We start from the raw sequence: 144,179 nt of genomic DNA on the forward strand, positions 1-144,179 counted from the left end.
CAACCTCCTTTGAATTGCAATACCTCTGGTCTCAGTGTTGTCACCCATTCTCAGCCTGGATCCTGAGCTCGCTCTAGTTATACTGCCTTGGTATATGTTGTACTGGAATTTGACTTGTGTAAGAATTAGTGAGTTAAGCTAAAATGCGGGTAAACTAGAGGAAGGAAGAGGAAGCCAAACTGATTTATTTCCAAGTGAACCACATACCATATAAATGATATTTAGTTACTACCTCATTCAAAACCTTTGATTACTCCACTGGCCTCTAGTATAAGGTTCTAATTCTTCATTCTAGCAATCAGGGCCTTGCACAATAGCCTCTACTTACTTTTCTAACCTCAACTCCCATTACTCTATACAAAGCTTCTGTGAGAACCTAGAGGGCAGAAGCTTTCACTTTTTTACTAGTAGCCTGGCACTTTAAATTGTATCTGTTAGTACATATAACAGCTAAAAATTATTGAGTTCTTTACTCTGTGCTAGGCATGTAAAACATGAAGTACTTTACAGATATCACCTCACTTTACAGGCATCATCTCATGTAATCCCCCCAACTTTAGGAAATAGGTACTACACTAATTTGCCCAAGGTCACCCAGCTAGGGAAATGTTAGAATCAAGAGTTGAACCCAGATCTGTTTAGCCCCAGAGCTTGTGCCATTAATAACTACATCATATTACTTCGATGGTGTCTGTAGAAAAAATACTTGAGACAAACTATACTCTTAATTGTTTGCCTAACACAGTGAACTTACTGTAGCTTATGTGCCTCTACAAACACCCTTTCCCTCACCTGAAAGACTTTCCCACAGCTTCTAGGTCTTTAGCCACTCCTTTGGACTTAGGTTATTTCAATGCTGAGTACTGCTGTTTGGATACATGATAAATACTTCCTTGCATTTGTAGTTCTACATTTATGATATCCATAGCTAGACCCTAAGCCCTTGGAGGGGAGGATTCACGTCTTACACTGTTACATATTGTCAGTCTTAAGAATCAAGTATAGGAACTTAGATCAATTAAGTAATATTTTCTGTTGGTGATGGCTTAAATGGGGATGAAAAAAATAAATTGGAGTAAGGCTCATGATTAATTACAGTTGGCAAGAGACTACATTACTTAAGGATGTATCAAAACATGAAAGTCCTTTCATGTGCAAATATTAGTTACTGGGATGAGAAAGTGAAGAAAAAGGGAAGAAATAGTTAAATAGTCATCATCATAACCATCATCCTTACAGGTAAATCTGCTTCGGAGGTTGAATTATCCTAACACCTATCTTAGACCAATCTATGGGAACTTCCAGAAATCAGAAATTAGTTGCTTAGGCTAGACATAATTACTTTGCATTTATGGAGTAATTTACATTTATAAAACTGCTTTATAATAATTACAGTGTTCACAGGAGATCAAACAAGACTGAACAGGAAACGTGGGAGGAACTTCAAAGGCTTCCTGATGACCAGGGACTGCCTATGGTAGGAAATCTTTGGTTAAACTCTATGTAGATCTCTTTTTCTCAAGAGAGGATCAGATTTCATTGATCTCCATGTTCCAAAGCTGTTCATGAACCCTGCTGTTCTGGATGTGTGACAGCTATTTATTTCTCAGGGAAAAGGGAACTAAATTAAGCATCTTTATTTTACTCTCCTTGGCTAGAAAAATGTAATGCTATATTGGAACAGGTTAATGGTCCACTAAGTAATATTCAGAGCCCGAGTTATAAAGGAAGAGAGGCCCATGTGTGAATCTTCTTTAGCATATAAGAAAATATGTGAGATTCAGAGTTGTAAATTTTCTTCTGACTCTTGTAGGTGATTACATCTGCTGGGGTTTTAATCTGGTGATTTCACAGACTATGAGGTCAAGTATGGTACTCCATTAAAAAAATACATATATATATATATGTATATAATGACATAACTTTCTATTCTCTTTACATTAGGAAGAAGAGTCTGTGGAAGACGTCTTCATATACATTGACACTGAAGAGAGAAACTCTATCTAAATTTTTTTCCCCCCAGATAGCCCTGATCTCTGCTATGGAGCATGCAATTTGATTAGCTTGCTAGTGCTCACTTATACTGCATGACTAACAAAATTATTAATAGCTATAAAATTATTCAGTTCCTTAAAGATGCAGTCACTATGCTTCTCTCAGTGGTCTCTCACAGCAGCAAACTCTAAGCTGATAAGAAGTTGCACACTGATTTTAATTTTAAATGTATTTTCCATTAATTTAATTGAGCCCACTCTTGCTCTTCTGCAATGGCACCAAGAATCAGAAGGGTTTTCCTGTCTCTCCCACCACACCTCCATGGATGGAAGAAATCAGACGCGGATTTTCTCACTTCTCATCTTCAGGCTGAGCCTGTCTTTTTCACTTTACGGTTTCTTTCTGAATGACCCCGTTCTTGACCCTGGGCATGCAATCTGAGAGCTGCATGGGGGTGGAGTGTGGGGAGGATGTTCTGGAGCTCAGCAGATGGATCCCAAGAGCACAATGGCTTACCAGCCCTTCCGTGATTGTTGCCAAAACGCCTTCCTGTTTTCAAAAGTGTCTTGCCCCCTGCTCCTTTGTTTTGCTCTGTTAGGAGACTGCAGTTCCGATTTTGCTAGGGACCAAAATCTGCTGTTTCAAGGAAATGCAGCTGCTTGCTTTGGTGGGTGACTTGAGAGAGGGAATTTTTCTACCCTCCCTCCCCAACCTCCTTCCTACCCCACCCCCACATGAACTCCACTGGCTGGCTCATCATTTCATAAAACATTGATTTTAGAAGCTGACTATTTGCTTTTGATTGTTTGGCTGGGGCTGCAACGAAGTCATAGATGGATCTCATTTTGAGCTATCTCCTGTCCACTCTTTTCGGTCAGCCTTCCAGAACTGATTGCCTCTTCCCCCAAATGAAACTGCACAGCCAGATGGAAAGGCTTTTTCAAGTTCTACTGTTTCCCAGGGCAGAGAACATGCAGAGCTGCCTGGGCCTCAAGCTGGGCCAGCTCTCCTCTAAGACTGTTGCTTCTCTTACCAGCCTATCATTAGGCACAAGACTTAATTTGATCCCTACTGCCTGGCCTGGTATCCCTGAGTAGATATTGCCTGGTACTGATGTCATTGCATTTTGTGACCTTTGATGAAAGGGACCAGACACGCTCAGCCCAGCTGGTTTCTCCTGTGATTGAGGACACCCTCTTTCTCTACTCCTCCCAAGTCCCAGCTTTTGGAAGAAAGGTCTTTGGTTCTCTCTGGCCATTCTGGCCTCAGCTGCAGGCACCAGACACAAATTAATAGGCTTTCCCTCCCCATGTCCAGTACACCAATATGCAAACTCTTGGACCCCAAATCGGGATGTTTTCCCAGCTGGCAAGCCATTGTTTTCTTCTCATTCAAAAAAGGTGCATAATTTCTCTGCTGCTAAGATGATGTTTCTGTCACTTCTGCTCTATCTGTCCCCTTTATGGTACTCTCTCCGTCTACTTCTGGGATCTCCCTCTTTCAGTTTATTCTCCACTGCCCCAGGGCTTGTCAACCTGAACAGATATGGTGCATTGTGCTGTTAATGGCATACGTGACATGCCTTTGGTAGTTACATTGCTAGCCCAGGTACTGTAACTGTAGCTGTCAAACTGGTAGTTCTTCATGTTTATTAGTTTTCTTTCTTTCCTTCTTAAGTTGACATTAAACCAAGTAGTAAGTTTCCTAGTTCAGTGACAAATCAGTCAGTGGAGCAGCTGGAACTCCCAGGTAGCTACACAAGGCCTCTCCTGGGTTTTGGGAGAAGCTTTGGAGAAACCAAGAGCAAACCTAGGCCCAGCCTGGTCACCTAGGACGAAAGAGTATACAACAGGTCGGGGGTCCTCACTGAAATCATCTTTTGCCCAAGATATCTAGAGAAGCCCAGGAAGCTGGCTCATCAGATTGACTTTTGTGTTCCTCTTTTCACCAGCTCTTTGGCTATTATTGTCTATTTGAACTTAAGGCAAAGGGCTGCTCTAGGTGGAGTTCACACACTTACCCCAGCTCCATCACTGTATATCTCAAAGCCTTGAAAGATCTGATTTGTTTTTTCCAGTCCCGTGGGCATCTCCAAAAAGAATCCAGCCTCCTATAAAACCAGGCAACCAGATAGATATTTTTTTTAGTTTAGAAAGCTAATCTTCAAGGTCCATCCTGTAAGGCTGATATTTTGGTAAGGGATCTTTCAGCACCATCAACCATTCATTTCAATGATATTTCTGCATCTTTTCCTGCTCCACTTGAGCTACTCCAGAAATAGCAGAAGAGAGTCTGAGAGAAGTCTAGGCTGGGAGTCAAAAGCCAACTGTGTCCGGAGCTCTAATCTAGGCAGTTACATATGGTATAGGGGCCCCTAGAATCTACTTACTAGGTTGCAGTACTAAAATGTGGGGATAGCAGTGCAAAAAAATGGCTTGGCCTAAAAGAGAGCATCCCTAGTCTGTACATTTTCAATTGGCTCTTCTTTTTAGCATTCAGTTTATATTTCAGTTGGTTTTTGAGGTCTTATTTGGTGATGATTTTTTTCCAAGTTGTCAAGAAAGTGTTTCTTCTGGTGGTAGTGGGGGTGTGGAATATCACTCTTACCCTCCTCCTTGGGATGAGAGAAGCAGCAGTGGGAAGGATGGGCATGATCTGATCAGAGTGCCTTTGAAGGGAGAGCTTTCTGTTTTCAGAAGTGCTGGTGGTGGGGAACAATAACAGTTGGTATGAGTTTGCACCTAGGAAAATAGCGTTTGGGATCCACTTGGAGAGAATTCACATGAAAAGGTTCAGGCAATAATGCCGTGAGCTCAAATGGTGCTGTCAAAACATCACAGGTAGTCACTGCAGGGTAGTACTAAAGGTGTTAGAGAGCAGTGTCATTTATTGAAATGTATCTGCTGATTTAGCTTTTGCTAATTAAATAGTCCCCATGATGTGTGTTTATGTAGGGAACAGTTATGAGTTTTGTAGCAGCAAGGGTTTGGCCCTTTGGGAAGTGCCATTCCTAATGAGAGGGGTTAAGCATGGAAAGGACTTGGGCATAATCTGTTCAGGAATGCTGGTCTCGTCAAAATGGGAAGACTTGGACTGATTAATAGCTTTCCGTCTCTTTTTCACCACTGTTCCCTACCTCTCTGTGCTTCTTGGAAAAGGCAAGCATCAGGGTCATGATGAACAATTTTAGCATGTAAGGAACACTTTCTCTACTCTTTGTTTTTCCTGCTACAGCTCTCTGGCTGTCATTATTATCCTTTGTCACAGGGTGGGATTGGGGGTGGGGCTTGGGAGGAAGAGAGGAAAAAGTAAAAGGGACTCAAAGACTTTCCTTGTCCGCCTTCCCTTGTCTTCCTGGTGTTTCAAAAGCATCCAGGATGGTGAAAAAACACCCCACCCCTGCCCAGCAGGCCTACATCCCTGGCTGCTTCTCTTAAGGCCTTTCCTTGTGATGCCTGGGAGTGTGTGTGTCTGTGTGTGTGTTTGTGTGTTTGTGTGTGCGTGTGTGTGCTGGGGGTTGTTAACTAGAAATTGGGCAATCACTTTGGGCAGAAGGGACAGAATTTCAGGAAGCTGTCAACATGATATACCTCATTCTAGTTCTTCCATTGCCATTCAGCATTATTTCAGTGGCATGGCTGAAATTTTAAAGATAAAAATACCTTACCAATTTGATTCTGGCCTCAGAACCAAGAGCTGTCTTGATCCAGAGAGCTGGCCCGGGCTGCACAGCACTGTAGTTGATACCTATGGGGGGCCTAGTGTTTCTCAGCAAAGTTGAATCAAAAATACTGAGGATGGTCACTAGATGTCCCTCTTGTGTCTCTAAAGAGGCTGAGGCGGGGGGGGGGGGGCGCTCCCTTCAGGATTGAAGTAAAGGGAAGCTAAGACTGAGGGAACTTTCTTTTTGTTTTTATTATCTACACCCAGAACGGTTTTATTCAATTAATTAGTAAATTCCTGATCATGAAGGTGTTTTCGGCTACTCACTTAGTCAATAACATTGTTGCAGTACAGTGATCAAGTGTGTCTATGAGCAAACATTGGTGGAGTATAATGATAAAGTGCGTCTATTCGCAAAAAATACATTCTGAGAGCAAAGGGCGGCGGCCTTAGGGTTATCTGTAGAAGTTGATTGCGGGGGATGGGAGAACTATTTTTTTGGAAGGGAGGTGTCACTATCACTTTGAGCTTGGGGGTGATGGGAAGGTAGGAAAGCAGAGGCACCCGCCCCTGCCTCTCTCCATACCTGGCTTCCATAATAGCGGCTTAGTATAGCTGGGAGTACTTGGGGTGCTCTACTTGGAAAGGAGGGGCGCATTGAGTGTGAACGGGGAACAGGACCCAGGGAACCACGAGTGATCTCCTTAGCTAGGAGTGCATTTGTCTTTGCAAACGCAGAACAGGTCTTTACAATGTGATTGCACTTACAAAGGTAATGACATTGTACATGAATTGAATTCCCCTATTTATCTTTAAAAGACAGCAGAATATAGACATTCTATTAGCACTCCCCAAGGTAAGAGGTCCTCAGCCCTCTTATCTTGTTGTGTGCATCTTTTCAGATGCCACGGCAATGTTAATCATTTTACCTGAGTAATTCTTCCATTTCTCGTTACCTGGGGGATTGTTAATGGCCGAGACTACTTCTCAGACTCTTTGCTCCCGCTCAATCAAGCCGTGGAGGCGCCAGTTTACTTTTATTGATCAGCGGGTTCCTGACAGCCTTTGCCACAAGGAAGCAGCATCATCCTTTTTTTAACTTAAAGGGGAACAGATCGCCTTAAAGTTTACAGCTAAAAGCTTCTAAGCAGAGCATGCAAACATTTTAGTATGCTGCTAATTGTTCTGTTTAAATAGTCCAAGCAATATTTTAGAAAGCTGCCAAACGCCGAACTCATATCCCGTGATCAGATAGCAAACCCATTTCAAATGCCTTTTTAGGCCTTTTTAATTAGACCAAGATGCACTTCATTCCCACTCGCTGACATCAAAGGTAAATAACTGTGATAAATCAAATGGAGCCCTTCTCTTTACGGAGCGCGTGAGGTGCGCCCGCGTTGCCTGCCATGTTGTCACTCTCCTCCAGAAGGGTCTGCAGAAAACCAGGCGGGCCGCGGGGCTCCCTCGAGCCACACTCTGCTGTTCACTCGCACCTCTAAACGACCAAATTAAATGATACTCATTGCAGATGCTTCGATTTTCTCCTACATTTTCTGGGCTGAATTGCATCCTAATGTGAGAGTGAAACGACCCCCACGCGGAAAGCGGATCAAGCTCTCCGCGCCCTCCGCTTGGTCTCAGATGCACGTTTAGGGGGTCTCAACCTCACTCCCGAAATAATTCCTTTCTGTAGGAGGAAGCTGTCTTCTTCTTCCCCTGCCAAGGTAGAGGCTGCTAAACTAGCTCCTTTTGGAAAGAGAAATATTTTTTTTAAAAAGCAGCTGGGTAGCTCTCTGCAAGAAGATGGCAGTTTTGAGAAAACCTATTATGTGTTCAAATGCCTTTTCCCCTTTTCTTGTTTAATGTTTTTTAAAGGGCAAAAGTGAGTCTCATTTTAAGCACACAGACTCGGGCCAACGTCGCTGGGCTAATTATGACTTTGCTCACCCAAGATTCCCAAATATCCGAGACGACTCACTCAGAAGGGAGGTTTACTCTTCCAAGAATTGTGAATTCAGAAGCCGGTCCCCTCCACCCCCAATCTGTGATGAAAAAAACACCCCAACTTGTTCGGCGAAGTGCTTTTTATTCTTCCCGCCAGTGACCTTAATTAAGAGACTCAGAACGGGGCGGGGAGGAGTCCCCTCTGTCCCCAGGGCGCCTTCAGTCCAGAAGGCAAGCCGAGTTTGATAGCCCCAGCCACGCTGGCCTCCCGCTTCTCAGCACTGGCACACGCCAGCCACTGTCGCCACCACCGCCCGAGCGAAGCTGGCAGCCCCCTAGGACCGAGGTCCCGCAGGAAGGCTGGGGCGCCCAGCACACCGGCGCCGGCTCCAGCTGCCAGCGACCTATGTGGACTGCGCGCCAGCTCCGCAGCTCCCGCTGGACTCGGGGCTCTCCCGGCTTGGCGCGGCGCGGCGCGGCGGCGTCCGCTCTACCAGCTCTTCTCAAACGTACGGTTTATTTATAGGGAGCTAAATTCTCCAACGGGGTGGGGTGAGGGGCAACGAAATGTATCCAGCCCTCTCGGCGGCTCACTCCCTGCGCCACAGATCTCATTTGATTAACAACCAACAGACAAGAGCGAACCGAACCGGGTCAGGGGCCCTGCTTGGGCCGGGGGTGGAGGGGGAGCGTGGTGCTGCGTATGCCGGGGAAGGAGGGATAGGGGTGACGGTCCAGGAGGATGGCTGCCGTGGTCTTTAGCTGAAGTGAAGAGTCACCGGCCAAGAGCCGGATGAATGACCACCTCTGGGGCGCTTTCTCCTTTCCGTTCTTCCTTCCACTACCCGAGAAGGAGAAGAGAGAAAGACAGAGAAACTGACTGACAAACCCAGGGCGAAGAGACAAAGAGGGAGGGGGGAGGAGGAGAAAAAGAATATGAATATGAATATTATATTCAAGATATGAAGATATGTGAGGGAGATAAACACGCCGAGAGAATCAAATCCTGCAATCTCTACAAACATGAGAGGCGCGCAGTTCCTGGGGAGGCTCAGTTGCAGCGCCAGCACGCCCCCCTCCTTGCTCCACCCTGCCTTCTTGCCCCCGCTGGGCCTGCCCGCCTGGCCTGCCCTGACTCCTGCTGCGGCTCCGCGGGCTGGGGTACCACTTGGTCCCGCCAGTGTGTAAGTTTCCGGCTGGCCCCGCCCCGCCCCCTCCCGCGCATTGGCCCCGCCCCAAGCCCGGAGCCCGCTGGGCTGAGCGCTGATTGGCTATCGCCTGGCGTAGCCGGGCTCGGCAGCTCGGGCTTTCTCCGGCTCTCTCCAGACTCCACGGCCAGTAGTTTGCGGCATCGGCAGGAGCAGGAGCAGGAGTAGCGGCGGCGGCGGGCGCAGTGGGTAGACGGACGAGCGGGCACAGACGGTAGCACGACTCCCACGCGCCATGCCCCGGTTGCCCGGGGGACACTGGCACCCGCGTCCCTAGCCTGGCGCGGGCCCTTGGCGCTTTACGCTCCGCGGCATTCCGGCTGAGCGGATTTATCGGCGATCCGAAACCTCCCACCCCTGCTCGCTCACACTCCCCACTCACACTCCCCACGCCACACACTCACTCTTCCTTTCTCTCACACATTCACCCACAGCCCGAGACAGAAAGAGACAGCGAGATAGACCTCCCGAGTGCTCGAGCGCCCGGGAGGGAGTGAGCCCAACGCAGCGCGGCCAGCGCCTCTCCAGGAGGATGGAATCAAGACGCTCCCGCAAGTAAACTTTGGCGGCGACATAACCGTCGACAGTGGCAGCTGCTGAGGCGGACCCCAGCGACATGCAACTGAGCTAGGAGGGCTTCCTACCGCGGCGGCGGCGGCGGCGGCGGCCCTCGGAGCGACACCCCAGCCCAGACTGAGGGAGGAGGAGAAGCCCCTGGTACCTGCGGCGTCGGCCCCGCCTCTCCTGGCCGGTACTGTTGTCGCTTTGCCTCCCCTCCTCCCCATTCCCCGCCCTCCGGGCCATTGGAAAGACCCGGACTTCTATTTTCTTGGACAAATTGCCATCGGCCCGCTTTCACAAACTTGACGTGGAGGCTCGGGCTGCGTTGGTAACTGTGATTTTCGAGTCGAAAACGCCCGCAGTCCAACTGCTCTGTGGGGGTGGCTCCGAGCCCACCTCCGATCCTGGACACGCGCGCCCCTCAAGCCTTCTGAAGCCAACCACAGTGCAAGGGAGCGCGCTCTCGTCTCGGCAGTCTCTCTCCCCTCCCCCTTCTTCTGCCGGCCCGGGAAGAGCCATCCCGCTCAGACGGATACTCTGGCGGCTGCGGCGCTTGACAGCAACTCAGACTCCCTCCTGCGACCGCCCTTTCTCCCCAGCAAGCCTCGAAAAGGCCAGCGTGACACCCCCGGACCCCGGAGGGCGCGTTCCAGGCGGGTCCTGTCTCCGCAGTGATCCAGGAGCACTGGGGGGAGGTCCTTGCGCATGCCAGGTGCACAGACTACGCGATAGCCAGCCCCAGTGCAGGTGCGCCGCGGTGGGCCGGGCAGTGCCTGAGAGGCTGTACCCTCACTGCACTCCCTGCCTTCACCTCAAGCGCGGTCAGGACTCAGCAGCGCGTCGACCCGGCCGCTCAGACGCCGTCCGTCCCGCAGCCCTGCGCCGCTGCGGCCAGTCGAGCCCGGCTAACTTTGAAGGGGGAAAACTGAGTAGCCGGGCTGGAGGGAGGGGGCTCGGGGCCGCGCGGCGCTCCCTCGGCCCCCCGGAGCCCCCGGGCCCCCCGCGAGCCCCCGCCCGGTCCGCCGCAACCTCAGCATTGGAGCCGGCGCGGGTGTCGCCCCCGCGCCGCCGGACCGCCGTGGGCGGGACTCCTCCCGCGGCCTCCGGGGCCCTGGGGCGCGCGCAACAGGCGGCCCGAGTCGGCGGGAAGCTGGAGCGCCGGCGGCGTCGGCCTCGGAGGGGTGTGGAGAGGCGAGGCCAGGCAGAGCCCCGCGCAGCCATGGAGTCGCTCCTGCTGCCGGTGCTGCTGCTGTTGGCTGTACTGTGGACACAGGCGGCCGCCCTCATTAACCTCAAGTACTCGGTAGAAGAGGAGCAGCGCGCCGGGACGGTGATCGCCAACGTGGCCAAGGACGCGCGCGAGGCGGGCTTCGCACTGGACCCACGGCAGGCCTCTGCCTTTCGTGTGGTGTCCAACTCCGCTCCGCACCTGGTGGACATCAACCCCAGCTCGGGCCTGTTGGTCACCAAGCAGAAGATCGACCGTGACCTGTTGTGCCGCCAGAGCCCCAAGTGCATCATCTCGCTCGAGGTCATGTCCAGCTCAATGGAGATCTGCGTGATTAAGGTGGAGATCAAGGACCTGAATGACAACGCGCCCAGCTTCCCGGCGGCACAGATTGAGCTGGAGATCTCAGAGGCGGCCAGCCCCGGGACGCGCATCCCGCTGGACAGCGCCTATGACCCGGACTCGGGCAGCTTCGGCGTGCAGACGTACGAGCTCACGCCTAACGAGCTATTTGGCCTGGAGATCAAGACGCGCGGCGACGGCTCACGCTTTGCAGAACTCGTGGTGGAGAAGAGTCTGGACCGGGAGACGCAGTCGCACTACAGCTTTCGCATCACTGCGCTCGACGGCGGCGACCCGCCGCACCTGGGCACTGTTGGCCTCAGCATCAAGGTGACCGACTCCAATGACAACAACCCTGTGTTTGGCGAGTCCACCTATTCAGTGACCGTGCCAGAGAACTCACCTCCCAACACGCCTGTCATCCGTCTCAACGCCAGTGACCCAGACGAAGGCACCAATGGCCAGGTGGTCTACTCCTTCTATGGCTACGTCAACGACCGCACTCGAGAACTCTTCCAGATCGACCCGCACAGCGGCCTGGTCACGGTCACTGGTGCCCTAGACTATGAAGAGGGCCATGTGTACGAACTGGATGTGCAGGCCAAGGACCTGGGGCCCAACTCCATCCCGGCACACTGCAAGGTCACCGTCAGCGTTCTGGACACCAATGACAATCCGCCGGTCATCAACCTGCTGTCGGTTAACAGCGAGCTGGTGGAGGTAAGCGAGAGCGCCCCACCGGGCTACGTGATTGCACTGGTACGGGTGTCTGATCGAGACTCCGGCCTCAATGGGCGCGTGCAGTGCCGTTTGCTGGGCAACGTGCCCTTTCGGCTGCAGGAGTATGAAAGCTTCTCCACTATCCTGGTGGACGGACGGCTGGACCGCGAGCAGCACGACCAGTACAATCTCACGATCCAGGCGCGTGATGGCGGCGTGCCCATGCTGCAGAGTTCCAAGTCCTTTACCGTACGCATCACCGACGAGAACGACAACCACCCGCACTTCTCCAAGCCCTACTACCAGGTCATTGTGCAGGAGAACAATACTCCCGGTGCCTATCTGCTCTCTGTGTCAGCCCGAGACCCCGATCTGGGTCTCAATGGCAGTGTTTCCTACCAGATCGTGCCATCGCAGGTGCGGGACATGCCTGTCTTCACCTATGTCTCCATCAACCCCAACTCGGGTGACATCTATGCGCTGCGATCCTTCAACCACGAGCAGACCAAGGCATTTGAATTCAAGGTGCTGGCCAAGGATGGCGGCCTGCCCTCACTGCAGAGCAACGCCACTGTTCGGGTCATCATTCTTGACGTCAATGACAATACCCCAGTCATCACCGCCCCACCCCTGATCAACGGCACCGCTGAAGTCTACATACCCCGCAACTCGGGCATAGGCTACCTGGTGACCGTTGTCAAAGCAGACGACTACGATGAGGGCGAGAATGGCCGGGTAACCTATGACATGACAGAGGGCGACCGTGGCTTCTTTGAAATAGACCAGGCTAATGGCGAGGTCAGAACCACTCGCACCTTCAGCGAGAGCTCCAAAGCTTCCTACGAGCTTATTGTGGTGGCCCACGACCATGGCAAGACGTCTCTGTCCGCCTCTGCGCTCGTCCTAATCTACCTATCCCCTGCTCTCGACGCCCAAGAGTCGATGGGCTCAGTGAACTTGTCCTTGATTTTCATTATCGCCCTGGGCTCCATTGCTGGCATCCTCTTTGTCACTATGATCTTTGTGGCGATCAAGTGCAAGAGAGACAACAAAGAAATCCGGACCTACAACTGCAGGTAGAGCCAACTTTTCTTTCTTTCCTTCTTTGTTTTGGGTGAATAATGTGTATCTGTGTCTCTGTGTGAAAATCCCAGTGCTTTTGTTTCCTATTTAAATGCATGCACCCTACTTACAGCGCTTCTTTTTGGAGGGAGGGGGGAAGTTTATGTCAGCCCAAGTTGATCAATTCTTTTGAACTGACAGTTTTCTGGAAGACAATCATTTACTGTTCGAATGGATTCTGTCACATACTGATGATGAACAGAAAAGCAATTATCATTTTAAAATTTGCACAGCTGTCTCCATGAAGTTATGGCAGAAAAAAATTAATATGAGAGAGAGGGAAAGATTGATTAATTTTTAGCAGAAGCTTGAAGTACCACAACTTGATTTGGGGGCTGTAGTGTTTTGGGGACAGGTACTGAAAGGAAAGGGAGTACTGGCAGCTGCCCTGTCCTGTTGTAGAGAGAAACTCTGAAGAAAGCCTGTGAGTGGGAGTCTAAGGTAGGAAACAGTTTGGGGAAGAGAGAACAGGAGTGTGTGGGGAAGCAGGTGATTAGAGATTTTTAGTGTGTTCTTGGCTTATTTTGTATCCAGTCCCCAAACATCTGGCTATGTGAAGTGAAATTCTACCAGTCATCTATCTATATGTTTTCAAATATCTGGTTATTTGGTAGAGACCAAACATCCCAATGAGGAACAGGGCTTTTGCATCCAGATGTTTCACTAAAAGTAGCAATCTTCTGGAGTTGATGGTTCTTTCCTCTAATGTGGAACTCTGCTGTGGCCCTAAGAGCTGGTCCTTACCAGTGGATGTCACTATGGGCTATGGTGTTAGTTTCCCTTGAAATGTGTGCAGAATATGTGTGTGGTATGCCTGAGAGAGAGGGAGGTGGGGGAAGGAGGGAGGGAGGGAGGGAGATAAAGAGAGAGAGAGAGAGGGAGGGAGGGGAATAGAAATGTGGAAACTGGAATGACACGTAGTAATTTTTTTTAAAAAAGATTTCCTGATAAGCACTTTGGAGGGTCTTGCTAAAGCCCTTCCTTACAATATCCAATTTAGGATAATACATGTAATTTTTTTCAGCAGTGTCTCATTGAAACGGTTGAAAAAAAGTTGTTTCTTTAGTTTGCTGAAAATGAATGATGCTGCTATTTCCAACCAAGGTGTGTGTGTGCTTTCAACACACCTACACATCCAGTGTGTCTTTTGTGCCATCTGTGCTTGCATGTTAATCAGTCAAAATATGTTCCTGTAGGTCCGATTTGTATTTGACATCAACTGAAATGCACACTTCTGTGAATCAGAGCCCCCTGAATATGTAACAGCCATGCAATTATTGTTTCCCTTTTACTATTCTCTGCGTTACACAAGTTAGTAGACAAATGCTAACCACACATGAATATCAATCAGGTGCCATAAAAGAGCAGCTGCAATGCCTCATAAATGCTTTAATCCTGTTGCTAGTGAAATGGCCATGACTTTTCTTTCCTTCAGCTCCGAGTCATTTCAGATGGGAGAAATGGAAATTAATATTACTCTTACCTTGGAAACCTGTGACTGCCAGTGGCAATTTTTATAGGAGATAAATGAGGAGTCTATAAAATTTTATTTATATGGAGATAATGATAGAGGGGACTCTTTTAAGCCATTTCCTCAGCATAAAGTAAATGCATAAGACCCTTTACTTGATGAAAAGAAATCAGGTTGAAATAAAGATATTGAAGGTTTTGCCACCTCTTGGTGATGTATGACTAAAAGTGAGAGCTCTTTCTGAGAGCTTGCCAGGGAGATCATTAAAAAGGGAGGGGAGCATTTGAAATGAAAAGAAAAAAAAAACAAAAAAAGTGAATCTCAGTGCTCTCCAACTTCACTCATATGTGTATTTTGTAAAGAGCTCTGTTTCCTGCGCTGGTTTGGGATTAATGAAGTACAGTTTAATTAAATAATTGCTCGATACAGAAAGGGCTATGCAATGAATGCCTCAGCTGAATAATTGGACGGGGCATTGCCAAACTTACCCATCGTGGGTAAACAAAATGATTAGAACTTCCCATTGATTCTCAATGATTAGAAAAGAAAATCAACCCCAGTCCTGGGGTCTTTGGGATTTTATCTGCTCCCAAGCCCCAATAGCATCAGCTTGCCCTCACTGCAAGTCTGCTTGAGCACAGAGCGAAAGGGTGAGGGGAACGCAACTGCTCAACTCTAGGAAAATCCCTGGGACAGAGCAAGAATGTGCCTCTGGAGATATGCAATCTCCTGGTCTACTCACTTTTTAGAAACCTAAAGTTTAAGAGCTTGTCTTTCCGTGTATTAAGCAGAGGTTTCTTGTTCTCAGCCTCTGCAGAGCCTCTTCCTGAAATGCATTCATTTATGATACTTGCGAGATGATCTGCACTTGCCCTTTGAATTGGGCTCCCTTTTTGTATTCAGACAATTAGCTTTGCCGAGGGAGAATACAGGCACAGTATTTCCCTTGTAAAGATCAACCTGTATTATTTATTAACCCTATTGTTTTGCTGATTATTGCTCAGAAATGGAATTTCCAGACAATAAGCTGAATCATTATGTGCAAAGTAATAAATGACTTTGAGAATCTGGCTACATTTAAATGTATTTCTTTTGACAAGTCTCTTAATGCTCTTAATGTCTTTGGTGCACGTTGCTGGGTCTGTGTCAGTGTTAATTAAATTGAGCTCTTTATGTTCCAGCACAGCTGCTTGTAGGTACACCTGAATGGAGAGGGATGCTGAATGCACTAACATTTAAATTCCTTTGCAGTAATTGTTTAACCATCACTCGTCTCCTCGGCTGTTTTAAAAAAGGACAAAACAGCAAGTGTCTGCATTGCATCTTGGTTTCTCCCATTAGCGAGGAGCAAGACAAAAGGGCTGAGGAGAAAGTGAGCCTAAGGGGAAAGAGGTAAAAAGTCTTTTCCCCTCGTTCAAATGGGTTTGGCTATCAGATTTCTTGAGGAGAGGTGGGGGTGGGGTGGGGAGTAGAAGGGAGGGCTAGGGCAGGGGGAAGGAGGGTGTAGAGGAGAGGAGCTGAGGATTTGTCAAAGGACAGGGTCTGATTTGCTCCCATTCAAAACCGATCAGTTCAATCACCAAGGAACCTGATTGAGGGTGTTCGTCACATGGCAATTGCTTGGAGGAACTGGAAAGGGGATTATTTTTTATTTCTTTCTATCTCCTCTTCTGTTAAATTAGGACTAGCTTCTTATTTCACCCAGGAGTTCCTTTGGCTTCCAAAAAAGCTCCCGATTTGAGCATTTTCATGCTTTCTCTCCCATAGGCTCAACTTTCCCCATCCCCATACCATTGTTAAATGGCCACTCACAATAAGAAATTCCAAATCTAAAGTATAGAAACTTTCGGGGGGGTAGTAGTAGGTTACTATGTTTAATATAAAAACTTTACAGCCCTCAGCTTGTTTTCACATATAGAAAGCACAGGGAGAAACCTGATGATGTAATGCACCAGAATAAGAAGCTGGAGCGGAGATGGGGTGCAACCCTCTGGGGTGCTTAATGTTTATTAATCGATGCATGGTTTGGGAGGGCGTTAGCGATACATGCTGCCTTTTCTGTCACATAGAATCGCTGAGTACTCCTATGGGCATCAAAAGAAATCAAGCAAGAAGAAAAAAATCAATAAGAATGACATTCGCCTGGTACCCCGGGATGTGGAGGAGACAGACAAGATGAACGTTGTCAGTTGCTCCTCCCTGACCTCGTCTCTCAACTATTTCGACTACCACCAGCAGACCCTTCCTTTGGGCTGCCGCCGCTCTGAAAGCACTTTCTTGAATGTGGAGAACCAGAATACCCGCAATACCAGCGCCAACCACATCTACCATCACTCTTTCAACAGCCAGGGCCCCCAGCAACCAGACCTGATCATCAACGGTGTGCCTCTGCCCGAGGTGAGTGCAGCTAAGCGGCTCTGTGAGGTCCTCCCAGGCCTCTTTCCCATGCTGCTCGCTGGACCCCATCAGCCTCTATGGTGGCACATTCCCTGGCAGGGGTGGGAGAACTTCTCTGCCTAAGCCCATTTACGAAGTCAGGGTTTGCTACCAGTGCTTCTTGGGGCAGAGGGTAACCCAACATATTGAGCCTTTGTAGGGGTGGATGTTGGGAGTGGGAGCTCAAGGTCTGAGCCTTTGAAATACCTGTATGGTATTTTGGCGTAATATGAATTGTACCACCTGTTGCAAATACAGTACACTTGCCAGCCTGTTGTACCAGTACGACAGTTAAAGTGGCTAAGAATCAACAAGTAGTCTTAAAGATAGATGAGCCCTAGAATGCTCGGGGGCCAGTTTCCTAGTGTGAGAGTGATTCAGCCTCCTGAAGCCCCCTTTTGCTTTTTCTTTGGTCATATACGTGTTTTGCTGAGAATATGGATGGGCCGGTTAAAGGAAGGCAAACAAAAATATTAAAAAAGCCACATTATTGTTTCTTAATAGTTTTTATGGTGACATTTGACAAATGAGGAGGTTGAAATGGTCACTAATAATGAAAATTTCAGGAATTAACTATGTATTTGAGTTAGCTCTGTTTCTCTTTACCAGGAATGAATGTTTTCAAATGGAAGCATTTTTTTTTAGACACATCGTGGTCCAGTGTTTGCTGTCTATTGAAATTTTTCAGGGTAGTAGGGTAGTAATGTGGATGATGGTAGGTTGGTGGCTGGGTGGAAGGCTATAAATAACAGCTCTTAAGTTAATTTCATTTTAGTTAATTTCATTTTTCCTTGAATTGCTTAAGTCCCTCTTCGGTTGGAAATTTAATGCACTGGGAGACATATGCCCTCTTCCAGGCCACTAATGAAAGGAATACTACATACTTGGAGAGCACTTCACAACCATTGTCTTCTTTGATCCTTACAGTCAGGTATCTTAATAGGTTGCCCTTCAGTAGATGATGAATGGAGGTCCAGAGATGCTAAGGGACTTGTTCAGACTCACAGGGCAGGGATATCAAGAGAGAGAGAGAGGAAGGACTAGATTGCGGGGCTCTATAACTCTGGCGAGTGCTGTTTCAGTGACACTTCCCTGCCTCAGAAATAATTCAGCCTGGCATACCTGGGCTAGGATGCATATAAAATGGCCTGATAGTATTTATATCAATTTCATAGGGCAAAGGGTTTTAGGACCACTTTTATCGACTGCTCCTCCTAGTTCCTGAAAAATATTTCTCATCAGAATTAATGGGGCCAAAAAGCAGTGCTTTTCATGAGAAACTGATGATTTTCTTCTAGCAACAGAGACACCAATATTGTCAATCTGTAAATCTATAAATAAGGATTTATTGAAAATCCAGTATTATGCTAGGTAGGCTCAGTTATAATTATGAGTGTCAGTGGATACTACTAGGGACTAGACCATAAACTTTCCGGAGAACTACTCATGGACCACCAAGAGTTCAACAATGGAGGGGGAGAGGTAGTGCTATGTACTGGAATCAGATAGACCATGATTTTGAATCTGGGGGACATGTCTTGCTATGGTATCCCTCTGAATCTCTGTTTCCTCATCTACAAAATGGGTACATCTGGCATGCAAGGTTGGTCCAAGGAATAATATGACATTATGTAATGTAAGGGGTCTGACACATAGGTATCCCCTGAATTGTAGGTCTCTTCACCAGACAATAATTGGAGAGTGACTATTGTAATGGCCTGCATACCTGAGTGTAACTCCCTAGGCACTTATAACCAAAGAGGAATTTAGGCTGGTTCTGTATAGAGAAGATCTACAAAGTGGTGCGGTTACCGTATTCATACTGGACATTTAAACAATGGAGGTAAAAAATGCCAAGGTTTTGGGTTAGGTGCTGACTGCTGCTGCCTGTGGAGATGGACAAAAGAATTGAATCCTGAGGGCTTGGTGACTATGCAATCAATTCAAAGTAGTAGAGAAACATAAGCCCTGGTGTCTATGGGATGTTTTGAGGGGGCAAGAGATATATGATTACGTCTGCATGGTTTACTTGAGATCTTGGTGTTCTTTCTGAGATTCTCCTGTGGACAAAATGAAACAAAGTATTGCTTCAGTTATTTAGAAAAGCCATTGAAAGTCTGAATTCTGATCCTATCTCTGACTCACAAAGCAAGATACTCTCTTATTTAACAAAGTCATGCAGACCTAGCGTCTAGGGCTTCTCAGGGCCAAGACAGCATATATTAGGCATGGTGAGGTTGTGTATTTCTAACATGCGGTCCTGGAGAGTTCAACTGACAAACCCATTCAGAAAGGAGAGAGACCCACTCACAGCAGAGCATGAATCAGGCCATTTAAACCTGCATCTGTCACAAAGTCCTGCATGGGGAAAGTGACACTTTTCTTCCCATACCAGAGGCCCTTGAACATGGACTAGGTAGAATACTTAGGTACAGTGAAATCTGTAGAGGAGTAGGGATGATTGATGCATACATTCAACTAATATCTGTTGTTTGTGACACAACTAATATTTGTGTCTATTCTTTGTAAGGTTCTGTTGTAGGCTCTGGTGTTAGAGAAATGAAAAAGATGTCCTCTGATCTCAAAGAATGAACATTTTCTAATGGGGGAGATAAGCAAATAGGTGATTTGCAGTATGGAGTGATAAATGCTACTATCAGGTACAATGGGATAGTCTCCATTACTAGGATAATAATATCATAATGTATTTCCTACCATTTCTTTATATTTTTCCTAATTAATTAATTAATCCATCTAAGAAACCAACAATTATTAAGCAATTATAGCACAGAGTGTTAAGTGCTACCATGTGATACATATAAGATTCTGTGGAAATTTCTGTATTAAATCTTAGTATGTCATGTACATTTTTCTCTATATTATTTCATTAAACCATTTTTTCCTTTGTTCATTAACTCAACCCAGGAGCATTTACTGCATGCTTAGAACATGCCAGACACTGTATAACTTGCCGAGGATACAAAAATAAAACACTTGATCCTTGACCCCAGGGAGCTTACAGGGAGACAGACAAGTAAACAGGTCATTTCAGTTCAGGAGAACATCTCTATACTGAGCACATGTTACATTCTTACTCACCAGACTGTGACCAAAGGTCACTACGCATTAGGTTCCTTTGCTGGGCTACCTTGTGGACAAACTCACTCCCTTCATTAGCTGCAGCGTCGGTTACAGGGCTTACTGGCAATGGCATTACAGAGGAGTGAGAACTACTTCCCTCACAGCGCTGCATCACACTTTGAAGTTTATCACCATGGCATTAAATCAAATCACTAAGCATTGTTTGAGTGTCCACTGTGTGCTCAGCTGTGTGGCAGGTACCATGGGGATCCCAAATAAATATAAGATGTAGCATCTGCCTTCAGAGTTCATAGTCTGGTTGGGGAGCTAAGATCACCCACATGATTCCCCTGTAAGCAACACAAAAGGGTTTCTAACCTCGAGTCACTTTGCAGCCTGCTTAGTACTCTCCAGCTCCTCCTTCCCTGGCAGCGCAGCCATCATTTATATGTAGATTTACTGTTGAGCTCTCAAGTTTGGTGCTGATGTGAGGGTAACTTTTGCATCAGTATGCAGACCTAGCCACATTTGAACATTGTTGGCTCTAGAAACTGAAGGGAACGTGACTTTAAAGGCAGTTAGGTAGGAAAAGGCAAAGGGAATGGAGCACCAAAACATTCAATATTAAAAAACTCAAATTAAAAAATGCCTCACCAAAGAGACTGGATGTTTGACCATTTCACCCCTCCTGAAGGCAGGAAGAGGTCCCACCCAAGTCTATATTACCAGCAGAAGAAATGAGTTGCATTCGAACTCAGACTTTAGAATTATGGAGACCATCTTGCCTGGAATTCTTTGTCTTCATTTACCTGTCCTCTGATGTTGGTCAGGAGGTCAGCTGTGTGGATTTTGTGGTTTTGTACACAAATTTGAGGAGAGAACATGGAGGATGCTTTTGCTGTTTACAGAAGACTTTTGTAGGATTAGTGATGTCAAGTATCTCTTAAATATTTTAAATTGAAGGTGAGATTTGCATTCTTTGGCATCCTGGTTTATTTAGTCCATAGACTTAGTGTATATGTAAGTGAATGTGTGTGTGTGTGTGTGTGTGCACATGCATATGGGTGTATGGGGTGGGGGGATAGTGAAGAGAGGGGAAAGGAGGTTGAAAAAATAGATAGTGGAGAAGAAAGTAAGTAGTTTTGTCAGTTTGCTAAGACTTTTCTAAACTTAGTCCAGTTTTTTTAGAGACTCCTCAGTACGGCAAATCATTTTTCTTCCAATCTTATGGAATGGTGGCATGCCTCCTGGGTGTCTCTGTATGCTACAAAGTATTACTCCTTTGTACATCAGCATTCCTGCATTACCCTTTTTGTCACCCAGGCCATGGTCATTGTTGAAGGAAGAAAATGAAACTCATTTCTTCTGCTGGTAATGGAGACTTGGGTGGGACCTCTTCCTGCCTTCAGGAGGGGTGAAATGGCCAAACATCCTGTCTCTTTGGTGAGATATTTTTTAATTTGAGTTTTTAAATATTGAATGTGTCAGAGCTGACAATTCTAAGAGAGTGATAGTGGGCAAGGGCTTCCAGAATTCTAGTCATAGGGTGCTTAGGGATTTAATTTTGGTTTCAAACTCCATCTTGAGCTCTCTTTTTTTATTTTTCCTTCTTTCACTAGCAAACTGTAACATCTTTGATATAAGACATCCTCAGGGCGTGTGCGTGGTCTGCTATGGTCACTCACGGAGCAGTTTCATAAGTAGCAGCGCGGTAGCAGTGGATGAGTTTGCAGGACAAGGATGTATGTGGCAGACCAAATTGAATGCTTCCAATTATCCTACCGAAAGTCTCAGTGCGTGTTATCTTAGTGCAAATAATGAAACTAAGACATCAGTTAGGCTTTGAAGAAAAATAGGAAAGAAATAGCATGCTTTGGTCCCTAAAAAGAGTTTTAAAAGTTAGGGATTTGCAGTGATCTGAGTGAAACTCTGAGCTAAGGAGCTAGAAAAGCAGCCACAAACCTATCAGGTGTCAGATTCAGAAGTCACTAGAAAATTAATAGGTACAATGAGGCTGGTTAGGATAGCAAGGTAATGACACAAATCACCCCCTCCAATTAAAACAAACCAACAAACGCTTCACCAAGCAATTTTATTGTACTTTCCTTGTTTTGACAGGGTCTTGGAACCATCTGAGTCTTATCCCTAAGGGTCAAAAGTACCCCTCAAAAAAAAAAGTACCCCTCAGGCTGCAGAAGGAAGCAATGGAAAACAGAGCAGCCCACATCTTTTCAAGGCTCATTCCAGTTTTCTTAAAAATCAAAGGCTCCACTTTTACTAAGAGACAGTCTAGAGCCACCCATTGCCTATGTTGCATCTTATTGGCCCGTTTCACATCTAGTCTAAGCAGTGCGTTACCCATGGGGATCCGTTTGCAAGATGTGTTCCAGAATAAACAGTTCCTCTGTCATCTCCATGCAACTGCTGCAGAACTGAGTTAGTTTACATTAGTATTTGCTAATTTATTATTATCATTCCTTATTGGCAATTAACTGGTTACCTTAGAGAGCACCTCTCTCCCCATACACCTTCACTAAAGTTGAGCTCAGCCAGAGAGCTTGCTAATGATCCTGAGATTTCTCTCCCTAGGGAACTAGAGGCAGGACATTTTCCGTAGAGGATTCTGAGGCTTTGGAATTCCTCTTATCAGAGGACCACTTGCTTTGGGTCCCAGTAACCCTACCTGGTTTTTCTCTGTCCGTCAGATTTATAAGGTGGGAGGAGCTGCAGACCTCTCCTCCCCTAACCTTGCCCTAGTCTTTGCTGTGGCTTTGATATACCATGCCCTGAGGCGGAAGCAGTGGGGTTGGGGGATTGCTTGTTCGGAATTGGAAGACTGAAAGAGGATGAAGTCACCTCCTGGCAAAGCTGGAGTCTTTCAATTATGGTGCTGCAGTGGATCTGAGGCGTCTGCTTGGAGTTTGCGATGTTGACCCCTCTGAATGTGTATCTCAGCTTCTAGGGCTTAGGGGAGGCCAAGCTTGGCTGGATCAAGTGTCTCAGATGTGGGTAAATGAAGCCATTTGTCCAAGAGGCCTGTGTATAAGAGGCGGGAGGCTGGCTCTGGAGCAGCCATTTTCCCCCACTGAGAGGAGGCTTGATTTCTTGATGTGTGACTGGCTGGCCTTTAATGTGAGCCTCATTTACTTCGAACAATTGATAGGCTTGAAGTGAAAGTCCCAGAGGATCAGTTGTTCATAGAGGGAAATGCTCTTCAAGTTACATTTCCTCTTTGGCTGTTGTGTAGTTAGGAGTGGTTTCTGTGTGGGCTGCCCACTCTGCTTCCAGTGGGTGTACCCAGGCTGCTAGTGCCTTCCTATGTCCCCCCCAGGGAACCAGGAGAAAAGTACTGCAGCCTGAAACTGGAGAACAGCTCTGCCAGCTCTAGGAACTTGGCCTCCCATGAGGAAATCTCATTTGCCATCATTCAGCAGCATTCAGGATTTTGCTTCAGGATACTGGTTAGGACCACACAATGCCACAGCACTCCTGGAAGAGGTGTCAGAAGGGACCAGTATTTCTACTCTATAGTCATGAAAATGGAGTTGCAGAGAAGGCAGATGAGTTGCCCAGGCACACATCATTTGGGGCCAAACTGGGTCCCTTTGGATCGATAGCAGTTCCTCTGCTGCAGTTTCCAAGTGCTTTCTGTCATGTAACAGAAAACTTGACTGGATTCCACAAGACCTGTGGCTATACCTTTGGTCGGTAGTTGTGTTCCTGAAAAGTTGTGCAGCAGGAAGTGTTTGTTTTGTAAATTAGACCCCGTGTTAACCACAGTGGTGGCATTCCGTATAGAAACACTGTGGTGGATTCTTTCATAAAGGAAAGAACCCTTGTGTAATGTGACTAATCAACTCCTTACCGATTTCTTTTGTAAGTCTGGATTTTTCACATATCTTGTTTGCTTAAAGTGCAATTCCTCGCATTGGCAAGATTTACAAAGCCTTTGAAAGGTGGGCCAATTCATTATTCCCTTGACTTCTCACTGTTTAGCCTTCCTGGTTGAACCTCACTTAATTAAAAAATGTAATTATGTAATATCTAAAATACATGGTGTCCAGAGAAGGCAGATAATATCTCCCAGATTTAACAAATGTTAACATTTCATATTTGCTCCAGATTTAAAAAAATTAAAGATTACAGCTATCCTCTTCCCATCCTCTTCCTCTCCCTCTATCCAATCTTTGTAAGTCTGTAGCGGGAAGAACAGAAACCCATCAGGAATGTTTTTGGTGCGTTTTGTCTTAGCCTCGTGAGCTCGCTTCTGAAAGAGATGGCTCTCATTTTGCAGCCCCAGGTCCTAAAAGCTCCCCAAGTCAATATGGGTTTCCTGGATTGAGTAGATCCTGGGAATTACTTTGGAAAATGAAAAGGCTCTCTTAAACTTGCTTTAAATTCAGCCTTTGGTAGTATATAAAGATGTTTAAAAAATTCAGCCTTTGGGGAGGGAGAAAATTACTTTTTGGAAAGAAAATAAGTGAGAGTGAGAGTTAGACAGATTGACAGACAGACAGGTGTCAGGGGCAGCTATCTTGAGTTTTGAGCAGACCATTTGGGATTGAAGCAGGCAAGACGCTTGGTGTGAAGCCTGCATTCTCCTTGAACTCAGTGTTCATGGACTAGCACTGGGGCTTCTTCATGTCAGATGCTTAAGCACTGCCTTGATGTGCATAGTCTTCGGATGCTCCATTAAGTCTCTGAATGCCAGGGTGGCCAGTTTTCAGCTTCTCCCACCGGGCCCCATCTGGCCACTGTTCTGTGGCAAGCTGCTCTCCCTCACTGCCACCAGCACTGGTCTTGGCAGTCTCTGCTTTCTGGATTATTTTTGCTTGTAAATTTGATTTCCAGAGCATGAAGGGCACTTCATCTCAGATTGTGTAGTTTGCTCTTCTGAACAAAATGAATTCCCTGTGTAAGCTGGTGGGAAGATAAGTTCAATCCAAAGGCCAGACTCTCCCTTTAGGGGAGTGTGTGTGTGTGTGTGTGCGTGTGTGTGTGTGTGTGTGTGAGAGAGAGAGAGAGAGAGAGAGAGAGAGAGAGAGAGAGAGAGAGAGAGAGAGAGAGAGAGGACATATCTACTTGTCTTACCCACTTATTCTGCCTCTGAGGTGATGGAGCCTTTATGAGCTGGCCTGATTGTATACATATCTATGAGCTTAGCTTCTCAGAGCTCCCCTCCCCACTGTGACACTCTGCTGGTTATCTCCCTGAGGAAATGCTTATAAGCCTCATCACAGCAGGGTGTGATCCCCCAAATGTGAGGCCAGGGCACCCCAATTTGATATAGCCCAGGGACAGATATCCTGGGGACTATTTTTAATTGATAGCTCTGAGTAGGAAGCAGCCAAATAAACATTGCTGTGCATACAACCTAGCTTAAGAAAACCTTACAGGGAATCTCAGTTCCTTGGAAATGATTTTCTGAGTCTCAGTTTCTCTTTTTGTCTTTTTTGGGCATAATTCTGTTTCAAGTCTTCCTCTTTAATTCACTTGGCTCAAGGAAATCTGGTTTGGGCTGCCTATGTGTACAGGTACTTTGCTATAAAACCATATCTTTTCTGAGTGAGATGTATGAGTAGGGAGACTAGACCAGACTGCATTCATAGGGGTTGACTTAACCTTTAAGTGACTTTTTTTTTATATAACTAAAGATGCCTGTAATCTAGCATTCATATTTGAAGCTTGACATGCTTGAGGGATACAGGGCTCTGGAAATGCAGGGACTTGAGGCATCTGGCTGTAGGTAATGTTGAATGACTTGTTGGAAGACTGATTCCCTTCTCTGTGCTGCCAGGCACAGAGGCCATGGTGAGGACACAGGCACGCTGCCCTCAGAAGACTGTCACTGACTCTGACCTTGCCATCCTGGTCATTTCTTTAATTAGTGCATTTCCATTTTCTCAAGTATAGACTTTCGAGTGATGGAGTATGCTAATGACAACATTTGTTCCTAAGACCTTAGGGGAGAGAACATGATGGCATTAGTATTAAATAATGTCTTTTTCATAGTGAGATTTTGCCTGATTTTTTAATTGCAAATCAATTTATGATAGTTATGGCTCTTTAGAAACAAATCTCAAATGCTGTATATGAAACACCAATTTTCTGTGTGGCTCGTGAGCCTGCTAATGGGATGTGTGTCCTTACATCTTTAGGTCACTCTTTCTAATTTTGCCTCTACTGGTAATTCTTTAGAAACGGAAAAAGGTGTGTGCTTTGTTGCAGCAAGAAATACAATAAGGAAATGCCTGAAATGGAAAGAAAATTAAACTGCTTTTGCACGAACTCTATGTAGGGGCCTGATAGAGCAAAATCTTATAAAACTGGTAAAGCTTGGTGTTTGCACATCTGATCATCTAGCGCCCTCAAGAAGTGATCATGGAAGGTGGAGAAAAACTGAACTGCAAGGGTTCATCTGGAACTGGAAAGGTTTGTGGCAGTGCATGGTGTCATATTTGGAGTCAAATATGTGTGTGACACTTGCAATACCTTGCTTTCCTCACCCTTCGAGCCTAGCAAGCTCCATTGGGACAGTTATCCCTAATGTGTGTGTCACCCCTAGTCACTGTATTCCCAAAGATAATCTAGAAATCTGTAATTCTGGGATAGGGGAGGAGGAGGTCACTAGCAAAACAGGTGAAACAGAATTAAAAACCTCATAAAAGAGGAGCTTTAGTTTATTGAAATCTATTATTACTTAGGAAACCAGACTCCAAGACATTGAGAATTCTGAGAAATCCAAACAGATGCCAAATGGCACCAATGCTGGAACAAACATATAAGGAGACTGGGTCAGGGGATCTCCAAGTTCTTTTGCAGTTCTGAGTGTAATTTGAATTTTGCAGTATTGGTTTGAAGGGTTTCATATAACTTCATTAAGATTTGAGTCTATGATGACAATGGGTGCCACGATGGCTACCACAATGGTGGTATTGAGACTAAGGGACTTAGCTATGACAGGTGAAACAATAGATACGGCCCTTTAGCTTTTACATGAGGGCAAGATATTCTGTGTCTAATGTGAGTTGTATGTACATCAAAAGTCAGTAGCCTCCCTATTCAAATGGGTCTCCTTGTCCAATGTGAGTTCTGTTATAAAGGCAGCAATGAAATGAGTACATTAACCTGGCTTCAGTTGGTCTGTACTTGCTCTAGGGATGAGTAGGAGATACACTTCTCTTGCCTGGCCAGCTAGACCTTTCAGAAGAACACAAATTCACTTAAGTATAAATTATGTTGATTATCACGCTACCGAAAAATTCACAGAGCTGTAAGTCACCAAGACCTCCTTTTTAAGTTAGGTGTTCTTGAGAACTGTTTTGTATATCATGATAAATTATCTAACCTTTCATACTTTTGAAGGCCAACATTATGGAAATAAGCAGCTTTTTATTCCATTCTAAGGTCAGTCTAACTAAATTATGCAACTTCTAATGCAATTGCTTGAAGCTTCAACTTTGAAAGTTTTCTCATTTTAATACCTTGCAACAGATGTAAATATTTTTTAGCTACTATTCATGCTTAACAATATATTTCCGTGATTGTCATTTTTTTAGTGGCATTTGTTGGCATGAGAGGCAGTTCACCATGGCTTTGCTTATTTTGCTGTTTGCTAGAGATAATCATCAAAGAGCCAGAATTCGATAAAAACATGTATTTTTGTTGTTGTTGTTATTTTTAAATTTCAGGGCATAAGAGGCTAACTGAGCCCTACAGAATCAATATATAGGGGGCACTTGGGGTTTTTCTTGAGAATCAAAAATGAGGTAGATTTTCTTTTAAAGTAGATTTGATTCCAGAATTATTAAACTCAATGCATGTTGGAGGCTGGCGGATTGCATTTAGCAGGATTTGGGGCACTATCTGTAACAAAGCAATCTACTTCTTTCAGAGAGTAAACTGCTATTTCAGGGGAAGGAGAGGTCAGTAGGGGAGCTTTCGGTAAGCTCTGTTTTACTTTTAAGCCCCCTAAAGAATATTTTTCAGGGGCTCCTTGAAGGCAGGGCCAATTCTGTGCAATTCCTTCTGTACAGTGTCAGGTGTTATTGTGTTTTGTTACTCGTGAGTTATATAGTTTCTGTGGTGGTTATTGTGCCCTGATCTTAAAGGGTATTCATTTATTCTAGGTAAAGCCTGGCCCTCTATGTGGATTACTTCCAGACTTTAGTGAATGGACTTACTGTTTAGTTAGACTTTTTTTCAAAAAGATATTTTGTCTTGAAAATATTCACCCATTCGTCCATCCACCAAATATTTGTAGATCATCCTTTATTGACCAGCCAGTACTCAGCTCTGAGGGATATATAGAAAGTATAAGCAGTGCCTACCCTCATAGCTTATATTGTCATTGAGGAGACAAAATGAGAAGTTAAACACATTTTAAAAAGTCAATGGGGAAACTAAGGATTATTCACTAAGTGGTGACATGTAACTGATTAACAATTTAAAAAGTTTTAATTTCCCACTATATGTCAAAATAAATTCCACATGGCTTAAAGAGTTAAAACTTTAAGATGAAAATTCAAATAATACAATTATTAAAAGAAAACAAATAAATATCCATCTAACCTTGAAACTGAATAGGACTTCAGAAGCGTAAAAGCAGTGTAAATGAATGCAAAGAAAAATACCAGCAGCTCTGGCTAAGTAAAATTTAGAAATGTGTGTATGTCCCAAAATATCAAAAGCTAAATAAAAAAATAAACTATAAGCCAGGAAATGTTTTCAATTTATATAGCAAAGAACCTATATTTATTATTTCTACTAATATTTATAGAGTGCTTGCTGTGTGCTTGTCACTATTCAAAGTGCTGGGGATACAACAGTGAACAAAACAAAGTCCCTGTCCCCATTGGGTTTATATTTTTATGGATACAAATAATAAACAAATAAATATATAATATGTTAGGTTGTGATATGTAGAAAAATAAGGAATGGTAAAGGGCACATGCTCTGCCAGGAATGAAGGTTCTCTAGGGAGGTCAGGGAAGACATCTTGGATAAGGGGACATTTAAGCAATGCTCTTCAAATATAAAGAGCTCTTACAAATCAATAAGACAAATACTACAATATAAAAATTATGGGACTTCCCTGGTGGTGCAGTGGTTAAGAATTTGCCTGCCAATGCAGGGGACACGGGTTCGAGCCCTGGTCTGGGAAGATCCCACATGCCATGGAGCAGTGAAGCCTGTGCACCACAACTACTGAGCCTGCACTCTAGAGCCAGTGAGGCACAACTACTGAACCCACGTGCCACAACTACTGAAGCCCACGTGCTTAGAGCCTGTGCTCTGCAACAGGAGAAGCCACCTCAATGAGAAGCCAGTGCACTGCAACGAAGAGTAGCCCCCACTTGCTGCAACTAGAGAAAGCCCGTGCGCAGCAACAAAGACACAACACAGCCAATAAATAAATAAATAAATAAATAATGCAAAGGACACAAATAGGTAATGCATAAAGAAGCTGTACAAATGACCAGTATATGAAAATATTTCAATCTTAATAACCAAATAATAGCAATGGAATGCCATTATTAACTTTTAATTATGGACACTATATATACTTATTAAAAAGTCAAGCAGTACAGGAGTGTACAAAATAGAACTGAAGTCTTCACAACTCTCTTCTCACCCATCCATCACCTCAGGGGAACCACAGACAATAATTTGATGTACAAGATGTCATTTTTTACTTATCAAATTAGGAAAGATTTAAAAAAATTATACTGAGCATTGGCAAGAATGTGGTTATCATATGTGGAGTATAATTGATAGAATTGAAATTAATATAATCTTTCTTGGGGTGCAATTTGTCGATATTTAAATGTCCTTGAATATGTAGTGTTTCTTCTTCTGGAAGTTATCCTAAGGAAATAACTTTAGATTTGCTTAGAAATTTATGTTCAAGGCTGTCAATCTCAGCATAGTTTATAGAAATAAAATATAGGAAGTATCCAAAATATCATCAATATGTGAATGACTAAATATATCATGGTACATATATTGCTAGAATACTATAAAGCCATTAAAATAATATTTTGAGGAATATTTAGTAACACAGGAAAATGCTCATGTTTTACATTAATTGAAAAAAATAAGTAAACAAAACAGCATGTATAGATTGATTCCAGTTGTTTAAAAATACATATGCAGAGAAAATACACTGGAAGGTAAATTACCAAAGTGTTAATAGTTATCTCAAGTTCAGGAAATCAGGTGATTTTTACTTTTTTTACCTTTTAAATATACTTTTCTAATTTCCCTATTTTTCTACATTGAACATGTATTATCTTTGACATTGGAAAACAATTACTTAAAAAAGTTAACTACTATATTACACAGTAACTATTAAGGAACAAATAGGTGGCATAAACAGGATTGTAAGTTATTATGAGGAGGGACAGATCAATTATGCTTTTCAGTTTCATTTATCAGTCAGATTATACCTTCTGTATTTTTCTTCTTATTTTTCCTTTTTTGGAGGTCTCCCTCAGATGATAACAGGTATGAAGGTTTATATTTAAAAATAACCCTTTTCTTTACAGTTTACTTTTTTTTTTTTTTTTTTGCGGTACGCGGGCCTCTCACTGTTGTGGCCTCTCCCATTGCGGAGCGGAGCACAGGCTCCGGATGCACAGGCTCAACGGCCATGGCTCACGGGCCCAGCCGCTTCGTGACATGTGGGATCTTCCTGGACCCGGGCACGAACCCACGTCCCCGGCATCAGCAGGCGGACTCTCAACCACTGCGCCACCAGGGAAGCCCTACAGTTTACATTTTAAGTGTGAGAAATAATGTTATGAAAAATATTTTTTCCTCCTTCATTCTTCTTGCCCATTTGTATACTCTTGCAAAAGTAGATTTATTTCACCAGTGTTAGACATCTGGTTCACAAAATTTATTTTTAGAATGAGGGATTTTGAAATAGTAACATTTAACTTTTTAATCTTTACAGATTTTTAATACTATAAAAATGATGTAGACTTTTTCTAAGGGCCAGTTTTCACAAAACATATTTTTCAGTGCCCTTTTCAGGACCAAATAGCCAATTCGAAGGAGAACTTTTTTATACTCCTCAGTATTTGATTTCATGTTTGGGCTTGTTGGCTCTGAGACATAGGATAGCCCTGACAATTTGAAACAATAAAAAGGAGGGAGTTGATGAGTTGGTGGTCACTGAGATACTCAAAATTTCAAATTTCAGCCTTGACTAAATGCACTGTTTTTTTCCCCCCAAAATGGAATGAGTTCAATCCTTTTAAAGAAATGCTCATTTATTTGATTGCCTCCCCATCTAGTAGCCTAACTTTAAATAGCATAAATACTACAAAACCCAATATCCATTGAGACACCTTTTAAATGATGGCTGTGTAAACTTCTCACATACTAAGTACTTCACTTAGTATGTTAAATGACTATTCAGTGGCCCTGTGTAGATATCAGAACTATTTAGATATTGTAAAGAAAATTCTCATTACAAACAAACAAACAGATGCTAACCCCACCACCCACCACCATAGCTAATAGATGAGAATGTCATCTGTACAATGTCACCCTGATTGTAGATGAAGTGTTTGCCAGCTACGGGAAAACATCTGTGGCCTAATTCTGTAGTCTGTCCCTTGGATAAATGGAGACTATGGACTTCAGTAGAACTGTATTTCTTATATGTGCAGTCATTTAACTAGATGAGTTCCTATTCAAATTGTGTTTTTCATGTTATAACATGGAGTATTTGATAGAAATAAGTAGCTGTTTCTTTTTTGTGAGTGTGGTCACAGGAAGAAGGGACTAAAAATTAAGGGCAATTAAAGGAAACACCATTACCTTCCTCCCAGCCCTCCTCTTTTCTATCTTAGATCTTTAATAAAAAAGTCCTCATTTAAAGAAATATTGAGAATGCTTGAAACGATTATGAGGCAACTTAAAAAAGATTCACATTTTTCCTTCATATGGCTTGAAGATGAGGTTGTTTGGATTAGAAAAGAATTCCCAGGAAATTAAAATATTTAATTGATTTTAAGCCAGGATTTGAAAGAAGTTAATGTGATAAAGCAGAGTGTTCTACCTGAAAAAATAAAATGTAATACTCTGTAAATTCATATCACCACTAAAGTGAGTGTAAATCTCCAGAAGGTGATAAGAAGATTGAAACCAAGGAATTTTGTTTACTAAATTCTGATCCTATTGGTGGTTGCCTATCGGTGGGGGTTTGGTACTGGCTCTGAAGAAGGCCCTACTAAACACATGCTGCTGCCTAGTATGTGTGTGAAGTTCTGATTCTGAACTTGCCTATGGGCCGTGGATAGGTCTAAAGACCTTGAAGTTCTCCCTGCCCTCCACTTTCCATGGCTGTTTTTGCCTAGAGCCCAAGAACAGAATTGATTAGACTTTGTGGCTGAGAAGTTCTTGTTTACCAGTGCCATTATGAGGGAGATTGAGCCACCTAGGGAGACATAGACACACAAAAGCCCCCTGCCACAAATGGTAATCTCACGGGTATCTTTAAAGACACATCTGTTAATGTCCTGAGTGAATGTAGTATACTAGCTGACTTTAACTTGACAATTATTAAGAAACCTGTTGCTCTCTGGTGGAAAAGTAGTCTGGGGCCACAAGGCTTGTGGGACCTTTGTTCCCCGACGAAGGATCAAACCCACGCCTCCTGCACTGGAGGCGCAGAGTCCCAACCACTGGACTGCCAGGGAATTCCCCCAGTGTCTTTTTTATTATTGTTCTTATTGGTTACTCATTACAAAATCAATTCATTTTCATTGCGAAAACAATGGAAAATAACAGAAATATTTGAGGAAGTTGGAAAATCATCCATAATTCCACCATTCAGGGGCAACCACCATTAACTTTCTGTTCAGTGCCTGACACAAAATAAATGCTTATTAAAAGTTAGTGAATTAATGAAAAAACTTCCATGGTTTTACTGTTTTAAAATTGGAATCACTTTAGTTGAGATCATTCTGTTTCTTTTCCCATCTTTACATTATATCATAAGAGTTTTTTTCTATATCAGTAGAAAATATTTATAAGCAAGATTTTTTTTAGTGGTTGAATTGTATTCTGTTCTATAGATAGGATTTATTTTACTCAAACAACTTTTAGTGTGGATCTTTTAAGTTATTTAAATTTTTGTCATATTATAAATAGCACTGTAATAGATACCTTTATGTATAAATCTCATTGTTATCTCTGATTGTTTCCTTAGAATAAATTCCCTAGAAGTGAAATTGTTTTATCTGAAGGCTTATATATTTTTAAGACTTTTGATATATATATTTCTCCCAGAAAAGTACCAATGTACAGTCCCACCAACAGTGTATAAAACCCATTTCACTGTACTCACAAAGCATTATTATAAAATATCATCACCAATCTGATGAAACTATAGGGAAACAGGCAGTCTCATACACTGTTGTTGGGTGTATATATTGGTACCAATCCCATGGACGACAATTTGACAGCATTCTTCAAACTTGCAAATGATATATTTTGACCCAGCAATTATGTTTTTAGGGTATTCATCTTATAGATATGCTTGACCATGTGCAAAATTATGTAAATACAAGATTATTTGTTGATGTATTATTCGATATAGCAAAAATTAAAACAATATGTGTGTCAAACAATATAACCCTTTCAAAAAATGAATGTTTTATGTATTGATAGCAAAAGATCTCTAAATATATTGTTAACAAAAGGAAGATTCAGGAAAATATGTAAGCACACTATCATTTGTGTGAAAAAGGAGATAAAAAATGTACATTTTATTGTTTTATATATGCATGAAATTGTATGAAACGATAAACAGGAAATTAATTAGAATGGGTACCTGTTGGAAAGATGGCAAATGAGAGTATAGGGCACAGGAATGGGAGGAAAAATTATTAGTTCCATAGATGAAAATGGGTATCTAATTTTAGTTTAAATTTGTATTTCTTTGATTTTTCAAAAAAAAATCTCCCTTATATCATTTGTTGCAAAGACCTTTTTTTTTTCAGTGTGTTGTATGACTTTTAATTCTGTTTATGCTTATTTTTTATTTACAGTGTTTTGGAATCATTATATAGAAAAATATATCAGCCTTTTAGTCTGTGATATCTTATGTTCCTTTTAAGCTATGAAACTTTCTTCCAACCCCGAGATTATATATATACAGTCGTCCCTCAGTATCTGTGGGAGATTGTTTCCGTGGATGCTCAAGTCTTTATATGTCACAGTATTTGCATATAACCAACACATTCTCCCGTATACTTTAAATCATCTCTAGGTTATTTATAATACCTAATACAAGTAAATGCTATGTAAATAGTTGCCAACATGTGGCAAATTCAAGCTTTGCTTTTTGGAAATTTCTGGATTTTTTTCAAATATTTTTCATCTGTGGTTGGTAAAATCTGCATATATATATCACATTTTCCAATATTCTTATGAATTCATTTTTTCATTACATTTTAAATTCATTAGGAATTTATTGTGGCATGTGGTTGGAGGTGACTGTAAAAAAATATTTTTCTAGATGGTTAGTTGGTTGACTTTGTATCATTTATTGTTTATTTCTCCTCCTTCCCCACTACTTTCTGTTGCTTCTTAAAAACATCATATATTAAGTTTTTATATATACTAGGAACTTACCTGAGTTGTTCATTTTTTCCCATTGACCTGTTTGTCTACTTTTGTACTAATACCACACTGATTTAATCACTGATACTTTATAATAGATTTTAATAAATAGTAGGATTTGTTTCTCCTTTTTTATCTTTTCAAAAAAATTTTTAGTTTTTCTGTATTTTTTCAGATAAACTTTGGAATCATGTTAAATTTAAAAATGATTATGTTGGGATTTTGATTGGAAATAAATTTAGGAAGAACTGATGTACATATAGGGTTTAATACCTTTTTATATGAACATGATAACATTTAATTTAGTAATGTTTCATTCCTTTGTCATTAAATTTATATAGTTCTCCTTACATTTCTTGTTAACCTTATTTCCAGCTACTTTATAGTTTTGCTGTTATTTTGAAGGGGCTCTTTTCCCCATTACATTTTCTTTTCTTTTTTTTAACATCTTTATTGGAGTATAACTGCTTTACAATGGTGTGTTAGCTTCTGCTTTATAACAAAGTGAATCAGCTATACATATACATATATCCCCATATCTCCTGCCTCTTGCCTCTCCCTCCCACACTCCCTATCCCACCCATCTAGATGGTCACAAGGCACCAAGCTGATCTCCCTGTGCTATGCGGCTGCTTCCCACTAGCTATCTATTTTACATTTGGTAGTGTATATATGTCCATGCCACTCTCTCACTTCGTCCCAGCTTACCCTTCCCCCTCTTCGTGTCCTCAAGTCCATTCTCTACATCTGCATCTTTATTCCTGCCTGCCCCGAGGTTCTTCAGAAGCAATTTTTTTTTAGATTCCATATATATGTGTTAGCATATGGTATTTGTTTTTCTCTTTCTGACTTACTTCACTCTGTATGACAGACTCTAGGTCCATCCACCTCACTACAAATAACTCAGTTTCATTCCTTTTTATGGCTGAGTAATATTCCATTGTATATATGTGCCACATTTTCTTCTTCTTTTTTCTTTACATCTTTATTAGAGTATAATTGCTTTAAAATGGTGTGTTAGTTTCTGCTTTATAACAAAGTGAATCAGTTATACATATACATATGTTCCCATATCTCTTCCCTCTTGCATCTCCCTCCCTCCCACCCTCCCTATCCCACCCCTCTAGGTGATCACAAAGCACCGAGCTGATCTCCCTGTGCTATGCGGCTGCTTCCACTAGCTATCTATTTTACATTTGGTAGTGTATATATGTCCATGCCACTCTCTCACTTTGTCACAGCTTACCCTTCCCCCTCCCCATATCCTCAAGTCCATTCTCTAGTAGGTCTGTGTCTTTATTCTTGTCTTACCCCTAGGTTCTTCATGACATTTTATTTTTCTTAAATTCCATATATACGTGTTAGCATACAGTATTTGTCTTTCTCTTTCTGACTTACTTCACTCTGTATGACAGACTCTAGGTCCATCCACCTCACTACAAATAACTCAATTTCGTTTCTTTTTATGGCTGAGTAATATTCCATTGTATATATGTGCCACATCTTCTTTATCCGTTCATCTGATGATGGACACTTAAGTTGTTACCATCTCCTGGCTATTGTAAATAGAGCTGCAATGAACATTTTGGTACATGACTCTTTTTTTTTTTTTTGTGGTACGCGGGCTTCTCACTGTTGTGGCCTCTCCCGTTGCAGAGCACAGGCTCCGGACACGCAGGCTCAGCGGCCATGGCTCATGGGCCCAGCTGTTCTGCGGCATGTGGGATCTTCCCGGACTGGGGCACGAACCCATGTCCCCTGCATTGGCAGGCAGACTCTCAACCACTGCCCCACCAGGGAAGCCCCATGACTCTTTTTGAATTATGGTTTTTTCAGGGTATATGCCCAGTAGTGGGATTGCTGGGTCATATGGTAGTTCTATTTGTAGTTTTTTTGAGGAACCTCCATAGTGTTCTCCATAGTGGCTGTACCAATTCACATTCCCACCAGCACTGCAAGAGTGTTCCCTTTTCTCAACACCCTCTCCAGCATTTATTGTTTGTAGATTTTTTGATGATGGCCATTCTGGCTGGTGTGAGATGATATCTCATTGTAATTTAGATTTGCATTTCTCTAATGATTAATGATGTTGAGCATTTTTTCATGTGTTTGTTGGCAGTATGTATATCTTCTTTGGAGAAATGTCTGTTTAGGTCTTCTGCCCATTTTTGGATTGGGTTGTTTGTTTTTTTGTTATTGAGCTGCATGAACTGCTTGTAAATTTTGGAGATTAATCCTTTGTCAGTTGCTTCATTTGCAAATATTTTCTCCCATTCTGAGGGTTGTCTTTTGGTCTTGTTTATGGTTTCCTTTGCTGTGCAAAAGCTTTTAAGTTTCGTTAAGTCCCATTTGTTTATTTTTGTTTTTATTTCCATTTGTCTGGGAGGTGGCTCAAAAAGGATCTTGCTGTGATTTATGTCATAGAGTGTTCTGCCTATGTTTTCCTCTAAGAGTTTGATAGTGTCTGGCCTTACATTTAGGTCTTTAGTCCATTTTGAGCTTATTTTTGTGTATGGTGTTAGGGAGTGTTCTAATCTCATACTTTTACATGTCCCTGTCCAGTTTTCCCAGCACCACTTATTGAAGAGGCTGTCCTTTCTCCACTGTACATTCCTGCCTCCTTTATCAAAGATAAAGTGACCATATGTGCGTGGGTTTATCTCTGGGCTTTCCATCCTCCCCATTACATTTTCTAATTGGAAAGCTGGTAGAGTATGTAGGAGAGCTCTTTACATTTGTAGCTATTTTGCAGCTATATTTTGTATCTAGCTTTTTTTTTTAAGACCTGGTTTTCACTTGGGTGAAAAGTTCCTTTTGGGGAGACAAAAAGGCCGGGCTTGGACTTATACATCTAGGCATAGAATAGGCAGGATAGTGGAAAACGCTTGGATTCTGGATGCAGACTATTAGAATTCTAAGTACGCTAGTCTTTAGCCAGTGACTTTAAGGGAAGTTACTCTCTGAGCCTCAGCTTCCTCAGTTGAAAATGAGAATAATACAACCTACTTCATAGATTTTTGTGAGCATTCAATGTGCGTATTCAAGTACCTGGCACATAGTAAGCCTTTCATAAATATTAAGTAGCTATTATTATTATCATCATCTCTTTATGCCGAAGAATGCGTCTAATTTGTACCTCTCTATTTGGAAGGAAGCAATCAGATTCTCAGGTCCCTAACCATGTACTGTAGAGGGCAACACAATCCAATTTTGAAATTAAGGAAAACTTCCATTTGCCTCTATTTAATTATTACAAATAAATTCCACCCCAGCATACGTTTTTTGCTATTAGTTACATGAAGTCCCTTTTGCATGACAATATTTAGTTTTTTCATTAGCGGCTCCTTCAAGGTTTCTCATTGCTCTTTACTGTGATACTCATCTCTAGTTCAACTGTGAGGTTGGAGGAGGTCCTACACGTATCAGAGTTAGCTAGATGTGCTGGCAGGAGAGCAAAAAGCCCTTCTCTGATGTTATCTCCTTGTATTTTCTTTTCAAAGTCAGTGCATATCAATTTAGGCCTTAATCTGGCATTTTCAACCTTTCTCCTGCGTGACTCTGTGCTGGGCATCTCCATTAGCTAGGAAGCTCTGGAGATGGCAATTTCATAGACCACTGGCTTGAGGTTGTGACTTGCACTTCAATAAATTCTGCCCCAAGCCTTTCTTCTCCTGTGACCTGCTGCTTCCGCAGACCTGGGCTCTGTTTCAGGCTCACTGCTTTTTCTTCTCTCTTTCATGCAAGTGACTTACAAATGAATTTTAAATAGCCAGTTCATGGTGAGGAAATTTTGAGCTCACGTTCCCAGGACTGTGCTCTGTGCCAGACATGCCTTCCTTCCACCCAGGAAACCAGTTCCTGGTGTCTCTTTTTGAGGGATACTTTATACTCTTTTCTAAACTTTTGGGAAGGAAGATAAGGGCCTAGGACAGGGGCTCCAATTCCACTTTGACCACTTGGGGACCATTTTATACTTTTGGGAGTTTCAGGGAAATGCCAGGAAGTTAGTGGGGGTGGGGGTAGGAAGGGAGAACAAAGCTTGATTCTCTAGTATAATATTTAATGTGAATGAAAAGTGTGAACCTGGCAAACATGACTTTACTCTGAGTGAATATATTTAACCTGAATGGAAAGTGTGAACCATGGCAAGCATGGTCTCACTCATTCATTGCTGCCAACAAAACAATAGGTAGCTGGGTGCCACTATTTCCTAACCAGGTTGTACGTAGCCCTGATACACTAGTTTGCTTTTTTAAATGACTAGATATTGTTCCCTATAGAGTCAGAAGTTGAGTATCAATCACTTTCTGTTTATTTAAGTACAGGCTGATCTTTTCTTCTTTTTTTTTCCTTTCTAGCTTATAGAGTTGTAATCCATGTGCGTACAATTAAAATGATATCCACATACAGCTCAGGGTTTCCTGCGAATTTGTAGTGGCTTTTGTGTGTAAAGAAGGTTGTTGCTTTGCTGTAAACCACAGACCCAGAGTAAACCTCAGCTGTGCTGTAGCTATTTTGGACGACAAGTTTCTAGTGTGTAATTGCCCATATTACATCATCCTAACCATTGTGAAATGTGCAAAATACAAAGCTTATCTGATGATTCATTTCAAGTGGATAATTCCTTTTAATGTAATTTTAGAAATGGTTCCCTGCACAAAGCAGATTCCCCCCTTTGCTCTTGCTTTCTTGTTCAGGCACAATGTAATTTAATGATTGATAACAATGTAGCAGAGAGAAGTGTATCATATACATTGTGCTCCATAACCTTGACAGTCTACCTAAAACATTCTATGGGATGTAGTTTCTCCTGGTGCAAGAACCAAGGGGGAGAAAAATTCCCTCTACATCAAATCAAGTAAGCATTAACCCCAAATGAAATTTAATTTCCCTATGGCTGAGTGGCAGAGGAAAAAAAAATCTGCTTTCAACGACCACAAGAAGCTTGGATACAAATCACTCACTGGTTTTACCGGGGTTTCATTCTGTCAGATAATGCTGTCTTTTGTGATGGTAAATGTATGCCATCCAGAAGACTTTAAAATGTCTCTGTTGGTGGACTGCATTAAACCATCTTTAAGTCAGGTAGGTGAAATTCCACTAAGCTAAGACCTTCTGGCATTTTCTTACCAATGTTAAACATTTGAAGACTAGGTAATAGGTCATGTATACTCATCTATTAGTAGGAATGGTTTTTTAAAAATAACATTTACGGGCTTCCCTGGTGGCGCAGTGGTTGGGAGTCCGCCTGCCGATGCAGGGGACACGGGTTCGTGCCCCGGTCCCGGAAGATCCCACATGCCGCGGAGCGGCTGGGCCCGCGAGCCATGGCCGCGGAGCCTGTGTGTCCGGAGCCTGTGCTCCGCAACGGGAGAGGCCACAGCAGTGAGAGGCCCGCGTACAGCAAAAAAAAAAAAAAAAAAAAAAAAAAAAAAAAAAAAAATAACATTTATCTTTGGCCATGGACTTTGTATACTGCATACAGAGTATAATTTGGTGAAAGGCCTTATAGATAATATTTCAAAGTGGAAAAAGAAAGATTTCTTAGAACCTAAAAGTCAGAAATAGATCAAATGATTCTAGGCCTTTTTATTGCTGAATAATGGACTATGTAAATACCATATGTGACTATTAGATCAAACGAGAATACATAGAGTTCAATATTAATTGGTTAAGCATCAGCTGATGGCCTGTTTGCAGGATACAATGAAATTATGTTATCAATATGTTTTATTGATTCCTTGGTTTGCAAAATTAAATAAACATAGCATAAGCACTTGGAGTGGTAAGTGGTAGCAGGGAACGGGATTTTGATTTGGAATTTGAAAACAGAGTTAAAGGTAATTGAAGCAGAAAGCAGGCTGTGGCATAAGATTTCTGCCAGCATTTCTTGATGTAACTAAGTATATCTGGGTGTTTGGGAGGAATAAGAACCAAAGAACAGAGATTTTGGGGGAAGTGTTCCAAAATGCTTTTTAAGGCTTATGTCAATATTATAAAATCCTTTTCTTGAATAGTTTAGCTTGCTTTGCTATGGATATATTCATTTATTTTATTCTATACATTTTTCCCAGTGTTTTCTTAGTGTTCTAGATACTGGTTAAAGAGCGGTGACCAAAACTGACATAATCCCTGCCTTTGTGGAGTTGGGAGACAAAAACCCCAATATAAGATCATAGTGCTATGAAAGAAGGATCATGTTATTATGAAAGAAAATGGGAGAACCTGACCTAGTCTGGGGGATTAGGGAAGTCATATTTGAGTTGACACTTGAAAGATGAACAAGAGTTGGTGATGCAAAAAGGTGTGGAGATGGGGTGATGGTTGAAAGCTGAGAAAAGGAGTAGCTTGTATGAAGACCCTTAGGTGGGAAAGAGCTTGGTGGAGCCGGAGTGAGAGGGCCAGGGAAATCAGAGCAGGTGGGTGAGTGGGAAAACATCACATGCTGTGGCTGGTGAGGTGTGGATCTTGAATGAAACCGTTGGCTGAATTTCAGGGAGTTGTTCTTTCCCCCCAGGTGGTTTGAATCTGACTGCTGGTGTCTGGAATCCCACACATAGCCGTTGGTTGAAAAAAGGAAAAGGGGTTGGGGCAGGAGGGTGGTGCACAGAGTCTACTGTGAATTCTGCAGAAAACAAATTCATTTCAGAGAAGTAGCCATGGAAAGGATAGATTTTAACGTAGAGAAAGAAGCAGCCTGCAGCCAGATTCAGATGGATGATTTGTAGTTCAAGCCCATTCTGCTCCATAGCCTTTTGTGTTCATGCTGCATCCACACACATTAGTGAGTGGTGTACTGACGAGCTCTGTGACATGGTGTTTGTGGCACACTTCAGGCTTATCAAGTTACATTTACGACATGAATCAGTAGTGTCGAGGCATTATTTATGATTTTATCTTCTTTCTCGGCTGCTCTTGATAGAGAAGAAGGCAAGGAATTCCTCCTTTTCATCTTCCCTCTGGATAAATAGACAGCAGGTCCCAGAGAAGAAAGAACTCTTTCTTCCCCTATGTCTCTCGCGGCTTCTTTTTCTCTCTTCCCTTTCTGTTTCTTCTTCTTTTTCTGTGAAGTTCTGCCCAATAGCCAGTAGAGGGCGCACAAATGCACTAAGATGCAGCCTTTATTCCTCTGGCCACAGTAATTTCATTGTCTTTATCTCTTCATCTTTACATTCCTCAGAGATAGGGATGCATCTTGGCCTTTTCTCTTTTAATATTTTCATCAAGGGTAACCATTTCCCCACCTATTTTGTAAGGGTGGGAAAAAGCTACTGTCTACATTTAAGAAAAAAAAAAAGAGAGAGAGAACTGGATTGTATTCCTGAGATTTGGGAGAAAATTGTGTGTGTGTGTGTGTGTGTGCAACTGTGACAGATCTCAGAGTTGCTGGTACCCTCTGTGACTCATTTGGGAAGGACTCATTTTGCCAATAACAAGGCAGAATGTCTGGGCTCCTCTTCTTTGCTTTCCCTGGGTTGTTGTCCTCATAGCAGCTGCCCTGCTTCCTGACATGTCTTAATAATGAGGATGATGTGGCCAGGGGGAGATTCGCCTTCTTCCCCAAATATGACCTCTTCATTGAATTTGCTCCTTGCTGAAGTCCAAAGAGGACTGTCTCCTTTTAACCGTGTGCTCTGTTCACTCTGCCCAAGGTCAGAGAATCCAGCTGGAGCCTGTCTGCCTCCAACATCACTGGCCGTAGAAAGCGAACCACATATGCCTGTGACAGTTCTGTGCGTGATGTGTGAGAGGCAGAGGAGAGCTAGTTTAAGCTCCTCCGAAGATGTCTTGGCATGGCAGTGCTGACGAAGGTGGAGATTTGTTTGTGTCAATGACATAATCGGAGAAGACATCCAGAGCCCAGCTGCAGGGAGTGAGGAGGTGTGCAGCTTGGTACCGACTTCTGACAAAAGCCCATGCACTTCACATTCATCTGCCCCTAGTGCCAATCTCCTTCTGATGTCTTAACCTGACTTTTGTTCTGCTTGGCTCAAATGGTTCTGGTGTCACAAAGAATTGCTTGGCCGGGGGTAGTTATACTGGCTAGCACATTGATACAAGTGCAGGGAGCTTTATAACTAACTAATTTTGTAATAACTCCACACGAGGAATGAACAAGGTTTAGTTTAGCACATTCTGCCTATTGTGAAGCATCAGGCACAGTTATAGCTTTCTCATAAATAATAGTGATAGCTCTGAAAGGCCATTTTCCATGTAAATTTCCTGACTGTTAGCGAGTTTGGAAAAGAGCTGTGTTGAAGAACAGGTTATTTTAAAAGCAGAATGATTTCCCAATAAAATGCTTTTCAGCTTTTCCCCTTGGGGCTCTGGGCTGCCCCCCTTGTCTCCAAGATCCACGTGGGCAGATTGCATGTTAGCTTATGAGCCCAGTAGAAGTATTCTTCTTTTCTATACCAGCAAAACACTAATACTTTAAACACAAAGGGCATTTAACACAGTAACTGTTTCTGATGGAGTGAGTGGCGCTGCCAGCTTGCTCTCTCTTGGATGGCTTCCGTACGATCGGAGCAAGATTGGGAGTCAGGCCCAGGCTACTACTCCTTGGTTTGTTTGCTATAAATGAACAACTTAAAAAAATGTTTGTATAGTCAAGGTCATTCCTGCCCTTTCTCAATAGACTTGCAATCCTGGGTTGAATACTTATCCGTCTTGGTTTTGTGTCTTTGGAACAAGGGAAACTTCCAGTGACCAGTTTGGTTAATCACTGTGCTTATTCCCTCTTCCCTACTATAACATATTGGGTTTCCTTCTACTCCAGTACATTGGATTTCCAATCACATCAAACCCTATTAGGCTGCCATCCATTCATAGTAGATTAGATTCCCTTACACCTCACTGCCTAGCAGGATTTTCCTCTCCACAATGTGGAGAGTATTAGGTTCCCTTACATGGGTCGCTGCTTGTTAAGTTGTGTTTGCTGCTGCGTAGTATTGAATTCTCTTTCCCATCAACAGTCACTGGGTTGTTAATTACATACTTGCAGACTCATTTCTCTTGAACCTTCTCTAATGTACAGCTCTCCATGAGCTCTGACCGCACACTTCAGTGCCTCAGGCAGCCCTATCTGCTCACGGGTTTGGTTCAATTCAGCTGTGTGGTATTGAACACCTGTGCATCAGAGTCTGTGCTAGAGGCTGCAGAGTTTACAAAAGTGAGTGGGGAATAATCCTTGCCTTCAAGGAGTTTACAGTCTACTGGGTGGGGCTAGGACGGGGCAGTACGTAAGATGAAAAACTATGTGCACGAAGAGGAAGTGTTGGTTTTACCACTTCCCTAGTAACAGTTTATATTTGGCCTAATTAAAGCACCTTAGAAGGCAACTTGTTACCTATAATGCCATTATTGCCACCACTCTGTTCCATAATGAAAAAAAAAAATTATGAAGCACAATTGAGTGAAAAATGGACATTTTACCGGGTTCCACTGCAGGTATTGGCAGAATTGCGATAAAACTCTGGGGTCTCTTAACACACTCAATCCTGCTTCCATATGTACCTAGTATGATATTAGAACTCATGTGATTCTAAGAGATTCCCATCAGGCATAGAGTAATAAAAATTCATATGTAGATTACTCTCTAACAGGCCTTGACATTACATACAGACTAGGGTCTATGTCTTTTTCTTTTGACACCAAAATATGTACAATTTAATTCATCCCTGGAAGGGAGGGAACCAAAAGGAATGGAAAATGGAGTCAGTCATGGTTTCCCACAAGCATCAGCAACGGGACAGGTGTTACCAGTTGTGATCTTAATGCTCAAGGGTCTCAACCTGGTGGCAAAATCACAATCTGTGTCCCACATTAATGTAAATATTACCTATTTCCTTCTTCGTGTAGATCCTCATTCCTTGAACAATCACCACATGCCAGGCACGGTTCCAAGTGCTTCACTGTAGCATCTTAGTAATTGGTCACCATAAATGAACCTTCTCTGCATTTGCTGTCGATAAAAGAATCCAAGTTTACTGGCAACAAAGGGATGTGTTTTGTATCTCTGCCAACTCAACCAGAGCGCTTCATTAACGCCAAATTTCTAATTTGATGTGAACAGTGCTTAGAGCACAGTCTGAAGCCTGAAATGACAAATAGTGATCTCAGAAGGAATGCAGTTTAGAAAAAGACCTAGCTAATAAATACAATTATTTGATAGAGGAATGAAACAAAAAACAAAACTTTGGTCTAATTTCTTTTTCTTTGACACCAAAATATTGTGCCATTTAAAAAAATCCCTGGGGCTTCCCTGGTGGCGCAGTGGTTGAGAGTCTGCCTGCCGATGCAGGGGACACAGGTTCGTGCCCCGGTCCGGGAAGATCCCACATGCCGCGGAGCGGCTGGGCCCGTGAGCCATGGCCACTGATCCTGCGCGTCCGGAGCCTGTGCTCCACAACGGGAGAGGCCACAACAGTGAGAGGCCCGTGTATTGCCAAAAAGAAAAAATAAAAATAAAAATAAAAATAAATAAAAAATAAAAAAATCCCTGGAAGAGAGGGAACCAGAAGTAAGGCAAAGTAGAAAGAGGAGGCAGGACCAATGTTTTTGCAATTGACTCAATCTTTTCTAACTAGTCAAATTTATAGTGCATCTAAAACCCAGAGTATGATATCTGTATTTCCTATTCTAATTGTGGAGTGTAAAGACATTTTACTAGTATGGAAAAGTGACAGCGGCATTCAGAACTAATTTTTCAAAGATGTGTTACTTTTCAAACATGTGGACCATAACAGTGTTTCATTAGAATAATAAAACATTGATCTTTCATCTGAAATGCCTTACCTCCTTACTTGACCAAGGTCATCACCAGTTGTCAAGGGGACTTTTCTGAGGTTTGTTCTTACTGCATAGGGCTTAACATGCACCTCTGGACACAGACTTTATTATCCCTGAACACTGTTCCTGAGCTCCTACTACGTGTAACGCAGCATACCTACCCTCTCAAACCCTCTTACGAGGGTATGTACTTCCATAACTCAACTATTTCATATTTTATCCCCTTTTGAATCCAAGACTGTGACCATCACTTACGGATTATGGCTTCAGAGGAAGAGTCGGTTACCGTGTACCCTGCTATTCTTTGGACAGGTCTTAGTTCATAGTACAGTTACCACTTTCCCCCTGTTGCTCCTTTTTAGCAATAAAGACCATAGAGTCAGTCACTGCCTCAAATTTGGCCACCTCCTTCCACATTAATAGCACAATGGTGAACATTCTGTACATTGCCTGTGACTCACATAATCACCATGCAAAATGCATCATTCATAAATTGTTTAGTGTGACCTTTTGCACAGTAGCACTAATTATTATTATCACAGGAGCCCAGTAAACTAGACTGGTAATTATCAGGGATTTATTTGAATGGACAGCTAAGCTATTCTTGGCAAGTTAGTCAAAGCAGTTGTCATGACAGCCATACAAATATGTCTCATGAATTGGGTTAATTAGGGTAATTAATAACTGTTATTTGGCCCCCTTTTCCCAAGGTATTGCCTATGCATTATCAAAAGCGGAGAGGTAAAATTTAAAAAAAAAAGTTTGCTTTCTGGAAGTCAGAATCGATTTCCCCCTGTTTCTTCCATAAAGCTTTCTTCTAAGAAAGCTACTTTTTAAATCAATGAAAACCACCCAGCCTCCAAAGGTGGCTCCCCTAGAGAAACCCTTATTTTAGGGAATCTTCTCCTACTTTTGGAGGTTTCAGAGCCAGCAAGCACAAGCCACACTGGAAAAAAAAAGTAGTTAAAAAGAGGAGCTAAATCATCACTTCCCTGAGGCTGCTGCTTTCCTTTTAGTCACCTGTGAGAGCTCCCAAAGGACCATCCCTCTGACTTCCACTTTTGGCAGAGCCCTGCTTTGTTTTTTTTTCTCATCTAGAACTTTCTTGCCTTGCTCTCTAGCCTGTCCATTGTATTGGTTTTCTTATTTTTCCCTCACAAGGAAGTTGCCCCTCTGAGGTTTTCCAAGTTTTAATTTTGTTGGAGGCCTTTTTAAAATTTAATGCCTTGGGGACTATCTAACATTGCCTGGTGGTGGTTTTGCTCTTTTTTCAAAGAAAGGAAAAGGGGCTAGCTCTGAAGAGCTTTCTCCTGGAAGAGTAAGGGGAAAAAGTCCAAGTTTCTTCTCTGTGCATCTCAGCATATTAAGTTGTTTTCCTTATTATAGTGCAAAGAAAAGGCAAAGGGAGATGTTAAAAATGAAACCAGTTTTCCCCAATGAGATCATCCTTTCAGAGGATACCATTGTTCACAACAAGAATTCAAGATTTTTTATAGTGCTTTTGAATAGCAAATCGATTTCCCCCTGTTTTTCCCATAAAACAAGGAGAAGGGATCCAAGGAGGGAAGGGAACTGAGGACATTAATTGGACACTGAATCTACGTCAGTTCTTGGGCTTGATCCTTTCTTATATTAACTAACGATAGTCACAACAGCCCTTTGAGACTGGAAACAGTATTATCCTATTTCTACAGATGAAGAAACTGAAGTATTTAAAGGTTAAGTAATTTTCCTGAGGTCACATATAAATCAGGACTTGAACCCAAGTCTCTCTGATCCAGAGTTCTTTCTTCCGCAGAAAGCTAGCAGAGTTTTCCAGAAAAGCGAGAGGCTTCTACTAGTTCTAGTATAACTTCCAGATGCCTCTTTGGCATCTGGAAGTTGCTTCTCTGCCTCTTTGGCAATTGAGACTTCTAGGTCAGGGGGCAGCATTCTGGCTGACCCATAAAATTTGAGTTGGGGGACAATTCTAGGAAAAACTTTTAGTAGAGGGCATTAGGCTAATACTTTAGAAATGACCACAACACTTTCTTCCCATGTCGCAACGGAATCTCATTACCAGGAAAAGACAGTTTCCTTCTCTATTTTATTTACAGCTGCCCTGTTAGGAAAGAAAGGCATTGTGTTGCCTGAAGTGGCTTGGTGATGCTTGGAAGACATAGGACACATGGGAAATGGAGGTGGGTGGTGTCCTCTAGTAAAACAGGACCATGTTCTGACATCTTAGGAAGCCGAAAACTGACAAAGGGGTCTAGTGTAGGCCCATTTCTCTGGTGTGCCCTTACAAAATTTAGAATGAGTATCACACATTTACTATTAAATTTTTTTTGTATGTGTAGCCATTTGCCTAGTCCATAAAGAACATTAATTAATTCAACAAGTAGCTATTGAATACCTACTTCACGCAAGGCAGTGTTTTCAGGGTTCCAGGAAGAGCGGCGAACAAAACAGACAAAAATTCCTAACATCATGGAGCTTACATTCTAGTAGGGGGAAAGAGATAATAAACAAAGTAAATAAGTTAAATATATGATATTTTAGAAGATGGGTGTTATGGAGAAAGACAGAAAAGAGGGACTGTGAGTATTGGAGAAATTTTGCAAATTTAAATAGGGTGGTTAGGTAAGGCTTCAGTGAAACCTATTTTTATTCCTTTTCACTTCACACACAGACTCTTCTCCAGCCAGGCCCATAGTTCATTCATTCATTAGTACCTACCCTACCTACTACCTTTGTAACCTACATGGGATATGCATTTAAGAACAAAACAGATATTTCTCCTACCCTTATGGAACCCAGAGTATAGTACAGGAGACAGTAAAAAATGGTTATGCAGATAATTACTTGCAATCATGATAAGTGTGATGGAAAGCAGTACAGGGTACTAACATGTACCACACATGGAGGCCAGGACACAGCTACCAACTCTGTGAGGCTAAAGGCCACAAACCACTGAACATTTGGTCTCACTGGATTATAGTAGGAAGGACCATGATGACATGATTACAAAACAGCAAGTCTCGTTTGGTTTTGGTTGTATCTAGGGATCCATGAATTTATGATTTCAAATGTCTGATTGCCATAATTGCATATAGATACCTTCAGCCTCGATCCTAGCTAATTGCTGGCATTTGATTTTAAACACACACACATATATACGACTGTATTTTTCTGGAAAACAAATTAATGACTGTTTGATGTGGCGAATTTGTGGGGCTACTAGAAAAACTAACTTAAAAGGAGGGAAAGCTTTAGTGAAGTAATGGCTGACTTTCAGAGCAGAGTACTATTTATTTTTTCTTCTCCTTTCATTGTGCCTGCAAAGATTCAAAACCCCCTAAAATGAAAGATTGTAGGATAAAATGCATCCTTTTTATTTTTAAACCATGGAGAGAAAAGTATTTTCATGAAATATTTTATGCTCCTACAAACCAAGGGCTAATATCCTGGAACTGGTACTTTGGCTCCCTGAAAAGACCAACAAGACAAGCCAATGACGGATTCTGAAACATTTTTATTTTTAGTTCCTTGTAATAGCGATTCATTCTCTGCTATGGTACATTAACTGGGAAACAAGTTGAAATGAGAGTTTGGGCACCGTTAGAATAATTGACTATATTTACCAAATTCTTAATAGTGTAGAAAGGCTAGTGGGTGGAGAATAGAAGAGCAAAAGGAGACGTGAGGGGAATGTGTGTCCAGGAGAGCATGACTTATAATAAAGTTATGACTTTTAAATTGGCATCTGTGGAATATAGTTTAGCTAACTTTTTTTTATTTCCCTTTATTCTTCAAGTAGACAACAGTTTGGTTATTTATGCTGATTTCTGCCTTTATGTGCTATGTGGTGTTACTTTTATTTTTTTAATGTTCCCTGCATTGTTGGTACAATTCTTTTTTTTTAATATTTATTTATTTATTTGGCTGCACTGGGTCTTACTTACGGCATGTAGGATTTTCATTGCTGCATGCGGATCTTCGTTTGCGACATGTGGCATCTTTAGTTGTGGCATGTGGGATCTAGTTTCCTGACCAGGGATTGAACCCAGGTCCCCTGCATTGGGAGAGCAGAGTCTTACCCACTGGACCACCAGGGAAGTCCCCAATTCATTTTTTAAAAATTGAAGCATAGTTGATTTACAATGTTGTGTTAGTTTCAGGTGTACAGCAAAGTGATTCAGTTATACATATATACATATATAATATATATATATGTATACTTTTTCAGATTATTTTCCCTTATAGGTTATTACAAAATATTGAGTATAGTTCCCTGTACTATACAGTAGGTCCTTGTTGGCTATCTAATATTTTATATATAGTAGTGTGTATATGTTAATCCCAAACTCCTAATTTATCCCTTCCCCCTTCCCCTTTGGTAACCATAAGTTTGTTTTCTATGTCTGTGAGTCTGTTTCTCTTTTGTAAATAAGTTGATTTGTATCACATTTTAGATTCCACATATAAGCGATATCATATGATATTTGTCTTTCTCTCTCTGGCTTACTTCACTTAGTATGATAATCTCTATGTCCATGTGGTGTTACTTTGGTGAGCAGGAGTAATTAGCTGTTTACAAGTGAAGAGTGCAAGAGGCAAGGCTATGACATTCTTCTCCATATCGTCAACTCTGGCAGTCTCCAGTTGTCCTCTCTATCTAGGTAACCTATTAGCTGGTAACCCTATTAGCTGGCCTGTTCGCTTTCCTTTTCAGGAGAATTTCTTTTGTTTGGGAGTTCTGTTACTTTCCCTTTTGATCTACTCTTCAGTGGCTCTGCTTGCCCATCTGGTGGTTTTTTTGAAAGTTGCAACCCAATGTCAATCTGGAGTGGGACTAGTAATGCCAAAATGGAAGGAGTCTTCAGGAAGGATAGAAATGTTATGAGGAGAGCAAGTTGAGGTTAAGTGGATTGCTAAAACAGATAGGATCTTAGGCCTCATTAATGAAGTATAGTTTGCCGATTATGGAAAGGATTAGCTCCTCTGAACTCTTTGCTGCTCAGATTACACCTGGAGTATTATTTTAAGTAGGACACTGACAGACTAGAGTAAGCTTCAAAGAAGGTTAAGAAACTGATCAAGGAGACCACGTCATTTGTGGAACAACATTTCTATTGCTTCATTATGATGGAGGCAAAAAGTCAGTTGCATGAAGCCAACATTATCATTGGTCTGCACTGGGAAAATGTGTTGAAATGAAGATACTGAAACCAAAATGTCACAAAAGTATAAAACATTCTTCTTCCTAATGTTTGAACTTTGAATTAGTTACTTTGAGTAAAAATATATACTGTTTGAACCCAGTACTAGCTAATTGTTTGACCAGCACAACAGCCTTTACATACTCAGCCTGGAAGATCAGTTCTCAGGTATAAGGCTAAAACATTATGGATCCTTGGGTGATCATGGGGATTTCCCTTCCTCTTGTGGAGTGCTATATTTAATCTTCTCATCATTATAAAAACACCACTGCCAGAGGCAAGGTCCTAGAAAGGATGGACTGATTGCTAGTATGCTGTTTTCCATCTTCTTGACATCCTTTGCAGCTTTGTAATGGTGTGCTTTTAGTGGAGTTAGGAAGGAGTTAGTATCTTGGAATAACCTTGAATGTTGTTTGTTTTCCTCTTAGGAATATTGAGAAGGTGAGCATGTAGTGGGAAATTTTGAGATTTTCTGGTTTATAGGCTCTTTTTCTATAAAAATGCTTCTAATCATCATCATCATCATCATCGCAAATAGAAGAAATATTAACTTATGAAAATAAATGTTCAAAAGGCAAATTTTATGAAATGGTTGACCTCCATAGGATCCTCATTATTTTTAGAACACGTAGGGAGAGGTCACTCATACCTTTATTTATTAATTGTCTATCTTCTCATGCCTTATTCATTTATTTTTTAAAGCACAGGGGAGAACACTTGTGAGGGAAGAGATAAAAGTAATATTTTTTTGCACAGAAACTCAGCGTGTACATTGTTGGCTTAAGGCCTGTAGTAGACAGAAAGAGTCTGGCTTGAGAGTCATCCAGAGCAGAGACAGTGTTTGTGAACAAGCCAAGATTTCCCTTGTTTCCTCTTGTGACCTTCTCTCACTTTGAGGTACTGGATGGAATCAGGGCTCCAGGGATGGCACTCAGTTACCTGGTGATAGGGAGGAACTAGGGATCCAACAGTACCTGGAAGGCAAGAGGGTGACCCAAGAACTTTCAGCTTCTTCTGGAAAAAATGCACATCAGGCAATCAGAAGAGGAAGGGAAAAAACATAAAATCCACATTCTTAGACTCCATAAAAGGAGAAAAGAAAGTGCTCACTCTGCTCCCCACCAAATGTGCAAGTTTTATGGTAATCTCTTGTAAGGCTGAGAGCAAGTGTGTCAGCCATGCAAGGAAAGTGAAGGTCTCCACCTGCAGGCTGCTATAGGAAAGAGCTCCATCTTCTTTCCTACCTCTGACAAGTGGACTAGGGCACCTTTTAAGAGACTATCCAAGCTAGGGTCGACTTGTCTCGGGACTCATCTTTATGCAAAGGCTGCAAAAAATACTTTGAAGGTCATGAAATCTGACCACTGGTGAAAACCTTTCCTGGCTCAAAAATAAGTCTCTGTGGTTTAATTAGCTACCCCTTCGGACATTGATTTTTTGAGCACTTGTACTGAATTTAACTTGTCTTTCAAACTTTACAGAAGGGCCAACCCAAATCCAGTTGGATTTGTGGCTGTAGGGAAGTTGCTTACTTTTATTAAGCATGGCTTATGCTCTCTTTCTCTCACACCTGACACTCACACGTGGCTTGCAAAATCAAAATTAGAGCTAGAGAGAAGAAAATTCTTCCCCCCAAATGATTTCCCTAGTTCCATCCCCCACCTTAGATTGCATGTGTCTGAAAGCAGTTCTGATGTCAAGTGTCACCTAGAGGAAACTTCTTCTCTGTTGCTCTCTCCTCTGTGCTCCTACACATATATACCCTTGTCATAGCACTTACAACATGGCATTATAATTCTGTCTTTACTTACATGTCCCCAACACTAGAAATGTGGACTCGTTGAGGGCAGGAGTGGAATCTGATACATCTCCATACACTTAGCATCTACTATGGGGCTGGCACATAGTTTTAATAGTATTTGTTGAATTGAATTAAATTATTTTGGGCCTGAGCTGTGTATTGCTTCCATTTGTTCTAAACAGCAGTCAAGGACAGCCAGGGAGCATGAGGCAAATCTTTTCAATTGTGGGGAAGGCTCTGAATGATCTTTTTGCTTTTCTCTCTATCCCCCCTCCCCCATAACTCCCATCTACCATTTTTCACTGCTGGGTGCTTATAGTTTGTGCAAAGAAAGGTCTTAAACATAGCGCTGGATTTTCTGTGACTTTTATGTCTTTCGACCTGGGGCTGATGGCTTTGTCATTTTACTCAGCCTTTATTTAGTACAGTCAAATCTGATTAATTGAGACTAACTTGAGGAAAGGCCAGTCGGAATTATAGATAGAAAAGAAATGCAATTTTATTACTTTCAAGTTCATAGAGCAATAAGAAGTAGACTAACAAAGCCCTTGCCAGGAAGTTTTGCCAAGTAGAAGTCCTTGGATCTTCTTTAATGAATAAATAAGAATGATGTGCAATTAACATATTTGTTGTTTGTAAATTGCTTCTAAAGTGCTTAAAAACAATTTATTCTCTTGAGTAGTTTAAACACTTCCCTTGTAATCTTGTTTACACCATAATTTGCCCAGCAAACGTTTTTAAAAATAGATATAGCAGCCTAGCTCTATCAGAATGATCACCAAATGTGAATTAGTGACATCTGAACTACAAAGGTATGACTCCAACACGGTGAAGCAAGTAAGCCTGAGAATGATGCTTTGAGGAAGTGAGCAGAGCAGATTCCTCCTTTCCTGCTTAGTTGTTAGTCACAGAGGTAGGACCTCAGCCCTATTCAGAGAAGAGAAAATCTCCCTCACCAGGAAGCAACACTTGCTATCAGTCTAGCCCCCCTCAGTGGTCTAATGCCAGTTTCCACTGAGGCAGTAAAAATGAGCAAATTTACCTTTTCAATAATTTCAGTATGATCAAACAATCCCCAGTGGGCAAAACTAATAGAAGATACTGTATTTTGATTGCAGTTTATCTCTAGCAATTATAGATGAGCAATTGAAGTGGCAATAAAGCAAGTCATTTGCTAGAATGAGGCTGTATTTCACCGAGCTTTATCATTAGACTTTCTTTGGATCACTCAACTAAAGACAGTCTGTTTCCTTGGGTGGATCATACATCCTCTTTCTGCAGTATCCTGAGGAACAATTACTTTTCTTAATGATAGGATATTGACAAAAAATGATTTACAAACATCATTTGCACTAAATTTTACTTTTCCCTCCCTTTAGAAATTTTGTTGATGGAATTTACAGCATTAGGTTTTACTCTTTGGGGACTTCTTAGAAGAAATAACAGGAAGGAGCTGGGCAGGTGGAAAGGGATGAGCCCTGGCCTGGGTGCCCGAAGAGATGAGTTCTAAACCTATGTCTGGGTTTCTAATAACCAGCTGTGATGCTTTGAGGGTGGTGGTGAGGTTCCCTGGGCCCATTTCCTTGTCTTAAAAATATTGACTGTGTGTGCGTGTGTGTGTGTGTATGTGTGTGTGTGAGAGAGAGACAGAGAGAGACAAAGAGACAGAGAAACAGAGAGACAGCGAGGGAAGAGAGACAGAGAGAGATTAGATACTCTCTAAGATCTTGTTGAGCTTTAATGCCCTCTGAGTATCTGATTCTCTGATGGTCATGAGGCCAAAAGGGAATTTTTCAAAGCCTAGGGCATAGCATGGTCAGACTGCAATAATGATTTCAAGAACCTTTGCAAATGCCCACATTTGGCAGAAAATCAACTGAGGGGTCTATCATGATCTGAAGAAGTAATTAATACTGCATAAAAGGATGTATTTCTTTGTAATTTATGAAAGATAGAACTCAGAAGAGACTATAGATTGAGAGCAAAAGCAGTGCTGGCCAACTGGGTTTCCATTTCCTACTGTCTATAAAGTTAGACTAGGTGGAAGGTCCCCTGGTCTGGGAAGCAAGAGTCTCAGGTTCTTGCTCTGACTCTGCCAAAAATTGGCTATTGATTTTGGATTCAAAAACTCTCTGGGCCTCATATTTTCCATCTGTTAAAAAGGGAAAATAATACCTTGTCTATGTACTTCTTAAGACTGTTGTGGTTATTGGAAAAGAGCATAGAGCAAGGCTGTGTGAAAAACAGTCACCATACTGAAACAAGGTGCTATTTAAGAAAATAATTTTTAAAATTGGGCCATTGAGAGACACAGCCCTACAGGTGTTTCTCACTGTATTAGATTGTAAAAACTTTCTTTAAATGTGTAGATTGTATCATGTTCATCATGACATGTATTATACACTGGCATCTTAATGTTAATAAACATACCATTTTAATTTTTTATGTTCACAAGTGATTCTTTGGATGAATGAAAGAGATGGGTTTACAGGGGTGGTTACAGACAGAAGGGTAGTTTTAACTTAAGCCAGTCCTCCCTACAATCTAAATTCTTGAGAGATGTTGAAACAAATACAAGTCTAGGAAGCACAGTAGCCTTTCTTAAAAGAGTTTTGCAAATACTTACATTTCATCTATGGAAGAGACAAATGAGCTCTTCCTATCTGATGGACAGGTCTAACATCAGCTGTTAGCTGCTAGCAAGTAGTGGGTGAGTACCTGCTCTGTGCCAGGAATGGTGACAGGCACTGAAGATACAGACACTAAAGATGTGGTCCTTGCCTTCAAGGAGTTTCCAGTCTCATGGGGCTGACATATAGGTAATAAAATGTGTTACATGATGTGATAGAGGTAAGTCTACTCCTTATATTTCCTTAGTTCACCAAGGGCATCACACTTCATAACTGGAGAGTCCTGAGTCACAGGCCAACAGTCTGTCTAAGGCAGCACTGTTCAATAGAACTTTATGGGATGATGGAAATATTCTATATCTGTGCTGTTTAATAGACGAGCCAGTAGCCACATTTGCCTACTGAGCACTTGAAAGATGGCTCCTGTGATTGAGGAACTAAAAATTTAACTTGAGGGGCTTCCCTGGTGGCACAGTGGTTGGGAGTCTGCCTGCCGATGCAGGGGACGCGGGTTCATGCCCCAGTCCGGGAATATCCCACATGCCGTGGAGTGGCTGGGCCCGTGAGCCATGGCCACTGAGCCTGTGCGTCTGGAGCCTGTGCTCCACAACGGGAGAGGCCACAACAGTGAGAGGCCCGCGTACGGCAAAAAAAAAAAAAAAAAATTAACTTGACTTTTGCTAATGTAAATTAAATTACTACATATATCTGTGCTATTGGACATAGTATCTATGCCATTTGACAGCACAGCTCTAAGGAATGGTAGAATGAGCCCACAGTAGGCTCCAGGGTGGTCCTGAGTTGAACTCTCTCATTTCTTTGGAACTTAGAAGGCCCTGGTCAAGCTGCTCCAGCCCTTTAACCATGTTTTTCTATCCACACAGTACACTAGGCTTGGAATGGCTCCTTTCCAGCTGACTGCTCTGAATTATGCATGCTAATGTGCTTTACTTAACCCTGGGATGAGGTTTTCTTTCTTTCTTTCTTTCTCTTTCTTTCTTTCTTTCTTTCTTTCTTTCTTTCTTTCTTTCTTTCTCTTTCTTTCTTCCTTCCTTCCTTCCTTCCTCCCTTCCTTCCTTCCTTCCTTCCTTCCTTCCTTCCTTCCTTCCTTCCTTCTTTTTAAAAAGAGATTCCATGACAGTTCAATCATAACAGAGGAAGCAAAGGGGGTGAAGGAAAACTAGTTTATAAAGGATTTTAAAGTGTCTCAAATCTTGCCTTTCACATAATTTCAGATGTTATGAGGTCGTTTCAACTCTCTTTAGATGAGTTGTCTTTCTCTCTCTCTCTCTCCACACACACACACACACACACACACACACACTCCAGCTAAGGTGTTGAATCAGCAATTAGAGAAGTTGGGTCCATGTATATATATTTTATCTCTCATGCCAGAAAACAAGACTGTTCACTGCATTATTTCTTTTTCTGATAGTACAGATAGGGGGAGAATGAGATAAAATATCCTAGTAGGAAACCTCAGAAAAAAACTCTTCATGATGTTGAATGGAAATTTATTTGCAAATAGAAATAGTATTCAAGAGAAATCAAGTTTATAACCTGATAATCAGATGACCTGTCATTTGTCTGGCAGTTCACTTTTAGAAAGCACCTGCACATTTATTATTTTATTTGATCCTAATAACAACTCTGTAAGATAGTTAGGGCAGGTGCTATTTCCATTTTATAGATTAGAAAATTGCAGGTCAGAGAGGTTCAGTGATTTCTGCAAGGTCACACAGCTATTTTTACCTTGAAGGCTCTGTATTTGGAGGGTTTCTAGGACTTTTCTTTGAATAGTCTGTGTTATTTTCTAAGCTTAAAACAACCTGCAGAAACAATCACCAGGGTGACTTATGGCCCTAACTGAAGCTGTGTCGACCAGGAACAAGCATTTTTTAATATGGAGACACAAAAACACAACCCTCTTTCCCTCACAAAAATTATATGTAATCTGCGTGTACCTGTGTGTGTGTTATGAATGAAGATATGACTGCCCACACCTGTTTGTACTGGTTGAACCCCAAACAAAATCTTTCTTTGTTATCAAGTAGACAGAAGTATTGGGCAGACCAGGATGAGGAGTGAGTGTGCTAGAAATGGAGAAAGAGCTGAGAAAACCATAATTCAAAAGAGTCATGTACCACAGTGTTCATTGCAGCTCTATTTACAGTAGCCAGGACTTGGAAGCAACCTCAGTGTCCACTGACAGATGAATGGATAAAGAAGATGTGGCATACATATACAGTGGAATATTACTCAGCCATAAAAAGAAACGAAATTGAGTTATTTGTAGTGAGGTGGATGGACCTAGAGTCTGTCATACAGAGTGAAGTAAGCCAGAAAGAGAAAAACAAATACTCACACATATATATGGAATCTAAAAAAAAAATGGTCATGAAGAACCTAGGGGCAGGACAGGAATAAAGACGCAGACCTACTAGAGAATGGACTTGAGGACACGGGGAGGGGGAAGGGTAAGCGGGGACAAAGTGAGAGAGTGGTAGTATATATATGGACATATATACACTACCAAGTGTAAAATAGATAGCTAGTGGGAAGCAGCTGCATAGCACAGGGAGATCAGCTCGGTGCCTTGTGACCACCTAGATGGGTGGGATAGGGAGTGTGGGAGGGAGAGGCAAGAGGGAGGAGATATGGGGATATATGTATATGTATAGCTGATTCACTTTGTTATAAAGCAGAAGCTAACACACCATTGTAAAGCAATTATACTCCAATAAAAATGTTAAAAAAAAGAGAAAACAACGCAGCCAAAATAAATAAATAAATACATAAATAAATTTATTTTTTTAAAAAAAGAGTGTTTGAAAGACTGGCCAGGAGAAAGCTGGGGAGGGAGGACACTAAGAACTGTGTGGAGAAAGCAACATAGAAGTTACTTGTACAAGTTGAGTGGTAGGACTCCCAGGCACAGTACAGTGTTATGTTTCTGACAGCATTAAGTTTTTTTTTTTGGACAGTTAAGTTTGGAATTGTTCCTGGTTTTTGCTGCTGAGAGTCTGATGGGAGAGGGAGAGTGAGGTGTTCCCCCTCATTATTTCTTAATCTTCCTGCAGGAGGAAATTGCTCTAGTTATGTTCACTGCCCTTGAACCTGTCATGTTCAAGCAGGCTAGGGTATTTTTTTTCTCCCAAATAGTACATCCAGTCAGCCAGTCTTAATTACTTCCAGTTCATTGCATTTCCCAGAATCCTAATGAGGTGTGGCCTAGTGGTGCGAGCGCAGGACCTGCAGTGGGAAACCTTGAATTCTAGTTGCAGATGTGACACTGCTCCTCTCTTGCAGAGGGCAAGTCTCTTAACCTGTTTTGTCCTGCTGTTAATGGGGTTACTAATATTTATTTAGCTTATAGTAGCAGGAGAATTAACTAGTTAATGTTGGTTAAGAGGGAAAAAAAGAAAAAAAGGGCAAGTTTTTGTGTATCGTGTTCATTTCCAAATGCTAATTCTTTCAGGATGATATTGACAGGAGGCGCCTGCTCCGTTGCACTTATCAAGCACCTCCTGGAAGTCTTGCTGTATGGATGAGAAGCAAAATTCTGTGCCATGACTTCTGTAGAAAATGTAGCTACCTTCAGGCCCTGTTTCTAACCTGGGTGTCTGTTTTCTGCCCATCTAAGAATATTCCTCTATCTTATGGTTTCTCAGAGGTTAAGTACATTTTTTTCTCTCTCCTGAAACCCTTTTTAAACTTTCTGAAATCCTTTGTGAAAAAGGTTCCATATACATGCAAGGTGCTTTAGTAATTGTTGTTCTGTTGGTGCATTGCATAACTACATTACAGATTTCTGATACTCTGACAATTTCAGACTGCTCATAATATTAGCCACTTTTCAAGGTGTAATTATGGATTTACTGTGCATGGTTGCCAGCACTCTTACTTCAGATAGTAGCCTTTTGATTAATCTCTGTTTACAAAATCAGGTCAAATTCCAGCCTACCCTCAGCACCCCAACCCTGGCATAAAACGAGAAGGTCTGTTAGGATTTGGAAGGACGGGTAGGGGTTTTGAAAGGATGAATAAACATTTCCATTACTTCCTTGAATCAGTCCTCTTCCTATTGCTTCTCATTGATGCTTCATGAGGTGATGCCAAAGTGTAAGCTCTGTCTTGTCTCCAACACTGATTTGCTGCAATGCTTGTTTTAAGTCACTAGAAATTGGAGGTTACTATGGATTTCCTACAGTGCCTAATAATTTCAACAAACCAAATGCCCTTTATTTAAACTCCAGTCATAATTAGAGGGTTGCCAATATTAAGCAACCGATGGAGTCTGATTTTGAGAAATGTTTATTGTGCCTCATTAAATTTGAAATTAGTACTTAAGATCAGAAATAAATAATCTGTTTATATTTTGGTAGTGGATGCTGTGTGTGCACACCCTTTCCTCTATGCATCCCAGTGAACTGAGACACCCCTGTGTTTGCCGTGGTGGTAATCAAAATAGCTACACCAAAAGAGAACTATGGAGGCTTTCACTGATGACAAACAAGAAAATGATCTATTGAGTTGCATCTAGTTAGAAAACATTAATATTAGAAGCTAACACATTCACTATTTCTAAGATGGTATATAACTTGGTTGTTTTTTGTCAGCATGATCACATATTACTGGCTTGAGCAACAAGCTGGTACAAGGGAAATGAATTTAGAATGGTATGCCAAAGGCTGTTACTCCTTCACTCTTAAATAAGCTTGTGGAGACAACTGAGTTTTAATTGATGTATAATATAAATAATGAGATTGGGGCTGGAACTGGATTTGGGGGTGTTGTTTTGGCCCACAGGCACGGGGCCACCCACTGCTTTCCCTCCAAATATTCTGAAAGTTTTTCAGTTGGCAAGGCTTGCTCAATAGAAATTGTACTCTGCAGGCAGTCAAGGCTCTGTAGCTGCTAAGTAGTAGAGAATTGAGACCAATGAAATAGAATTTAGCAGAAATGGACCAGCTCAGTGTGCTGGACCTTCTCTAAGCCAGGAGGGCTCAAAGATAGGCTGGATTCAGGAGAGCTCATACTGTGGATCTGTGGGCCATTGCTTGTGGGACGTCTGATATTGGTTTCTTACTGTCAGTTAGACCAGCTTTACCAAATCATAGCTTCTGAAGTTGAAGCTACCCCTTAAGTCATCACTAGTCATCTTAGGTCACCTTGTAAAGATGGTTGTAAATGCCTCTAAAGGACAATTGAAATGGTCACCAAGGTTGCAGGGAAGAAAGTAGCTCATTCCTGGATCCTTCGGGCTGTGTGACTGGGTCCTCCATCTAGGTCTGGAGAACTATCTCCAGTTAGTGTGTGCCAAATTTTTCTTTTGTCTATCTGCTACACTATACTCTCCTGACCCACTCACTGAAAATAGCCAAAAAAGTCATTCAGAGAAAAATAGGTATAAAGCCGACTAATCACTTCCCTGATGTTTCCATCTTGTGTTTGCTTTCCATCTCAGTAGTAGGTAATGCCAAGAACAGTGTTCCTGGGGATTTTTCTTGTTTTTGTGACTTGTTCTACTGACAGAGTAGTCACAGTTAAATACTGAATCAGTATTTAACGTGGCTGTAGCACTTAACCTGTGTGTTTGTTTTCTTGGCTGTTTAAGGGGGAGAGTAACAATTGGCACCTGCTTGTAAAGTACTTTAATATTTGGGGATGAAAGGCACTCTGAGCCTGCAAAATAGCTTTAATGTGTTGTAGTTACATATTTGGGGATGGTGATTAGACTTCAGGGTTTGCTCCATTGGTGAATGTGGTTGATAGCTATTTACTTCTCAGGTTGAATTTTGTTTATGTGGGATGAGATAGTATGACTCATGTGATTGGGTTAGTCATTTTATTTAAACTACTTGTATCCACACCCAAGTCTTGTTGATTTTGCATTCCTGTGTAGAATAGGCATTAACTGGTTCCTCAGAGCTTTTTATAAGCAGATATTATTTTAAAGTGCACTGTGCCCCACAGAGGACTTAGAAAAGGGTCCCAGAGCCTTATTCAGAAACCTGCTTTTATCTATATAATGGGATGGTGCTTAGCCTGGTCATTCAGTAGGCTCTTTGCCTCTGAATTGCATGGATTCCTGAAGAAAGCTGCTAGGTTTCTCAAGGAGGCCTTTGTAGTAAAATTTGCACTGGGTTGCTCTTCTAAAGTCACAACTTTGACCCAATAAAAGATGAGGGTGGGGAAAAGTGATTTCCCTAAGCTGCCTTTGTCACCTCTAGGTAGTCTGACCACATCAATGATGCCAGTGGAATTTTAGCAGTGATGACAAAAGGCCAACAAGAGGGGAACTCTTTCAACTTGACTTGGATGTTAACTAAATGGGCTGTGTTTCCCACTGATAGCCCTGTCCTAAAAGCCATTGGAATCCTAGAGTTCCCTTCCACATGCAGAAAAGTAGCTGCCACGCTGTCAATCTGCAGAAATTTTATCTACCCCTTGTTTGGAAACAGTATCATGTGTCACTACTGCCATTCCCAGAGATATGATGGATGATGGGAAGGAAGCACCTAACTGTGGCATCTTATCCTTGGCAGTTATATCCAGACTACTGTGTATTTATAAGGTCATAGTTGAGAGTGAGGACAGAGAACAAACTGTAACTACGGAAGACAGTGGGCAGAATAGATACTTTCTGAAGAAACAAGACCACCTTGGCCTAATAGAATTGGTCACCTGCTTTAACTGCAATAAGAAGCTTCATTCTAAACCTCTTCCATTTCTTCTCTGGTCTTTCATTGATGGATTCATTACATGAGTACTTGCTAAGTGTCCAGCATTGTGGCAGTGACACTTCAAATGAAAGCTTCCAATCCAGTTGGAGGATGAACTGACATGCTACACACTGAAGTAATCATAGAACCTGAGGAAATGCATAACTAAATCACACAGTCTGTACACTAAGTGCTGAGAACATGCTAAGCTATGTGGGATGATCAGGGATGTAGACATATTAGAAATGAAAGAAATGAGATATGAGGGAAGTAGAGGACTTGTGTTGGATAACTGCTTAGCTAAAGATTTAATTTAGATTTAGTGCTAAATGTAACAGGGAACCACTGAAAGGGTTCTTTGAGGCCTTGAAAAGAGAAATGCTGTGATGAAAATAGTGGGCGAGGAAGATTATCCACATAACGTTTTGCAAAATGGGCTAGAGGAAAAGGCAAATGGAACTGAAGAAGTAGTGTCACAAGGTGATGAAAGCTGTTGAAGTAGAGCCAAAAGGACATACACACGTGCTATTTCTAAGAACTTCGTAAGTTTTATAACTCATTTGATAGGAGAGGGCTGTGGTTTGTATTTGTGATATGGGTTTGTACATGTAACAAATATAAAGGCCAAATCCTCCTATGTGCATCACCTACTACCATCAAGCCATTAGGATGCTACTTAGTTCTGTAAAGTTGCAGTGTAATTCTCAAAGTTGCACTCCATAGCCCGTGTACAAGTATATGCATGTGTCTGCAGGTGTATGTGCCTCTGTGTCTGTGTGTTTCATGTTTTGCTGAATGGCTGACATTTTAACCATCCCCAGCAAGAGGTCTATCAATTTGTGACCTCCTTACTGGTACAGTCTATATCTTTTTTTTCATCCTCAGGGTTTGGTGCATGTGTTTTGAATGGATGAATGAATATATGAATCAGTGCATGAACAAGATCCATTTTGTTTTAGAATCCTACAATTTGAGGGGGCTCGAAGGGAACATTGGCATCATTTGGGTTATTCTCTTCATTTCCTAGATAGAAAAATTAAGGCTTCCAGAGGGATCAAGTGATTTATTCAAGGCCATCAATGAGTCAGTGACAAACATGAGGAGGGAATTCAGGTCACCCCACTACACCACCTTGCTTACTGTAGTCAAACTGCATGTGTGTGTGCACACGTGTGTGCGCATGTGTGTGCATGAGAATTAGTGCTGGTGTGTACATAGGCATGGCTAGTGGAAGTTTATTTAGCTTGTTTTCCAGTTCAGGGTAAATATGAGCTTTCTAGTGATGGCAGCTCTGGGGATGGTGCCTTTTATTCCATCTTTACTAATTCCTCCTCCAGCTTTTGTTGTCTGGATGGATGTCCTTGAATATACATTCTAACTGGAGGCATGTTGGCTTTGTTTTTATATAGAATTTACATTTTAATTTTTATGTGTTGAGGATAGTAAGGAGGAAAAAGCCATTTGTCGATTCATTTTCTAAAAACGCCTTTGTGAGGAGATGCCATTTGAACATCTAAAGCAGCAATCACTTTTAAAAAAAGGTTATGCATCTTATCATTATTGATCAAGAACCAGCATTTAAAAATCATTTTGCTGTGCCTCTGATTTAGGATTCCAGTTTTCCTATTTGTATTGATAAGATGACTGAGTGAAAAATTTAAAAAAATAGTTAGCAGATCGCAGTTATAATGCTTTTCAGTTTGATGGGACTTTTAAAGTGTAATTTAAAATGGCTGTTCATTTTCAAATGAAAACCTTAAGGTTTGATGAATTTCTGTTTTCATCTCAGCATCTGTAACCTTTTTTAACTTTGTAGCATGACCTGGGGATTTGTGCCGCTGGGCAAATATTCTAGTCCTGGATATCTGCATTTATTGGGCTTGTTTCTCCTTAGGGCTGAAGTCTCTCCTGGTGATAAATGTGGTGCTGAGAGAGTCGCAGTCACTCTTCCAGAGACTAGGGCACAAGTCAGTCAACTGTGAAAGTAATGCAAAATGACAATTAAAGTAGGGCATTCTGGTACCTTGGGGGCCTGACAAAGTGGAAGTATTTGACTTCAGATGTGCCAGACTCATTAACATAATAACATACTACCCACCCCAAAGTCTCTCTAGAAACCTCCCATATCCAGAAAGGAGCTGCGAGTAGAAAGTAGTTAGCAAAGAAGGCTCCTGAGCAGGTAAAAAAAACAAACAACAACAAAACCCAAGACATTACACAGAAGTCCCTACAGTAAAGATCACGTCATTTCCCTCTCAGAAAAACATCTCAGCTCTCTACCCAGAACTTAACTCTCATTTTCTAGACTGTTCTAACAAATATAATTATATAGTTTCCAAGACAGCAGAGTGGAAATATCAAACTTGAAACAGAAGAGGAGCTGCTTTTGATATACTAATAGTACTGAGAAGTAACAATACTGAGTGTTTTATAGCAAGTTGGTGGGAGACGTATGTTAAAAATTAAAGGCAAGAACTCAAAAAACACAGTGCTTTGGGGTCAGTGAGTGTACAGGCAAAACCTGCACGGCACAGTGATTTATGTTTAGAAAGGTTCTTCTAAGGAACCAATAAGGAACTGTGTGATAACTTTCAAAAAGAAGGCAGAATGGGTAGGATTTTAAATCAAAGTTTTAGTCCTTAGAGGAGAAAGCACTAAGCTATCTAAAAAACTCTGCTATCCAGAAGTATTTATTCTTTAGGTTTTCAGAAAATCAAGATTTTATTAAACCTAAACAAAGTGAGATGTCTGCTCTCAGTGAATCCTAGGATAAGGAATTCTAATTAGAGAAGGGATTTGGGAGAAATATATTAAATGATAGGAAAGTGACTCTTATTTACCACTGAGACAGAAAATAAAAGTTTGCTCTAGATCCATTTTTTTTTCTAATGTCAAAATTTAGGTTTTTCAGAAACAAATATTCTTGTCTCTTTGTTGTGTTCCTGTGTTAACTTGGCTGTCTCATTAGAGATGGGGACATTTCCTAGTGAAATTAATGTGACATTTAGAGAAAATTTCCCCTCTCAAATGTTTCATGTTATTTGCCATTTAGAATACTTAGAGAGGGGATTGGAATAATGTCAAGCAAATTTTGATTAAATAAGGCTAACCAGGAGCCAATACATTCATGCAAAAAAGAAAAGCTCTTCTATTATTTCTTAAAAAGTGTATTTCTGTTGTCATTCTTTATCTTCTGTTGAGATCACCTTGGCAGATAATCTGACAAAAGAGATCCATCTTCTAAACAGCTGGGCTTGCCTTAGAAAACACAGCACATCAGGTCAAAGCCTGTGGCCCGTCTTTTGCTCAGGAGAGTTCTCCACTCTGGATGTCTGTTAGAATTACCTGGGAAGCTTTAAAAAAAAAATACCGGGCTTCCCTGGTGGCACAGTGGTTGACAGTCTGCTTGCCAATGCAGGGGACGCGGGTTCGTGCCCCGGTCCGGGAAGATCCCACATGCCACAGAGTGGCTAGGTCCGTGAGCCATGGCCGCGGAGCCTGCACGTCCGGAGCCTGTGCTCCGCAATGGGAGAGGCCACAACAGTGAGAGGCCCGCATACCGCAAAACAAAACAAAACAAAACAAAAAACAAAAAAAACCCCACCAATGCCTGGGCCCCATTCCATGCCAATTACCTCAGAATCTCTTGGAGTGGGACCTTCACAACAGTATTTAAAAAAAAAAATTCCCTCGTTGATTCTAATGTGCAGTTAGGGCTGAGAATCACCGGCTTAAGGCATGCAAACTATTCATTAAGAAAAGATTATTTCCTTCTTCAGGGTGGTCTGAGTCTCATTGTTTGCTCTACCTGAAGTGTGAAAAAAATTGACTCTTTCAATGCACAGGAGTTGGGTTTGAGCACACGCCTTGAATCAGTACAAGCAAGAACACTTGATGTTAGTATACCCTGACCCATAAAAGGCCATCTATGGCCAGTTAGCTCAGTTGTTTGGATTATAGTTCTAATGAGGCCAGAATAGTGTATCCTACCCAATTAGAATAATTCTGTTGCATACGTTGTTTCCATAACACTAACCAAGCTGCCTCACAAAGAAACCTGATACTGATTAAAGAGGCAAAAGACAATGGATGACTCAGCATAGTTCCATCCATTATGGGAAAATCAGTTCTAGTAACCTGCCTCATGAACAGTACTTCTAATTGCATGAGGATGCAGCATGGGCCATGTGTCCATTATGGTTGGTGCTGGTTTGGGGAATGGAATATTTACATTTGAAGGCCAGGACCCATGAGAATGGGAGGAGGGTTTACTCTTTTAGACTAAGAAAAAGGAGAAAGATAGGAAGGTGATAAGCTTCAATGATACTCTCCTACCTACAGTGGCAGATCATGGCTGGCTTTTCTGCCCAGGTTAACCCACCTGTATATCACAGCAAGGGAAAGAGAATTGTTAAGGTTTCCATAACCAAGCCTTTTAGACCTGTGTCCTCTTTTAACTCAGTGCCTGTGAGTGGGAATCCTCAAGGTGAGATATATTATTCCATTAGGACCAAGAAGTAGTACAGTCACCAAGGATAAATTTGTATGGTTTTGCTTATTTGCCCAAACAGAGTTCTGGCACCATGCCTGGAGGTCACATCTCCACAGGGCTCCATATTTGATGCACAGTGCACACAGATTGGACACCCTCATATGCAAGTCTATGTAAAATATTCTACTTGAAAACTGGCTTCTTTAACATGACAGTATCTTGGGATGTTGCTCATGCTTTCCCTGTAAAACCAGTATCCTCTTTTCTTTTACATCTGTTTCTCTATCTATTAACTTTCTTGAAAAAATGATTTAGGAAGTTTGGAGGCTGAGATGGAATGTATGCATGTTACTCTTTTATTGCCCGAATGTGGTCAAATCCCTGCTCCTACTCTGGTATCCAGTTTCTGTAGAAAGCAGAGGATAAGGGTTTCCATGATTCCCACCATGAGTCATGATAAATGCACTTGAAATTCCCCTTTGGATTTGTGTTCTATTATGCCTATTTTATAGAGGAGGAAAATGAGACATGTAGAAATTAAGTAATTTGTCCCGGGTTGTACAAACTAATAATTAAACTCCTGAGTGCTTAATCAATTCCCTGTTTTATTTGGATAGAATGCTTTTGGGGTGGTGGTTAGGAGATTTCCACTTATTAAATTATATATTGTACTGAATATCATAGAAGAGCACATTTACCCAACACCATTTTTGCATTTTATGTTGGTATAAAAATCAGTTCAAGAAGTGTTTGTTGGTTGACTGACTGATAGACAACCTCTTCCAGCATTGTATTCCCCATGCACCTTCAAGTTTGCTTCCTCCTTCTGTAATTATGTTTGCAACAATTTCAGCCTCCATTTTCTTACGAACAAATTAGAAGTGAACTGACCCTTTTGATTTTCATTCTCCCAATCCATTCCTTCCAACAGCACAAAAACTTACTTGTGGTTTTCATTAAAGGGGATTTTATCCTCTATATAAAAGCAGTGCGGGTGGATATTATACAGCTCATCTTCAAATAAGGGGCATGTGGAGGGCATGGGCATGCCTGAGTAAGTACAGGGCAGTGATGGGATTTAGTTTTCTTCTCCATATATTCTTCCTTCTTTCTCTCACCTACTCGCCACCCCCATCCCCACTTACTCTAGATACTTAGGGTCCCTATCATGACTACTGGCTGTTTGGTGCTCATGTGGTAGTTAGATCTGCTATCACCTGTCCTGTTTTCCCCTCTACGAAATTCTGAGCTCCTTGAAACATAAAGCTGCACCTAAGAGCCTAGCGCAGCTAATGTGCGGCACGTAGTCATCGGAAAGGAATGTACTATTTTGTTAGCTCGACAGCTATTGTGTTTCCTTTCCCAGGCACTTTCAGTTGAAGTGATTTCAGAAGGCCCTAAGGAATGGTGAGAATGGTGAGAATTTCTGGTAGACTGGCAGGAGAGCGGAGGAGATGTGTTTGGGCATTTTTCAGTTTATACAATGGTTCAAGGAGAGTAGTACTTTAGTGTTGGAGGTAAGATCCACTTTACTGGACTTTCAGTTACTTCAGTGTTGACTTTTCCCTGTATTCCCCCTTCTAAGGCTGCCCCCCTTCAATCCACCCCCAACCTCTGGATGCTCATCAGCTGTTAGCCCATCTCTTTCATCTGGCAGGTATTCTGCCTTTGCTTTTGTAAAACCATTGCTCAGGCAGTCTGCTATAACCAGATTAGACAGTGGTGTTTTAATGATAGGAACTTGCTATGATAGGTTTGCTTGCAAACTTCATGTTTCACATGAAAGGCTTTGGCACCCCCTGTGGACTGCCCTTCATCCCGTTTTAGGCATAATACTTGTTTGCCTTTATGTCTGTGATAAAACGAAGGCCTTCCCGTATAACCAGTGCTGAGCAAAATGTCTTAAAACAAAGGCAAGTGCAGTTTAAATCTACAGTGATTACCTTGCTTGCATTTCCATATCTATGGAATACATATTTTAACATGTTAATTATCTACTACTAATAAAAATACCTTTGAACTTCCAGTCAATTTGATGGGCACAGAATTGTGTCCACTGGGGAATGGGAAGCAATTAGTTTCTGTAAAGATTTTGGGTCATGCTGTATCTTCCCTAAGTGGTTGCATGGTCGGTAGCCAGGCATATTCTAGGGGATGTTTGTGTCAAGTTCATCTTCATCTGCCTGGGAGAGCTGCCGCAACAGAGCCCCCAGGGCCCAAGGAGGTGGCAGGCATTCGTCAGGCTGTTGCACCACTATGGCCTTGGTTTCTGATTCATTCATTGCCTCTTGCCCAGTAGAAAAATTCCTCCTAAATAAGAGAGTTTAGCTCTTTTCATGAATCATCTCTGTAACCTTTTTAATCTTTTCTCCCCCCACTGCAGACTGAAAACTATTCTTTTGACTCTAACTACGTGAACAGCCGAGCCCATTTAATCAAAAGGTATGTTGGTTTGCTTGCCTATTTCTACAACTAAGCTTGATTTAATATAAAAAGCAGAAAGATTAAATATTTTTAATGGTGCTGTTTTCAGATTTTGAAATGAAAATGCCTATCTGTTTATTGTAGAAAATTAGGAATATTCAGAAAAGCATTAAAAAGACTAAGTAAAAATCACTGGTAATTCCGCCACCTAGAATCACTGTTGACATTTTATCATGTTTCTTTACATAACTGTATACAGAAATAATTAACAAAATAAAATTGGGGTCATATTAAAATACAGTTTTATGTGATGATTAAGAAATCTAATATTAAAATTTTCTCCTGTGGAACTTCTAGTGAATTCCAGCAAGGCTGTTATTTTGACAACTTTGAAATCATTTTAAAGCTATTTTAATGACAGATAAACTAATTCCTTATCTTTAAAAAACTTTATAGATGAGAGAGGGAAAGAAAAGATATTTGCCTAATCCAATAAATCTTGAAATAGAAGTATTTCAAATGAAGTGTTCAAAGTTGAAATTTGTGTGAATGGTTGGTCATAACTCATTTATCCATGGAGCTACAATGTATGTGAATACAGAGCTGAATACTGCCAAGGAAGATTTCTATATGGTGCGGTGGGCACTGAGGTGCCCAAGCCAGGCAAGACAAGGGGTTCAGGGAGTCCTCTAAGGAGAGAACTTGTGCAGAAAAATTGGTACTGACCATTCAGATGATGCCTTTATTACTGTTTGAAGCAAATATTCTCTTGAATGGTCCAGTCGTTATTCTGCAGCTAAAATTGAACTCTGTGTGTGATTGTTAAAATAATAGAAATGAAATAGAGAAGCAAGCAGGGTATGTTAGAGCTGCAGTAGAGAAGATCTGAAAATTCTATTATTTGCTGGCTCTAATTCCATAAGTTTACATCACCAGAAGGGTAGGATTCGAGGAATAAACTAGTTTGTTGTACAAACAACTTTAATTCAGATCTAATTTAATTCACGATGCTGCAGTAACCCCTGAAAACATGCTAGGTTTATCTGTATCGGTCTGGAATTGCTTGTGACCTTAAGTGTCGATCGTTAATTATCTGAAAATGGATAGCCCAGTATTAACAGTCATAGCATTGTTTGGAAGTTTTTGAGGGGTTCGGAGGAATCCATTTTGAATATTTTCTTGGCCCACAGAATAAAAACCAAAGGGAAGGAATTCAAAATTATCCGACTGATTTATTAGGAGGGAAAAAGCCCTCTTTTTTGTGCACTTATTAGAGTAACCACAGCAGAAATTTGCTTTCTTTCTGCTTCAGAACTGTTATTTCATAGCCCCTTTTCTAAACTTCTGGTAAAAACAGTGACTTACCTTATCCTCATAGATCCCTTGGGCTAGCTCTGGGTACCTGGGAATTCTACGACCAGGTTAAACTCATAGCATAAGCCGGATTTTCATAGCATGGCAGAAAGCTAAGACTCCTGGGCACCCTCACCATCTTAGGTCAGACCTGAATATCCAATGCACAAGGCAAACTGATGAGTTGAAAACTTATGTTCGAACATTTAGCTTTCAGGACACATGTATTTCCACAGCAGCTTTTGGACTCACTCGAACTTCTGATTTTGATTAATTACTTCATATGTTTTTGTTTGCACACACAGACACACAAAAGGCACAACCTGGACTCAATAGGATCTCGGTGGAAAAATCTCCTGATGTTGCCTGAAATCAAAGATAGTGGCTTTTTACCAGAGACAACCTTGATTAAGAGGAAACATCTGAAAGCTCAGGGACACATGCATTTTTGCCAGGTTCTGTTTTTGGAACCCTGAGGGCTTTAGAAAACCACAAAGGCCTTGGAATGTATAGGATCAATTGAATTTAGACAAAACACAATACCTGGAAAGACACAGGGAATCTTGTGTGCTATGCTTTTTTGGGGGGACTAACGATTTTAAATGTAAAATGTGTAGAAAATCTTAAGAGAGTAGTGACTAGGTGATAAAACCACACAAACCATGTTCAAATAGCTCACAGTGATGTTTGAAAGGCGTTTCGCTGTATGTGGTTTCTTGAGGATCCATTTACATGCATGGAAAAAGCTCCTGGCCAGGACATTCTTAATCTGATTATCAGTTTTAATTTTATTATCAAGTCCTTGTTTCTTTAAATGCCAATCCAATTTCAGGCCAACTTTGAGAACTTCTTTTCCTATCCATTTTTCTTCCTCTATTCACTTTCTACCCATCCAAGGATGCTTCTTGGACCCTTCTTTTTGGCATTCTTCAGCAGCTGTTAACTGTCTTACACTCAGACTTCTTTTTCTCTCTCTCATCTGTCTACCTGGGGTAAACCAAAGGAAAGCCAGAGGGCAAGGGGGTTCTCCTAGCATAAATCAAGGTTGAGAAGAGTGAAGAGTATATCTGGAAGGGTAGTGGAAGATATATGGCACATTCACCCATAATCTTCTGCACTGAGTAATCTAGCAATATATTTCTGTAGTTTTTTTTCTTTTTTTCAGAACATGACCTGTAACCTGCAGGTATACCCAAGGTTTATGTCAGAGTCCAGATTAACAAGCCAAGACAGTTAGGATTTTTTCTGGATGGATTTCCTTCCTGCTATGTTTGTTTCCTTGTTGTCATCTCAGAGCAAGGAAAGCCAGCAGTGCTACTTTGCCCCTGCTGCAACACTCTTTCCTCATGCCAGTTTTCTGTGCTGCTGTCTGATACCTGCTTCTGCAGTACTTTTTGAGCAATATCAAGCAGTGCATGTGGCTATAGCTCAAAGAAAATAAAACAGGAAATGAACATGGTACTGAAGCAGTGTGGGGAAAAAAATGAGCATTGGCTCCTAAACCATGCATAGTGCTTTCCTTTTCCACCCAAATTGTCCTGGGGTTTTGCAGCACCTTGTATGGTGCCATGTCTATAACAAATGCTGGTACATGTTTATTGAAGGAATGGAGGGAAAAAGTTGAAAAAAAATGCCTCAGCATTTTTCCATTGAAAACTAGCATTAAATGTTCCCATAAACCTGCAATTTCTGTCCTTTTATGTGCATTAGAATCTCCTGGGAAGCTTGTTAAATGCAGAGTCTCTAGCTTCATCCCTGGAGAATCTCCAGTTTTCACGGGTTCCCAAGGTGATTGTGATACAGGTGGTCCAGGAACCACTCTGAGATCTTCCTTATGTTTCTTAAATATAGTTTCCCTTCTCTTTTGATTTTCACTCTTTTCTCATTCTCAGAAGGTATTTCCTGGGTATGTGGTGTGACCTACTAGGAAGATAAGACCTGTTTCCTTTTAGATTTTTCTGTCTTTTGGAAAGATTTCTAATATTTTAAAGGGTAAATATGGGTCAGAATGTTATTAACGGTCATTCATCAAGAATTTTCTGAGTAATTATTGTGTGCAGAATCTGGTTCTAAGTTTTCTCAGACAAACTTGTCCCTCTATTGGCCACCAGAGCAAGTAATAGAAACATTTGTATTTACAATACCATTGCAAAAGGAACCCTAATTTATTGTCCCACAAAAGTTGGTTTACAAGTTGTTCATCTCCCAAGAAGTACACAGGTAATAAAGCAAGTGGAATCAGCATTTTTTATGCCTGGCATAAATTGTTATTTGTTTTGGGTGAGTGGCCATTTACCAGGCTGTTTTACAATTTGCAGCATCTTGCTTACTGTCTTAAACTGCCTTACAGAAATCCATTCATTAAGCCACTAAATGTCCTTACAGGATGAGAGAAAGTGGTACTTAGAGAGTAAGTGGTACTTAGTTTGTCAGATGGGCAAACTGAGCTTTAAACAGGTTAACTATTCTAAGGTTTGGGGGAGGGGGCTAATACTCCTTGCTTTTTCTTTAGAGAATATATGACTTATTCTCACCTTACCAGTCCCTTAAGTCCTAGTAGCCAATTCTTCTCTATTTTATTATTTCTCTTCTTTCTACCCCAAAATCCAAAAGCTCTGAGGTGGTTTATAATATTTAGATGCATATAGAAATGATGATCAAAAATTTAAAAGACAGATCCAAAACCAATTACAAGAAGCTAAATAGAGATCCCTGGCATGTAACTCACTGCAATTAAACATTATATTTTCCTTGAAGCTTTTGAGAAGCCAAGACAGAAAGGTAAGTATACCAGAGCATGTCATTCTCATTTTTTAATAAAGGAAGGATACACATTTGACAGGAGAATTTTTCTCCTGTCCCTGAATTTTAGAAGAAATTAACATAGTGGACGATGTCTGACTATAGTTTATAGAAGATATAGAAACATTCTTTATATATACATTTCCTATATCAATCCTATAAAAAGACTATGGACATAATATTTAATTGTAACTCAATGAAAGCATTACCATATATGGGAGTAAGGATCATATTAAACAATAACCATTCACTGAGCATTTGTGTATACCTGGTACTTCCTGTGAACTATCTCATTGAGTCCTCAAAATGGCCTCTTGAAAGAGGTTTTAGCAAATGCATTTTATTATTTTAAGTTTTTTATTTTTCTTTCTTTTTTTTTTTTTAAATTGGAGTATAGTTGATTAACAATGATGTACTTAGTTCCCCAACAAGGGATTGAACCTGGGCCCTTGGCAGTGAAAGCGTGGAATCCTAACCACTGGACTGCCAGGGAATTCCCAGCAAATGCATTTTACAGACAAGGAAGTCTAGGCACAAAGACATAGCTATCAGGCCCAGGTTCCCATAGATGAAGTGGCAGATTATGGATTATCACTTGTTCTCATGACTCCAAGTTCAGTGCTCTTTCCACTACAGTCAGGAAATCTAATATGCTACAGGAATAGAGTTTAAAGAACCTAGAGCAGTGGTTCTCACCCTGGAGTGATTTGGCAATGTCTGAAGACATTTTTGGTTGTAACTTCTGGGAGGGGCACTACTGGCATCTAGTGGGTAGAGGCCAGGGATGCTGCTAAATATCCTACAGTGCACAGGACACCCCCCTACAACCCACAACAAAGAATTATGCAGCCCAAAATATCAATGGTGCCGAGGTTGAGAACCTTGCTCTAAGGAATGGTTAATTGCATTGTCCTTATTCTACACCCCTCATCATCGTATATCTCAAGCAAGTTTTAGCAACTGCTGAAATGCAGTCAATTCAGGGTTGAATTCTGTGGTTTAAGGTGACAATTTTGCATTGTGGATTAAAGAAATTTTCGCATGCTTCAGATAGCAGAAATGCAGGTCAAAAAATTATTTGTTATAAAAATGTAGGAACCAGTAATACCATCCAGGCAGGTTTCCTTTCTCCTGAGGTGCAGGGGTGCATGTGGGCAGGACCAGGTTTTTTTCTAAAAAACAAACTTTGAATCTGCTCATGCTGTGCGATTAGTATTTACAGGAAGCCTCCAAATCTGTGCCATAAAACTAGAGGTGGTGACACACTTTAAAGCATGTGTTTCCATTTGGTCTTAATGACCATAAAAGACTCATAAGATGATTGATTTTTGAATAGAACTGCATCCTGGTGGGTCCACAGGGCTGAGTAGCTGCATGACATAATTTGGAGGAGCTGAGTGAGTTGGCCTATTGAGTGATTTTAGTTTTAATACAGTTGATGCTCAGTTATTCTTTCTGAAAATAATTAGCAAACAGGTCAATGCTTCACCCCCTTCTGCCCTTCATTTTCTGACAATTATGGCTTTCCAGTTACTGCCCTTTTGATCTTTTCCTTTTCATATTCAGGGCAGCAAGCATTCTACATCTAGGTTGGTCATATGTTAAAAATCTGCTGTGATTTCCTTTTGACCAAGTGTGGAGAATGACAATGTAGCCATTGTGTCCATGGCATAGCTCTTCATCGTATGTACTGAATGTTCTTATCAAAGCTTCAGAGAGCCAGGCCTGTGGATGTTCAAGGTTGAGCAGATCAAGCGAGTTTGCAGTGTCATCTCCACAGGGCTCCCTTTTCAGAGGTAGAGTAGGTCTGTTGGGACTTGTCCTAATTCACAAGTGTGCCGCTCTCCCTTGTTGAGACAACAACACATTTTCTTGAGTATGCCTTTGCAGCTTCCTCACTGACTAAGGAATGGATTCCCCATTCACTAGGTATTTCAGATGCATAATTTATGGTCCATGGTGGAGCACAGCTGCCGATTCTGTCAGGACATACAAAGTATTAGAAATAGCAGATGGGGCCTCTATGGATGTACCTAATGTATTGTTCTCTATTTTGTGAGAAATGGTGTGGGGTTTTTGGGTAGTATGCTTAGTGCATTGAATGGTGGATTGATTTAATAGGTGCAAGAAAAATGTACACACAAAGTCTTGAGCTGCAAGTTGCCATGTTCTTAGCATAGCTACACTCACAGTTTCCTTAGAGTTCGCTCTCTGGTTCTCACATTTGTCTTACTTTCCATGAACGAAGGCTCTCTTCTTCTTAGCTCCTACCTCTCCTCTTTTTCTTTGACTCTGTCCCTCAAACTTTCTCAGTTAAAACTGACCTGAGTTCTCTGATCCTGATAACTCTTTCTATTTGAATTGCATTACCTCAATTTCTGCCACTTTCATTTTCACAGTTGGTTAGTAGATACCTTTGGAAAGGTAGTATACATAGTGTTTAAGGGCCCAGGCTCTGCAGCTAGACTGCCTGGGTTTGGTCTTAGATCCGCTACATTTTAACCAGCTGTGTGACCTTGGACACGTTATTTAACTTCCGTGTGCCTCTCTTTTTTTACCTGTAAATGTGAATATTAATAGCACCTGTCTCTTATAGAGTTGTGATTATTAAAATAGTTAACTCATGTCAAGCACTTAGAACAGTGCCTCATGCACAGTAATCCTTCAGTAAACATTAGCTGTTATTACTTTAATTTGATTATATAAGAAGAGAAAAAAAACCTTCTGAAATGATGATTTTTTTTCAGGTGGTTGTTTCAGAGTTGTAGCTTCTTCCGCCTCGCCCGTAGTGATGCAATGAAGATAAGTGAATGAAAGTATTAGCTGCATCAGCATCCAGTAGTGGGAACCTCTCTACAATGTTAAGTTCCGTGATCTTTAAACAGAAATTTCTCTTCCTCCTGCCCTGTTGGACAGTCCAGTTGCTGTTGGCCTCACCACAGAGCTGACATCATCCTGGCTCTGAAAGATTTTTAAAAATCAGATCTATCACAGTTATAAATTATCATTCTTTCTTTAACCCAGCAGCTCCACCTTCAAGGACTTAGAGGGCAACAGCCTGAAGGATAGCGGCCATGAGGAGAGTGACCAGACCGACAGTGAGCATGATGTCCAGAGAAGCCTGTATTGTGACACTGCTGTCAATGATGTGCTGAACACCAGTGTGACCTCCATGGGATCTCAGATGCCTGACCATGGTAAGGGCTGATTGGCTGTAAGTTGCAACCATAGATTCCAAAGAACCCAGGACGTTTGGAGGCTCACTGAATTACTTTACTGTAATGAGTGTATTTTCCTACATGGTTTTGAGATGTCCTGACACCTGTCCAGACTCTTCTTCACCCTCCCTGAGTGGATCCCCTATGATCATATAACGTTCAGGCATTTAAAAAGCCAACTACCTATACATATTGCATACATACTCATCAATCATAACTGCACTGCACACATAGGGAATTAGCAGATGCCTTCTCACTAGGAATAAATGCCTCTTTTTGCTTTAGTACATGAATTGGACTGATCAGTTGAGTTGCAGAGAACACAGCACTTATGACACCAAAGGGGTGAGTTTTATTTCATATCAAGTTGTTTAACTTTACCCAGAAAGAGACTCTGTTCTCTGACCACAGGTTGCATACTCTTTACTGAGGAGAGAGTACAAAACTTCCCATTTTGTCTATGGGGCTGTGATGCCAAATCCCTCTAGCTACCATGCAAATGCATGCCACTGTTCATAGGAGAGACCAGGGTAAGAAAACATGGCTGACTTAATGTAACATTCTGTGCATGTCAAAAATGCCTCAAAGCACATGTCAGGAACGGCATCCTCATGTATGAAGAAGAGTCTATTTTTGGGAACTCAGCCACACATGCTTTAGCAAGAGGAGCCAAGCATAAACCAGGGTATAAAATCATTAGCAGAGTTCAGCTAAGGCAGAATGTTCAGATGGACTTGGGCACAAATGTCATTTTCAATGTTTTACTGATGCAAACATGCTAGGCAAAAAGCCTGTCTTTTTCAATTAAGAACTCTGAATTCAGCTTAGTGTTTAGGCTCAGTGAAGGTTCAGAATGCTTGGCTATGTCTTGAGAGACGCAAGCTCAGCTGGGAGCCCCACTGCTAAAAGACTTAAAGATGAGAAAACAAAATATGGTGATTATGTGCTGGTCTTCAGCTGTTTCATTTCACTGTAAACATCATTAAATGCTTTTGTTTTGGTCTTGTAAATGAATCCAAAGGGGGGGGAAATGTACGATCCACAAAATAAAACGTTTTCTATGGAGAAAAAGTTAGTCACTGTAGATTCTATTAAATTGTTTAATCCATCCCCTCCCCAGCAGATCCAAGTGTCAAAGTCTATAATATATATGTCACTACCGATTGTGCACTGCTGCCTTTTCTCATTGGTGAGTGGTGCCATCCTCAGAGATAATATACTTTCTGGGTAACCTTACTAAGACTAAAGATGAAAAAATTAAACACTTATATAACTGAAACAGAGGCTATTTGATTCCCAGAGGATTAGCAGCGTGTCACAGGATACAGACTGATATGTATCATTTACTAGTCTTGTGTCTCAAAGAAATGCTTTTTCATTTGTATCAGAAAGGGTTTTAGTTAGATGCTCTCTAAAATGAAATGACTCCAGGAAAAGAAATAGTCATAATTGATTCTCAATTTGTGCCTGGCTAGAACAACATCTGTTTTAGTTTTTTGTCACATGTCTCTAGGAAAATAGTACCAGTGGACTGCAGCTAATTTTTCTGAGAGAGTGTTTCTTACAAAAGGGATGTATTGTGTATAGATACTGTAGATTTGTAATAATGAGATTCTAAAGCAAATGTGTGGCATTATCCCAAGACTCTCCTATGTTTAAGATGGGGATTAGACACATACACACACACACAATTTTTTGCTCTTCTGTTTTGGCAACACTTTTACATTTTGTTTCTCAGTATTCGATTCTTATCTATGTATCTTCATTTTTTCCATTATTCTAGCAGTGGCTAAACCTTGAACCAACCCTCGGGTTTGTTCTTTTCAATTTGGTTGAGTCATTAAAGTTTAGTTACAAAGGGAATTCAGGCCTTGTTTACAACTCTGGCTCTACCTTATGATATCCCAGTACTACTGAGCTTTCCATAATGGTACTTAATTGTATCCCCAATCAACTCTAGGCTAGCCACACAGGTGGTGTCACCAGTTTACTTGGGTTGAATATTGCTACGTCAAACAATAGCAGTGATTCAAAAATTAACGTTTTCTAGCATTTTCTCAAACTTGGATTCATATAATAAATGTTTTTCATTTTATCCTAAGGCACAGTGGTTGAAAGACAATCACTGACTGATTGCATTTTGATTGCCCCAACCAAACACATCTGTGAGCTGGGTCAGGGTGGAGATATGATGGAATGGCAGGAATCTCTTCTTTCTGGATTATTATCAATCCTGGTATCACTCTCAACAAGCCTAAAACCAGGTCAGTGGGTTGATGAACTGGCTGAGCTGAATTTCCTGGTTGCCAGGTGACTGAATTACATTTATCATCTGCAGTGCCTTTGAATTAATATGTCTCAGATTGTCCGCCATACTGTAGCTCTTGTCATGGCTTCCCAGAAAAGAAGGTGATCGAACATTCTTTATCCTGTACTTCTACTGGCATATGGCACTTTTTTGCAATGCTATATTTCTATAGCTCTCAGAGTGCCTTGAGAACAAGTAAGTGTTATCACTCAGCAGATTTTACCACCTGATCTGGTTCCTGATGTGATGTGGTGCTGAGCTGGGGAGTCGCACTCAAATCTTTTAACCATTGTTTTCCTTCCCTGAATTTGAGTTATTTGGTAAAATTACCACCTTCTGGCAGGGACAAACATTTCTCCCTATGCAATTTCTGCAGGCAATCTCTAAGAAGAATAGCCAAAAAGTAGGGTGGTCAGAGATGCCAGAGGCTCATGGGTTTGTTGCACAATTGGAGGTTTCACTGGGCTTGAATATCTTCCTGTCAGGGTTATTTTTGGATTGAATAGTGCTGGGTTAAGAGGCTTTTGTCTCCTTGCTTCTTTGCATGCCCATTTGTGATGACTTGGATGTCCCATTATGCATACTCAAATGTGTAGTCCTGATATGAAATTAGAGTTTATAGGTTCATGTCTTAGAACCGTACATACTAGTCCCAAGCCCAACTAATTTGTTTCAAATCACACTCAATCTTTTACCTTATGATTTTAATTATTGATTATAAATTCATCATCTGAAAAGATGACTCTAATTGCTCTAATATGCACCTAATTTGGAGTTCACTACAACACTGAATTGGTTTCCCCTCCCATGCTAATTGATACCAAATGGAAGCAACATACAGAAATTTGTGATAACATATAGCTGATTTTGACATCTAAAATCACCAAAATGCAATATAATGATTGCTTTATTTCTGGGAGTGTAGGTTCTTCTGCATGTTCCTAAACTTGTTTATTTGCTAGTTTCATCACCTGAATATCATTTAACATGTTTGTTGTGTAAAACATGGATTTGAAGAACTTGATCTGTGTCTAATGTAACCACTGTTGCAAATTAGCCATGAAAATGTTCTGTAGACTGCATACTATGCATATTCTAGTTTCAACCACAGGTTATTAAGATGTTTACACTTTCAACACTCTACTAACAATGTGTAATTTAATTTCCTCTAGGCTTTTAATGAAATTATGATGCAGTGACTGAACATCCTTTCCTTATCTTCTTACCTATCCCCCGACTCACCTCTCACCTCACTAAATTTCCAAACACTCATTTCAATTAATCTCTTGGCAAAATAGGGAGTTCTCAGTGGAGAATATTTTGTGACATTGCAAAGCAGTGTGCTGCTGGGCTCCAGAAATGGTAGCATGAACCAGATGTTCATAGAGTAATTGAAAATTCCATTTTATCAGAATAGCATTTGCTGTCAAAAAGTTTTATCTTTACTTCAACAAAGAGGTTGATTAGCTCCCCCTGGACCCGAATTAGCATCTTTCAGGCTAGATATACTGCTTTGCAATTCATGTGGTTATTTCTCCCCTGGTTTTTCTCATATAGAATCTTTTAAAGGTGTCTTTAGCCTATTGAAAATATACCAGGTAAAATGTTTAATTACTTGAACACAGTAATGTATATGTATACACTGTTTCTATATATATGACTTGCAGGTTTTTTTCATCTTGCCTCAGGTATACAGCATTCTAACCAGACAGGAAAAATCCATGCATAGATATATATTATTCATTCATTCAGAAATATTTTTGAGTGCCTACTATATGTCTGGCTCTGGGAATGTGTCAACTACTTCTGTTATTGACTGTGAAAGTTATCTTTTTAGCTTTGCTTATCTGGGTTTTACTGGGGTGACCAAGGTCAGCTCAATGATGAAATGAATAATTCTTTCTGATTTTAGAAATCATCATAAGAATAGAGCCTGGGACTAATAAAAACCTTATTAATATTGTGCCAATAGAGCATAAGAAACAATAAAAGAAGACTGTTACACTCAAGATTTTATTTTTAGTAAGAGTATCATGAAAGGTTCTTCCTTGATGTTCTAATTTGAACAGTGTCACAATGTTAAACATTTTCTTTTTAAATCCATCTACTCTGAGATTGAACTTCCTCCTTACTTTTAGTTACTGTCATTGTAAGATGGTTGGTTTAATCTTTGACATGCCCAGTTACCTTGCTGGTTAGGAGGTACTCAGTGATACTCAATACCCAGTCTCCCTTTCATTCTGACATCCAGGACCTTTATCCATTCTCAGTCTGAGCAATGGCTGGGTAGGTGGGAAGAGAAGTGACAGGTGGATGCTTTTGTTTATTTCAACTACATTGCTGCACCAGGTAATTGAACTCCTTCCAAAGCATTATTTACATTTTATTGGCAAGGTAGCCGCTAGAATAAAATGTTGTCCTTAACTAATGGAAACATCCATGCTCTTAGCAGTTGTTTACTAGCATTATTTTAGCCTGGGCCTTTTGGTCAGAGAATTCTTTTAGGACAGCTCTGTTCATCTGCTTTGAAATAAAAGCACTATTCCTTTTCTTAATATAATAATGTTTTCCTGATCCACTTGGAACTTTTAGTCGTCTCATAGTCATTGTCTATTTTAAAATTTATTATTATTAATAATTACCTGTAGTACGGGATTCATTACTCATCATGAGAGTAAATGCCAAGGGCTTTCTTTACTGGTTGACACTAAGAAGTTCTATATTTCTGAGCACTCGGAAAGCACTGGAGGATGGAGGCTATATAAAGGGAGCACACTGAACAATTAGCAGTTTCATTCTCTAGGAGTTTATGACCCAATAGCACAAATGGTCCAGTATGGAATAGACTGCATAGGATTGGTGAAGAAATTAATTAAGATTATTTGAGCTGGAAAGCAAAGTGCATTTCAAAAGACAGTTTGGTGTAATGGGATCCCTTTGGAGGAATAGAGGAAGCCAGGCCCTGATATAGTATGCAAGATAAAATTATGCTTTATGTGGGTGATTTGCTAGGTGAATTTTTTTTTTCCAATTGCTTCATGATGAAGCAAGTTCTATAGGCCATGATAAGTAGGGACACTGCCAATAGGACAACAGATGAGAAGCAAATCAAGTTGTTGTATAGGGCTAGATCATATGGTTGATTCATATACTCAAAAAGTCCATTGAAATATCAAGATCATTATTTTCTTTGGGTCTCTCAATCTATTTAACATTATTTCTGTCCTATCATAAGATGGTTAAGGACCATAAGTAACTCCATCAGGATGGGAAAACATGAATCTGAACTTTCTGTTTAAATATTTATGAAGTATTTTTTCTGTCATCTTCCCTTTAACTCTTTTATTATGAAACAAATATGAAGAATTGAGTCATAATTTAAAAAGCAATTTCAAGAATACCAAAATCATGTATTATTCCTTTATTGCACTGTAGTCAAAATACTTGTGAGATGGCTTTCCTTTCTTACTGTAGATACTTTTTGTCATCCAGGATCAGGTCTTTGCCCCAGGTATTTTTGGTCTCTGTCTTCACCAGATGGCTCATTGCCTGTTTGTTCCTTTTGGGCCAAGGAAAGCTAATTTGACACACCCACTTTTGAAATGTGACTTGACAAGAAAGTCTTTTCAATTTCTATTCCTACCCCAAGGCTTACCCCCAATAAAACTTCAGCCATGGAAAAATCACCAGGCACCAAATTGGAAAAGGTTTGAACTGGCCTTTAGAGCCATCAGAAAAGTTACTTTTTAGAGACTTACACAAAGCTTAAAGTGGGTAGACAAAACAGATGCTTTTGCAATTGGGCAGAATGGAACCCCCTCCCTGCCAACTAGTTATTCTGTCATGCAGAGAGAATACAAAGCAGTTCCCCACGACTTCTCATAAAGAGATTATCAGTGAGATACCAGTCTCTAGAGTTGTTTTGGAGCAAATCCTTTGGGACTAGACATTTGTGTGCAAGTGACAAAGTCAGAAGGGTGTTGTGGGATTTTAGGTTTTATGGTGAACACTGGACTTCACCCCAAAACGTGCACCCCAAAGATCTACTCTTGTAGTTAGAGGAATAGGTGAGATGGTAGGTAGCAGGGGTGATTTGAAAGGCACTGAATTCAGAAGGGGCCAAAGGAGTTTGTCATAAAATGAACTCTGGGTGAATTCATTCAAAGTTTTGTCTCATTGAGGTGGCCTCATGAGAGACACTTTGTCTTTTGTGGGTTCCTTGTTATCAGGAATAATAATTCTACTCCATTATTCTTCACAACAGTGTAGACAACAAACTTGTAAACTGTTAAATCTGAAATAATAGACAACACCATCTTATTGTTAGTTCTTTTAAATCTTTAATAATATCAATTTTCATGGCAAATGAGACTCTTTATGTTCCTGTCTTAGTTGAACGGGGAGAGTTTCAGTTTGGAAGAAGTTAAAAAACACATTCATCGCCCCCTACCCCAGTTAGCTAAGCCTTAGATTCTTTCTAATTTGTGGTTTAGTAACTAGACTCTAAGTCATGCAGGAGTGCAACTGTAATCTACTTTAAAATAAAAGCATAACCTATTATACTGCTTCCCTTTTAATAGATATCTGTAAACAAACACTACTATAATCACCTGGAGAAACTTGGTAACCTTAGTTGATTACAGCAAGGCAGCTTCCCAGCCATGAGTTTGCAAATTCAAATCCAGTGTCAGAGATACATTTTTCCAATGTGTGGCCCCTTTCGCCACTTCTAAACTCATATAGTCTCTCCTTTCTGTCCTTAGGTTGCATAATAATAGACGTTTGACCACTTGCTTTCTTCCCTCCTCTTTCACCCTGTGGAGTTTCCAACCTGTGTGAACAATAGAATCTTTCCTTTTTAATACGTGTAAAAGGGGGAAAAGAGGAATGGTAGAGGTTTCAAGATACTCAGACTGGTCAAACTGTTCTAAGACATCACCACCTGCTGTTTTTAATCATTAATGAGGCTGTCAGTTGCTCTAATCTGGGAGGTGAACCAAAAGAATGGTTTTGATTTTAATTTAATTTAAAAATCAGCTTATTGGAAAAAAAAATGCCTCCAGCTTGTAAGAGTCAGGTTGCCCACTGTTGATAAACTAAAGTAAGTCAGATGCAGAAGCTGAACCATGATTCATATGCAAATGTGAACTATTTTAAATTGGGGGAATTATTATTATTATCATCACTAGCTAGAAAATTTAGTCCTTTTAATTCAAGGACCCATTTTATTTCAGAGACATGCTTCATATAAATATCTGTTCCATTTTTTTTTCTGGAAGAAAAACTGATGCACCAAGAATTTGAAAACTTTATTCACGTCAGAACACAAATCAATGGCAAAGTCCAGAGTGAAACCCAAAGTGCAAATTCTTTTGCTTGACTCACTGCCCATCAAACTGTACATTTTAGAAGTTGAGTGATTATCTGTGAGTACTCTATTAAGTTTGGGTTTTCTTACACTGGATGATTTTGCTTAGCGGCAAAATGAGAATTCAGAAATATGGTGTTGATGCACAAATTGGATCTTAAAGACCTGGAGCCAGACCTTTGTTTGTGCCAACTGTCAACTTAGAAGTTTTCATTATGCATCTCAGAGCTTCACCAAACACTTTCAGATTTATAATTGATGTCAACCGAAGTTGAAGGCAAAGAAAACCTGCCTTATTTGACTGCAGAAAATGTTACCTTACTGTTGGGCCCTAGTTAGCTGTAGGGTAGGTGTATCGAATCACACTAGCCTTCTGCTAACACAGCAAGAGAGCACTTCCTGAATTCAGCTGATAATCAATCTAGTCAGCTAATGAGTTTGCAAACAGACTGAGCTGCTGGAGCTGGCACCAGGAAACCACCATTCCAAACTAACCATCTCTTATTAACCTTTTGGTGTTTCCTTTGTGATGCTAATTAGAGACTCATAAAACTATCTGCTTTGGATCTTTGGTTTAAAACCCAGTTTTCAAAGAAACACAGTCTACTTTAAAGCTTCCATTAGTATGGTGCCCCTCATGGAGGAAAATGACTGACTTGCCATTTAAGTAAGGTTTGCTTAATTAATCTCTAATGTTCCAGCAATTAAAATGCCAGAAAATGTTGCTTCTGTAGTTGGTATAATTTATAATGCTCTCCAGATTCCGGTGGTATTGAAGTGGGTGGCAGATGTTTCTACCAACATTATAGGTTGAAGGTCTGAAGGTACCCATTCCCAGGCTGTAACCCTGTCGGCCAGACTCCCTGTCTGCCTTCTGCGTTGAGCTAAATTCCTCTTGATTGCCTAAGGGCGGTAGAGGTGTGTTTTGCTTCTTTTCTGCAGGATGATGAGCTAAGGAATGAGCATTGTACTGTTGGGAGGGGGGAAGTCTTCTATATTCAAAGAGCTGTTTAAGTAAAAATGATAGGTTATCAACTGGGCCTACCCAACATTCAAACGATTACATTTGCATGATGAAGATGAAGGAGCAGCATTCCTTTCTGCTATTGTCCCCCATCCCACTCCCTCGTTGATAGTTTCCACACCCAGAAATAAGTGTCACTGAGGAAAGAGATAAGTGTTCAAAACCTGTTGGACTCATGTCTTTGTCCTGTGCTTTTTTTTTTTTTTTTGCTGTACGCGGGCCTCTCACTGCTGTGGCCTCTCCCGTTGCGGAGCACAGGCTCCGGACACACAGGCTCCGCGGCCATGGGTCGCGGGCCCAGCCGCTCCGCGGCATGTGGGATCTTCCGGGATAGGGGCACGAACCCGTGTCCCCTGCATCGGCAGGCGGACTCTAAACCACTGCGCCACCAGGGAAGCCCCTGTCCTGTGCTTTTGTTTATCCATCTACAGCACCTTTAACTGCCTCATTTCTCTCTCATTGTCGTAAAGAAAAATTATCTAAAATGAACAACTTACATGATCCTAGGGGACAGAACCTTTAGATGAGGAATTGGCTGTCTATTAAATAAGTGAGATTTGCAAAGTTACACATTGTTTTATTTAATTTAGAAAAGTGGTACTTTTTCCAGAAGCCTAATGTTAATTATGTAGGATCCTTTAGAGATTAAAATACCTATACCAGAAATGCAGACACAGAACCTAATATTCTACCTGCAGCATTACTTAGAGCCCCCTTTGGTATCTTAATTTTCCACTTAACATAGAATGTTTGAAGTCCTGAAAAGTCCCCAAAATCATCGTGAAAGGGAGTTCATGTTATATCATTTATCTATTACAGCAACCCTGAGAGGGAGACAAGTGTAGAATTTAAAAAAGTTAACAGAGGAGTGACAGCCATTTAAAATGAGACTCAAAATCAGAATCTTAGCTGATTAAGAAAGGTAGACAAGGTTGTTAGAATGAAGACTTGAGAGAAATGAAATAAGATACAAATATCTGTGGTTGAAAGTAAGGTTGGCAGGGACAGGAGAGGCATAATCCAGACAGACTATCTAGCTAATCCTCATAGGTAAACTGGAGAATTCTAATTGTCATTAGAGTTTTCCAGACAGACAGTGTCCCATCAATTTAGGCTCCAACTAATATAAGCAAGTCCAGCTTCTACCCTGTTCGGTTTTCCTCAAGATTGACACCACTAGTCTGCCTGTAAATCTGAAGGCAAGCATAGCATCATAGTGACTACAGATTTTGGAATAAGACAGATCTAAATTCCATGCTTATCTTTGCTTCTTAATAGCTATTAACCTTACTCAAATTACTTATTTTTTGGAACCCTCAATATTCTCATCTATGAAATAGGAGTAAACATAGAAATTACTTATCAGGATGGTTGTGAGATGATCCAGGTAAAGCACTTAGTGTTATTTCCTGGCACATAGTAAGTGCTCAAAAATAAAAAGTGCTATTATTACTACAGAGATTAAGTCAGTGAAATATCTACTTTCCATGATTTCAGGGACACCACTGTCCAGAGCCTCTCATCTGCTTGCTGCTATCTATGATACCTTTAACAGAGGGTCAGGCATTTCATTTTACAATTATAGCTCAAATTTCAAGCAGCCCATGGGAAGAGGGAATGCATTTATTCAAATTCACACTAAACTGTAAATGACTGCTATTAGATTGTTTCTAAGTTTGGAATTTGGTGTGTGTGTGGGGGTGGTTTCTAGAATATTGAAGACTGAGTCTCAGCAGGTAGGGGGAAGCACAGAAAAGGAGTGCCAAAGATGACAACCTCATGAGTTCACCCAGAGCTATCAATGTGCAAATGAATGCTCGATAATTATTTGATTTACTCACTGTAAAATATCTGAATGCTGAAAAGCTGCCTTCACTATCACATCATGTTTCTGAATTAGCCCAGACTTTGTTTTGAGAAATTAAAGGATGCCGACTAAAGGTTCTTATTGATGCTGAAAACTTGACCTCTGTGCGCAGGTGCCAAATAGATTCTTCGAGACAGAGTTTTGGGTGAAGTAGAAGAGAATAGCTTTGTTGCTTTGCCAGGCAAAGGGGGACACAGCAGGCTCATACCTCAAAAACTGTGTGTCCCAACCTGGGAGGATTTGGTGAGGAGCTTTATAGCAATGGTTCAACAGTGGGGTTGCTGATGAGGATCAGGGTGTGTGCAGGGCCTGCACTCCTTTAATCTGGTTTCAGGTGGTCGCCTGATGAGTTTCTCTAGATTATTCAAACTGTGATCTTCTCTGGAATGAAGAATGCTAAAATCTTCCATTTGTTGGGGGTTTTAGTTCTTTACAGAGCTCAAAGATATTGTTTTGTGCATCCCTTGAGGTGGAACCAGGACCCTGCAGTAAGACTGCACTATTGTTTCTTGGCTGCTCCTCCTTTGTCTCTGCATCCCCTCCCTTCCCTGATTAGCAACTGTTCGAATCTGCCCTTTGAAACTCAGGGAAGGTCATGGAGGCTGGATTCTATTCCCTACAAACAAGAAATGGGGGACATAGAAAGGCTTCTGTGCCCAGGAGCCCCACAGTGTCCTGCTTGGTTTCATTGTGGAATTTGAAAGAGAGGTCCATGTTAATCTATGTTACAAAATGCACATATTCTTGAACACCTGTGGTGAGGCAAGCAAAGTTCTAGTTCTTTTCTGTTGGCATTGACTCTGCTTTGCTTTCCCTCTGCAAAAATGTGCGTGTTCTAACCCCCAGGGGCTCTATCCTTCCCTGCTCTCCTTCTCTTGCCTCACTGCTCTTAAATGGCTAATGGGACATCATTTTGATTCTTTTGTTTTGTTTGTTTGTTTGTTTCTACCTCATGCCCAGACTTTCATTAAAAAATAAATGAGGAGATACATTTTTCATTTCTAGTTCTCCTCTAGAAGTCACCCTGCAAAGGATCATTTCTATTCTTTTTTCTGCCAATGGACTGAAAAATGCCCAGCTCCTATCTGAAAGGTCATATCTCCTTGTCATATGAATGAGCTCACAGCAGGTCCATGGGGACAATGTCATCTGAGCAATGATGGGAATTTATGTGCCTTTGAATTTCTGCCTCTTTTTTGTAATGAAAAAAATGAATTTGTTAATGATAGAAGAAAACTCAGCCAAAGCCCCTTATAAAATCCTCTCTATACAAATGTCAGGAGAGAGCCACTCAAATACACAGTTGATAAATGAATTTTCTTTTTCTTTTTCTTTTTCCTCATGCCTTGCTTAGAGCTGTTTGTCTTATATTAAGGTAAGTCAGGTAGCTCATCTTCACTGGTTATAGTGTGTTGAATTTAGCTGGCAGGCTGTGGTTTTGTGGCATAAAATGCTTTGGCTTGTAAGGGACCTTATGTTTGTGTTTGCCAATAAATGGAGATGGAGAGAGTGAGAAAGACAGAAAGAATGAGAGAGGGAGAGACTGAGAACACATACAGAGACTAGTGTGGAATTAGGGATATGCAAAAAAGACTTATAACACAGGAACACACACTGTGTTTAAAAAAGGCAGATTCTGAAAAACAAAACCTAACTTCCCTAGCTTGAACATAACATTCTATGATCAGTGCAACTGGAAGGGCATAATTTTTGCCTTTCTAAAAATCCAAATCCACATGATACTGCAAAATGCTAAAAAGATCATTATAGCCCTAAAATGATTTAATACCATGTTGCCCAGGGGAAAGAGAATTATAGTTTTCACTGTATTATTTATTCATCACAGAGCCCTGGGTAAGTCACTAACCTCTCAAAATCTTAATTCATTGGCTTCCCTGGTGGCGCAGTGGTTGAGAGTCCGCCTGCCGATGCAGGGGACACGGGTTCGTGTCCCAGTCCGGGAAGATCCCACATGCCGTGGAGCGGCTGGGCCCATGAGCCATGGCAGCTGAGCCTGCACATCCGGAGCCTGTGCTCCGCAACGGCAGAGGCCACAACAGTGAGAGGCCCGTGTACTGCAAAAAAAAAAAAAAAATCTTAATTCATATATTTATAGAGAGGCTGATGAGCAATGTTGCAATAATGTTGCTAGGATCAATAACCGAAGTGTTATTTATATGTGTATAATACTTTTTCTTGGTACAATATAATTGTGATCAGCTATTTTTTTTCCTCTGCCCTTCTCCTGCTTGACCTTTTGACCTGAGCACTTTACTATCAGCACAATCTAGTGTAGCAGATAAACACTGACCTGAGAGTCAGGGGATTTTGGTTCTCATTATATTCCACAAATTCATAGCTGTGCAACTGTATGCAAGTTACTTGTCCTGTCCAGTCTTTGGGTTTCTCATCTTTAGAAGAGAGGCTATTGGTAGTACCTACCTTATAGGGTGATTGTAAGGATTAAATGAGATAATGCCCGTAAAAAACTTAGATAAGTACCTTTCTTATAGTAGACACACAAAGAATCATGGTGGTAAGATGAAGCTAATGAAATTATTCTCCTTCTTGGCTTACTTCCCCTCTTCACTTATCCATATCTCTTTCTTACTTTAAAATCCTCTTGGGCAAAATTTAAGTCCTATAAGAAGCCATTCTTGACTGATCTCTCCTTTACTTGGTACCTCTTCAACAACTATATACACAGTTTATATCACATTAATTTGCATTTTACCTATTTTTTTTAAATGTAAAATGAGGGGTTGGTAATTGTTAGGACCTTTCAACTTCCAAGCTCTTTTTATTCTGCATTTTGGGTTCTGGGCACAATCCTTTTAGATGCCTGAGCACACAGCCATTTGCCAATGGATCTGTAATGAGTGCCATACTCAAGTTAACAGACGGTATGGTGTGCTTGCTTTGAGGGGTAATTGCTCTTTCATCTTAATTTTCTCCCTTTGGCGTTCCATTCTTGGAAACTGCTCAATGGCAATGTCATGAAGCTTGGGGTGAAAATCAAACTGAAGTAGCAAGTCACTTATCTATTTCAGGAAAAATTACAGCTAAAAAGTAAGGACCAGTGAAGTTCTACCAAGGGAGGGGCTTTTCACCCTAGTATTAGAGGCCAAATAAGTCTAAGGACACAATGAACTTAGAATGTCTGTTCATTCCTCTTTTCCTAAGCAAGTTGGCTATACCTAGTTGATAACTGTCTTCATTTTCCTTAAACAATGTTCAAGACTCCTCCTCCTTGGTTACCATGTCACACCTCTTACAGTCAATCTGTTCTTCTTAAAATCTAATACTCTAAGCCAAATCTGGTGTCCTTTATTCTATGGGGTCAGTTGTAAACTGCTCACTTTACTATAACCTTTCCCTCCCCCTCCACCTCTTCCCTCCCCCACCTTTTTCCCTTGATGTTTCTTATTTAGTTCTTTCTCCAACTCTCCCCCTTTTAAGCTCAGCCTAATTCCATCCTCTTTTCTTCTAGGGATAGCTTCTCTTTCACCATTATATTTTTATGAAAAACATATTTTCAATGACATCGAGTAAGAATTTTTTTGATTGTAGTGGTTCAGTGTTCCTTTATGGGAGATTTTTATGGCTTCTTTTCATTTAGTAGAGTTGCCTTCTTTATTACTTTTCCCCTCCTCCCACACAGCTCATAGCACGCTCCTATGACTAGAGAAGACCCTTAGTGAACAAATGTTGATTAGTTCATTGCTCTGAACACTACCAAGCAACAGATGCCAGCCACCAATGTTTGATCCCCAGGGCAGTTCTCATCCACCCCATTCTACAGATGCCGGAGGTGAAATGATTTACTCTAAGACAGGGCAAGGATCAGAAGAGAGTTTGTGTTTCCTGGATTTGTTATGTGACTCCAGGGCATTGTTCTGTTTTTCCATTTGAAATCTCAAAGGCTATTGGGCTGGCAGGAAGTTTTCATTCCTGTTATGAAAGGGCTACCTCCTCCAGTTTAGAAGAGATGTTGCTTAGGGAAATTGCAGCAGAATATGGCAGTGAAGCCAGAAAGATCAGGGAGTCAGAAGCATTACTATGAGATGGGAGGAAAGAAATGTCGTGCCTAACTAGCCCAGGGGGCATGTTTGATAGTACCTGGATGTATCTACAGTATATCTATATAGATATTGGCCTTTCACTTTGTTTCTTACATTTTACTCTTTGAGTTGGTCTGCTGTGTAATCTGTTTCACTGGCAATTCCATTGACCACACCACTTCAATTAAATCACAGCTTGAGTCTTCTTGAAGTTTCCTTCCCTCTAACCTTGATGATTTCTTGCTCATGTTGGGGCTTGAAAAAATGCCTGATGAAATTCAAATCTTTAGCTTCTGTTCCCCTCATCATTTCCTCTGATCTGGGCTATTTTGGGTCAAATGTTTTCATTAAGATAAATGTCCTAAGTTTTATCATATGGTTTCATTCTATTTCACTTATTGGACTGCAAGCTTGCTGAGACCCAATCATTCTAGATTGGCTTGTTCTTTGTGGTACTGTATGGGCATTTTAGTGATAGTCATTTCTCAAAGATGACCTAAAAATATTTTCCACATTGTTAAAACACCCTGTGATCATTCTTCACTAGAGTCTGTCATACAGAGTGAAGTAAGTCAGAAAGAGAAAAACAAATACCGTATGCTAACACATATATATGGAATCTAAAAAAAAAAAAATGGTTCTGATGAACCTAGGGGCAGGACAGGAATAAAGATGCAGACGTAGAGAATGGACTTGAGGACTTCCCAGTATTTATTAAGGTGTTTTCAATTTTTTTTCTTTTTATTGTGGTTTTTGTTGTTTGGGGAAAAGCCCTGATTCAGTCATCTGAATTCAAGTCCTGGATCTGTTACTAACTCCATTTGTGATCTTAAGCGACTTACTTCCTCATTTTGGGCCCCAGTTTCCTCATCTGTAAATGAAGAGTTTGGATTGGAATGATTTGTAGGGCTCATTATTGCTGATACTTTATGACTCCTCAATTTTCATTTAGTATGAAAGGATTATTGGGGAAGTAGAAGCCATGTTGGCTGAATTTTCCTTTGTATTTTTTTTTTTTTCAGTACGTGGGCCTCTCACTGTTGTGGCCTCTCCCGTTGCGGAGCACAGGCTCCGGATGCACAGGCTCAGCGGCCATGGCTCAAGGGCCCAGCCGCTCCGCGGCATGTGGGATCTTCCCAGACCGGGGCACGAACCCGCGTCCCCTGCATCGGCAGGCGGACTCTCAACCACTGCGCCACCAGGGAAGCCCCTTTCCTTTGTATTTCTAAAGACCAAGCCAGGATGGGAAATATGAGTCAGTCATGGGACTTTGGGTTGTAAAAATCCTTCCATCGTGGCAAGTGAAATTAGGGTGAAACATTGGTGAAGATAGCTTGTACTAAACATTCTGAGTGTCTTCCTTGTCTTTGACTTTTGTTTGCATGTGTTTAGCTTAACTCTGCTTTCAAGTGCGGGCATTTTTGTGAAAATTGTCCTCCTTTCCTTTTACACCCAATTCATGTTCTCATCTTCCTTCTCCCTTACTGAATCATCGATTTCTGAATAGTTTGCAATTTTCAACTTAATTAGGTCTTTCCCCTAAGTGAAGAACACAGCTGTTCCCTCTGATGCTTTGGCAGCTGCCTCTGCCTTTCCCAAAATGGAATGATTAGCTCTTTCTTTCAATTTCTTAGCTGTTCATTAGTTCAGGACTACTAGCCCATCTCCTGGTGATGGAACTCCCAAATCTGATGACCAGAGTTGTTCCCTTTGGTGCCTTTCAATCTTTGGGGGTCTTAATTCACATGAAATGGGGAATTTAGCAGTCTTTCAGAGCTCCATTTGCCTCATTATCTCCAGTGATTCTGTTGTTCAGCCTTTTGAGACACTGATTCATCTATGAGGAGAACCTAGGCCAATGTCTCTAATGTGGTTTTGATGGAGAAACAGAGGGTAAGAAAGATCCTAAATATACTTTGTCCCTGAATTAAATGGCTCTCATTTGTCCATTTCACAGATTCTCCACTTCAATTCCTAAGAAACCTTCTTGCCCATTGGCTTTTTTGTTTTACTTTTATGTACACCTGTATTTTAGAAAGAGATTGCTGTTTTTCCCTAGGTGCTTTGATATTATCTGCCCCTCTGGCCTTTAATTTTATGATGACTCACTTCCACTGTTAACTGTTGGGAATTGCACTTATCATAACTTGCCCTTACATCTAAGATATCAAGTCAGCTTCTCCACTCCACTCCATCTTCCCTCTCATATTATGTTCCCTGTTAATCAACTGAAAGCGTTTTGTATTGTCGGTTTAGTACTGTCGTTCCAAATGTGTGTGGTGCAGCCTGTTTTTGCTTTCCCGCCCCAAGTGCCTCATTCAGTTTAATTCCTCTACTTAGCATATTAGGCATCTTGTCAATATTTCCTTTCTGAGGTCTATTTTTTAAATTTGAATGCATTCTGCGTGTGTGTTTTTTTCCCCCTTAAGTGATGAGCTCTACTGCAGCAGAGAGTCAGAATTAGCTCTGTGCCTAGGAGGAAAAAAAGCAGAGGGAAAGAGCATTGCTCACATTCTCAGAAGGAGTATGCGAGGGCTAGCCTTTGGCAAAATTGTGTCTATTGTGCAGCTATATCTGTCTTCTCCTTCCCCTCCATTTGGGAACACTGGCATCTAATACTCCCCTTGGGTTTTCTTAGTTTCTGTCACCACTCAGGGCCCTGCATTCTCAGGCTTTGTTTCCTACTTCCCACATATAAACTTACCTGTTTCACGTTCCATTTCCCCAAGGTCCTAATTATTCCAAGGGATCTGCTAAACTCATTGGTCTCTCTTTCCAAATAGCATTTGATATCTTAATGTGATGATAATACAAGGGAATAATTAATGGTGGCATTTGGGCCACCAAGGCAGCCTGAAGAGGGTGATCTCTTTAACATGGGATCTTTCCCAGCATCCCTTCCTTTATATCCCACCAGTAGTTGGCTACATGGTCTAAGGATAAGGCCAGCTTGGACTCCATCTATCCTAAAGAGTTAGGGCTTCTTGACCTAAACATGTATGGAGTTCTTCTTTTGTGCCAGGTACTCTTTAGCTTGGTTTACATGTATTTTTACTTTTAACCATCCCAACAACCCCAGGAGGTCAGTGGGGTTATTCCTATTTTACAGATAGAAGAAAAAAAACTAAGGCACAGAGAATAATTTTAAGTAATTTCCCGATAGGGCTATTAAGTGGTAGAGCTGGGACTTGAACCAGGCAGTCTTGCTCCAGAGCCTACAGTCTACACTCTATGCTACACTGCCTCTGGGAGAGAGAGATGGTGCCTTTTTCAAATGCACACTTCACTGAGAGAAGCTGGCTTCAGGTGTGCTGCAGGGTGGTAAGCTTCCCCTTGGCAAGGAGCAGATTAAGTCTTTAGTTGCTCCAGTAGATCTGACTTACATACACCTCATTCTATCTGGAGAGAAGCTTGCCTTTGGACACAGTGCTGCATCAGCATGGTTTGCCTTTGCTTTTCTGTACCCACAAAATTAGCAATGCTAAAAATTTTCTTCACCATTCCCTATGACTTTAGGTCCTTAGCAGGAATGGTTGTCAAATGCCTAGGACCAAACTTACACTCTATCTGTTCTCTACTTTTGGAGCTGATGGAGCTGTGTGGAGGGTTTTCCTTGGTGCTGGCCAGCAGGAACATGACAAACTCAGGGTGGGGCCTCTGTGAAGGGGAGAGCAGACTCACCTATACTCTCAAGGGCCAGAATGGCTAGAAACTGTGCCTCACTAAGGTAGTGCCAGTCTCTCCACTAGAAGTAGTTTTTCAGTGTAGTCACACAGTGAATTGTTTTCTGACATGAATGGTTGTGTTTCCTGTTATTACTGCTTTTCCTACTGGACTGAACTTGTATTGGCTGCTGCTTACTTACTAGCAGACATAAAGCCTCACACCTGTGGGATGCTGCAGGAAGGAGAGTCTTCTTTCCTGGTAGCCGTTACCCCAGTGCTGGGAATTTAATACATGCATTTATTCTTCTTTAGATAAACAGGATTAAATCTAGAATGAAGCAGGGAGCAGTCTTAAGCAGTCTGCATTTTGCATGATTTTCAGGGTCTGCACATTTCCAGCTGTGTAAACATGATTGAAGAACTTAGGTATTATCTAATAGAGGAGGATTGCAATTTGGGAGAGGCCCACCATGGCTGGGCTGGAGCCAGACATTCTTCTACCCACTCTAGTCCACACCCTGTGAGGTTGGCTTGCTCAGCTCCTAGAGTCAGAAGTGAAGATGGGACAGCTGGTGTTAATTATATTGTCTTATAGCTTCTTATCAGTAGGGGATGAAAACTAGGCAAAGGTTAGGAAAATCTAAAGACACATCCTCAAATATGTTCCAGTTATGGTGCTAGGAAACAAAGAAATGGAAGATGTTGGACAAAATAAGGAACCCTCAAAAATGAAATATGACAGTGAAAAGAAAATGTCTAGTGAAATTGTAGCTGTATTTACATTCAGTTTGATTCTCTCCATGTTCACTGGAAGCAAAGGCAGAAGAATATTGCCTTTGGAAAGGACTGATTTGTTCTGATATCTGGACTCAATTTTATTCCTGAGATTTGTTTAAATAATGACTAGCTCAATAATGCTAAAAACTTTTAATATATGATCACTATTATTGTGAAAGGAACTGTGGTTTCCCCATAGCAAATACAAATATTATGGATTATCCAATTTTTCCATCCCCACCCTCCACCCACGATTATGTACAAAGTTGGCTCTGCTCAGTTCAATAGAGTCTGGGATCTAGTAATTGTTCTATCCCTATAAAGAGGCACATGGACCTACATATTCCTGAGCCCCAAGGTATGGGCTTTCTGAAGAGATGCCAGGTTTCCATGCCTTGGATTTTCCAGGTTATTCTTGGAGGAGGGTCAATGATAGTTAACACAAGGCAGTTGGCTTTCCTCTGGATATGAATGTCAGGATATGGTCCTGATCAAGGAAGAAAATAAAGCACTACCCTTTAAATGCACTGGGATGCTGTTGCATTTAGGGATAACTCAGTTAGATTCACTCCTGATACAACTAGCTATTGAAAAACTGTTTTCCTGAGCAGCTCACTTCGAAGTAGTGTCTCTGAGATGGAGTATTCTTTTATAGGATGGGAAGCCTCTGGTTTGAGAAGAAAAGATAATTTGATAGAGCACTGAGTTTGAATCATATGGGAAGTGTTCAAGAATAGAAAGGGAAGGAAAATTCAATAAATTAACATTTGATGCAATATTAGGATATTAGGGAAATAAGAGACCCACTAGAGAGTTCTAGGCTATAACGTATACACATGCATTCCTTTGTTCACTAGCTGTGGGAGTCTGAAGAGGCAGAAACAGGCCTCCAGACTAGCAGCAGGGCATATGAGAACCCCTACATCTTCCATCATATTTAACCAGGGATGGGAGTTGTAATCCTGTCAGTACTGTGCATGTGGTGCCCTTGGAACTCGAGACTGGGATGCCTATTAGTGTTATGCTGAATGCTGTAATTGTAGCATGGGCAGAGCATCCCATAAAACTTAGCTCCTGGATACTTGTCTGAATCATTAGGTATGAGAATTATGGGTGCCATAATAGCACTGGAATTCCTGAAACTAAAAAGGAAACACATTTGGCTTGTACTTCATCTACAGTCACTTACACTTAAGCTATTGATAGTTGATTGGGATCTGTAGACTGCTGGGCTTGTGCCTTGGGACTTCTAAGCATATTTGATGGGTGGAGCAGACAGGGAGACTGTAGATTTTGGCAAGCTGTAGTTCCCCTTAGTCAGGCTGACTATATCTGACACTAGAGATTCCAATTCACCAAGATGAAGCTTACCACTTCTCTAGGCCTTGGCTGAGGGCCCAATGATACTAACGTGAAGGACAGGAGAGGGCCAGTGTTAAATTAGACTGCGTTTCCAGTGAGCAAATAGTTGAGTGGTTTACTGAATACCCTTCTGATTTTTTTTGGCAGACATAAAATTCACGGCAACTTTTTTAGAATTTGAGGGAATTGTAAGTCTTAAAATTTTATTTTACAATAAATGTTAACCATTCACTCTCCTAATAGGGAAATGTGGGCTCTTTTATAGGGTGTGCAAACTACGTAGTTGTACAGATAATATTCCTCTCCTCAAGTTTTTCTTGTAAGGGGTTCTGGTAACATATCTGGCTAAGGAATTTCCAGACACAGCTGTTTCTAATATTCGGAGGGGCCCCCACAGAACCATCAGGCTTACTCTGAAGGTTCCTTGGTGGGAAGTGGGAAATGTCCCAGGGAACAGGCCTTTTTCATATTGGTGGATTTTCTGTCAGAGATTTGGCCACTGCTGTTATTTCTGATTGCCTCCCTGTAGCTTCCCTGGAGGTGTGAGTTTCTAGGCAGAAAGATTTGATGTGATGAGGAAAGGCTACAAAGCTAAAGGAAGAGAAATGAAGTCTGAGCAGAATGGTAAGACAAGAGGATATTTTGGGCAGGGCAGAGATGTGTTGAATACTATGGAATGGAGACAAAGGAAATGAGATGAGAAAAGAGGAATGAAAATTAATTCATGAGAGCACTTATTATTTATAAGTGGGAATAAAAGATCCATTGAACTGCAGGGGAACCTTCCTTTATGCAATGCCTGTGAATATGTTAGAAATTTTGTGAAGGCAATTCCATCTTAAATGCAATGGGGGAACCGACAACCTACCTTGGAATATTCTATCTGGTGCATAATCAATCTACTCTTTCCCTGCCTTGGGCAGTCTTTGGGGTGTGGTCAGAAGGAAGTAAATAGAACAGATGAAAGATTTCCTCTCAGGACAGTTCCAAGAGCTTCCCTAAACAAAGGCGAGATGTCAATGTCCCCTTTTACTCTTCAAACAACCTTTCTGAGAACCATCTTGGCAAATCTCTGGCTTCCACACAGTTCCTAAGTAATTTCTGAAACACTTAGGTACACTGATTAGTTTTACTTTTGAAAATAAAACTTGGTTTGTGTTTAAAAAATGAATCATCTGGACAGTCTGTATCTAGTTGGGTGGTGCAGAAGAAAGGCGAGCTCTTGTATCAATCTTTATTCCCTCTGTAAACACAGATGACCAGAAGGGAAGGCTGTTATTAATGGTAATGCAGACCAGAAAAACGGCTATTATTTTCAGTCTGTTGAACAGTACAAAAATGCTTCTCAAGCACTGTGTTCACATGTTTCTTTTTATTAGCCATCACACAAGGAATTAGACTCATTTCAAACCGTTCGTTTTCCCACTCTTGTCTCCGTAAAATCATTACTCATGAGTGGTTTCTTTGTTGAAATACCGCTGACCTCCCATATTGGAATGGATAACAGGGTGTTAAACATATAAACCTTTCAGTTTGCATAAACTCTGGAAGAAGGGGGACAAAGATTCCTCAGGAGAATAAAACCATGCGTCAATGTCTTTGTTACTGTCCTATAAGTATCTCATCCAGGAAGCTATGTCAGCATTACAATTCTGTGTTGTGTGTGTATGTGTGTGTGATTTAGTAACAGCAGAGAGCTCATTGATTGCCAGCAGGAGGTTTTAAAATATAATTCTGCATCTGACCCGTTCTTTTCTCCTTTCCAACCCTTTTCTAAACCCTTCCCCCAATCCAGGACTTTTAGGATAGTTAAAAGAATTGTGTCACATCTTCATATGTGAGCAGATGATGATCCTTAGCTCTTCAGCTAGTCACCATTTGCATTTTGCCAAAGCTGCAGTTTTATCTGCAGTTTTAATAACAAGTTAGATTATTTGCTGTTCACTAACTGAGGGAAGCAAAGAAAAAAAAGATTGCAAAGTGGAATTAAGGGGATAAGAAAGCTCTAGGGCCAAAGAAGTCTTTTTCTTTCATTATTTCAATTTACTTTTAGAATATTTTTATGCTAGAGTCCAACATCTTATATTAAACAAGTCTACACCCTCCTTCTCTATAACTGCCAAATTGGAATCTCAGAGAATAGAAATCATGCAGGCTTGAATGAAGCATCAAAATCTCTACTCCCAGTGCTGTCTTGTTTTCTGAACATAGAACTAGACTCCTCAGGGCTTCTTAAGCCACAGCATGGCATTCCTTCAGTAGCCCCATGTTTCACAGACCCAGTCATGGAAGACTGGCATTTTAACCAACAAGGGGCAAATGCAATAAAATTGGAGTTCAAAAGAGGCAATGTTTTGGAAAAACAGATTATTCCAAGGGTGTAAAGATACATGATCTGTACAAAATGGACAGAGCATTTAAATTTACCAGATTGGTTTTTATTAACCTTTTGATTTGTTCCATTTGATTTTTTCCAGCTTTATTGAGATATGATTGATATATAATGCTCCATTGTTTTAACTTGTGAATGGAGATGAGTATTCAGAATTATGAGGACTGGTAGGGGTGCTGGCGAGTGTGTGTGTGTCCGTGATAGTTTTTTTATGGCCATAATTTAGGATTACTATGCATCAGCTCTTACATAGATTTTTCTAGAGCCATGTCAGAATGTCTGAACTCAGGTCATCTCAACCAAAAAGCTTCTGCTACTTCTGTATTCAGAGTTCAAGCCAACTCAGAAAAAACCCTCACAGCTGTGGCCCAAAGAGTTTCTAAGACTTCCTCAGTGCTTCAGATGGAGCAGCCATTCTTTCTTTCCAAGTAGAGTTGGACAAGCTGAAGGTCAGGGGGTCATACTGGAACCACCATGTGCTAAAGGTGTAAAGGATTTTTTTCTTCCTAAAATGAGCAGCAGGACTAGCATCTCATGCTTTCAAATGATCAAGCTTCCTCAAAGAATATACTAATTGGCCTTGCTTCTGAATTTGTCTAATTGCTTTTGAGGCAACACCCTGAAAAATACAGCTTGTTTTCTCCTACTAGTATGATTAAGTGGACAACTGGAAAAATAATAATTCTAAGTAATTCTAAGGAAAAGAACAAAAGAATAAAATTGAGCATTGTCCGTGAAAGATGGATAATGACAAATAAACATAGAAGGTGGCATTTGATCCCTTCAATTTTGGTATTCATTATGCACAGTTATGATTCATAAATTACAGCACAAATGTTAGGCCTGCACCTCAGTGACATATTTGCATTTATTTTAAGTTGATTTCTACCTGGTTTTGCAAACAAGGATTTAATGATTTTGGTTATTTCTCACTCTCCCTCTGCTGCTATTTTGTCTTTTTCATATACTGGCTTCTATCCCTTTCACACTATCACCATCATCCATCTCACTCCCCCGTCCAAGATTCATTCTCTCTCTCTGCCTCTCTCTCTCTCTAATGTTTTAGGAAAAAAGATTTCTAACATGGAAAAGTGATATTTGAATAGATTCCCCTAAGGCAATCAATTTACTTTTAATTTGTCTGGAACGAAGCTTTTCTTTGTTGCTATGTGGAAGGATTGAAACTGCTGTAAAATTTATTAGCTTCCAGGAAGATATCTGAAATGAATATTTTTTAATGATTGTGCTGTTTGCTATACCCAGAAGCAGTGTCATTGCAATTACAGTATTCCAGATGGTTGCTGAAGTTATGCTGAAATATCAAGATAATGCTAGACTTTTCTATGAGGCTTTTGTTGGTAATGAATAGTCCAACCTAGGGTAGTTAATAGATATTAATCCCTCTGACACTCTTATTTGCTTCCAGTGACTAGTTCTAGTGATTCTTACCTATCTGATGACATGACACACACTATCTTTTTGAATCATTGCAAGAAACAGTGATTGGTTTACTGAACACTTTATTTTTCAAATGGGAAGGAAGCGATTGGAGAATTACTAATGTTGTTTCTTAGCTTCCCCACCCAGTAACAAGAACATTTTGGCAGTCGAAAATCTTTAAAGAATTTAGAAGTTACAGCTGCAACATTTTTCATTGACTCATGTATAGCATTGCCTGTTCCACAAAACTGAATGTCCTGGGACTTGACTGAAGGAAGTGTCAGTTCCTGTTAAGAAGAACACCAGCTGCTGGGTGCCTTTTTTTCCCCACCAACATTAAATTTTCACTCAAAAAGGGAAGGTTTTTTTCTTGGCTAACATGCCCTGCCCCTCCTGCTTTCCATACCAGCCTTATTTGTGACATCCTCACTATGTATAATGTCCAATACCCAGAAACTTATGACCAGCATAAAAGTGGCTTTTTTTCTCATGCTAATGATGTGTCAGCAATTTGCTTAGTTTCAAGGAAAGAGTGAAACTAAGTTGGCGATAACATTAAGTTCAGTGCTACTTGCAAGCATCATCTAAAGGCTCTGTCTTCACAGTGGCATAACTACCTGTAGAATGTGTGAAACGGTCTGTCTGTTTTTCATCTACACAAAATTAAACAGCTGTTTCGAACTCTTCACGGAAGTGATGAGGTGTTGTAGGTGTCCAATGGATGTAGGCTAAAGGACTTAATTCTGTGGACATTGTAGAATGAAACTCTCTTTTATCAGAGTTGCAGTATCTCAATGTTCCTCCTTTGGGGGAATAGTTCAGTGGCCTTCTGTGACACCTCATAGTTTACTTGTAAAGCTTTTTCAAATGGCATAGTAGCACCTCTATGAAGTCCAGAACTTTGTCAGATAATTTGCTCCACCATAGAAGCCAAAATACAAAGATTCTAGTCTAGCCAATCTCTGCTTATCTCAGTCACTGTCAGCGCCTCTTATTTCTCAGTCTCAATTTTCCAGGCAGCCCCAGCTTCATTTCTTTACTTTCTTTCATTTCTTCATTTCTTTACTCCCCATGCATCAGCACAAATGACTTATACTTATACATATCTTGAAATCTCTTCTCTATGGATTGAATTGAATTGAGCCCCAGTACAAAAATGAAAACTCCAGGAACTATTGTGATTGCCCAAATTGCAACTTAGATTGTATGACTGTACATGCTATACTCTCATCTATCATAAATATTAAATTCTCAACCACTTATACTTTAATATGTTTTAACTTTATCTCTTCGACCAGCTCAGCACTGAAGATTCCATTGAAGATAATTCAATTGCTTTGCATTCTGGAAGGGGCATCTTTTTAATCTATTTTCGTGTTGCATCAGGAGTAAGTGAATTTCAGGTGCATAGACCGTGAATGAGGGGAGAGACCTTTGTGCCATTTGGCATCACAGAGGCCAAATATCGGGTGGCACTTGCTAACTGACGCTGATCTGTCAAATTGTCTAGGACAAGGTTGGGATTCACCAGTCTTTTCAGCCATCCTCTTTATTGCAAGCTAAAACTAAACTTCACAGAATTCTTGCTGTTTAACTAGTTAGCCATCCTGAAAATGCCAACCTATGCTGATCAGGGCTGACTTTTCTCTCTGTCTGTCTCCTCTCTTTTGGCAACATACCTTTGGCAGTCTCAGGAATGCTGTTCCTATATCCTATCCCCCACCTTGCCTTTCCTGAGGTATCTCTGCCTCCAGACATTTCTAGTCTTTCTTACCCCCATCAAACTCTCCTCTCCTGGGACTCTTTACCCAGGGCTTTGCTCTATGACCAAAGGAAATCTGTTGATATCAGTTTGATAGTGGATCCTCTTATTTTAACAGGGACTTTTAATACCTGTATCCAGGTGAATGAAAAATGTGGGAATTTCTCTCCATATTACAAGGGCTGGCTTTTGTATACTTCTTCTATGGCATCTGTCAAATAATACCACATAAGCGTTTTGAATGCCAATCACAGTTTTGGCATCTTACCCCTTCTGCATGTTGTCTGCCTGGCCATAGTGCTGTAGGTAGGGCTGCTAACTAGCAGGAGGCTAGGGAACAGGAGAACAGAAAGAAGGAGAAACCAAAATGGCAGAAGATGCTGTAAGAAAGAGAAGAAGACAGTGAGAGATAAGGAGCTGTTTGTAGTGTACATAATTTGTGATTTACTTCTTGTCACACTGGAATGGCTGCAGGATAGCTTGGTGTCATTGGTTCACGAGTCTCTAGAAATGTCCCAGCCTTCACTGGTGCACTCTTGAATATTTTACTAATGGAACTCCATCTTTACTTGCTGATACTTTGGGTCCTTTAGGGAGTGAGTATAAACTCCTCCAAGAATTACAGCTGGAAGAGGGGAAGGCTTTGGGAAGTTGTGATTTTGCAAAGTCCCGAGCCCTTATTGAATTTTTGCTAGATGCTCAAATGGTATCTAAATACCCAAAATAAGCTTAGCCCTTAATATGTCAATCAGATCCAAACTAAGATGGAATATCTGAAGCCTAGATAGTGCTTCCTGCTCTCTTTCCTTTCTTCCCTCCCTCCCTTTTCCGCTGAGCCCATTGCTACTCGTTTGCATTGTTAAGTTACAGATAACGGATGGATGTTCTTTCTCCTGACTCTTTGCAGGCCTTAAAATGCTTTAGAGAATTATTTCCAGGATAATTCTTTCCTTTGGTAATTCCCAGGCATATTTGACTTGAGCAGTAATCTCTCGATGGGTATTTAAATTAGTTTTGCCAGGAAGAGTCAGCATCTGCGGTGGGTATTTGGACAACAGATTAATTTCATAAAACAGACACTTCTGCTTATTGTGTTGTTAACTTATGAGTACAGGCCCCATTAACTATTGTTAGAATTGAAAACTCCAAGGTGGGCTTCCCTGGTGGAGCAGTGGTTGGGAGTCCGCCTGCCGATGCGCAGGGGGCACGGGTTCGTGCCCTGGTCCGGGAAGATCGCCGTGGAGCGGCTGGGTCCATGAGCCATGGCCACTGAGCCTGCGCGTCCGGGGCCTGTGCTCCGCAACGGGAGAGGCAGCAACAGTGAGAGGCCCGCGTACCGCAAAAAAACAAAAACAAAAACAAAAACAAAAACAAAAGAAAACCTCCAAGGTACATGGCAAATGTATTTTCAAGTGTACATCAGAGCATAATAGATCTCTTTAAGATCTGTATATAGTGTGCAGGAAACCACTCAGAGGCCAAGATGACGTTTGACTTCAATGTTTCTCAAGTGTTCTTTTACTTTATTGCCTTCAACAAAGCTACATAGTTTTCTTTGCAAGATTCCTTAGTGTTTCTACTAAATAGAATATACTAGTTATTTCCACTTTTAGGAGTTGTATTAGTGGCACAGTATCTGGTGTGTTGACCAAGATTCTTTGTTCTCTTGCCATCACTTTTTTGGGTACCTTTTTCATTCAGTTAAATTAAACTGTTATTGAGTACCTGCTTTCTGCTGGGCCCTTTGCTAGGTTCTGTGGGCATGGGAGGGAACAAAACAGATATAATCTTTGCTCATTTAGAGTTTACAAGCTGGCATTGAATATAGATATTAAACCAGTAACTACAAGTATGATGAGTGCTATATAGGAGGTGGTATGGGACCTACCTTAATCTAAGGAATCAGGCAAGGATTCCCTGAGGAAGTTACATTTAAGTCGAGACTTTAGGGATAATGTATCAGATATGAACAGTGTTCAACTGCTGGTAATAAACATCCCCTTCCCTCACTAAGGGAAAGAAATCAGTGAATGAAATAAGAGAGAAGCTTAGCTTTCCTCTTATTTAAAAAAAGTTCATGTCTAGTGAGGTAGGTTTACAATATCTTCAGTATCCCAAAGTCCTTATATTTTTTTACTCTGCTATTCATAGGCACATGGCTTCCATCCTCAGAGTTGCCTCATGGTAGTAAGATGGATGCTGTGGCTCCATCTGTTATGTCTCCATTCCAGACAGGACAAAGCAGGGAGAAATAAGGACAAAGGTCCCCCAGTTAAGTCAGCTCACCTCTTTTAAGGAGATTTCTTGACATCCTACCTCCATAACATTGACCCACTCTTAGTTACATGGCCACTCCTATCTATAAAGAAGACTAGAAAATGTCGTTTTTTAGCTGGCACATTGCCAGTCCTAACAGAAGTGGGGTTCTGTTTCTAAATGATTCACTTTGTTATAAAGCAGAAACTAATAACACCATTGTAAAGCAATTATACTCCAATAAATATGTTAAAAAATAGATATGGATGTTTGGTAGGCAGTTTTTTATGTCTGCTTCAGATGAGTAGGAGTTAGCTAAGTCAAGAGGGGATACTTCTCAACAGTTATGTTTTATTGATTAGGTGCATGTGATCAATTTTAACAGCATTTAACCCCTTCATAATCTTTGCCACAATCCCTTCTATTGTATCTTACAAAAAATAGCCCCACTTTGGTCTTAGATTATTTTGTTTATGGGGTGACGCAGGGTAAGCTAAGTGGATATATATGAGTACAATCCAGGAAGCTTTTCTGATTTACACATCACTTGTTTCTAAGTTATGTTACTGCTGCTACTTAGAAGTAGCTAACTACTTGAGCTCTCAGGAACTAGAACTCATTTTAACTTTCCCTTTCTGCCTCATTGATTGCAGATCACTTCTGAGGAGGTAACACATTGCTCTTGTAATTCTTACCTTGAACTATTTTAGTGTTGGAGTTTTGTCTCTGATCATTGGGATCTTTGAGTTAATACACCAAAAACTCTGAATCATGGTAAAGAACTGCCAGCATTATTGAACACATCCATTGTGGCTGAACATCTATACAAACCCAACAAAGCCTCTCAACCCTTCTATTCCACCAAGACTTTGAAAGTTTTAGCAAAGCCTGAGATGGTGTTTTCATCATTTACTTTTTTTACTTTGGTTGGGACCTTGGGTAGGCTCTTTCTAGTGTGTGGAAGCGTATTGTTTGCCCACATCTGAAGAGACAGCAGTTTCACGTCCTGAGGAGGGTAGTAATTGCTGCAAAAAGTTTTGCTATTATCTGCACAAAGTAACATATTCTCTTCTTTTTCTATTTGAATTACTTCCTTATCCATCATGACTTAGGCGTTGCAGCCTCTTATGCCTCCCATGTTCTCATAAGACTGATGCGTTTAGATTTATTTATTTTTCTTTTGGCCAGAGGTTTTGGGAATCTCTTACCAAAGTCCCTAATGACGGATTGTGACCAAAAATATATTTATTACTACCTAGATTGAAGAAGCTTTATTTTTTCTCTATATTTTATTTATTTTTTTGTCTAAAATAATCTGATCTGTTTTGAACTAAGGAGTTCCATGACCTCAAAATTTGTGTCCTCTTCCAAACTTATGCACTCTCTTCATTTATTTATTTATTTGCAAATCCTAGGAACAAGTTCAGAAGCAGGGAAAACCAATTTGCAAATTCATCATTCACCCCTAATCATGTGTGTATTTGAACTACAGACACCTGCTTTTATTCATCTGTACATGTTAGTGTGTTTAAATTTCCACAACTCTGTGTGGATTTTAGTCTTAACATTTTGCTTTGCCTAGGCTCAGGGTAATACTTTCAGAGAAAGATGTAGCAAGGTATAGAGTCACAGATAGGCTCATAAGATGAATCTTAGCTGGGAAGTTAGTGAATTGTTAGCTTACCTCTATTTCAGCTGGAGCCAGCATCTTGACAGTTAATTTGTGACAGTACAAAATGGTTCCTGTCTAGTTGCATAGCTCCATCCCCAGCCACAGAACTACATGATGGCAGGCATATAATCTCTAACAGTTCTAGGCAATTCCACAAGTCGTCTCTTTGCTTTTTTACATCTGGTTTGTTGTCACTGCTGTTCTTAAGGGAGTTTGTGTTGTGACGTTCTAACTTTTGGGTTTTTTTAACGTCTTTATTGGAGTATAATTGTTTTACAGTGTTGTGTTAGTTTCTGCTGTATAACAAAGTGAATCAGCTTTATGTACACATATATCCCCATATCTCCTCCCTCTTGTGTCTCCCTCCCACCCTCCTTATCCCACCCCTCTAGGTGGTCACAAAGCACCTAGCTGATCTCCCTGTGCTGTGGGGCTGCTTCTCACTAGCTATCTATTTTACATTTGGTAGTGTATATATGTCCATGCCACTCTCTCACTTTGTCCCAGTTTACCCTTCCCCCTCCCCGTGTCCTCAACTCCATTCTCTACATCTGCATCTTTATTCCCACCCTGCCCCTAGGTCCTTCAGAACCCTCTTTATTTTAGATGCATATATATGTGTTAGCATACGGTATTTGTTTTTCTCTTTCTGACTTACTTCACTCTATATGACAGACTCTAGGTCCATTCACCTCACTACAAATAACTCAATCTTGTTTCTTTTTATGGCTGACTAATATTTTATTGTACATATGTGCCACATCTACTTTATCCATTCACCTGTCGCTGGACACTTAGGTTGTTTCCATGTCCTGGTTATTGTAAAAAGAGCTTCACTGAACATTGGGGTACATGACTCTTTTTGAATTATGGTATTCTCAGGGTATGTGCCCAGTAGTGGGATTGCTGGGTAGTATGCTAGTTCTATTTTTAGATTTTAAGGAACATCCACACTGTTCTCCATAGTGGCTGTATCAATTTATTTTCCCACCAACAGTGTAAGAGGGTTCCCTTTTCTCCACACCATCTCCAGCATTTATTGTTTGTACATTTTTTGATGATAGCCATTCTGACTTATGTGAGATGATACCTCATTGTAGTTTTGATTTGCATTTCTCTAATGATTAGTGATGTTGAGCATCCTTTCTTGTGTTTGTTGGCAATCTGTCTATCTTCTTTGGAGAAATGTCTGTTTAGGTCTTCTGCCCATTTTTGGATTGGATTGTTTGTTTTTCTGATATTGAGCTGAATTAGCAGCTTGTATATTTTGGAGATTAATCCTTTGTCAGTTGCTTCATTTGCAAATATTTTCTCCCATTCTGAGGGTTGTCTTTTTGTCTTGTTTATGGTTTCCTTTGCTGTACAAAAGCTTTGAAGTTTCATTAGGTCCCATTTGTTTATATTTGTTTTTATTTCCCTTTATCTAAGAGGTGGGTCAAGAAGTATCTTGCTGTGATTTATGTCATAGAGTGTTCTGCCTATGTTTTCCTCTAAGAGATTTATAGTGTCTGGCCTTATATTTAGGACTTTAATCCATTTTGAGTTTATTTTTGTATATGGTATTAGTGAGTGTTCTAATTTCATTCTTTTACATATAGCTGTCCAGTTTTCCCAGCAACACTTGTTGAAGAGGCTGTCTTTTCTCCACTGTATATTCCTGCCTCCTTTATCAAAGATAAGGTGACCATATGTGCATGGGTTTATCACTGGGCTTTCTATCCTCTTCCATTGATCTATATTTCTGTTTCAGTGCCAGTATTATACTGTCTTGATTACTGTAGCTTTGTGGCATAGTTTGAAGACAGGGAGACTGATACCTCCAGCTCCGTTTTTCTTTCTCAAGATTGCTTTGGTTATTCGGGGTCTTTTGTGTTTCCGTACAAATTGTGAGATTTTTTGCTCTAGTTCTGTGAAAAGTGCCAGTGGTAGTTTGATAGGGATTGCTCTGAATCTGTAGCTTGCTTTGGGTAGTATCGTCATTTTCACAATGTTGATTCTTCCAATCCAAGAACATGGTATATCTCTCCATCTATTTGTATCATCTTTAATTTGTTTCATCAGTGTCTCATAATTTTCTGCATACAGGTCTTTTGTCTCCTTTGGTAGGTTTTTTTCCTAGATATTTTATTCTTTTTCTTGCAGTGGTAAATAGGAGTGTTTTCTTAACTTCACTTTCAGATTTCTCATCATTAATGTATAGGAATGCGAGAGATTTCTGTGCATTAATTTTGTATCCTGCTACATTACCAAATGCACTGATTAGCTCTAGTCGTTTTCTGGTAGCATCTATAGGATTCTATGTATAGTATCATGTCTTCTGCAAACAGTGACAGCTTTACTTCTTTTCTGATTTGGATTCCTTTTCTTTCTTTTTCTTCTCTGATTCCTGTGGCTAAAACTTCCAAAACAGTGTTGAATAATAGTGGTGAAAGTGGGCAACCTTGTTTTTTCCTGATCTTAGTGGCAATGGTTTCAGTTATTCACCATTGAGGACGATGTTGGCTGTGAGTTCATCATATATGGCCTTTATTATGTTGAGGAAAGTTCCCTCTATGCCTACTTTCTGGAGGTTTTTTATCATAAATGTGTGTTGAATTTTGTCAAAAGCTCTCTGTGCATTTTTGAGATGATCATATGGTTTTTCTCCTTCAATTTGTTGATATGGTGTATCACACTGATTGATTTTCATATATTGAAGAATCCTTGCATTCCTGGAATAAACCCCATTTGATCATGGTGTATGATCCTTTTAATGTGCTGTTAGAGTCTCTTTGCTAGTATTTTATTGAGGATTTTGGCATCTATGTTCATAAGTGATATTGGCCTGTACTTTTCTTTCTTTGTGACATCTTTTTCTGGTTTTAGTATCAGGGTGATGTTGTCCTCGTAGAATGAGTTTGGGAGTGTTCCTCCCTCTGCTATATTTTGGAGGAGTTTGAGAAGGATAGTTGTTAGGTCTTCTCTAAATGTTTTATAGAATTTTCCTGTGAAACCATCTGGTCCTGGGCTTTTGTTTGTTGGAAGGTTTTTAATCACAGTTTCAAATTTAGTGCTTGTGATTGGTCTGTTTATATTTTCTATTTCTTCCTGGTTCAGTCTCATAAGGTTGTGGTTTTCTAAGAATGTGTCCATTTTATTGGCATATAGTTGCTTGTAGTAATCTCTCATGATCCTCTGTACTTCTGCAGTGTCAGGTGTTACTTCTTTTTCATTTCTAATTCTGCTGATTTGTGTCTTCTCCCTTTTTTTCTTGATGAGCCTGGCTAATGGCTTATCAATTTTGTTTATCTTCTCAAAGAATCAGCTTTTATCTTTATTGATCTTTGTTATCATTTCCTTCATTTGTTTTTCATTTATTTCTGATCTGATCTTTATGATTTCTTTCCTTCTGCTAACTTCGGGGTTTTTTTGTTCTTCTTTCTCTAATTGCTTTAGGTGTAATGTTAGGTTGTTTATTTGTGATGTTTCTTGTTTCTTGACGTAAGTTTGTATTGCTATAAACTTCCCTCTTAGAACAGCTTTTGCTGCCTCCCATAGGTTTTGGATTGTCGTGTTTTCATTGTCATTTATTTCTACATATGTTTTGATCTCCTCTTTGATTTCTTCAGTGATCTCTTGGTTATTAAGTAGTGAATTGTTTAGCCTCCATGTGTTTGTATTTTTTACAGATGTTTTCCTGTAATTGATATGTAGTCTCATAGTGTTGTGGTCGGAAAAGATACTTGATACAATTTCAATTTTCTTAAGTTTACCAAGGCTTGATTTGTGACCCAAGATATGAACTATCCTGGAGAGTGTTCCATTAACACTTGAGAAAAAAGTGTATTCTGTTGTTTTGGGATGGAATGTCCTATAAATATCAATTAAGTCCATCTTGTTTAACGTGTCATTTAAAGCTTGTATTTCGTTTTTTATTTTCATTTTGGATGATCTGTTCATTGGTGAATGTGGGATGTTGTAGTCCCCTACTGTGATTGTTTTACTGTCAATTTCCCTTTTTATGGCTGTTAGCGTTTGCCTTATGTATTGAGGTGCTCCCATGTTGGGTGCATAAATACTTACAATTCGTATATGTGCTTCTTGGATTGATCCCTTGATCATTATGTAGTGTCCTTCTTTGTCTCTTGTAATAGTCTTTGTTTTAAAGTCTATTTTGTCTAATATGAGAATTGCTACTCCTGCTTGCTTTTGATTTTCATTTGCATGGAATATATTTTTCCATCCCATCATTTTCAGTCTTTATGTGTCCCTAGGTCTGAAGTGGTTCTCTTGTAGACAGCATACATACGGGTCTTGTTTTTGTATCAAATGTTGGTGTGTTTAATATTGTCCCAGAGGTCTCTGAAACTGTCCTCAATTGTTTTCATTCTTTTTTCTTTATTCTGCTCTGTGGTAATTATTTCCACTGTTTTATCTTCCAGGTCACTTATCTGTTCTTCTGCCTCAGTTATTGTGCTATTGATTCTTTCTACAGAATTTTTCATTTCATTTATTATGTTGTTCATCATTGTTTGTTTGCTCTTTCATTCTTCTAGGTCCTTGTTAAATGTTTCTTGTATTTTATCCATTGTATTTCCAAAATTTTGGATCATCTGTACTATCATTCCTCTGAATTCTTTTTCACGTAGACTCCCTGTTTCCTCTTCATTTCTTTGTTCTGTTGGGTTTTTAGCTTGCTCCATCATCTGCTGTGAATTTCTCTGTCTTTTCTTTTTGCTTAACTTACTGTGTTTGTGGTTTCCTTTTCACAGGCTGCAGGTTTGTAGTTCCCGTTGATTTTGCTCTCTGCCCCCAGTGGGTAAGGTTGGTTCTGTGGGCTGTGTAGCCTTCCTGACAGAGGGAACTGGTGCCTGTGTTCTGGTGGATGAGGCTGAATCTTGTCTTTCTGGTGGGCAGGACCATGTCTGGTGGTGCATTTTAGGGTTTCTGTGACCTTATGATTTTAGGCAACCTCTCTGCTTATGGGTGGGGTTGTGTTCCTGTCTTGCTAGTTTTTTGGCATAGGGCGTCCAGCACTGTAGCTTGCTGGTCGTTGATTGGAGCTGGGTCTTAACGCTGAGATGGAGATCTCTGGGAGAGTTTTCACCGTTTGATATTCCGTGGGGCTGGGAGGTCTCTGGTGGAGCAATGTCCTGAACTCTGCTCTTCCACCTTAGAGCCTCAGGCCTGACAGCCAGCTGGAGCACCAAGACCTTGTCAGCCACACGGCTCAGAATAAAAGGGAGAAAAGGGAAGAAAGAAAGAAAGACAGAAAGAAAGAGAGAGAGAGAGAGAGAGAGAGAGAGAGAGAGAGAGAGAGAGAGAGAGAGAATGAAGGAAAATACAGTAAAGTTATTAAAATAAAAAATTAAATTAAAAAATTTAAAAAGTAATAAAAAAAGAAAGAAGAGAGCAACCAAGCCAATAAACAATTCCACCAATGATAACAAGTGCTAAAAACTATACTAAAAAAAATCCAAATCAAAACAAACCCAACCAACAAAAACTGGACAGAGATAACCCTAGGGCTAATGGTAAAAGCAAAGCTATACAGACAAATTCACACCAGGAAGCATATAAATACACACCCACAAAAAGAGGAAAAGGAAAACACACACACACATATATATATATATATATATATATATATATATATATATATATAAATCAAAAAAAGGAAGAGAGCAACCACATCAATGAACAAATCTACCAATGATAATAAGCTCTAAATACTAAACTAAGATAAGCATAAAACCAGATACAAATTAGATGCAGAATGCAAACCCCAAATTTACAGTTGTTCCCAAAGTCCACTGTGTCAATTTTGGGATGACTCGTTGTCTCTTTAGGTATTCTACAGATGCATGGTACATCAAGTTGATTGTGGGGATTTAATCCGCTCCTGAGGCTGCTGGGAGAAATTTCCCTTTCTCTTCTGTGTTCGCAGAGCTCCCGGGGTTCAGCTTTGGATTTGGCCCCAGCTCTGCGTGTAGGTCGCCTGAGGGGGTCTGTTCTTTGCCCAGACAGGACTGTGTTAGAGGAGCAGCTGATTAGGGGACTCTGGCTCACTCCGGCGGGGGGGAGTGAGGGGTATGGAATGTGGGGCGAGCCTGTGGTGGCAGAGGCCAGCGTGACACTGCACCAGCCTGAGGTGTGCCGTGTGTTCTCCCGAGGAAGTTGTCCCTGGATCACGGGACCGTGGTGGTGGTGGGCTGCACAGGCTCCCCAGAAGGGGGGTGTGGATAGTGACCTGTGCTCGCATACAGGCTTCTTGGTGGCTGCAGCAGCAGCCTTAGCACTCATGTCCGTCTCTCATGTCTGCGCCGATAGCTGCAGCTCGCGCCTGTCTCTTGAGCTCATTTAGGTGGTGCTCTGAATCCCCTCTCCTCGCACACCCTGAAACAATGGTCTCTTGCTTCTTAGGCAGGTCCAGACTTTTTCCCAGACTCCCTCCCGGCTAGCTGTGGTGCTCTAGCCTCCTTCAGGCTGTGTTCACACAGCCAACCCCAGTCCTCTCCCTGGGATCTGACCTCTGAAGCCTGAGCCTCAGCTCCCAGCCGTCACCTTCCCCAGCAGGTGAACAGACAAGCCTCTTGGGCTGGTGAGTGCTGGTGGGCACTGATCCTCTGTGCGGGAATCTCTCTGCTTTGCCTTCTGCACCCCTGTTGCTGTGCTCTCCTCCGTGACTCTGAAGCTTCCCCCCGCCCACCTCCCTTCCCACCCCCCTGTCTCTGCCAGTGAAGGGCCTTCCTAGTGTGTGGAAACACTTCCTCCTTCACAGCTCCCTCCCAGAGGTGCAGGTCCTATCCCTATTCTTTTGTCTCTGTTTTTCCTTTTTTATTTTGCCCTACGCAGGTACATGGGGAGTTTCTTGTATTTTGGGAAGTCTGAGGTCTTCTGCCAGCATTTAGTAGGTGTTCTGTAGGAGTTGTTCCACATGTAGATATATTTTTGATGTATTTGTGTGGAGGAAGGTGATCTCCATGTCTTAGTCCTCCACTGTCTTGAAGTTTCCCCCTCTCACTTTTAAAACACACTTAATTTCCTTACTAAACTGAAGTTTTGATTTTTAAAGGTAATTCATCTGCATTGCATTTATGAATGTAGGTTACCTTGGGCTGGGAAGACATTCTTTCTGTCCATTTATATTCTCCATATTTTCTTTCATATTTCATATGTCTATAAACACTAAAGCTAGCTTAGATTTTGTTTCAATAGTATGGACATAAATGTCACTGAGTGTTGTTTGATACTAAAATGATAAGCAGCAAGTCACTGCCCTTGGTAAGGATTTAAGGAAATAAAGAGATCAGATCTAAACCAGGAGTGAGACATTGTGAGTAAATGAGTCTTTCAGATTCAAGTCTTCACTTGCATGGGGTAAGAGCAGTGTACCTAATATGTACACATAATTAACCGAAGAAAATTGCATATTATTCTAGCTCCCAAAGGGCTGAGGTGGGCTTAGTGAGATTGGTGTGTAGGCTTAGACCGATTACATTCCTAGGGGTGCTGAGTGCGTTTACCTTTTTCTCTTCCCAGAGAGTGATCTATTCACTTAGGCAGTGGGTAAGCTGAAAGCAAGCACTGTCTTTGCAGAGAAGCTTCTGAGATGACTGAGTTCCCTGCCCTGGTCTTTGTCAATTCATAAGATATTAGAGGTATCTTCCTCTGGGGTCTCTGCCCTCTGTGTATGCTGGGGATCCAGGTCTCCTTATGTTGTTCATTTGAAGCAGCCTACCATAGGGAAGGAACACTGTATGTGGATTTGGGGTGACACATGAATGGCGTTCTCTTAATGAATTGTGTTGAGAAAAGAACTACCTCTTCAAATTTTAAGATAGCTACTTGAAACTAAAAACTTAAAAGAAACTTAAGAGAGCTTTATGTTGAGCCTATTGAGAAGATTCTACTAGATTGTCATTCATCACTGTTCTGCTCTGGGAGTATGAGCAAGTGACCTGTAATATCAGTCTGAAGGTCAGCTGGGATTTCCTCTTCATAGCTGGTCATATGGCTGTGGTTCCATGGCTCAAAGGTTAAGGTCTCTATGCCTCTGTGCCTTAAATTGTGGACAAAAAGGACAGGGATCCCACAGCCTTCCAGACATTTCTTTTCTTTTCTTTCTTTTTCTGACTTCCAGGGAGCTCACTCAGAGTTATAGAAATAGAAGTTAGTTATTGAACTGTTCCCCCACTTGCACCTCCTTACTCCCCACCTCCAAACAAATACTCAAACTAATTCTTTAGAGCTATTACTTGGAGAGTTATGAGATAAGCCTCAGAGGAAATGTTGAGGAAGAAGCATCTTTTGGGGAAACTCTGAAGGTGTGAATTCTGTCCTACTGGAGGGATACTGGGGTCTCCTGGGGAAAGCACTAGATTTGGATGAAATTGAATGTGGGTGGATCATCTATAGACTCTTCCACTCATAATGTTTGGGTCTACACAAAGTGTTTCCCAAGTATATCCCAACATGTTTCCCATACTTTCATACTTTCTGCCTCCCAGGATCATATGTGTATTTTAAAAAAAAAATTTGTTGGAGTATATTTGCTTTACAATGTTGTGTTAGTTTCTACTGTACAGCAAAGTGAATCAGCTATACGTATACATATATCCCCTCTTTTTTGCATTTCCTTCCCATTTAGGTCACCACAGAGCATTGAGTAGAGTTCCCTGTGCTATACAGTAGGTTCTCATTAGGTTATCTATTTTATACATAGTATCAATAATGTTTACATGTCAGTCCCAATCTCCCAATTTGTCCCACCCCCCTTTCCCCTTTAGTATCCATATGTTTGTTCTCTACGTCTGTGTCTGTATTTTTGCTTTGTAAATAAGATCGTCTATACCAATTTTTTCAGATTCCACATATATGCATTAATATACAATACTTGTTTTTCTCTTTCTGACTTACTTCACTCTCTAAGAACATATATGTTTTGAATAATGATAACTTATCAGATGGCAACACTGAGAGTTTTCAGGGAAGAGGCAGAGAAAGGGCTTTTGACAAACCCTCATTTTGCAGAGGTGGCCAGGCAACCCTGACATGGAACTGTGCTGGAGATTGCAGAAACATTGTCCTGTGTATGGGGAAGGCACTTATCTTTTTGGTGATAATGCTCATTTGCTATTTGGTTGCACCTCTGCAAAATTCTGAAAGTTTCATTCTTCAGTACTGAAAGGGGGCTTAAAATGGCTATCTTAAAGATAAGTCGGCAAATTGTGTCCAGGTACATTGAAGGAGGTCTTACCTTTGGTTGGCCTTTTCATACTTTAGACTAGGTTAAAGGCCCTTTCCAGAGTTGTGTTGAAATCTGGACTCAGCCTGGATTAGGCCTTAATGTTTAGCTACTTCTAACACTTTTCTCCAAATGATGAAGTATACACCCAATTCAACCATTATTTCTTGAGCCCCCTCCCAAATGCCCCTTTACCAAAATAACTTTCGATGATTGAGGCAGAGCAGTGCCTCTTTGCTCCGTCATTTACTCTTTAAAAAAATCAAGAAACAGACTAAAACACAGAAATACAATTGTATAAGGAAGGTGTGTTATATATAGACTAATATCAGGCAAGGCCCTGAATTGTAGACTTCTTCCTGCAAAAAAAAGCAGTCACAGCGCATATTTATAACTTTTTTTTGACATGTACTTTTTTTGTCCTTGCGATCTCTTGTGGTCTCCCCACCTCCTCCGATCCTGCCCCAAGGATTTCTATAAATGTTAAGCTGCTAATATATATTTTTTAAGCTGCTAGTATTTTGATGCATTGTGCAATGTTATGAAAATTTTCATTAGGTCATCCCCATGCAAGAATGTAACAAGTATAAATTGATCTGGAAAACTAGAGCTGTAAACCAGACATTAACAGTTTTCCAGTGGACAGGTAGACGTTAACCCTGGGTCCATGCTTTAGTGAAGCCCCTGTAGAAAGCCTTTCTGAGAGCCAAATTAAAACCTTAACTCTAAATGAACCGATATGAAAAGAGCAAAGCATGTCTTACCAATAATTATGAATTCTATTTGCTGAGATCTTCTATGATAGGGTTAAAGTAATCCATGAAAGAATTATTTTAAGAAATATGACCCTATTGAAACTGCAGATAAGAAAGATAAGGAAAGATGGCTAGTTGGGTGTAATTAAATTATGTTCAATCTATGAGTGATGTGTGCATAAGGCCAATTGCACCTTCTGGGTCACATGTAAGGAAGAGATCTCAATATATTCCTTCTGATGGGAAATGAAATTATGTAAATGATTTAGTGAGGAGATTGGCTGGTGGGACTGGTGGTCAAAAAGAAGTGACGTGATTGGGTTTTCAAAGAAAGCATGTTACTAATCTAAAATTAAGCATTGCATATCATTAATAGGTAGAGTGGGAATGTGGTTGACAGTGCTACTGCTCAAAAACATGGCCAAGACTTCTCAGATATACTGACTGTTGGAGTCCCTGCTCTGCCTCTGCTCCCTCTTCTGATGGAACCAGTTTCAAACACAGTTTATTTTTAACAGGAGTTGTTGATAAAAATGCTGACTCTCAGCACCTTTACAGTCAGGATAAACTTCTTAAAAATATATTTTTTCATCACACTGTGTTTCCCTTTAGGTTTTTAGTTTTGTCAGCAGTGGGAACAGCAACAAAAATAAAAATAAAAAAGGAGGGGAGATTATTGAGGGGGAGATCTGCGGCTTTTTAAAAATCCAATTCTTCACACTTGTCCCAAAAGGCAATAAAGGACTATCTAAAAGCATCATTTCCCAAAAGGGCCTGTGGGTACCTAAGAAACCAGAACACTGGGGACTAACAATGATTCCTGGGAAAAGCTGATGAAATTGACATTTTATTTTCTCCAAACAGATCAGAATGAAGGATTTCATTGCAGGGAAGAATGCCGGATTCTTGGCCACTCTGACAGGTGCTGGATGCCCCGGAACCCCATTCCCACCCGCTCCAAGTCCCCTGAGCATGTGAGGAACATCATTGCACTATCCATTGAAGCTACTGCTGCCGATGTTGAAGCTTATGATGACTGCGGCCCCACCAAGCGGACTTTCGCAACCTTTGGAAAGGATGTCAGCGACCACCCAGCTGAGGAGAGGCCCACCCTGAAAGGCAGGAGGACTGTTGATGTGACCATCTGCAGCCCCAAAGTCAACGGTGCTATCCGGGAGGCAGGCAATGGCTGTGAGGCTATTAGCCCTGTCACCTCTCCTCTGCACCTCAAGAGCCCTCTGCCTACTAAGCCTTCTGTGTCTTACACCGTTGCCCTGGCGCCCCCGGCCCGTGATCTGGAGCAGTATGTCAACAATGGCCCTTCTCGTCCCTCTGAAGCTGAACCCCGTGGAGCTGATGGCGAGAAAGTCGTGCATGAGGTCAACCCTATTCTGAAGGAAGGTCGAGACAAAGAGTCTCCTGGCGTGAAGCGTCTGAAGGATATCGTTCTCTAAATCAGTCTTGGGGAAGAAGAGAGAGAAACCATGCTGGCTAGCAAAGAAACAGGACCTGATCGTTTTAATTGCTCACCAATGGTTGGTTATTGAGTGGCTGTATTTCAGAGCTTTCCCTAAATGTATTGTTTATAAGTGACTATCATTCTGTGACAATCCCTCTCGTTTCAACAGGCAGCAGGGGTGTTCCGTTGGAGCAAATTAGCTTTGGCTTGAGTTGTTCATGGGGGCCTTGATGTTGGGGAAACAGAGACAAATTCAGTTGTGAAAAGTATTATGTATTAAGTGTTTGGATTTATATATTTTTGTATGTCAAAATTATAATAAAAATTACCATTGTTTGTGGAGGATTACATTTTAAAAAAGCAAAAAAAAAAAAAAAAGCTCTGGACACCTTTAATAGGCTCGCCACTGTTTTGTAGTGTAGACAAGTTAATGGTCATTTATTGTGTACTATTCATTGATTCAGTGATGTGAAATCAAGCCCCCCAAATGGTTGTTTCTGAAGCTCGAGTACTTTCCGATGCCGCTACTTTGCTGTGGACATCCCTGCTTTAAGAACCCTTTTGCTAGCTGTGCTATTGTTATATTTGATATTGCAAATTGCTATGTGTGTGGTGATGGCAAAAGGCTTTTAGAAGTTGGTGTTTTTTTTTCTTAAAAAACTAAAACAAAACTACAGATAAAAACAAAGTGCAAACAACTGAGACAAAAAGTGAATGAGTAACACCACACATACAGATTGTGTACTTGGAGGATACTCACAGAGTCTACCCACGGAGTGGTTGCTCACCACGTTGCAGGGTATTTTTCCTGACTTTCAGTCTTCTGCCCAGATCCATGATAGATCACTGCAGAAAGACATTTTTGGATATTCTGCTATCTAATTTGCAGCTGTCAGAAATACTGTGCTGAAAGTTTTATGAGATCAATTTTTCTAATTTTCAGGCCCTGAACACGAAAGTTGCTCCTGAAGTTATCAGTTTCCAGGCTTAGGAATTCCTTATCTCCAATCATCTAAAACTCAGAAAGACTGAATCTATTTTGAGTTCTAAATAAGCATCTTTTCAGACACACACTTCCTGATTCAGTGTTTCCCCGTCACGATTCGAATTTGACTGCAAAGCATGTCATGGGCTGGAATTGAGAACTCCATGTTGCTCTGTATTGTAGGATTATAAATAGGGGTAGAGTAAGCAGTACAAAGTGTACATTTAGGAAAAGACAGGTAACAGGTAACAGCATCATTAATTCAATTACTGTGCCTTCTAAATGGAGACACTTGGACACTTGAACTCGTCTTTTTATGACTAACACTATTTTTAAATTAAAAATGTGAACAGGAAACTATTAAAAATGCTTTACATTTAGCTAACTCTTTGCTGTAGGCTAGGAATACACCTTTTTTATTAACAAATTTGTTACACACATTCTTTTTTTGTTTGTTTAACATTCTTCGAACTCCCCTGTTTATTAACTGTCTATTAATATTCACTAGCCAACATAGTATTCTTGCAGCCTAAGAGTTCATTATTTAAAAATAAACAAACATGTCACCTTTGCTCTGCCTTGGTCTTAAAAGAGTTGTTTCTAGAGAAACAAGTTTTGTGGTTATGTTCTCATTTGTTTCATTTTTTGAAATTCAAGAGTATACAGCAAAAAAAAGGCTTAGAGGTTAGAGCACTAAGAATGCAAAAGAGGATTTATTTTCTTAAATTTAGGTAGATAAGTCTGCTCTTTTAAATGTTTTAGTTATTTTTGCCTGAGTTCCTGGCTTTATACATTACTAGGAATATTTTCTTTTGCAGGAGGGAGGGTTTTGGGGAGGGTGGGTAAGGCAGTGGGGATGGGGTTACGTAGGGGAGAATATTTCTGAAAAAGAAGTTATAATGAAGCTACAAATTCATCCTTATTTCTTATTCAGTGCTGAATACTACCTCATGCAAAATATTGGTGTGGCTGCAAATTTCCCTCTGAAACTGACACAATTAGAAATCAATTACCATAGCATCTTCATTTTGGCTCATTTTGTTCTCTTGCTTTTTTCCCCTTTGATTCATTTCATTTTAGTAGTAGATTTTGAATTAGGTATTTATTTCTGTTTGCAAGTGAATAGACTATTTGATTAACATGTTAAGAATTAATTTTTTTCCATTTAAGTTATGATGGCTGCCTGTAGAATTTAGACTGTTCCTCACCTGATCCATCCTGATATCATGTTGTTAGCTACCACCTCAAGGTTGCTTTCAAGTCAGATTTGACAGTTTTTGTATAGGTGTATTTCTTATTATGCTCAGTCAGAATGAGGGAGCTGAAAAGATTGTGGTAAGTGGGAACATTCAATGTTATGTGGCTATTGAGCCAGAGGGGCCACTGGCTGCCATGTCTCTACACTAACCATTTTAAACCAGCCAAGTTTAAAATGGTTAGTGTAGCAGTGAGATTGATTCTGCTTTTCTCTTGTGTTTTTTTTCCTCCAATTTTTTTTCCAGAATTCAGTTTTAAGCGATAGACCAATCCTTTTTCCTTCTCAAAATACTAGACCAATCCTTTTTCCTTCTCAAAATACTTTGTTCGCAATGGGCAGTCAGATATTTTTTTGGCTTCCAAACCCTTTATTGAGCATGTTCAGAGAATTCCCTTCATTAAGAAAATATCTTTTTCCCCCTCTACAGTTGTTTGATGTATACATCCTCCCAGAAGCACAAGTGCATCCTAGGAGGGCTTTGTAAGCTGGTTTTATAAGCAGGCTGTGGCTGCAAATAGAAATTTTGTGCAAGGATCCTAAATTTCTCTTTTAGCTCATGTTTTTCTCCCCTTTTTTTGAGCATGTCTGATGAAAAGCCACAAAGGCCAGAGGACCAAATATTCTCTTCTTTTCCTCTCTAAACATGTTACACATTTAAATATGAGGCGGCAGTTTCAGTTCCTAAATCGTAGGGAGTTCTATTCCATTTATTCTGATGTCCCTTTTGGGGAGGAGTTGGTGTTGAGACGTGACTTGCTTTACTAATAACTGTTTTGGGCACGTCCCTGAGAAGATGAACGTCTTCATGCAATATAAAGGTTTTAGTTTGCATTGATTGATTGCTTTTCCCCAAATATGGGAATACACTACATACAAGTAATAGGAAGAAGGGAGCCATGCTCTGTGGAGTCTCTTTTTTCTTTTCTCTATACTGACTAATCTATGAACCTGTTCAGAAGGAAACTTATCATCCCTTTGATTCTCTTAAAGCCAGCAGAGTAAATTATGGCCCACCTTATTGCCCAAATAGGTAATGGGCCAAGGGACCCCGAAGTTCCTGATTTTCAAAGTGTAGTCCCTGGACCAGTGGCACCAACATCACTTGGGAACTTGTTAGAAATGGTAACTCTCCATCCTCACACAGACCAACTGAAGCAGAACCTCTGGAGGTGGGACCTAGCAATGCATATGGATCAGACACCCACTAAAGGTTGAGGACTAGTTAAGGCACGGGTTGATGGGCGCCGCACTTAGAGTTTCTGGTTCAGTAGGTCTGGAATGGGGCCTGAGTCTTTGCTGATTTCAAAATTCCCATGTGATGCTGATGCAGCTGGTCCAGGGACCACACTTTGAGTATCACTGCTCAGTGTAAACCTGCCTAATAGAGCTAATTGCACCTAAGGTGCCCATTTAAACTGATTAGTTGGTGACCTGCTGACCACTAATCAAAGATATTAAAGGAATACAACTTAGAACTCTGAAAATTGGAACCACCCAGAGTGTCATCCCAATAGTGTTACTTCAGCATACAACTGATTGTCTGAAGGGAATTCAGTTGAACTTTTCATATAGCTCTATCGTATTAACAAGCAAAACAAAAGAAGTTCACTTGAAGCAGCAAGGATAAAGGGCAGTTCTGGGAGAGGCAAGGGTGTAGCGATAACTTGACTGTGAATTCAGGGTGGGAAAAGGATTATTATTGTACATAATAGAAGTTCTGGCTGGGATTCCAATTCACTTTATGGGGATCATTTTGATGTTGAATGTTCCCCAAAGCATCCTGACAAGTCTGGTCCACTTGGCTCTTTACCCAGGGTAATAAGACCCTGCCTTTGAAAAACTGGCATAAATGAGCTTAAGAAGTCCATTGTATACAGTCCTAGTGTTTGCCTTCTTGGTAAAATTACATTTAAGGATGTCATTTCATGAGTCAAATTGTATCTGCTGACACTGAAGTGTATTGAGATGTTGTTCTTTAGTTTAAGTATGTAACAAAGTAATATTCAAAGGGGATGTGTGGGGGTGGGGCTGGGACTGGGTGGCTTTATATTGATATGAAATATTCCAGAGCAAAACACATTGTCCTAATGAAGTTATTGCAGCTCTCTTTGTTTTCTTGTGAGGCTGGAATTGGCCTGTGGGTCACATGTTGTGCAAAGTGAATTAATTTCCAATAGAACTCATATTGCTTTTGTAAAACAAAGAAAATCAACCACCTTGTCTGAAATATATATTGTAAGGCGCTCTTGGTAAAGAACAACCCACAAAAACTTGATCTTGATTGGAAAGCACTGTAGGTCATTAGGGAAAAACTGATGATGCTGATTGTTGCTCCAGCTGTGTTGGCAATTAAAGATGACCTTGTTACTAACTGAAAGTTGCTGTCAACCTTAGCAAACAAACCAGCTAACACCATTACAGCACTGGTTAAGTAGATTTTTACTGGCACTGGCTGGCATTCAGCTGAGGAAGGCTAGGATACAGACTTTAATGACCAAGAGCCAGACTAGCTCGAGCTAGAAATTCAGCAACAAATACCTCCTTGTGCTATTTGAATGCTAAGGTATTAGTTGCAAAAGGCTTACGCCTTCGCTCCTCTAGTGAGGGGAATGAGCCTGATGACACTATTACTGTTTACGTGTCAAACCAGGGTGGAAATTTAGAGGGATGCAAGTACAGTATGTCTCATTAAGCAGTCTCTGTTGCTGACTATATGAAGATGAAATTGTTGTATATGCTGATCTGTATGTTATGTACATTTTCACAGTGATTGAATCATTGTAAAAAGAAAAAAGACAAAAAAGAATCACCACTCTATTTTATGAAGATGATAAAGCAGCTTTATTAAATTATTACAGTTATGTTTTAGACGGTGTTATCTGCCACATTGTTTCCTTTTATCTGGTGGTTCTCTGTTTTCCCCTTAATGTGTTTTCTCTGCTTCAAAAATTTAATGCATTTTAGTATTAAAGGCTATTATGGAAAAATGATTGTTTAGTGAAATGTGTCTCGGAGGGTGTTGGTTGGCTGGGGTGAGAGGGTGACTATAAGGCCCAGGAGGGAACCAGCCCTTGGTGGGCTCACTGATGTTCAGACCCAAAGTATTTCTTTTGCCTTTTTCATTTCACACAATCACCAACTCTCCAACTAAGAGGGGATTCTTCCTTCAGCCAGGCTCCAGTCATTTCCTCAGTAGCTCTCTCCTTCCCACCCCAGTCAATACCGTTTTCTGAGGAGGGAGACCCATTCATGTCCGGAGTGGTAAACGACTTTCCTGGGTGGTACTTTACACAAGAGCACTAAAACCGTTCTTTAAAATAAACCATTTCAGGCCAACTTCACAGTGGGTCTTCTCTGAAGAATTAATTTTAAAAAAGGTGAGAAATAGTAGAGGCTGACAGCAGGGGCGAAAAGAGAGTTTAAAACAAAGATGACCTGGCTGCCCCTTTGATGCCTTCAGGTTTGAAAGAAGCAACAGGAGAGGCTCTGACTTTGCACATAACAAGGCTGCAGTGAAATCCCTGACAAGCTTTCTTTATCCAAACTATTATTCTCTGAGACTTAGCACTAGCGCTGTAAGTATTCATTCTGGCTGCAACTGGCAGGAAAAAAAAAATCAGAGTAGAGGAAAAAAAGGGAGCATGGAAGACCATTTCCACATACTGTCTTTAGTGGTTAAAGGTTAAGTTGCTTCAGCATGACCTACTCTCTCTGGACAATTAAAAAAAAGATCTCAAGGAAATCCACTGCTTCCCCGGATCTCCATCTTCCTGTTATTGTTACCGAAATGTATTAAATTGAGATTGCATCTTATTTCCCAGAATTAGCCCTAAAGCCACAATAGCCAGCTATTTGGTGCTGCAGTTTAGCAGGCGTTACATCAGAAAGCAAACATGGACATGGGGGGACACGCAAGTCACATACACTGGTATAGGTGCAAATGTTCACACAGACTCACAGATGTTCATAAACGTGTATTGGAGGGAGGCTGGCCTGTCACTTGCTTGGAGGGCATTATGTCATAGAAGGCCATTATGAGTGCTTCTGGGTTAGTCCATACTAAGAGGGCAAAGAAAAGTTTTTTGACTCTCTTCCATCTACCTTTTGTTTTTGGTCCCCAAAGAAATGGAAGCTCCTCCTTTAAAATTAGATCCTTCAAAGAATGAGCAATAAATAAATAAATAAATAAATAAATAAATAAATTCTCATGTAATGAAGGGCACTCACATATGCAACATAGGTATATCCAAGGTCATGGACCACTACTATGTACCTCTACCTAACATGGGAGAGTGACCAGATTAGAGGCATAACCTCAAAACTATTCAAATTTATAAAACAAATCATTAAAATAATCCCCTCTTCATTTTGGTTAACAGAGTGCTTTTGACTTACCTCAAATGTGTCACTGGTTTGCTGTGCTGGGAGTCAAGAAACCATGCTGGGAAGTGATGCCTAAGAGGGTGTTTTCTGATAGGAGGTGACAACTGCTCCAGGAACAAAGATAGCACTAACCATTTTTACTATTTTGGTTTGGGGGTAGAGATATGCCTGAGAGAGGAGCATCTTGGATGCACTGCCACAGCTTCTAAGGGGATCAGACCCTTAACCCCCAAAACAAAATTCTCCAGGATGGAAGCAGAGAGGTGTCCTCTTAGAGTTTTGGGTCTTTAACCTTCCTTCATGTTGGCAAATGACCTAGTTGCACATCTGACACTGCATTCTTTTTTTTTTTTTTTTTTTTTTTTTGCGGTACATGGGCCTCTCACTTTTGTGGCCTCTCCCGTTGCGGAGCACAGGCTCTGGACGCGCAGGCTCAGCGGCCATGGCTCACGGGCCTAGCCGCTCCGCGGCATGTGACACTGCATTCTTGTACTGCTTTTGAGGTGGAGAAGGAGGATAGACGGGAAGTGATACAAGATTCTCTCCATTGCATGCAATTCCTGGCTCACTGACCGTAACCCCATCCCACTCTCTCAAGATCAGTGCACTGTAGGGAGTCCATTGGGCCCTGTTAGGAACACCTGCTGTTTCTGCCCGGAAGTGAGGTGGGAGCTGGGTTAATGGTCCCAACACTTCCCTACTCTCCTTTTCTGTGTGTTTTTGCATCTTGACTTTCCTCAGGTGCCCAAAGCCTGAATTTTCTTTTAGCTGTCTAGGTTTTCCAGTATACCCCATCTCCCCAACCAGAGGTCTCATCTCTCTTGTAAGGGTCTCCCTACTTCCCTCTCCACTTTATCTCTAAAATTTAGCTGAATCCCATCTCTTCTACGGTTTTTCTCTGCTAGGGTTTAAGGGAGTCAAACGTTTATTGAGCACCTATTTTGTATCAGATGTTTTGCAAACATCATCTCATTTTATCCTCACAGTAACTTTATGTAGTAGATGATGCTATCTCCATTTTATACACAAGTGAATTGAGGCTTAGAGAGCTTAGGAGACTTGCCCAAGGTCACACAACTACTAAGTAGCAGAGCTACAATTCAAAACCATGTCTATCTACTTAGAAATTATTACTCTTCTCAACTACTCTTAAGGGACAAATAATCAACCTGGTAAGTTCGTCCTTACTAGAGTATTAACAATGGATGCTAATATCTTAAGGCATTTATCCATATGAAAAACATATTGACATTTTAACTGAGATTTTTGTGAACTCAGTGTCATGGTCCAAAGAAGTGACTGCAGCAGTGGGATTTTTAAGCCAGGGGGCTTTTGATCAGCCTCATAGGCAACTCCCTACTCTTTCTATAGCCAGTACCTGCCTTTCAAGTTGAATTAGTCATGCACAACACAACTATGGCTCCTTTTAGAGTCTGTGCACACTAGCTAGTCAACAGCCCTTGAAATGAAGGTCTGATAACCCTATGTTCATCTGTCCCTCTGGGTTTCAAGCAATCTGTCAAGGATGTATTCATGTGTGTTACAGGTCAGCACAGCTGGAGTCGATCCCAATATATGTTCACAACAGGCCTTGGTGACTTTTTTAGGTCCAAAAAGTTGGTTGAAAGTGAGGTAGGTTGAAGGCTAAAACAGGGTGGTAGTGAGGTTGGGGATGGGTGGCATGCTTGAAAAGAAATTGAAACCCAGGCTATTGCAAAGAAAGATATCAAGGAGTCAAAAAAATTAGCTGAGAAAAGTGGCTGCACCAGTTGTGAACACTTGGCCACCAGAGGCCTAAGAATTTGTTCCCATGCCTGCCTCATTGTTCAAGTGGGATCGAAGAGGTGTTGATAGGCCCCCAAAGACCCTTTATCTGGTCCTTCTTAGTCAGCAAGGGCCTTAACATGGAGCTAAACTAGGAAGTGAAGCCAGACAAAGAAAAATGGGAAGGGAGGAGAGGAATGATCCCAATACATGCATGAACTTTTTGGTAATGAATATACTAGGTTCCCCAAAAGGAGGCCTTGATATAAAGAATTTAAAGACAAACCCATTTTAAAATTCCTGTTATTGAAATGATCTTGTCCAGTTTACCTCAGTGGTCCAGAACTTAGTCTGGGATATAGTTCTTTAGGATTTTGGATGTCAGAATTGAGTTACAGGGAATGCTATGCATTGAGATGTTTTACCAACACTGTTATAGCATTCATTTTTTTTTCCTTTTAGCAGAAAAATATGGAGTGTCAGAGACCAAGACAGAGGCATTTTACATCCCCAAATTAATACAGAGGAGCTTTTCCCCAAATATCTGATAAGCTTTCCTCTGCCACCACTGTGATCCAGGCCACAGCATCCCTCATCTGAATGACTGAAATAGTCTCCTAATTTGCCTCCTCTCATCCACCTTCCCTCTATTTATCACATTCTTCACACTGTAGCCAGAAAGATAGTGCTAAAACAAAATGCTGGTTAAATCACAACTCTGCTTAAAACCTGTCAATGGTTTTCTTAAGATGAAGTCCAAACTCCTTAATATGGACAACAGTGCTTTTCCATTTGGGGGGATTGCTCCCCATAGTAAGAAATGCATTTTGCATGATGACTCAGTATCACACACACACATAACTAAAACAAACATTTCACAAACAATTATCCTTTTTACCTGCAATGCAGTCAGATATTTTCTATTCAACTCTGTATGCCAATGATCAGCAAACTTGTTCTGTAAAGGACCATATGGTATATATTTTAGCCTTTGTAGGCTGGATGACCTCTGTTGCAACTACTAAACTTTACTGTTGTAGTGGTGTGTACAAGTACTTTTGTTTACAAGTCCCAGGACTATGTGCATTCCCGAGAGATCCCCCAGTTTTCACATGCAGAGCAACTCACTCTCAATTCCGAGTAGTAAGCGCTCTAACTAGAGATATTTCAGTATCATACAGTGCCTTACTCATAGGCCCAGATCTTGAGAAGCTCCATACCAGTGTCCCCTTTATATGTCATACTTCTTATTTTCTATATTTCTTCCCCTCGTAGTACAACTGAAGTGTTTATCTAACCTCGATTAGCAGGCAGTGAGCTAGAAAATAATTTTCACGATCACTAAAGAGAGAAAAAACCCCAATCAATCAAAACAAATTCTATCTCTTTCTCTCTTTTCCTTTCTCAATATATACAATGGTCACATCTATGTATGCAAATAAGTGCATACATATACGTGACAAGTAAAGCACAATCTCCAAGCCAACTTCACAAAATGAATCTTTTCAAAGAACACAACTCAGAGGAAGAAAGAGACACTCTTGTTTCATAGCACATTAGCTTGAATTTTCAGATGATGTTACCTACACACTTCACAAGTTTTGAGGAGAATATTGAAACTTGAATCTTATAGTTAGATGTATAGTTTGTTCCTACATTTTTTTCTGTCATTTTAGTGCTTACCATTGTGTCTGAGAAATTGAGCTAGCTGTTTTTCTCTTCAGCCTGTCTCTGTCTTTCTTCTTTCTTCAAGGATTAATCCATCTCTGAACTTCATAAGAAATCTAGCTGTGTCTACCCTCCTTCACTCTGAGCCTCATGTACCATAACTCTACTTCTGCAACCCTAGGCTCATTGCACATAGCACAGGCTTTGAGGGGCTTCAGAAAGCATTACCTCTGAGTGCTTGATGAATACCAGACTTCTTGAAGAGTGGTTTGGCAGTGGGATGGACATTGGGGAGAATAAATGGAAGACTTTTGCTACAACTTAGGCATGAGGTATGAGGACCTGAATTAGGACAGTGGCAGTGGTACTAGAAAGAAAACTTGGCAGATCTTATTATGTGATTGGTGGTTAAAGGGCAAGAATGAGAAAAGAAGAGTTGTTAAATGGGAGAATTTATAATGGTCTGATTATAGGAAGATGATGATATAATACTACTTCCTACCCTATCCTTCAACCTACAGTCCCACCAACACCAACACACACCCACAGAGACATATATATGTACCTACTGTTGTTTTGGATTCATTCATTTAGCCGACAAATACAAATCGAGCACTTACTATATGATAGGTACTCTGTTAGGTGCTAGAGATATACTAATGAAAAACAAAGACAAAAATCTTTAGCCTTACAGAGTTTACATACTGTGAGGAATACAGACAATAAATAAGATAAATGAGTGCAATATATGTTACGTCAGATTGTGATAAATGCTAAGGAGAGGAAAACAATCAATCAGGGAAATAAGATACTCTTGGGTATTACTGAAACTTTAGTTAGGGCAGCCAGAGAAGGCCTCACTGAGAAAGTAATTTTTGAATAAAGACCTAAAAAATCTTAATTAGTAGCCACATGTGTATCTGGTCCAGAGATAGGAGGCATCTTCAGGTTTGAGCAGAGCAGTAATCTGGCTCAGAAATTTAACAGTATCACTCTGACCAATGGACTGCAGAGGGTCAAAGTCAGAGGCAGAGGGACCAATTAGAAGGCTACTACAATAATCCAGGCCTGATAAAATGGTAGCTTGAATCAGGGTGATGGCCATGGAGAGGGTGAGAAGTGATCCAACCTGGATACATTCTTCACTGCCTCTTTGTAACCAGAAATGTGGATATCAATATCAATAAATAATAAAGGCTGGAGAGAGGCAAGAACAATTGTAAAATGCTGGGGAGGTAAGAGGTCCTGGTAGGTGAGACAGAATAGGCAACGGGGAGTGGATGAAAGATAATTGTGAGAAATAAAATTAGGGCCATGTGGGAGAGAATAACCAGGCAGTTAGAATGTGTTTGAAATCAGTTTTCAATATCAGATGTTTCTGATTATACAGACTGCACAGTAACCAGGCCTTTTGCAGTGTCTATCACCTAGTAAGGTAACATGATTTGCAGCATTTTGAAATAATGAATCTGTTCTTTTTTTTTATATGTATAGATTAGGGAGATACTTGTTCTTCTCTAAGATAAATGAGGCAAAAGGAAATTCTAATTGGCCCTGGGAAAAGTAATTAATGGGTCAGAACAGCCCCATCGATTTGTTTTTATTTGAGCAGTATTCCCTGCATGAATGGATATAGGCAAAATCCCCTCTCTTCTCTGCTCTCCAATCATCAAATGTATGATGCTACTTCTGGAGTTCAGGATCATCTAGACAACTTAGAATTCCTTTCTTTTGGTAGAAGCCTGGAAGCAGAGTAAGAAATACCTGAAAATTGTTTGGGCCTTGAAGTTTTGAATTGTATTATGAAAGATTTCAAACATACATAGTAGTTGAGAGAATAGTATAATTAATGTGATATCCACATCATACAGCTTTAATAATTGTCAGTACACTTGGGCTTTATATTTCACAGAGGATAAAGGAGAATTGGAACCCTGGGTAGACTGTGTCTTTTGGAATGCTGACATTTTTATTTCCCTGCAGTCAGAAGATTCAGAGTATAGTCTGATCCAGAAATAAGAGACATCTCCAAGTTTTGCAGACTGAAGAACATCCAGGGGCAGAGAGAAGGAAAATGATAACTTTTAGAATTAGGAAAAATCTACCAAGGAAAAGTACAAAGCCCTGAGCTGCTGGTGGAGTGCAACCTTCTAGAGGTTATGAGGTTGGCATCTAATGGTTAACTTTTCTCTCCCCAAAGTTTTCAGCTCAGTTTACTCATTCTACTTGGGGTGTTTCCTCTTTTTCTTTTGATGAAGCATGAGATCATTGTTATATTTCAGCATTAAAAATCCATAGGAAAAGTAATTTACTTTGCAAGTAGTTGCTTTTCACTCACCACTTTTTTTTTCTAAATTTTTTATTTTTTTATTAGTTTCTGCTTTATAACAAAGTGAATCAGTCATACATATACATCTGTTCCCACATCCCTTCCCTCATGCATCTCCCTCCCTCCCACCCTCCCCATCCCACCCCTCCAGGCAGACACAAAGCACCAAGCTCATCTCACCACTTTTTTTTATTTGCAGCATGTTGACTTTTAAAAGTTCAAGCTCTTTTTTTGTTGAAAGATGTAAGGTCTTTACAGTTTACTGTAGTGTCTTCTCATAGGAAAAAATGTCACAATTAACTTTGCACCATCTTCAGTTTTCTTATCCCTGAAACTTGATTGCATTGGAGACAAAAAAGCTGTGTATATGTGTATTTGTGTGTTTGTGTGTGAGTGTAATTATGTGAGTGTGTGTGTTTGGAGAAGGGTGCTTAGATGGTTCTAGGATGGGGTAAGTGAGGGGTGGAGTACCTATAAAAGTTCACTTTCTTTTGATCAGTAATTGTTGCCAATAAGTGATCCAACTGATAACACTGTTATACTTTGGCTTACAAAATAGCCAGTTTAGAGAGACCTTCAAGATGGCGGAGGAGTAAGATGAGGAGAGGACCTTCCATCCCACAAATACATCAGAAATACATCTATATGTGGAACAACTCTTACAGAACACCTACTGAATGCTGGCAGAAGACCTCAGACTTCCCCAAAAGCAAGAAACTCCCCACATAACTGGGTAGGGCAAAAGAAAAAAGAAAAAAACAGAGACAAAAGAATAGGGACGGGACCTGCACCAGTGGGAGGGAGCAGTGAAGAAGGAAAGGTTTCCACACACTTGGAAGCCCCTTCATGGGCGGGAGACTGCGGGTGGCGGAGGGGGACAGCTTTGGAGCCGTGGAGGGGAGCGCAGCAGCAGGGGTGCGGAGGGCAAAGCGAAGAGATTCCCGCACAGAGGATCGGTGCCGACCGGCACTCACCAGCCTGAGAGGCTTGTCTGCTCACCCACCGGGGAGGGCGGGGGCTGGGAGCTGATGCTCAGGCTTCGGTTGGAGCGCACGGAGAGGACTGGGGTTGGCGGCGTGATCACAGCCTGAAGGGGGCTAGTGCGCCTCAGCTAGCCGGGAGGGAGTCCGGGAAAAAGTCTGGACCTGCCGAAGAGGCAAAAGACCATTGTTTTGGGGTGTGCGAGGAGAGGGGATTCAGAGCACTGCCTAAACGAGCTCCAGAGATGGGCGTGAGCCGCATCTATCTGTGTGGACACCAGAGGCAGGCATGAAATGCTAAGGCTGCTGCTGCAGCCACCAAGAAACCTGTGTGCAAGCACGGATCACTATCCACACCTCCCCTCCCAGGTGCCTTTGCAGCCCGCCACTGCCAGGGTCCCGTGATCCAGGGACAACTTCCCCAGGAGGACACACGGCGTGCCTCACGCTGGTGCAACGTCATGCCAGCCTCTGCCGCCGCAGGCTCGCCCCGCATTCTGTACCCCTCCCTCACCTTGGCTTGAGTGAGACAGAGCCCCTTAATCAGCTGCTCCTTTAACCCCGTCCTGTCTGAGCAAAGAACAGACGCCCTCTGTTGACCTACATGCAGAGGTGGGGCCAAATCCAAAGCTGAACCCCAGGAGCTGTGAGAACAAAGAAGAGAAAGGGAAATCTCTCCCAGCAGCCTCAGGAGCAGCGGATTAAATCTTCACAATCAACTTGATGTACCCTTCATCTCTGGAATAACTGAATAGACAAGGAATCATCCAAAAATTGAGATGGTGAACTTTGGGAGCAACTGTAGACTTGGGGTTTGCATTCTGCATCTAATTTGTTTCTGGTTTTATGTTTACCTTAGTTTAGCATTTATAGTTTATTACCATTGGCAGATTTGTTTATTGATTTGGTTGGTCTCTTCCTTTTGTTTATATATATATATATATATATATATATATATATTTCCTTTATCTTTTTATGAGTGTGTATGTGTATGCTTCTTTGTGTGATTTTGTCTGTATAGCTCTGCTTTTACCATTGGTCCTGGGCTCTGTCTGCCTGTTTTTTTAATTTTTTGTATAGTTTTTAGTGCTTGTTATCATTGGTTGATTTGTTTTTGGGTTTGGTTGCTCCCTTCTTTCTTGCTTTCTTTTTTTTTAATTACCTGTTAATTTTTTATTTTTAATAATTTTAAATTTTTTTTATTTTAAAAACTTTCTTTTCTTTCTTTCCTTCTCTCTTCATTCTTTCTTTCTTTTTTTCTCCCTTTTCTTCTGAGCCATGTGGCTGACAGGGTCTTTGTGCTCTGAACGGGTGTCAGGCCTGTGCCTCTGAGGTGGGAGAGCTGAGCTCAGGATGTTGGCCCACCAGATACCTCCCATCTCCGCATAATATCAAAAGGTGAAATCTCTCCCAGAGATCTCCATCTCAACACTAAGACCCAGCTCCACTCAACGACCAGCAAGCTATAGTGCTGAAAACCCTATGCAAAGCAACTAGCAAGACAGGAACACAACCTCACCCATTAGCAGAGAAGTTGCCTAAAATCATAATAAGGTAACATACACTCCATAAAACACCAGTGGATGGGGTCCTGCCCACCAGAAAGACAAGATCCAGCATCATCCAACAGAACACAGGCACTAGTGCCCTCCACCAGGAAGCCTACACAACCCACTGAACCAAGCTTATCCACTGAGGGCAGACATCAAAAACAACGGGAACTATGAACCTGAAGCCTAGGAAAAGGAGACCCCAAAAACAGTTAAGTTAAGAAAAATGAGAAGAAAGAGAAATACACAGCAGATGAAGGAGTAAGGTAAAAACCCACCAGAGCAAACAAATGAAGAGGAAATAGGTAGTCTATCTGCAAAAGAATTCAGAATAATGATAGTAAAGATGATCCAAAATCTTGGAAATAGAATAGAGAAAATACAAGAAACATTTAACAAGGACATAGAAGAACAAAAGAGCAAAAAACAATGATGAACAACATGATAAATGAAATTAAAAATTCTCTAGAAGGAATCAATAGCAGAATAACTGAGGCAGAAGAACAGATAAGTGACCTGGAAGATAAAATAGTGGAATTAACTACCACAGAGAAGAATAAAGAAAAAAGAATGAAAAGAATTGAGGACAGTCTCCGAGACCTCTGGGACAGCATTAAACACACCAACATTGGAATTATGGGGGTCTCAGAAGAAGAAGAGAAAAACAAAGGGACTGAGAAAGTATTTGAAGAGATTATAGTTGAAAACTTCCCTAATATGGGAAAGGAAATAGTCAAGTCCAGGAAGCACAGAGAGTCCCATAGAGGATAAATCCAAGGAGAAACACAGCAAGACACATATTAACCAAACTATAAAAAATTAAATACAAAGAAAAAAATAAAAAGCAGCAAGGGAAAAACAACAAATAACGTACAAGGGAATCCCCATAAGGATAACAGCTGATTATTCAGCAGAAGCTCTGCAAGCCAGAAGGGAGTGGCAGGACATATTTAAAGTTATGAAAGGGAAAAACCTACAACCAAGATTACTCTACACAGCAAGGATATCCTTCAGATTCGATGGAGAAATTGAAACCATTACAGACAAGCAAAAGCTAAGAGAATTCAGCACCATCAAACCAGCTTTACAACAAATGCTAAAGGAACTACTCTAGGCAGGAAACACAAGAGAAGGAAAAGACCTACAATAACAAACCCAAAACAATTAAATAAAATGGTAATAGGAACATACATATAACTACCTTAAATGTAAATGCATTAAATGCTCCTACCAAAAGACATAGACTGGCTGAATGGATACAAAAACAAGACCCGTATATATGCTCTCTACAAAAGATCCACTTCAGACCTAGGGATGCATACAGACTGAAAGTGAGGGGATGAAAAGAAAGCAGGAGTAGCAATTCTCATATCAGAAAAAAAAAACTTTTAAATAAAGAGTATTACAAGTGACAAAGAAGGACAATACATAATGATCAGGGGATCAATCCTAGAAGAAGATATAACAATTGTAAATATTTATGCACCCAACTTAGGAGCACCTCAATACATAAGGCAAATGTTAACAGCCATAAAATGGTAAATCGACAGTAACAAAATCATAGTAGGGGACTTTAACACCCCACTTTCACCAATGGACAGATCAGCAAAAATCAAAATAAATAAGGAAACACAGGCTTTAAATGATACATTAAACAAGATGTACTTAATTGATATTTATAGGACATTCCATCCAAAAACAACAAAATACACTTTCTTCTCAAGTGCTCATGGAACATTCTCCAGGATAGATCATATCTTGGGTCACAAATCAAGCCTTGGTAAATTTAAGAAAATTGAAATCGTATCAAGTATCTTTTCTGACCACAACGCTATGAGACTAGGTATCAGTTACAGGAAAAAAATCTGTAAAAAATACAAACACATGAAGGCTAAATAATACACTGCTAAATAACAAAGAGATCACTGAAGAAATCAAAGGGGAAATTAAAAAATACCTAGAAACCAATGACAATGAAAACACGATGACCCAAAACCTATGGGATGAAGCAAAAGCAGTTCTAAGAGGGAAGTTCATAGCAATACAATCCTACCTCAAGAAAGAAGAAACATCTCAAGTAAACAACCTAACCTTACACCTAAAGCAACTGGAGAAAGAAGAACAAAAAACTCCAAAGTTAGCAGAAGGAAAGAAATTATAAACATTAGATCAGAAATAAATGAAAAAGAAATGAAGAAAACGATAGCAAAGATCAGTAAAGCTAAAACCTGCTTCTTTGAGAAGATAAACAAAATTGATAAGCCATTAGCTAGACTCATCAAGAAAAAAAGGGAGAAGACTCAAATCAATAGAATTAGAAATGAAAAAGGAAAAGTAACAACTGACACTGCCAAAATACAAAGGATCATGAGAGATTACTACAAGCAACTGTATGCCAATAAAATGGACAACCTGGAAGAAATGGATAAATTCTTAGAAAAGCACAGCCTTCCGAGACTGAACCAGGAAGAAATAGAAAATATAAACCAACCAATCACAAGCACTGAAATTGAGACTGTGATTAAAAATCTTCCTACAAACAACAGCCCGGGACCAGAAGGCTTCACAGGCGAATTCCATCAAACATTTAGAGAAGAGGTAACACCTATCCTTCTCAAACTCTTCCAAAATATAGCAGAGGGAGGAACACTCCCAAACTCATTCTACGAGGCCACCATCACACTGATATAAAAACCAGACAAAGATGTCACAAATAAAGAAAACTACAGGCCAATATCACTGATGAACAAAGATGCTAAAATACTCAACAAAATACTAGCAAACAGAATCCAACAACACATTAAAAGGATCATATACCCTGATCATGTGGAGTTTATCCCAGGAATGCAAGGATTCTTTAATATATGCAAATCAATCAATGTGATAAACTGTATTAACAAATTGAAGGAGAAAAACCATATGATCATCTCAGTAGATTCAGAAAAAGCTTTTGACAAAATTCAGCACCATTTATAATAAAAACTCTCCAGAAACTAGGCAGAGAGGGAACTTACCTCAACATAATAAAGGCCATATATGAAAAACCCACAGCCAACATCGTTCTCAATGGTGAAAAACTGAAACCATTTCCTCTAAGGTCAGGAACAAGACAAGGTTGTCCACTCTCACTATTTTTCAACATAGTTTTGGAAAGTTTAGCCACAGCAATCAGAGAACAAAAAGAAAGAAAATGAATCCAAATCGGAAAAGAAGTAAGATGTCACTGTTTGCAGATGACATGCCACTATACATAGAGAATCCTAAAGATGCTACCAGAAAACTACTAGAGCTAATCAATGAATTTGGTAAAGTAGCAGGATACAAAATTAATGCAGAGAACTCTCTTGCATTCCTATACACTAGTGATGAAAAATCTGAAAGAGCAATTAAGGAAACACTCCCATTTACCACTGCTACAAAAAGCATAAAATACCTAGGAATAAACCTACCTAAGGAGACAAAAGACCTGTATGCAGAAAAGTATAAGACAGTGATGAAAGAAATTAAAGGGGATACAAACAGATGGAGAGATGTACCATGTTTTTGGATTGGAAGAATCAACATTGTGAAAATGACTATACTACTCAAGCAATCTACAGATTCAGTGCAATCCCTATCAAACTACCAATGGCATTTCTCACAGAACTAGTACAAAAAATTTCACAATTTGTATGGAAACACATAAGACCCCGAATGGTCAAAGCAATCTTGAGCAAGAAAAATGGAGCTGGAGGAATGAGGTTCCCCGACTTCAGACTATAGTACAGAGCTACAGTAATCAAGACAGTATGGTACTGGCACAAAAACAGAAATATAGCTCAATGGAACAGGATAGAAAGGCCAGGGATAAACCCATGCACATCTGGTCACCTTATTTTTGATAAAGGAGGCAAGAATACACAATGGAGAATAGCCTCTTCAATAAGTGGTGCTGGGAAAACTGTAGAGCTACATGTACAAGAATGAAATTAGAACACTTCGTAACACCATACACAAAAATAAACTTCAAATGGATTAAAGACCTAAATATAGTGCCAGACACTATAAAACTCTTAGAGAAAACCATAGGCAGCACACTCTATGATATAAATCACAGCAAGATGCTTCTTGACACACCTCCTAGAGAAAGGGAAATGAAAACAAATATAAACAAATGGGACCTAATGAAAGTTAAAAGCTTTTGCACAGCAAAGGATACCATAAACAAGATGAAAAGGCCACTGTCATAATGGGAGAATATATTTGCAAATGAAGAAACTGATGAAAGATTAATTTCCAAAATTTACAAGCAGCTCATGCAGCTCAATATCAAAAATTAGACAACCCAATCCACAAATGGGCAGAAGACCTAAATCGACATTTCTCCAAAGAAGATATACAGATTGCCGACAAACACATGGAAGGATGCTCCAGATCACTAATCATTAGAGTAATGCAAAGGAAATCTACAATGAGGTATCACCACACACCAGTCAGAATGGCCACCCTCAAAGCATCTGCAAACAATAAAGTCTGGAGAGGGTGTGGAGAAAAGGGAACCCTCTTGCACTGTTATTGGGAATGTAAATTGATACAGCCACTATTCAGAACAGTATGGAGGTTCCTTTAAAAACTAAAAATAGAACTACCATACAACCCAGCATTCCCACTACTGGGCATATACCCTGAGAAAACCATAATTCAGAAAGAGTCGTGTACCCCAATGTTCATTGCAGCTCTATTTACAATAGCCAGTACATGGAAGCAACCTAAGTGTCCATCGGCCGATGAATGGATAAAGAAGATGTGGTACATATATACAATGAAATATTACTCAGCCATAAAAAGAAATGAGATTGAGTTATTTGTATTGAGGCAGATGGACCTAGAGTCTGTCATACAGAGTCAAATATGTCAGAAAGAGAAAAACAAACACCGTATGGTGACACATTTATATGGAATCTAAAAAAAAAATGTTTCTGAAGAACCTAGAGGCAGAACAGGAATAAAGATGCAGACGTAAAGAATGGACTTGAGGACACGGGAGGGTGAAGGGTAAGCCTGGATGAAGTGAGAGAGTGGCATGGACTTATATATACACTACCAAATATAAAATAGCTAGTGGGAAGCAGCCGTATAGCACAGGGAGATCAGCTCGGTGCCTGGTGACCACCTAAAGGGGTGGGTTAGGGAGGGTGGGAGGGAGGGAGATGCAAGAGGGAAAAGATATGGGGATATATGTATATGTATAACTGATTCACTTTGTTATAAAACAGAAACTAACACACCATGGTAAAGCAATTATACTCCAATAAAGGTGTTAAAAAGAAAAAAGAAACGAAATTGAGTTATTTGTAGTGAGGTGGATGAACTAGAGTCTGTCATACAGAGTGAAGTAAGTCAGAAAGAGAAAAAGAAATACCGTATGCTAACACATAGCTGTTTCACTTTGTTATAAAACAATTATACTCCAAAAAGATGGTTTAAAAAAGTTATTTTAAATAGAAAAAAAAATAGCCAGTTTGACACAAGGTACTCACTAGTGAGGTTCTATATGGGAGGGTCATGCTCATTGTCCACAGGTTGGCCCTGTGGGGAGTGATGTTGAGGACTGGGCTGGGCTCCAGAAACGGCACCTGGGTGCTGCTTGATTTGAGCATATGGTAGTTTTTCACTTACTATTTTCAGATGACAGGTCAAACATTTGGCCTGGATCAATCCCTTCTGAGGTTTCCAAAGGCAGCTGAAGATGGTTTAAATCTTTCCCAACACTTTGTGAGGGAGCTGCATCTGGCTTTGATAAACCAAAGAGTAATGTGATTAGAAAAGCAGCCTCAGTCAGAAGGCAGTGAGCACCAGAAGACCTTCCTTTCCAGGACACTTTAAGAATGAGCATACCACATTTGGAAACCTCAAGGAAATAAACACACATTCTTGGGTTGCCACTTAGTTGTGCTGGCACTTCCCAGTGAGGTCTTCCCTGGCTGCCCTAACTAAAATTTCAGTAACATCCTAGACACTTACTATCCCCTTTCCCTGCCTGATTTTTCTTATAATTTATCAAAACCTGACCCACTATACAGATGCTGCCTAGTAATGTGACACAGGTAAGAAAACATTGCAGGGGCTGAGAGCTTTCATTGTTTTATCTGATAATCAAAAGGAGGTGAAATCCAAAGACATCTCAGAAAAAGAGTCCTTATATGCAAATTGGCCCTATCTGACACAACTGGCCTTACAGGGAGCAGCTTCCCACATGGGGCCTCGGAGATTGCACATTATAGAATAATATTAACCACCATTTGTTGAGTATTTGGTATGTGCTGGGCACCATCAAAATGAAATATATATATATATATATATATATTCTCATTTAGTCCACCTTACACGATAGCAAGATAGTTCCTATTATCATCATTCCCATTTTGCAGATGAGGAAACCGAGGCTTGGAGAACATTTACTTGATTCAGGTTCAAACAGCTATCAAGTACCAGAAGTGAGATTCAAATACTAGTAACCTTATCTGAAAACCTGTGATTTTAACCAGCATGTTACATTTTATTTCCTAGCTGAAAGGTACCTTAGTGATCATTCAACTCCCTAATTTTACAGATGAGGAAAATGAACTGCAGAGAAGGGAAATGATGAAGCTATAAGAGCCATAGCTCTACGAGGGCAGGGATCTTAAGTATTTTGCTTACCATTGTAGGCACTCAATAAAATAATATTGAGTGAATATAAAATAAATCAGCAAAATGGAAGGCTTGAATTATAGATCTGAGTTCTCTTACATGTCTAACGTTCTATTTCATTTGCTCCACAGAAATTTTTCTTAATTACTATAGGTATTTACACATGTATGTATACGATGTAGGTGAAGGAGGCCAGGGGCATGAAAGGTCAAACTTCAATAACTTCACAGTTTCTCATGAGAGAGGGCTGCCCAGACTAGAAGGACAGCATTCATTCATTTGCTCTGCTAATACTTCTTGAAGCCTTAACCTGTGCAAAGCACTATACTAGGCTCCAATGGTAGAGATGTAAATAATAGCTAACCTTTATATATCTGTACAGGATCTGTTCGAGGTGATTTTTGTCTAACCTTTCAGCATATTTGTACTGAGCACTTATTGTGTGCCAGGTATGTTCTGGGCACTGGGCTTACATGGTTGAACAAAACAGACAAAAATTAATGTCCTCGTGGAACTTATACTCTATCCTTCTGACACATTTATGAGGTTAATTCTATCTTTAAGCCCATTTTGTAGATAAGGAAGCCAAGACACAGAAAGATTAATAACCTGTTCAAGATTTCATTGGCAGGAAGTGCAGAGACAGGTTTACACCCAGGTGGTATGGTTCCTAAGACTGCTTTCAATTATTGCATTCTACTGCCTTTCAAAGAGGAATAAGAGTCTTTGCATTCAAGGGACTCATGGACTATCTGGAGGCACAGGCAGGAAAATTATCAACTGTAAGACAACAAAAACAGCAGGAGCTGACAGTTATTGAGTGCTTACTCTGTTCCAGGCTTTGTGTTAAGAGTTAGACATATTTTCTTTCATTTCACCTTTCTAACAACCCTAAAGGATAGATTACATTACGAACCCCATCTTACAGATGAAACAACTGTAGGGTTCCACATCCCATGTCCTTAGCTACAGTAATGTAGTGCTCTCCAAATAAGTATTTAAAATACATTACCCAAGTACACGAACACAGTCCATCTTACAGAATAAAAAGTTGTAACCTTCCCACTCCCAGCCTTTGTTTATGCTACTTTCAAACAGCTAATATCATTTTATGATCTTTGGTAGCTTGTTCATACTTTAGGATCTATGTGCTTCTCTGTGAGGGTCTCTGAAAGCCACCTAAGTTAGCTGCTCAATTTCTTAGATATTGCTGGCCTGATGTCTCTAGAAGGTCTGCTAAGTTTGTGCTGGTGCTGCAGGCTGCTTTCATAGTAGCATTTTGTAGTGCCTTTCAAAACTGTTACTCTGTCCTGGCGGAAGAAACAGCATGGTATAGTGGCTAAATCTGTCATCTTTAGATTCATGCAGCCTAGAGTTTAAATCCAGTCTACTGCCTCTTTCAGGCTTGGCAAGTTACTTAATCTTTCTGTACCTTAGTTTCCTGGCACTAAAAGCAAATTCTTCTAGAGGCTGTAAGAGGAGGGGAAAGTCTATATTGAAGGATTAGGAGAAATACTTATTTTTTCAGTGCCCTGTGTGTGTGTGTGCCTGTGAGTGTGAAAATATAGACTCAGTCTCCCTGTTCCCAATCTCTCCAGCCCAACTAACTACAATACAGTAAAGTATCTTTGCCATTCATTCAGCCATCTCTTATAATTTTACCTTTAGAAAGGAAAATATAATAGAATCACTCATAAAACTGTATTTCATGCCTATCCTAGTAATGAGTTCACTCTATCACATTTGTTAAAGTGAATATCAAATAATGATTTGCCACTATTGTCAAACGTTAGCCCACTTTATATCCGCCTCTAGTTATCATGTAACAGTTAGGCATTGATATTTATTGCTAGATGTTAGCAATTTTACAGAGCTTTGCTTAAAATGTTTGGTGCCTCACAATATGTTGGCACAAAAAGTGTAACAAAGTAAATGACAGGAGAGCAGATTATAATGGAGTCTGATGGTTCATCTTTAAAAGGGAAACCTGTTTCCAGAGAGAACTCTTAATGTGGAGTGTGGAGTGCGGGGGCCATAGCTGGGGCTGCTATACTTTTAGCAGATGGAAGTGGCATGGACTGGAAATTAACAGAGCACTGGAGACTGAAGTTTGTCACCTCACCAGATTGCTTCCTGGATAGTTCCTTGTCTAGCGGCTTTGAACCTGCAAATGCCAAATGAGTACACATTGTCTTCTGAGTAAAAAGACCTTCCTATGTGTCAATTTCAGCATTACTCTTTTGTTGAGAGACCCAAGGCTCAGATAGTTACATGTTTCCTTGTCCGTACACATGGAAAGACCACAGTTCATTTGTCTGTGGATGCATTCATAAGAATTGAATGATAGAATCATGGCTATCACATATGGAAAGAACCTATCAGGTCAATTAGCTCACTTCCTCCTAACCATGGCAGCACTGTTCCCTCAACAATCAGTCTGGCCTTTGTCAATTTCACTTTAAAGGAAAAGCATTAGCAAAATTCCCTTTCACATAAGGCCATTAGCCTCCTGATTGTAATATGCTTTTTTTTCTTTCCTCTCCTCACCTTTTTTTTTGGTCAATAGTTTTCTTAAGATAATGAGATCCATACTGTGTTAAATTGCTTAAAGATCTAAAAGTAAAACCTTATTATAATATGAGGGTTGTGCTAAAAGAATATTGTGTGTTAGTAACTTTCTATTATGTTAACTTCCTATTGTGCCCAGAAGTGGAAAAAGCAAAGCCTTTTAACAATACAACTAGTTTCTTTAACAGCTTCACTTGAAGACATGTATTCTGAGGGTTAAATTTAATACAATATATTCATATTTTGAAAATGACAGTCAAAATGTGATTTGGGGGTTCTTAAACTTTGTGCCAAAGTGTAATTCTTATCTCTAACAGGAAAGGGTAATATATTTAATATATTTAGCTTTGTACCTATGGCTGATGGGCTAATGGACACTAGAAACATGTAGAGGGATAGACTTAGATAAGAGAGGCTAGTGATTCATGCCCACTTATCAAATGCTGGTTCATTCAGAGTTATGAATAAGCCGTGATAAATACAGTGCTATGATTTGTAGCTGAGCATCAATAAAAGAAGATGAATATGAGTGGTGAAAAAAAATAAGCAATAACCAGAAGAGATCCAAACTTACTGTAAGTAAAAGGTGCTTCATCACTCCCCATTTCGTGTCTCTGGAAAGAAGACATTTTTAACTCTTTTATTTTTTAAGCAATAAAAATTAAAACAAGGGGATTGACAATAATACTACACATTGTACCTTAAATACATGTAAGCCCTCCCGGAAGTACAGAAAATGTTATATTACTCAAAAGCCACAAAATCTTGATTGACCACCTACTCTGTGGAAAGCACTGCTAGGTGCTATGGGAAGAAAAAATGTGTTTATAATTAACTTACATGTAAAATAACAGCCCTCAGAGTTGTGTCCAATATGCTTCTTCTTCACATCCCCTTTATATTTTATATTTTTGACAATTCATTAACATGTGGCAGTCTGCAATATCAAGGCAGACTAAAGAGACTGCTTTACAGAAACATGATTTTAACCTAAAGAGCCACATAACTCTGCATGTAATTATGAAGCCCAAAGGACATGTTTCAAGACAATAGCACTCCTGTGACTCTGACTCATCCTATAGGGCTAAGACTAGAAGACATCAGAAATGCAATGTGTGTGAGTTTCCAGATGCATAATAACCAGAGTTATCAGATCCGAGTTTGAGTATAAGAAGGGATGCTATGGTGTTTGCTGTATTCTGTCAGGTGTCTATGGTCTCATAACTTAATGCTCTAATCATTTGTGTGATAGAGCCTTTTTTCTCCCACTTGGTACATGATATTTTAGTAATGTGTAGATGGTAAAAGATATTTAGACATAAAGTTTGGAATATCAAAGCTTTTTGGCATTGTGTGTGTATGTGTGTGTATTAAATCTTTTTGAATAGAAAGCACCAGGTTTCTTCAAAGGATTCTTTTCACTCATTTTTGACATTTCTGATTCTAAGCAAAACAAAGGATCCAATCTGCCTTGCACTGGGCCTACTTTGAAACTGGCTCTGGGCTTTTCCCTTTCTTTTGTAGAATGTGTGTGTGTGCACACGCGTGTTTGTGTGTGAAGCATCTGGGAATCAATTAATAAAGGCTGGGGAGAAACTCAGTGGGTAAGAACAACTTATAGTAGGATAAATCCTAGCTTTCTTATTATAGGTTAAGAATGGTGGTGTTCAGTTAGAATTGCCATCATTAGAAAGTCTACAAATAGTAAATGCTAGAGAGGGAACTCTCTTACACTGTTGGTGGGAATGTAAATTGGTGCAACCACTATGGAAAACAGTATGAAGGTTCCTCAACAAACTAAAAACAGGGTTGCCATATGATGCAGCAATTTCACTCCTGGGCATATACCCAGACAAAACTCTAAATCGAAAAGGTACATGCATCCCAATGTTCACTGAAGCACTATTTACAATAGCCAAGACATGGAAGCAACCTAAATGTCCATCCACAGATGAATGGATAAAGAAGATGTGGTACATATACACAATGGAATACTACTCAGCCATAAAAAGGAATGAAATAATGCCATTTGCAGCAACATGGATGGACCTAGATATTATCATACTAAGTGAAGTAAGCCAGAAAGACAAATACCATATGATATCACTTATATGTGGAATCTAAAATATGACTCAAATGAACCTATCTATGAAACAGAAATGGAATCATGGACATAGAGAAGAGACTGGTGGTTGCCAAGGGGGAGGTGGGTGGGGGAGGGAAGGACTGGGGGTTTGGGATTAGCAGATGCAAACTAGTATATATAGGATAGATAAACAACAAGGTCCTACTGTATAGCACAGAAAACTATATTCAATATCCTGTGATGAACCATAATGGAAAATAATATGAAAAAGAATATATATGTGTATAACTGAGTCCCTTTGCTGTACAGTAGAAATTAGACACAACATTGTAAATCAACTATACTTCAATAAAAAAAAAAAAGAATCAGGGCTTCCCTGGTGGTGCAGTGGTTGAGAGTTCGCCTGCCGATGCAGGGGACACGGGTTCGTGCCCCGGTCTGGGAAGATCCCACATGCCGCGGAGCGGCTGGGCCCGTGAGCCATGGCTGCTGAGCCTGCGCGTCCGGAGCCTGTGCTTCGCAACGGGAGAGGCCACAACAATGAGGGGCCCACATACCGCAAAACAAAAAACAAAAAACAAAACAAACAAACAAACAAACAAACAAACAAACAAAAAAGAATCATGGTGCTCATCAGTAAAGGACATAGCCAACATTATCAGGTACTTCCTGTGAACCAGGCTTTGTTTTAATCACT

The 144,179-nt window shown here is 40.6% G+C and overlaps 1 protein-coding gene across 3 annotated transcripts; it reads left to right on the forward strand.

Annotated features, from left to right (window-relative positions):
- Positions 1-10,590: 10,590 nt before the first annotated feature.
- PCDH19 (protocadherin 19) lies at positions 10,591-117,234 on the forward strand (the record flags this gene model as incomplete). 3 transcript variants are annotated; one of them, XM_081222197.1, is made up of 6 exons in its annotated part: positions 10,591-12,737; positions 15,506-15,646; positions 16,324-16,651; positions 68,432-68,490; positions 75,652-75,824; positions 116,645-117,234. In XM_081222197.1, 6 exons carry the CDS (start codon positions 10,591-10,593, stop codon positions 117,232-117,234), a joined length of 3,438 nt encoding a protein of 1,145 aa, XP_081078323.1. The 3 variants fall into 3 exon arrangements, with proteins under 3 accessions (XP_081078323.1, XP_081078324.1, XP_081078325.1); XM_081222198.1 differs by lacking the exon at positions 15,506-15,646; XM_081222199.1 differs by lacking the exon at positions 15,506-15,646 and having other exon boundaries at positions 75,655-75,824.
- Positions 117,235-144,179: the final 26,945 nt, after the last annotated feature.

Source organism: Mesoplodon bidens (genome assembly GCF_964165515.1).
Source record: "Mesoplodon bidens genome assembly, chromosome: X".
In the NCBI taxonomy this organism is placed as follows: Eukaryota; Metazoa; Chordata; class Mammalia; order Artiodactyla; family Ziphiidae; genus Mesoplodon; species Mesoplodon bidens.